The 144,179-nt window shown below is 39.2% G+C and overlaps 1 protein-coding gene across 1 annotated transcript; it reads right to left on the reverse strand.

The window, feature by feature from the left end:
• Positions 1–23,795: 23,795 nt before the first annotated feature.
• On the reverse strand, positions 23,796–93,149 carry JMY (junction mediating and regulatory protein, p53 cofactor; the record flags this gene model as incomplete). Its single annotated transcript, XM_079703110.1, has 10 exons — positions 23,796–24,100; positions 25,152–25,743; positions 26,929–27,024; positions 37,421–37,507; positions 40,032–40,219; positions 40,705–40,870; positions 43,458–43,627; positions 47,902–48,052; positions 58,580–58,753; positions 92,109–93,149. 10 exons carry the CDS (start codon positions 93,147–93,149, stop codon positions 23,796–23,798), a joined length of 2,970 nt encoding a protein of 989 aa, XP_079559236.1.
• Positions 93,150–144,179: the final 51,030 nt, after the last annotated feature.

Raw genomic sequence — 144,179 nt, forward strand, 5'->3', positions numbered from 1 at the left:
AAGAAAAGAGCTCTCACAAATTATTTTCAGAGATTAAGACTAAAAAAATTTGTTCTTTTGACCTGTGCTTCTTATTTCTAGGCAATGACAACTACACATCCATTATTCCCTTATCACCCTGGCTGCTAGGAAGCTCAAGACCAGATTTTGGGCTTAATTGCTGTAGGGTTCCTCAGATAGGTGTTCTTAGAATTCTAGGGTTTTTTCTTCCTTTTGGCCCTTATTTATTTGTTCCTGTTCCTGTTTTTTTGATCAGTAGTTTGGTTTTGTTATACTGGCCTGATGGTACTCATATATATATATATATATATTGGGGGGGTGCTGCATTGGGTCTTCATTGCTGCACAGGCTTTTCTCTAGCTGTGGCGAACAGGGGCTACTCTTCATTGTGGTGCGCAGCCTTCTCATTGCGGTGGCTTCTCTTGTTGCAGAGCATGGGCTCTAGGCTTGTGGGCTTCAGTAGTTGCAGGGCATGGGCTCAGTAGTTGTGGCTCATGAGCTCTAGAGCGCAGGCTCAGTAGTTGTGGTGCACAGGGTTAGTTGCTCCACAGCATGTGGGGTCTTCCCGGACCAGGGGTGGAACCTGTGTCCCCTGAATTGGCAGGCTGATTCTTAACCACTGCACCACCAGGGAAGTCCCGGTACTTATATTTTTATAGTAAGCTACTTCAAATCTTTTTTTTTTTTGAGTTTGGCAAGAATTAGAATAGCTACAAAAAAATAAAGGATATGTCATCATAATTTTGCAGGTTTTTTTTAACCTGTGCGTCTAAGGCTAACCATTGGTCTATGTTAGTAACTGTCTTCATTTATTAGTTGCAAAGTTCCTTCTGTTGAATAATTCAGCGAATCTTTTTTTTCTCTGTAGTCAACCCATATATTAGCAATAGCAAAACTTAAACATGTGATTGCTTGATGTTATAGAGCATTTAAGAAAACAAGGTAACCCCAGTGAAGTGATAAAATTAGCTTTCCTCTTTTGTCTGTTAGCTCTGCTTATCTGTCATGGCACGTTGGTTAGAATAGTGGCCAGTAATCTTATGTCATTGATATAAATTTTTTTTCTCCATATCTCATGTCAGAGCTGATAACAAGCTTCTTGTTCTGACTGTTGAACTATCATGAGGAAAAACTCAACAAAAATAAATAATAACATATGTACTGTGCTAGGTTCATAACTGTGGGCATGCTTTCATTTGTCACATCTTTTGGACTATCACATCTTTTTTAGGTGTCAGGATCTACTTTTACCATCACCAGTGAGGAAGATACAAGGCTTTCCTCCAAGGTGAAGACTGAATGATTGAAAGAGACTTTGTCAAGGCAAAAATTTTCCCCAAGAGTCCTGCCAAAGATTGGCCCCTGGGGAGGGTGCAACCTCCTTCAGAGAGTGAAGAACACACCATGTAATTCTCCTTTTCCTCCACTGGCTACTAAGTTAACCTTTAAGCCACATATGCCAGGTTAGAACGCAGTCACCAATCACCATTGCTTTAATTCTCCCAACTTAGATGGTGCTTAGCCACCTGAACTGAAAGTTGGATGAAACTCTCCTTTGAATAAGGCTCATCACAGGACTTGATGTAGCCTGCTTCCTCAGCCAATGCCTGCTAAATACCAAGCTTGGACCCCAACAAAGAGAAAAACAGGTCCAAACTCTCCTTTTGGCTAATGATTTGATTGTCAAACCAAGATGTCTCAAACCTATAATTCTAGTTTTAATTGACTGCATTCTGTTTGAAATAGCAATAGCTTCAGGGGAGGAGAGTAAGAACTTTTATTAACCACAGAGTGTGTATTGGGCCCTGGACATGTCAGGTCATTTGGTCCTTAAAACAGCCCTGGGAAGGACAGTAGTGGCTCTGCTTCACAGAGTAGCACCCAGGGACCCCAGGAAACCAGTGGTCACCCAACACCATATAACTAGCAAAGAGTGGAATCTAATTTGAACTCAGATGGGCTTAACTCCTTTTTTTCTCTAAGACACATGTTTTTCTTTGCCAACCTCAACCATGAGAGAAAAAGAGGCAGAAAGATCATCTAAAAAATGGAGTGACTGCTCACTTAAGAGGCTGTAACAAGATTGGAGCTTGGTGGCTATTGCTAGAGTCTCCAGGGCAGCGTCCTTAGGAAGATTCCTAAATTGCTGACCGTGACTCATTCAGTCCTTTCTGTTGCCTGATTTTATCATCTGATCCCAAGACTGTGCTGTAACTTTGGGGTGAAAAAACAAAGCTAAGAATCCATACAGTATTCTCAACTCCCACCTAATGCCTTGATTCCTGAGATGCCTACTTTATACGTAATGGGGGAAATGCATAAAAGAAAGTTACATGCAGTGACTGAACAACACTCCAAATACAGCTTCCCACTTGTGCCAGGATAGACTAATTCATATGGACTTAGAGGAGCCTCAGGGACAGGTTTTTGGAAAATCAGCCCTTGGGGTGCTGGAAGCTTAGTACTCTTACTACAGAGCACCGCTGTTCCTGTCTCCTCGTCCCCCTGGAAAGAGTCCCGGGGTTGCTGGAGTCGGGGTCAAATGAGGGGTCAGTAGTAACAAAGGTGATGACACCCCCTCATTCCTCCACCTAAAGAACCTTCTTAGCCTTTCCCCAGACATGTTCTCTAGTAAAGAACTCCTTCCACTTCAGCCTTGCTGGGATCCACAGATTTCAAAATGAAGATTTTGGTTCTGCCTTGTCTAAACACTGAGACAGTTTTTGTTGCAGACTGGGAGCTGGCAGCAGCTCTTCAGAGCCAGGATATGTAGAATTCCTTAAAAACATGCAGCATGGAGCAGCATGAAAACCTGAGAAATACTTTTGAGAATCAACTTAATCTTCCAGCTCTGAAACCAACTACGTGATGATGGGGGCTTTTGTTTTCTTTGCAGAGCCTAGGCTCCCTTTGAAAAAACTGACAAATTTGTAAATGTGGTAAAGATAACACTTTTCAATAAGCTGTTATTTCTCCCTCTTTATTATTTGGGTCAAAGAATTTTTTGAATTTCATTCCAATTCTTTTCACTTTGTGTATCAAGAAAAACAGTCATAGCAAGAAAGACTTGACCAATATATTCTTTTCATATCACAAGTTCTCTTCTCAAAGTTTTTTTTTCTGGGGGGAATGAAAGTAATTTTATTTGTTGTTGGGTTATGGTCAAGTACTTGCAAATGACATGTTTTTTTCCATGAAATAGGCACTTTCTGATCTACCTGATTACGATACTTAAAATGTTATGCATCCAGTGGCGTCCCATCTAAAATGATTTGTTGTTACTGCTAAAGATGATTTTACAAATATCCTTCCAAGTGACAACAGAAAGCAGACATGAACTGATTTTTTAAATTAGAATTTTGTTCGCCTTATGTTTTGGATTAAGAAAGAGATGTGGTCAGTTAATGGTTTTATTCCATTTTTATTGCAAACAAGAATGAAAAAGAGAAAAGAATATTTCCACACTGGATTCCCCTTGAATGAATTCAAGCAAAGTTCATTACTAGTGGTTTTGCATCTGGCAAAGGTGTAAAACTGTGCCCATAGAGGTGTTGATTTGCTCCAATTCAGCAGGGCCCAGCCCTTTGGTGGGCAGTGCTGGCCTGGGAGAAGTGGCCTTCTCTGCACATCTGTTAAGTCCCAGGGGCTTCTAGGGTTTGGTCAGAAGCTCATGCTAAAAACGATCTTTTTCCCCACCAGATTCTAGGTAGAAAAGGTATGTCATCCATTCATCTGTTGATGGACACTTAGGTTGCTTCCATGTCCTGGCTATTGTAAATAGAGCTGCAATGAACATTTTGGTACATGACTCTTTTTTGAATTATGGTTTTCTCAGGGTATATGCCCAGTAGTGGGATTGCTGGGTCGTATGGTAGTTCTATTTTTAGTTTTTTAAGGAGCCTTGGGAATAAAGATACAGACCTACTAGAGAATGGACTTGAGGATATAGGGAGGGGGAAGGGTAAGCTGGGACAAAGTGAGAGAGTGGCATGGACATATATACACTACCAAACGTAAAACAGATAGCTAGTGGGAAGCAGCCACATAGCACAGGGAGATCAGCTCGGTGCTTTGTGATCACCTAGAGGGGTGGGATAGGGAGGGTGGGAGGATGACGCAAGAGGGAAGAGATATGAGAACATATGTATATGTATAACTGATTCACTTTGTTATACCGCAGAAACTAACACACTATTTTAAAGCAATTATATTCGAATAAAGATGTTAAGCACTTCTTCCTGACATTTCCTTCCATGAACAATTGCACACAATTCCACACACTTGTGTTTGCCATTCAGTGTTCTTCACACACGTGGGACCTGCAACTCTGCTTTTGACAGGCTCCTCATCTCCCCAGGCCCCCGTTTCCTCCTCTGCAAATGAGGGAAATGGCCTATAACTCCTTCCAACCTCTTCCATCTCTAGAATATTCAATACATTAAGAGGACAGGGTTAAGAATCATTGCTTTGAAAGAAACTCTTAAGATTTCTATCATCTGAGGGCAAAGGTGAGCCTGCAAGTCATTTATTGTCTCAAAAAATTAAGACCTTTCTTTAAACATAGACCTACCCTATGATCCAGCCATTCTACTCCTAGCTACTTACTCAAGAGAAATAAAAACATGTCTGCACAAAGACTTGTACAGGAAGCTTTATTCCCCAAAACCACAAACTGGAAACAACCCAAATGCCCATTAATAGATGAAAGAATAAACAAAATGTTGTACATCCATACAATGGATTACTGTTGAGCAATAAAAAGGAAAAAAATGATATATGCAATAACATAAATGAATCCCATTATGCTGAATGAAGGAAGCCAGACACAAGACTACATACTGTATATTCTGGTTATGTAAAACTCTGGAGAATGCAAACTAATTTGTTACAGTTACACAAGGCAGGTCAGTGCTTGCTTGTGGACTGCAAAAGGGCACAAGGGATCTTTTTGTGGAGGGAAATGTTCTGTATTTTTATTGTGACGGTAGTTTCACAGGTGGATGCAACTGTCAAAGCTCATCAAAATGTGTACTTTAAATGAATACAACTTATGTAAATTGTTTCTCAAAGTTATCAGGGAAAATTTTTTTTTAAGCTCTTGACTGTTCAATCTGAGACATCAAGAAAATACATAATAGGCAGCGGATAAAGTTTTGAGGGGCCATGATATCAAAAAAGGATTGATAAACCCAAAATATTCTTAAACATTCTGGAAAGCCCTTTAGTTTCTGGGCAGCATGTATGAATTTGTAGGAAAATAATTTATCTTCTGATTTCAGGTAAAGCCCAGAACAAAGAACTGCCTTGGGAGCTAAGCAAGGTATGTTGCTCCACAAACAAAGGCAAGTACATGGTGGTGGGCAGCTTCCTGTCTTTGCAGCAAGTCAGGCTCCTTCATACCGATTTCTTCCTTCACTCTGCCGGAGGTGGTATTTACGGGCCTACTCAGGGGTGGATTCCATTCTACTTTATGAATGTCTATTCAGAAAAACTAGAAAGCTGTCGGGCATATTCTTCCTTTATAGGCCACATGGGGCGACCGATTTTAGTTGGCACCACTTGTAGAATCACAGGATGTGAGATTTGGAAGGAACCTCAGAGATTCTCCTGCCCAACTTCCCAAAGGAGGAAGCTGAGGCCCAGAGAGGGTAAGTGACTGGCCTAAGAACACAAAGCACAAGCAGGACTAAAAATCACTGCTCTCCGGGAGTCTCTCCACTTTAATACACTGGCTCATCACTTACTGAAAAAGTACAACTCTAGCCAGATCCTAAATCCAAGCTTAATTAGCCTGCTGCACCTTTATTTTTTTTTAATTTTTAAAATTTTTTTATTTTTTTAATGAAAGCTGTAAAATGGTTGGATTCTAGCTGAGAGAAAAGCAGCAAATTCCCAGTTCTGGCCTACTGTGAGGAAATATAAGGATCAAACCTCAGCACGGGAATGAATGTGAGGCATTTATGATTCTTGTAGAACTTGGCAGCAATTACAAAAGCCTGTTCCATGGTGGAAATGACCATGTTAAATTTCCATTCTTATTTGCATTTGCAAAAATAGAATAAAATTATTTCTTGGGTAGAAGCATTCTCTGTGACTGGGAAGTGTTCTTGTTCGTTGCTGCTCCTTTTACTCTTCATATATTTCCCCTTGATGGCTGTTGAAATAGCAGATATTTCATACAGAGAGAACATTCATCACAGCAGATTCTTGATTGAAGTTGAGTCGGATTCTGCCGTGAAGCAGCCACTGCCAGGGAGTAAATTAGTCCTCTCTGGAAGTTCCACCACCACCCAGTCTAATATGGCTTTAATTTCCAAACTACAGTTTGGCAGGGCCAGGTCTCAGCACTGTCCCCAACCTCCTCCTCTTGCATCTGACCCCTCGGCGCCTGGGTTTCATGGGGCCGAGACATCCCCTCGGGGGTCGTGATGTTGCTTCCCAGTGGTATCTGGATGGCACCTGCCAGCTGGTGCTGGTGCAGGGCAGACAAAGATGATAGCTGTGTAATTTAGCAGTGGCCTTGGCCCTTTGGTTGGCCGGTGTGCTGGTAACATGTTTTGCTCTTCCCGCAGACTCCCCAGAAGGTCTGTTGTGGAGTTTGGTAGAATGACTGGGACAGTAACTTCTGGAAGAAGACTTCGGATTGTTGGAATCACCCCAAGCTTAGGAAGCAACATCGGCGGCCCCTGCTTCTGTGAGGGGGCTCCTGGATCACCAAGTGACGGCACGTCCTGGAGGTGTCGGCAGTGCTGGGGCCCACCCTTCCCCATGGTGGTGTTTTCTGGGTCACTCTGTCTTGTGCTGAGGGCCATGCTGTGCCGTGGCTGCGGGACACACCTTTCGTGTGTGGGCACCTTGGATGGGCGGGTCTAACCCTGTACCCAGTGCATCCCTCCACTGAGCATCGTGAGGGACGGACTCCCTCACATTGCCGACACCTGTGCATCCACAAGGGCATTTGTCAGCGCTGAATTCCCTGTTGAGCAAGTGGATAATAAAGGTACTGACCTTAATGGTCTAATCAAACCAGTGTAGTAGTGACACAAGAAATCATTGAAAAACTGTGGGCAAAGAGCTGAAACTTTCTCTAGAAAGTTCATTAATGACCAGAATAGATTATGTAATCTACATACAATCATGGAGAATTGAGATGGGTACTTGAAAAAAAAACACCAACAAAAAAAACCATATTCTTCCCACCTCCTCTAATCCTTTGAATTTAAATCATTCCCATCATTGAGGTCAAAGGTGTTTGGGCCACCTGAAGTACAGAATTAGTTTTCTTCTCCATTTTCTTTTGATTTATTAATTATAAATGTAGTCTTTTGTTTACCTAAGAGACAGGAATACAATTGCTATTTCAAGTCATTTTTACTTTCTATTTACTTTTTTTTTATCAGCACACAAGCATGTTCTAGTGTCTCTTACCTTTAAAAAAATAATCTGCCCTTAATCCTTAGAGCTATCAGTTGATTTCTCCCCTCTTCACTGAAAAACTTCTGAAAGAATTGTGGGCTCATGAATTATCTCCATTTCTTATCTTTCCATTTGTTCTTCAGACTTCTCCACTCTGGCTTCTGCCCACACTGCTCTGCCAAAAGTGCTCTCTCCAAGGTAACCAGTATCCTCTATGTTGTCCATTCCGGGGAGCATTTCTGAGTCCGAATCTTCCTGGAATGCACCTTGGAGGACCATCTGAGAATCCTTCTACTGCACATGGAAGAAAAACCAACTCACATTGTGGCAAACAAAGCAGTAAGTTTATAGTATGGTTTCTTTAATAATTTTCTCCCCTCTACTTCTCCCTTCTTTCTGGCATTAATCAGATATTATATTAGTTGAATTGATCCTCTATCTTTTCTATCTCCTTAGCTGTTTATTCAGCTCTAAGAGTTCCTTGCCTATTTTTTAACCTTGTATTGCATGTGTAATGTCAGCTGTCAGAGTTTTTCTCAGTGTCATCCCTTGTTCTCAGATGATTCCTTTTTATTGCAACACATTCTTGTTTCATGGATGTAGTATTTTGCCTTACTTTTCTGGCAAAATTCATTTTAATTTTTCCTACTACTTCCTGAATTGTCTGTTTTCTGAGTTACCTTGTTTGTTTTGGTCTCTGTCTATTGTGTGGGGACTTTCCGAAAATGTCTGTGACTCAAAGCAGTCTGTTCATATTCTACAGGGAGACCCTGGGAGCTCTAGGGGACCAAGAGGGTGGAGCTGGTGGACTGGTGGCTTTGGGGGTAGGTTGATTGGGTGGGAGGCCAGCTTTGTCATTTGGTAAATCTCTCCTCACACCCAAATATTACCATGTGCTGGTCTTTTGTCTGGGGTGATTTAGTTTCTCCGGAAAGGGATCTTCCAGACTCCTCGGGGCGAGTGGGGGCGGGTACAGATGCCTGGCTGAGAGCCATGTCAGAACCAGGCAGGAGGAGGCCAGGGGCCTTGTGATTCTGAAGGTAGATTGTAACTCGATCCTACAGTGTTCAGCATTACCTCTGCCCTCCTCTTGGACTGCTATTTGAGTCTAGATCTTCTCTGGCTCACTTTTTCCAGGGAATGAACTTCTAGACTTTTGCTGTGGGAAAGGAGGGTCTGGAAGGTGGGGGGAGGGAAGGTCTCTTGCTCCTGTTTGAGACTCCCACCACTCTCCCTCTTTTCACCTGATACCTCCTCCCCACCTTTCACAGAACACAGTGCCCCCCAGCGGCACCAGACCCCTCAGGACTCGGCTGGCTCCTCAAGTGTCTCACTGCACGCTCTCAGGTCAGCTCCCTCCACTTGCTTAAGCCGTTTACCTCCCATACATCTTTCAAAGGCTGCACATTTTTTGTCCAGAATTTTCTCCTCTTTTGTTCTTTATTCCTTTACTGTCATGTTAGGGCTTTAGGAGGGAGTATCAATTAAGGCATATTTCAAGCCACCATATTTAACTGGAAGAATGTTGGCATTCTTTATAACTTCGGATTATATTTTGATTCTTTAGGTCTGCCTTTCCACAGAAAGTCAGAGAATAGAAATTCTGACCTTTTCAGCTACAGCCAGTTCTTTCTACAAAGAGTAAACATGAAGGTAAGGATTTTTGTTGCTAATTTAAAATGTTGCCTGTTACGTAATATTCATTTTGTGTCATGTAAGTGAAATTATGTTCTACTGAAGAAGGAAATGTATATGGTTATTGCTGCTTTTTCAAATTATCCAGGAGCATCTATTCTACTCTCAGATGTCCTTGCTTCTAAGTTACTCAAAACTTTGTAGTTCTTTGTGAAGGATTTTTGTATCAGATCTTCCGAGTAATAATAGCTAACATTCATATATGTGCCAGGCACCCTTCTGTGCACTCATTTAACCCATACAACCACCATATGAAGTTGATACCATTATTTGTCTCTCTCTTTGGAACACAAAACTGAAGCACAGAGAGTAATATGTCCAAATTCACATGGCTAGTGTCTCAAGAGTCCTTGCTCTTCACCACTATGCCATGCTCTGTTGCAAAATCTTTTTCTTCTATCTGATGAAATTTCTAAAGATTTTCCCACCTACTTCCCCAGAGGAAACTTACAATATGAAAACACCTAGAGATAGAGTTTGAAACACACACACATGCACACACACACAGAGCCAATTAAAAGAAGCTGTGTAGACCGGAAGTCTGAGATGAGTTGGTTTTTCCGTTGGAGCACTAAATTTGTCTCTGATTTACTGTCAACTAATTTTAAAAAGTGAAATGTTAGATTATATGGTTCTCATTGTTTTGTAGAGCAAACATGCACATTATTTTGCAGAGAAAAAAGGTTTTGGCAACTGAATTCTAGAAGCAATTTCTACAATGCTAATAAAAGAACTCTAGCGTTTTTAAAAAGCTTTTTATTGGAAATGTAATACATAGTCAGAAAAATACAAAAACATAAACACACAGCTTACTGAATTATTATAAAGCGAATCCCCGTCTCACCACTACCCTGGTCAGGAAAGAAAAGCTTAGCCCCACAGAAGCCCTCTGTATGCTCCTTTCTGGTCATGAAGCTGCTCTCCCCAAACGTACCATTATCATGACTTTCGTGCCAATCATCTTTTTTTTTTCTTTCTTTTAGTTTTACCACCTAAATAATATCCTAAATACTATAGTTTAGTTTTGCATATTTTTTAAAAACTTTGACTGGAATCATGTATTAGATATTTTTGCTTTTTGCTCGACTTTATGTCAGTGAAATTCATCCAAATTATTTTGTGTAGCTGTATTCATTTTTATTCTATAGTACTCCATTGTCTGACTATACCACATTTTAGGGATATACCACAATTGTCCATTCATCGGCTGATGGACCCTTGGGTTGTTTGGTTGTTGGCCATTAGGAAGAATGCTGCTATAAGCATTCTTGCATATGTCTTCTGATTCAAGAATACACACATTTCAACTGGGTCACTGGGTGACTATATTTTATGTCTCTTCCCATCATGTTCCATCTATACATGTCTATATCCAAATTTCCCCACTTCATAAACATACCAGTCATAGTGGAATACGGCCCACCCTAATGACCTTATTTTAACTTGATTACCTCTGTAAAGACCCTGTCTCCCAAAAAGGACACATACTGAGGGTCAGGACTTCAACATATGAATTTTGAGGGACACAACGAAGTTGGTCATACTAAAACAAGGAACAATTCTAGAAAGAGGACAGTTTGTGCATAGGCCCTAAGGTAAGAGAGAGATGATACACAATGCTAGAGCTCAGTAAGCCATGACGCTGATAGGAAGGGCCAAATCACATTCAGCCTTATAGTCCGTAGGAAGGAGATTTGGGATTTTATTCTAAGTGCGATGGAAAGTAACCAGAGGATCTTATGCAGTGGAGATACATGATCTCACCACTTTTGAGTAGAGGATTAGTTGTCAGGAGACAAGAGTGGCAGTGAAAGATCAGTCAGGAGGCTACTGCAGTACCCTCCTTGAGAGATGAGTGTGGTCTGGACCAGTGTAGGGGTTAGGGACAGAAAAGGCAGTGGATGTATGCCAGATGTAAAATGGAGTTAGGGTTGATAGGACTCGTTGGATATGGAGGATGAGGGTGAGAAGGGCAGCAAGGATAACTTCCAGGTTCTGAATTCCAGAACTGGATTAATTAAAAAAAAAAAGAAGAAGAAGAATAAATAAAGAAAGAAAAGATAAAACTGAGAAGGATTGGGTCCAGGTTTTAATAGAGTAGGAGTCAAGGGAACCATTTTGGACATGTTACACTTGAAATTGCATGAAGTATCCAAATGAAGAGATCACGGGGCAGTTGAATACATACAGATCCAGTGTTCTGAGAAGAGGTATAGGCCAGATAAAATTGGGAATCATTATGACACAAATGTCATTTAGAACCATGGGGAAAGGTGAGACTAAGATGATTGAGAAAAGGGTTATGAAGAAAGTCTAGAAATATTGCTTACATATAGTGCAGTGAAAGAATTGCTGGAGTTGGGGAGATAATATTCTATGTGTTACCTTCTGATGATTCACCTTAATGCAATACCAAGGCTTAGATAACGTTAGAGAAACTCATAACTGAAATGTAAAAACCTTTCAGCAAGTTCTGGGTCACAGTGAATTTATTGTTGCATCTTCTGATGGTTGTTGGAAGAGTTAACCTTCTGTTTCAAAAACTTCGCCCTGACCCACACACTTGCCAGGGTAGGCCATCCTATTTCTGACAAGAGGTGGGTCACAAAGTGGCCTGTAGGTAAGACGAGGAATTTTTAAATTGAGATTTGAGCCACTGGAACACTTGAACTTTAACTTAAAGATTCCAGAGGTTTGGGTCTTTAAGCATGAAAAAGATCATTTTGGCCTAAAACATTTATGGGATGTTTTTGCCAACTGGACTACTTCCACCATAGACCCATAGTGTGGCTTTTGCATAATGTAATTTTGAATAAGATTATATTGCAAAATGCCCATGTTGGCTACTTTCCCCCATCTCACTCCTCTCCCAAGTCAATAATGTGAATTTACTGTTCTAGCTTAAATAGATATTTACACACTGTAGAATACCTGCAAAATAAAATAATTCAGAGTAGTGCTTTTTTTTTTTTTTGCGGTACGCGGGCCTCTCACTGTTGTGGCCTCTCCCGTTGCGGAGCACAGGCTCTGGACGTGCAGGCTCAGCGGCCATGGCTCACGGGCCCAGCCGCTCCGCGGCATGTGGGATCTTCCCGGACCGGGGCATGAACCCGTGTCCCCTGCATCGGCAGGTGGACTCTCAACCACTGCGCCACCAGGGAAGCCCGAGTAGTGCTTCTTATTCTAAATCTTTCATTAAGTAGTTTTAGGAATAACTGTGATTGATTCCTGCTAGATTTCATTTTCTTTCCATTGGAAAATGGTTACAAAGGTTTCTTTGAAGTTTGCCAATCTACCATCTTCAATTACACAAAACATCTGTTGGTGGAGGAAGTTCAATGCCCTTGAGGATGAGTAACTTTTTAATTGTTCTTGGTGGTAAACTATTCTGACAGAAATTGGCCAGTGGCTTTAGTTGCTTAAGGCTTTTCCTCAAAAACCATTATCATCATACTCATAGACTTGCTATAACTTGATAAAAGGACTTTTAAATATTATTTCAATATAAAAGGCTTCCAGATAACCACAGAGATAGACTAAGACATTTATTCAGGGTTGAAACAATTCAAACTGGCTGCAGTCACCGGGAATTTTCTAGCTCTAGAAGCACACGAATACAGGTAAGTTGCTGAGGCCAAGAGAACACCCCAGCATCTGCAACTCTGAGACATCACTGGAAGTGAGACAAATAATGGTCTAGGAGTTTTTATGTGGGGATATGTATGTCCCCATGACTCTCCTTGCAGGAACTATGCTCTGGGGAACAAAGTTCCTAAATCCACAGAGCATAATAGCACTACGTTACACCTAAAGCACTTCAAAGGAATCTGCTATATAACTCATTCATGTCTTAAAATAAGTTGCCTCTGAAGAGATTTGAACTTAATAGCATCTTTTGGACTGACTTTATTTGAATATTATTGAAGTCACATCTTGATGTCTTTGAAACTTTTTCTTCTTCTTGACGATGTTTCGTGATCGAGCGTTTCTCTAGCACATCTCGACACAGGAGACTCGGGCCTAGTTTTAGCCTAGAACGAGGTGCTCTTCTCCAGACCATCTGAAGTGGACGCTGAGCGCCACGTGCATCTTACAGCGTTAGGGTTAAGAGGAAGTGGAAGACAAGGTGGGAGATAACTGGGCGGGGCAGTGTTTAAAGCAAAGCCTGCCAAGCCAGTAGTTGTCACCCCAGACACGTTTAATACCTAACCCTCTTCTTGTGCCTCGTATGAATTGTGAAGATTAAATCAGATTCTATGACTCTTCATGTCTTGTTTTCCTTTCAATGTTCTGATTAAGAATGTTGACACACAAGGAAGGCCAGACACCTACTGCCTTTGTGCTTTCCCAGTGAACGTACTTGATGGAATTTAGATGATGATAAGAACAGCATTTTAGAAACATGTGCAGGTGCATGAGCTGAGCATGAAAATGTAGATACTAGAGGTAGACTTAGGAGACCAAAGTTGGCCCACAGAAAGCCTTGTGGCATTGGTGCACGATTTCCTTAACCAGCATGGAGCCAGGAAGCCCAGGACTCTACAGCAAGGCCTGCCCATTGGAATTGGTGACAGGGAAGAAAGATGCTTAATGGCCTGAGTATATGAAGTCCTCCACAGCAACAGGAACAGCAGGTGGAAGAGGCAGGAATGAGGGAAAGCAGGAAGTGACTGACATTAGAGGATGGGCCCGCTTGAACTCTGCAGAATTAATGGGTCAGCAGTCTGTTAGAGGTTAAGGTGACAAATAGTTGAGTTCAGAGAATGACGAGAGCACAAAACTGGTGAGCTCTTGTGAACAAGCAAGATTATTAGTAGAGAGATCTGGAGAAAATGTTAGCAGTGAGGAAGAACTAAGTTTCTGGTGAGCAACAAAGTTGTGGGTCGCTGTGGGAAAGGTATCCACTTGGCACTGGGACAGAGCGCTTGGGAAATGTGCTTAAACTTCTGTAACTGTCAGAATGCGATGGTATGTTGGTGGGTTTGCACCAAAGAATTTTAAACCTCTTCCACACAGTTTCCTGTAGCAAAGAAATGAAGTTTCAACCAGTTTACAGAACTCAGCAAGGTCAGGATGAACGACGGAATCACAAAGGACTAAGGAATTCCACAGGGCCTAGATTTCCAGGAGAGGTTTTCGCCTGTCTTGGTAAGTCACCCAGGAAGCCCATTCCAAACCAGCCACAGCATGATTTTCACAAGGGTGGACTAGGATGTACTGTGTTGAGAGTTGAAATTAATGTATTAACTAACTCATTTTGAGGCAGAAGGTGATTCTATCAGTTTGGCTAAAGCACTTCTATTAAGTCCATTCTCTAAACTCTCACAGAAAAACTATCTAGTAATCAAAGCCCTCTGTTTAGTTTCAGATATATTTATGGAGGGAATACATGGAAGTAAGGCCCTTCCTTGGGAGAAATGTCTCCCTTAATCTCCCCCAATTTAGATGATCACAAATTGACTGCTAAAATGAAAGGCATTTAAGGACCTTCCAACGTTGGAGGTCAACATTTCTAAACCATATTTTGTTACAAACAGTGGTCAGGAAGAGGCACAAGTACAGGGGTGGAGAGTCTGAATCCTGTTCATCATGTTGTAACAAATGCACAACTTGCTATGCTCCTTCTTATTAGAAATGAAGTGACATTATACACCACCATTGCTATTTTAAACAAACAAAATGAGCTTAACTCAATAAATATCTTTTATTAAAGAAAAAAAGGAATATTGTTAAGCACCAAAACTGTATGTTGTTATATTGCATGTACAAGAAGAGAAAGGTGATTGCAATACTTAGTGTACAAGTACTTTGAAGTCGTGGGTGTAAAAAACATGAAATACAAAGCGATACAATAATTACAATGCAGAAAGTTGCACTAAAGAGCAAAAGGCAACAGTCAAAACCATTATTGGAGATTTCATAGTATTGCTCTAAATGCTTGCTTAGTTTTTTTTCTTTGTACTTTTAATACTTTAGAATGTTAACTGAGCATATTTAAGTATTGTAAAATTTGCAGGAGCTGTCACTTACATTTTGCACACTGTCCATTTAGTGTAACGGTGTTAAAGCCATCCTGAAAAGCCAAGCACAGTGTGCTAGTGTTTTGCTTAATATTGCACAAAGCTAGTAAGTGGTGAATTGGTTTGCCATTAAAATTTTCATTTAACCAGAAAGGCTAAAAGAACATATCAGTTTCATTCGCCCTAATGGGCTTTTATTCATGCAAAAGGATCTGTAGCCTTCGATTTTTCATAAATTATACATTATGGTTTCATACTTTGCAAGACATATAGTACAAGAAATTCAATGGAACAGTGGGGATTCTGTCCAAGTCAAAGAAGTCAAAAGTCACTTGCATGGGTTGTATTGTCTACCCTTCTTTGGTCACAAATGAAGGGAAAACGTCATCTTGTGATTATGAAGAATTCTTAAAACCAATATAATTAGTACTGGGAAAAGCTGGAATAACCTGTTGCACTCTTTGATAGTTAACCATAGAACATGCAAATTAAAAAAAAAATTCCCTTGTTAAAATTGAACTCTTTAACCAACACCCACACCTTTAGTATACATCTCAAATCACTTACCACAGACTTTCCTTAACTCACCAGTTGGAGCCTCTCTTAGTCATACCTGACCAAAAAACCCAAAACTTTCTCTTAACCCTCAAAACAAATGACTGCTTTGAGATTCAGTATAAGATAACATTGATAAAATATTTAATATATCAGCCTCAGAAGTATTTTCTGTACATGCACCTTACAGTGGCATAATAAATGTGTTTGGAGAAGGGGAGAGACATATGAATTTGGATTTCCATCAATTAAGTCCCTCAAATATCAAGCTGTACATTTACTGTGGGTAAAACAGAAAATTTTAGAATGAACATATCTTTGAAATAATTCAATGGGAAAACATTTATAACAGACAGACACACACACACACACACGGAATCCAGACTCCCTCTTGCCTTTAAAAATCCTTTACATAGATGATAGTTTAGGCAGCAATATAAACTCATTTTGTAGGAAAAACTTTTAAATTAGACTATATTTATAGGATAAAAAATACCATTGCTTCATTTTACAAAGCAATTAAGCAGAGACTTTAATGTGCTTTAAATAAAGAGCACTTTGCAGCAAAGTTCAGAAATAACTACTGAATTGTTCAGTAGCACTAAATGAACGCAACATGCTCCAATAGTAAGGTGCTTCTACTTTCTTACCTCTCTTCCATCTAAAAATCAATCTTGTGGTCAATCCTCTAAGCATAGTTGTTCTTCTATGCTAAGCAATAAATGGGAAATAAAATCTATTTAAAATGCACATTTTATATTATTTAAATTCAGTGCAAGAATTAGGTAAAACTTGTTCAGGTTTCTGCTTTCACTATCAAATGGATGCATGTTAACAATGCATCTGCCACAGTTTTTAAATGTTTTACAGCTGTTCAAAAAGATTTTTTACAAATAACCTGGTATAAGTATATGAAATTTCAACTCCCTGATAAGGCCTTTAGGGACCCATTAGCACTTTACAGGGTGGTATCTGATGTTAAGTACATAATAATTAAATTATAAAGGTTAAAAAAACAAGCTTGTATTTAGTGAAAGAAAAGCTTTCCTTATGCACACACGCAATGAACGCAATTTAAAAATGGAGTCTTAGGGAATGTATAAATTTAAACTGTATTAATTGTATACTGGTCCCATTCCAAACAGAGAGGGTACTGCCCGTTGATTTTTGTCCCACTGATACCAGAGTTTTAATTCTTAGTGTCTGCTATGGCCAAAGTATGCTTTACAATCTAACACATCACATTTTATGACATAGAGACCTCATGCCACATGTTAACAAATATTGCTACATAGTTCAGCTTTGTAGAAACAAGGCTCCCCCCAACCCCATTATATAGAGTAGAAAATTTTCTGTGGGTTTGCATAATGAGAAAAGCCCCCATATTCTCACTGTGGAAATACTACACCTGATCAACTGTTACAGCTGTGCATTTTACAGAAATGTTTCAGTTCCACAATGAAGAACTAAAGAATGATTGTTTTTATACTGCTCACAAACTCAATAAGCCTATAAAATATACATGAAGTGAGCAATTCTCATCTTTTAAAATTCCTCTTTAGCCAGGTATTTCTTCCTCATACTGCTACCCTACAGTACCACCAGGATTTTAAATCATTAGGAATACCTTTTCTATACAGGCCACATTGATTATATATACATAATTTTAGTTGTATTAGTAGAAGAAATATTCAAAATTGACATTCAAGTGAGCAGTAACATTAACCACCAAACATCCAAGTCATCATCTACTTGTTTCCCTATTTTAAGTATACTGCAGTTGAGACTAGATTGGTAAATTAACTGCTAAATTGATTCAGCATAAGCAAGCAGCTGTTTGTAGATTCTTGATACAGAAATGATACATTAACAGAAATATAACTGTCAAGTATTTTAAACCATATAAGTAGTACAGGCAAATTTGGAACTGGAAACATGATCATATGTAAGTACCATCATAACAATATATACAAATTTTATACTAAGGACAAAGATGCTCATTTTATTAGGGGCAAGGATAAGAAGGAAACCATGCTTATATAATTTTTGTTGGGCTCTGAAACTGCTTTTTAATTAACATGTGGATTCAACTGGACACATGGACTGTAGTTATCTGAAATTCTAATATTTGTGAGAACTCCAAAAGTTGATGACCTATAGTAACATGTAATTTTGTGGAAGGAGGAACCTGAATCCAGAGGAAGGGAAGTGGATGTGTTGGAGAGAAAGTTGCTACCAGAGAATGAGCATAGGGGTTGCTAATGAGGCTCTACAAGTGTGAGGACAACCATCAAGGAGTGCTATGGTGGGGTATGCTTCTAGCTGTGGATGCACTCCTGAAGGACTCACGCAGATCTGAACACCCTGCATTCTTTGCTAGAGACTTATTACAACATGGCTCAGGAAAACAGATTATAGAACCCTTTTAAAAGTGAGCATTGTCTCTTAATGGAATCCCAGCTATAACACTAAGTGGGTAGCAATTTCCTCTAGACATATTAAGGTTCCAGTGCTTCTGCTGTCAATAATGACATTAAGATCCTCCTGTATTTTTCTAAATAAATGAAACAAAACTGTTATGAACAAGCATCCAAAGGCATAAAATCGATACATGATTTAAGATTTGCAAATTTGCTTTAAAATTTTTTTTCAAATATATCAATCAAATCAATCATTCTTTAGGTTAAAAGGCATGTTTCAATGCGTTGCTGAAGGTGTGTTACAAAAATCTACAACCCATCCCCACTGTAATCAGGGGATTGAGATTAACTTTATATTAGATCTGTATTTCTAATATTCTCAGACAAGGTGTAAGAATGATGCTAGAATAGATCCAATATATTGTGAAAATGCTCATATTCTCATCAATAAACATAGTCAATATTTAAGCAGATTTTGTTTTATAAAACCTGTTGCCAGAAAATTTTCTCCATAATTATTTTAAAGGAAATAACATTTTCAAGTAACAAAGGTGTGAGCATTTTTTTCCTTCAGGATCACTAATTCAGATACATTTGAGGGCTTTTACTTCAGGACTGCTTTCTGGGTCTAGGCCAGAGAATTGCCTCATAAGAAATAAAGTTCATTTTGGTATGTCAGCCATTCATATAATGGCCAAGACCTGTCTTGCACAGAATTACACTCTACAGAGTACTGTAAACTGGGTCCAACGTATCTACCTTCATTCAAGCCCACAACAGGCTTGCTGAGAATTCGTATCGGCTCCATGCATTCTTCAGGACTCCATTACAGCAAAATCAGCACCTAGAGCTACATACATATGTTTAAGAATTTAGTGACGATAACAAAGGCTCTCTCCCAAAATTCAACTCCAAGCATGTGAAGATAGTGAAATGCCAGCCAAAGAGGCTTTTCTGCCTGTCTACTTTCTGTACATTTGTAGAGCACGTTTTTTTTTTCCATTGTGGAGCATAAAAATAAAAACAAATGGTGCATGTTAAAAAAGACTTAAGATCTGCATCCCTACTATTGAATCCTGATTTTTGATTCTCAATAGGAAAGTCATGTTGAGTTATAGTAATCAAGCAATAGTTCAAACAAAAAGACTAAAAATAATTTGAAATATCAAATTACAAAGTATTGCTTCTCATAAACAATGCTGCACATAAAATTCAAACTATTGTAAGTTCACAGTTATGAAGGGCTATTTAAAAGCATGGAAATTTTTACTCTGAAACCTTACAAATTGTAAGTGTGTGGGCTTCTAAAAACAGGCCATGTTAAATGCCTCACGTTGTGGTAAACACATTTATAGGTGTATCTCCATGGTTATGTATCTTTTCAGATATTGTGGAACATCTTTATGAAAATTCCTTTGGAGAGGAGTAATGTGGGAATTATCAGTGCATTTCCATCTGATTTCTTCCAATTCCTGCCCTATAGCTATCATGATTAACTTCTTTTTCAGAATGTCACACTATTTAAGCTGATATGGAAGAAGCTCTGTATTTGGGGCAGATGACTATTCAGTGCACTGAACGATGGATTTCAAAGCAATCTCAACGCAGCTCACAGTAGATCTGTCAACCCAGTGTTCTTCCAACTCATAGCGACTCCTAGCTTTACTGGCCACTACAAGGATGTAAATGGGTAGACAGGTGGGGAAGGTGCTTAAAACACAGGAATCTTCACAAGGCCTTTTCTCCGTTGCAGTCAGGAACATTGCACATCTAAAACTCATGTTAACCACCATCTGTTGGAATGACTGGAAAAGTGATAACTTGCCAGTTGTGCTTCCTTTTTCACACCACTGAGCCAATATACTTTGGATCTAATGGAATCCAATTGTGGAACCACATGTTTACAATTTTGTAAGAGCCGATGTTCAACTGTAGGTATTTTTTTCGTTCTGTTGAGTCACCTGTTTACAAACAAAGTAATACTGTATGTTAAAAAGGACAGCCTATTAAAGACAGTATGTATATATATTCCCTCACACCCTTCACAAAATCCAGTATGAACACTGATGGTTTTTTCTTTCAAATGACCTTTTTATATAGATGATGTATAAAAAACATCTTACAAAAGGATATGTTTGTGTATTCTTAAAAAAAAAGTAAAACAAAATTTGAACATGGATTTTGATCACTGTTAAAAGGTCATATGTCAAGATGACTATAGTTAACACTGCTGTGTGATATACAGGAAAGTAGCTAAGAGAGTAAATCCTAAAGAGTTCTCATCACAGGAGAATATTTTTTCTTTTCTCTTCTTTTTCTTTCTTTTCTTTAAGATGGATGTTTGCTGAACCTACTGTGGTAATCATTTTCACAATATATATAAATCAAACCATCATGCTGTACACTTTAAACTTATACAGTGATATAACGCCAATTATTCTCAATAAAGCTGGGAAAAAGAGTTTTTTAAAAAGGTTGTATGTTAGATTCACTTTCACTTTTCTTCCTTTTTACTCTTAACATTTTATGTCAAAACTATACACTAAAAAGATAAATACAATCTAAAATCTTTGCCTCAAAAACTGTCAGTATAATAAGAACTATCAAATGGCAAGTTTAAAATACACCAGAGAGAGTTGTCATTATAATCGAGATTTAGAGGACAGAGCTAGTACTGTCTTTAAATGGATGACTTTACCAGGACTTTGTAAAATTCAAAATAGTTGTGTTTGAGATCCATGCACTGACCCACAGCACAGGAGAAACATATATATGGCCTACTTGTCAGATAAAAGCTGACATGTGGCTTTTGAGCACTTGAAATATGTCTAGCGTGACTGAGAAAGTGATTTGAATTTGACTTAAATTAAAATCTAAAACTCTGTAAAAAAATACTTTTCCATTAAGCACAACTTGGTTGTTTTGGTATGACTATTCAATTTAACCAATGAATACTTGGCATCCAAATTGAGATGGGGCTACTAGTAAGTATAAAATACTCACTGGATTTTGAAGACTCAGTACCCAAAAAAAAAAAAAAAAAGTAAACTACATTGTGGAATTTGATATTAACAAGATGGTCTTTTGGATATATCATTTAGTAAAATATTACTAGAATCAATTTCACCCAATCACTTTTAACTTTTTTAATGTGGCTCACATTATATTTCTATTGGACACCATCATTATAGTTACTCATGAGTTTAAGAAGGACCCCACAGGAAACAAGTTAGAAATAATAAAAAGTCTATACAATTATATATTCCCTTATGTTTAGAAATCCCCTTCAAAGACACTATTACCTATGGCTAGGTCTGAGATGAGTTTTTAGAGGAGGACGAGGCTGAACATGTCCAGGACCTTCAGTTTTTATTTCATGAAGTTTTAAGAAATTAGTTCTTCAAAAATAAGTATGTAATTACATTAATTATTTTGAATCTATAAGAAAGAAACCAATTAATAGGAAATACAAATTACAGCCTTTATAGTCATCTGTAGAAAAGTGTCTAAAAGTTCAGAGCCTTTAAAAATGACTTCCTAGGGACTTCCCTGGTGGTTCAGTGGATAAGACTCCACGCTTCCAGTGCAGGGGGCCCGGGCTCAACCCCTGGTCAGGGAACTAGAGCCTGCATGCCACAACTAAGACCCAGCACAGCCAAATAAATAAATAAATAAATAAAATATTTAAAAAAAAAAAAAAGACTCCCTAAGACCACACACAGGCAGTGATATATAGCTCTTCATCAATGGCTGCTCAACTGGTGAGGATCACAACTAGTCTGTGGTTTGCTTCTGGTGTAGGATACATTTAGTCTTTAGTGACTTTGCCACTACCCCAGTTCATGCATTTTCTGGCAGTATTTCATTGTTCCTCTCAACATTATACTACATACACCAGCCATGGACAATCAGCCAAAAAAAGGGAAGGTTTTAGGCGATTTTCAGAGTGGTATTCATTATGGATATATTCTTAACACCTGACATAAGGTTAAATTAGCAGCCAAAAGCTATAAGTAACATCCCAGGTACTTGAATATACAGAATGCATGCTTATGTGAAGGTCCAGCACTGGGATTACCTAATCAATGCCAACATGGTAGCTTCTGGCATAGGTTTAGGGGTTTACTGAGAAGCTACATGCTGAAGGGAACAAGGCAAGAGGTAGCAAGCTCTGTGAAGTGGGACACAATCTACAGTCATCCAGTGTGGGAAAGATTCCCAGTCAGGCACACCTGAGTCTCTAGACACATTCACACACTTGAGTGGACACATTTACATTCCTCTACAAAGCATGGTGTACATATGTACACGCACAAATAGTTTGAAATTATTTGGGGATCCAAAAACAATAAGTGACCGATAATTAAGGCCTCTACAACTAACAGGAAAAAAGGGTGCCAGCAGTCCCAAGACCCATGGCCATGGCAGACAGTGTTACTATCAAATGTTGGTTAGAGCATATTAAAGTTAACACCCAACCACTTATCAAGATTTTTCATGCTTTTTGTTAAGCTACAGTGCAGATGCTGGTGGGGAGGGGTGGAGTCGGGGAGTGTGGAATCGGCACATTTTCCTGATGGACCCATGCCCAAAAGGGTAAAAACTGCTTTTAGTAATATTTTGATATATCCAAAATAGTATCTTCCAACATTTAATCAATATTTTAAAAACTAATGACACAGTTTCTGGGTTTTGTTTTATCTTTTTGTAATACGTCTTTAAAATCCAGATGTATGCCTACATATATATCAGTTCTACTCTTTCAGAATCTTTGGGAGTGAAGGCCATGAATATGCATTTTTAATAAGCTCCCCCTGGTAGTTCTTAAGATCAGGCACAGTGATTCTTCCTTTACCTACTCCCACCTACTTCCCCCTTTTGTAAAGCCTATAGAAACATATTCCATCAAGAGAGCATAATGATTTATAGAATATATTTGCATACTTTATATTTTTCACAAATAATATTTCAGTTATGGTCATCAGCAATTTGATATACTATTTGATTTATAGCATGGGTTATCTTTACCAATTCTATGTATTTAGCATAATTTGTGTCACATAACTATATAAATTAGCTTATTAAAGTATAGTGGGGGACAACTCTGTATTACCTTGGGAGAATGCCAAAGGTGTACCAATTCCCACAGGGTACTCAATAAGATATGCATATTATGTCAGCTGCCATTTTATCTAGACAATGCGGTAATTACAGTAAGCCCTAAATGATAAACTTTAAAGGCTTAGAAAGCTAAATAATCCGACAATGCAATGACTTTTCTAGATTCCCTTGTGGGCAGCTAACAAAACATCAAAATTCAATATGCATAACATTTTGCAACTGAAATACCTAAGTCAGAAAAAGCCTTTTCTGTTTTTCTAAAGCTAGAATAAGACTGTCACTTTACTAGAATAAGATATCCTTTTTACTTGGGATATAGCTTGTACTGAAGAAATTTTTAATGAGCAGGATATAAAAAAACACAGCATTTACAAAAGAACATCTCTGTACTTTTTTTCTTATGTTTCCAGAAACTACAGAAGTAAAACCTGAAGTTATGATCCAGGCTATAACTGAGCTGTATAATAAATAATGAACCTCAGATTCAATGAAATATAACAGACCTCATCATCCAATACAAAAGCTGTATTACTGAACACTACTGAAGAAAAGTAAGACCATTTACTTGTTAGTTTTCCCAGTCTGTGCAAGGCAAAGCCTCCTCTTCATCCTCTGACTCAGGGGATGCTTCTTTGATTCTTCTGAGAGCTTCATGGATGCTCCGTGTTAGAGGGTCCGTGTCGGGCAGAAGTGTGAAGGATTCTCTCAAGACTTCCTTCTGTACCTTCTTCAATTTTACCCCCTTCCTTATTTGTGCCAAGATATTATTATCATCTTCATCAGGAAAAGGAGGCAGAGTTCGCTGTTCAACCTTTCTCAGATGAAAACTACCACGCTTCAAGGAAGCTAGCACCTCATCCATGGGTGAGCTCACTTTAGAAAATGAAAGAGAACAATTATGATTGCACTTAGAGTCAGGAAGTGTATAACCTCCAGACTTTAGGACTGTGACAGCCCAGGATGCTAAAAACACATCTGCAGAAGGGACCATGAAGCATGGACACAACATTGCCAGAACACAGGGGATACTAATTATGCTTGTTTAAAAAAAGAAAAATCCCAAGACCCAAATTCCATGTCAGGCATTACTGGTATTCCTATCATTTCCCATGTGAGAGAAGCGAGCAGCCTGGGGGCTGGGGGGTGATCTTTAGTATTATTACGGGTGAGACTCCTAAAGAGTTTCCATAATGCAAAAGTCCAATCTAAATTTGGACAGTGACTGGACTGCACATTTAATTTTAAAAAATTAAATTCTGGTTCATTATGGTGACACTGTGTGTGTGTGTTTTTTTTTTTTAATAACTGCTTTACAAATGAAATTCTACTTGGGCTATGGTAAGAAATATTTTACAGGATGGTCTCTCAGATTAAAATGTAATACACAAATAAAATGTTCTCTCCGTGAATGCTAAAGCTCCTAAGGGCCAAAATTATTTGCTGTTTCAAAAACATCTTTATTAAGGCATATCTGACATGCAATAAATTATACATATTACTCCCTATTCTTCTTTGCTTCTTTATAAAAGATATGCCAGGGTCCTCAATAAATATGTAGCCAAATGTTACATGGTTTTGCCAATGTTCTCCTGACCAGATAGCTTCCCTTTGTATTTCTGAGATTTAAAATCATATTGTAACACAAAAGGAGCCACATAATACATGTTACCAAACAGATCAAGTCAAAAGATATAATTTAAAAAGCATCCCTAAGAGCTCAAGCAGGTCCATATTTGTGTCTGTACACATTTGCAAACATGGGTTGGTAAGAATTCTGCCATGCTGAGACCCTGAAAACCTGTTTGCTATCAAATAATGTCCAAAAATAAAATGTTTAAAGCTTTGTAACGTCCTAGGAAATAAACAGTCCTTTAACTACATGCCTCAGTCAACAGATGAACTCAAAAATCTTTTTTTAACTCACCTCTCTTCCTCTGCAAACCTTCAGCAGTCTTTTTGAGCTTCTTCCTGGCACTGACGAGCTGGCTGCTGTCGAAGAGGTGTGCTGAGGGGGCACTAGCTGACTCTGGGATCCTCTTCTCGTTCCCCTCCACTCTAGGCAGACCTTCCTCCAGTGTCTCTGGGGCGCCGTCCTTACCGACAGGCAGAGGCGGTGGCGGTGGGGGAGGAGGAGGTGGCGGGGGAGGTGCCGGAGGAAGAGGTGGGGGGAGTGGATCTGCTGTGGCAGAACCTGGTTTAGGGTCAGTCTTATTCAGAAGTGGAGCAGATGCGGCGGGAGGCAGTTCAGAGGTAACACCACCGGGAGGTAACGAAGTAGCTTCAAGTTGTGCTGATGAATTGTCTTCAAGCTGTGTGAGGCTTTGGGCTTCTGTTGTCTGTGATGACCCGAGCTTGCCCCTTCCTTCCTCCACTCCCTCACTTTTCTCTTCTACCTGTAGCACTCCTGGCAGAGGGTCGCACTGGTCTTCACAGGACACGGGACTGGCTGCACTTCTTCTTCTTGCGTGAGCCAGTCGCAATCTGGTTGACTTAAGTATGACTTGGCCTGGGTATCTCTAAGAAATCAGAAGTTATTATAACTGGTTACATTACAATTTATGAACAAATGGCTGTTTATTTTCTCCCTCCAATGCAAGATTTTATTTTAGAGCTTTTGTGATTTTTCAGGGAAAATATACTGAAAACCAAAATACCAAAATGTAATACCTTACAAATAATTATCACCAAATTCTTTATTATTTGCTTATCATCAAATCCTTCTCCCCTCTTATCCACTTAAGAGGTCAACCGTTCAGAATTACCACATGATTAAAGAAAGATCCTTAGTGAATAAAAGTACTAATTTAAATGGAAAAATAGTAGCAGTGTAAAATACAAAACAAATGATGTCAAACATATATATGCTATTGGTATGCAGAAAGCTAAAAAACTATTAGATTCTTACATGTATTTTCAAACGCTTACAGATAAAAAATTAAAACATTAATGTTCTTCAAAGGGTAACATGGCATTTTTTTAAAGCTCTGAAAACAAAATATGCATTTTATGATAGAATAGAAGGAGAATTAATAAAATTTTTTGGAGTACTGATACACAGAACTCTCATTCTTTTACTATGGTAAAACCTAGCATTAATGCATTTGGCAGACAACATTTTCTTAACACAAAGCTTATCCATGTGTTAAGGACCCCATTCCCACCCACCCCCACTCTTTCACCTGATCAAAAGCTCCCTTCACCTATAAGGAGACCCTTCAGAATAAAGAGTAGAAGTAAGGCTCTTGAGTGCTGCTAAGAAGCAGAACTACCTAGTTTAAGCACATTCCAAGGAAATGCTTAGCTGCTGTGATATCAGTGTCCAGAGTCATGGATAAGCCTGGCAAGAGAACTGCTGAAGCATTTCTCACGTATGTTGATCCACCCTCTAATTCTGCCATTGGTCAGATTATTACCACAGGGTTGATGTACACAGAATTAATAACAAGTTGATGCTTAAAATGGATAGTCAGTTGTGAACTAACTTTATTAAATTCAAGAGGAATCCAGGCTTCCCAGAGGCCCTGACCATTCCTCTTTTATCACTGAAGTGGTAAGCCAAGGACTGCCATAACTAAAATTGTTTTCTAGATAATAGAGGGAAAATCAAGTTTTTCTCATAAAAGAAATCTTACAATAGGAGTATATATGTAGCTCTGTTTAAAAAGTAATGAAAAATAATAAACTGACCATACTTTTACTACCTGTTTAAAGGTTCGAAGTCTATCCAGTGTTCTTTGTCTTTCTTGGCTAACCCAGGCACTTTTTCTTTCTTCTTCATCATGTAATTTTTCTCTTTTCTGGTACAAAAAAAAAAAAAAGTAATTCCATTACGATGTGTCCCATTATATTTTATCATTAATAGAAAAAAAGAGAGTTCTCCCAATATGTAAGCTAGATTACTCCAAAGAACGATGTATTAAACAATGTTTTGTGGCATGAAACACTATCAGTTTTAATTGAAATTATACTGTTGTTTCACTTTCTGCATGACCTACCAATTAAAAGATGTTTACTCTGTAAAGTAAATATTTTCTCTGAACTGAAAAATGTTTCATCTTTGGGGTTCTGGCTTGAACAATTTAATTATGCAATACTTGTAACTGCTATATTCTGCTAACTCAAATAGTTGACCTTAAAAACAAAAAACAACCACTTGGTTGGTAATTTAGATATTATATATGGGTTAAGCCTGATGTTCTGCAGATAATGTCTACTATTACTGAACCTGTTCCTCTTGCCACAAATCTAAGTGTGTGTTTTAATACCTCATTCAATTTTTTTCCTTCCCATTCCCCAATCCCAAACCTCTTTGATTTTTTATTCCCAAACTGGATTAACAGTATCACCACCCACCCAATGTTGGCCAAGTTAAACACGAATTGCTCTTTCTAAAGGAAAGAAAGTGGAATTCTTGGCAGGAGGATAAAGAGTGGGAGTAGTGCTTTTGACAACCTCACTACTGAGGGTCACGTGACAGACAGGTGGTTACCAATTAGGGAATGCATTGAAGAGTGCCACAATGGCCAACCACGTCCCCAGAGAGATGTAACTATCACATACAATGCAGATTGGTTCCACTTTCTATCTCTTGGTGAGGTGGGTTGAATCCTTTGTATATAAATCAGCCCATGGAACTCATGGTCAGGGTGCAGGGGGGTGCCAAGGGTAAGTAAAGATTAACATTCTTCCATCTCTTCTTATGGCAGGTCAAGAAGACCTTTTCCCTTTAGAGAGCTCTCACTTAGGGAGTCTTAAGAGAATCACAAAGGCCATTTATTAGTAGATAAAAAGTCACGTATCTCTCAGTAACAGTCCCAGATTGCTATATATAATCCTAAAGGTTTCCAGATGGGAAATTAAAGAAGATATGACCTGAGCTCTTCATTAAAAGAAATAAAGGTCCCATGTAGATTCTGTCCTTTATAGAGGAAAGCCCAGAATGGCTCAAGGACACAGTGAGGCAAGAACTTATCCCAACTCCTCACCCCTACTGCATACTCAGTTCCATTCACGTAGCTGAGCCAACAAAAGGAAGGAACTGAAAAACTCTCATATTTACATCTGGTAACCACCTGGAATTGGGAGTGAGCTTGTACTTTATCACACCGGGATACATGCCAAGGGATACTCAGGGACAAAGGGTCTTCTAAGGCCTATCAAGTAGCACTGGCTCAGAGATGAAGAGATTTTTCTATACCTTTCTATACATTATCTAATGAATATAGTGCTTAGTACTTGAGGAAGAAATTAGCTGTCTAAGAGATATTCAGCATTTTCAAACTGCGAATCTGCATTTCTAAACATAATATACAAATAGCTGAATGTGAAGTTCAGAAATAAAACTGATCAATCATTTTGCTGGTCTGTCAGCTGGTATAACCAGAGTCAGACCATACTATTATCTAAATGGAAAGAGAAAGTTTCAGACATGTTCAGGCATGAACTGATGGGTTTGTATGGACTTTTCATAGAGCACAGTATTGTATTTAAGAGCCTAGTGAGTAACAGGCCTGTGAATATCACCTCTCCCCCTCTGGCTAGCTAGGGGAAAGTTATTTAATGAAGATAATTTACCCTTCTGTGCCGGCCAGTGCGGGGGGTGGGGGAGAGGTGGAGGGTGGGTAGGGAATACTTACTAGATGGTGCTAGATGGTGACACAAGGGGCTTTGAGTTTCTGCTAACATTGTTTAACAAGCTGGTGCTAGCTGTATGCATATGTTCATCTAGTGAAAATTAAAACTTATGAGCTGTACACTTGTGTGTGTGATAAAGGTGGTTTAAAACCAGATTTGATCTAAGCCAACTTTCATTTTCCTCTAGCTTTGCATGTTAAGAAAAATTGATGATTAATGGATTCATTCTCCTACAGTGAGATATTCCACCCAAAGTCGGTAGTAGGCAAAATTATAAGGCAGATGACATTCATCTTTGAGATTCCCCCAAATATCAATTTCCTCTTTTTACTCATCTTTGCCACATAAAACTCTTTGAGAAAGGATTTGATACTCATTCATTCTAAAAGGCTAATTCGTTCCTCCATCCATAAAAATATTGGCATTTTATCAGAATCCAAACCTTCATGCAATAAGGAACGCATTCTAAGTGTTGGAGTTTAATCACAAGCTGACAGAGCAGGTGCAGATGATGAGAGTAGGAGGCATTCTTATTCATCGAACTCTTAAGCTGGCCCACAGTCTGACTTTCCTTACAAAGCAGTTCCTGGCCCATGAAAACAGTACTGAACAATAAAAATACAATAAATTTGCTGTTGATTTAAGATGAATCTTACAGTTTACGGGTAGTTTGGCTACTCTTGTGTGTTTAAATTCAAGACTTTTAGCTAATATGTGCCGAAATGAGCTTGAAGGATAACATCAAAACCCCTATAGCAGCTAACATCATTCTTTTTTTTTTTTTTTTTTTTTGCGGTACGCAGGCCTCTCACTGTTGTGGCCTCTCCCGTTGCAGAGCACAGGCTCTGGACGCGCAGGCTCAGCAGCCATGGCTCACGGGCCCAGCTGCTCCACGGCATATGGGATCCTCCCGGACCGGGGCACAAACCCGTATCCCCTGCATCGGCAGGTGGACTCTCAACCACTGCGCCACCAGGGAGGCCCTAACATCATTCTTAATCACAACAAATTAGAAGCTTTCTTAAGACCAAGAAAAGACAAAGAAGTCTCCTCCCACCACTCTTTTTCAACACCCTACTGAAAATCCTAGCTAACACAATAAGAAGAGCAAATAAAAGGTATACAGACTGCTACAAAAGAACTAAACTGCCTTTATTTGCATAAGACCTGACTGTCTATGTAGAAAATCTCAAAGAACCACCAAAAAAGCTAGTACAACTAATACACAATTATAACAAGGTTGCAAGGTACAGGGTTGACATATAAAAGCCAACTGCTTTCTAATGTAACAGCAATGAAACACTGGAATTATGAACTTTTTATATTACCCCTACAAAACTATTTACATTACCACACCCCAAAAAGAAGACAGATAAATTTAGGTATAAGTCTAATAAAATGTGAACAAGATCAATGAGGCAAGCTGTAACTCTTAGAAAAGAAATCAAAGAAAAACTAAATAAAGAGATATTCCTTGTTCGTGTATAGGAAGACTCAATACTATTAACATATCAATTATTGAGAGGGCAGACAGCAGAAGCAAGAAGAACTATAATCCTGCAGCCTGTGGAACGAAAACCACACGCACAGAAGATACACAAAATGAAAAGGCAGAGGGCTATGTACCACATGAAGGAACAAGAAAACCCCGGAAAATCAACTAAATGAAGTGGAGATAGGCAACCTCCCAGAAAAAGAATTCAGAATAATGATAGTGAAGATGATCCAGGACCTCGGAAAAAGAATGGAGGCAAAGATCGAGAAGATGCCACAAATGTTTAACGAAGACCTAGAAGAATTAAAGAACAAACAGAGAATAAAAAAACTGAAATGAAAAATACACTAGAAGGAATCAATAGCAGAGTAACTGAGGGAGAACGGATAAGTGACCTGGGAGACAGAATGGTGGAATTCACTGCTGAGGAACAGAATAAAGAAAAAAGAATGAAAAGAAATGAAGACAGCTTAACAGACCTCTGGGACAACATTTAAATGCACCAACATTCTCATTATAGGGGTCCCAGAAGGAGGAGAGAGAGAGAAAGAACCCGAGAAAATATCTGGAGAGATCATAGTCGAAAACTTCCCTAACATGGGAAAGGAAACAGCCACCCAAGTCCAGGAAGCACAGAGAGTCCAATACAGGATAAACCCAAGGAGAAACATGCCAAGACACACAGTAATCAAACTGACAAAAATTAAAGACAAAGAAAAATTATTAGAAGAAACAAGGGGAAAACAACAAATAACATACAAGGGAATCCCATAAGCTTAACAGCTGATTTCTCAGAACTCTACAGGCCAGAGGGAGTGGCATGATATATTTAAAGTGATGAAAGGGAAGAACCTACAACCAAGATTACTCTACCCAGAAAAGATCTCATTCAGATTTGATGGAGAAATCAAAAGCTTTATAGACAAGCAAAAGCTAAGAGAATCTAGCACCACCAAACCAGCTCTACAAAAAATGCTAAAGGAACTTCTCTAAGTGGAAAACACAAGAAAAGGACCTATAAAATGAACCCAAAACAATTAAGAAAATGGTAATATGAACATACGTATCGATAATTACCTTAAATGTGAATGGATTAAATGCTCCAACCAAAAGACATAGGCTGGCTGAATGGATACAAAGACAAGACCCATATATATGCTGTCCACAAGAGACCCATTTCAGACCTAGGGACACATACAGACTGAAAGTGAGGGGATGGAAAAAGATATTCCATGCAAATGGAAATTAAAAGAAAGCTGGAGCAGCAATACTCATATCAGAAAAAATAGACTTTAAAATAAAGACTATTACAAGAGACAAGGAAGGACACTACATAATGATCAAGGGATCAATCCAAGAAGAAGATATAACAATTATAAATATATATGCACCCAACATAGGAACACCTCAATACATAAGGAAAATGCTAACAGCTATAAAAGAGGAAATCAGCAGTAACACAATAATAGTGGGGGACTTTAACACCTCACTTACACCAATGGACAGATCATCCAGACAGAAACTTAATAAGGAAACACAAGCTTTAAATGACACAATAGACCAGATAGATTTAATTGATATTTATAGTACATTCCATCTGATAACAGATTACACTTTCTTCTCAAGTGTACACAGAACACTCTCCAGGACAGATCACATCTTGGGTCACAAATGAAGCCTCAGTAAATTTAAGAAAATTGAAATCATATCAAGCATCGTTTCCGACCACAATGCAATGAGATTAGAAATAAATTACAGGGAAAAAACCGTAAAAAATACAAACACATGGAGGCTAAACAATACGTTACTAAATAACCAAGAGATCACTGAAGAAATCAAACAGGAAATCAAAAAATACCTAGGGACAAATGACAATGAAAACACAATGATCCAAAACCTATGGGATGCAGCAAAAGCAGTTCTAAGAGGAAAGTTTATAGCAATACAATCCTACCTTAAGAAACAAGAAAAATCTCAAACAATCTAACCTTACACCTAAAGGAACTAGAGAAAGAAGAACAAGCAAACCCAAAGTTAGTAAAAGGAAAGAAATCATAAAGATCAGAGCAGAAATAAATGAAATAGAAACACAGAAAACAATAGCAAAGATCAATAAAACTACAAGCTGGTTCTTTGAGAAGATAAATAAAATTGATAAGCCTTTAGCCAGACTCATCAAGAAAAAGAGAGGACTCAAATCAATAAAATTAGAAATGAAAAGGAGAAGTTACGACAGACACCACAGAAATACAAAGCATCCTCAGAGACTACTACAAGCAACTCTATGCCAACAAAATGGACAACCGGGAAGAAATGGACAAATTCTTAGAAAGGTATAACCTTCCAAGACTGAACAAGGAAGAAATAGAAAATATGAACAGACCAATCAAAACCAATGAAATTGAAACTGTGATTTTAAATCTTCCAAAAAACAAAAGTCCAGGACCAGATGGCTTCACAGGTGAATTCTATCAAATATTTAGAGAAGAGCTAACACCCATCCTTCTCAAACTCTTCCAAAAAATTGCAGAGGAAGGAATACTCCCAAACTCATTTTACAAGGCCACCATCACCCTAATACCAAAACCAGACAAAGATACTACAAAAAAAGAAAATTACAGACCAATATCACTGATGAATATAGATACAAAAGTGCTCTCAACAAAATACTAGCAAACAGAATCCAACAACAAATTAAAAGGATCATACACCATGATCAAGTGGGATTTATCCCTGGGATGCAAGGATTCTCCAATATATACAAGTCAATCAATGTGATACACCATATTAATAAACGGAAGAATAAAAAGCATATGATCATCTCAACAGACGCAGAAAAAGCTTTTGACAAAACTCAACACCCTTTTATGATAAAAACTCTCCAAAAAGTGGGCATAGAGGGAACCTACCTCAACATAATAAAGGCCATATATGACAAACCCACAGCAAACATCATTCTCAATGGTGAAAAACAAAGCATTTCCTCCAAGATCAGCAATGAGACAAGGATGTCCACTCTCACCACTATTATTCAACATAGTTTTGGAAGTCCTAGCCACGGCAATCAGAGAAGAAAAAGAAATAAAAGGAATACAAATTGGAAAAGAAGAAGTAAAACTGTCACTGTTTGCAGATGACATGATAGTATACATAGAGAATCCTAAAGATGCCACCAGAAGACTACTAGAGCTAATCAATGAATTTGGTATAAATTCGCAGGATACAAAATTAATGCACAGAAATCTCTTGCATTTCTATATGCTAACAAAAAAAGATCAGAAAGAGAAATTAAGGAAACAATCCCATTCACCACTGCAACAAAAAGAATAAAATACCTAGGAATAAACCAACCTAAGAAGGTAAAAGACCTGTACTCAGGAAACTATAAGACACTAATGAAAGAAATCAAAGATGACACAAACAGATGGAGAGACATATCATGTTCGTGGATTGGAAGAATCAATATTGTGAAAATGACTATACTACCCAAAGCGATCTACAGATTCAGTGCAATCCCTATCAAATTACCAATGGCACTTTTTACAGAAATAGGACAAAAAAATCTTAAAATCTATGGAGACACAAAAGACCCCGATAGCCAAAGCAATCTTGAGGGGAGAAAATGGAGCTAGAGAAATCAGACTCCCTGACTTCAGACTATACTACAAAGCTACAGTAATCAAGACAATATGGTACTGGCACAAAAACAGATATATAGATCAATGGAACAGGACAGAAAGCCCAACAATAAACCCATGCACCTATGGTCAACTAATCTATGACAAAGGAGGCAAGGATATACAATGGAGAAAAGACAGCCTCTTCAATAAGTGGTGCTGGGAAAACTGGACAGCTACATGTAAAAGAATGAAATTAGAACACTCTCTGACAACATACACAAAAATAAACTCAAAATGGATTAAAGACCTAAATGTAAGGCCAGACACCCTCAAACTCTTAGAGGAAAACATAGGCAGAACACTCTATGACATCAATCACAGCAAGATCCTTTTTGACCCACCTCCTAGAGAAATGGAAATAAAAACAAAAATAAACAAATGGGACCTAATGAAACTTCAAAGCTTTTGCATAGCAAAGGAAACCATAAACAAGACCAAAAGACAACCCTCAGAATGGGAGAAAATATTTGCAAATGAAGCAAACTGACAAAGGATTAATCTCCAAAATTTACAAGCAGCTCATGCAGCTCAATATTAAAAAAACGAAAAACCCAATCCAAACATGCGCAGAAGACCTAAATAGACATTTCTCCAAAGAAGATATACAGATTGTCAACAGACACATGAAAGAATGCTCAACATCGCTAATCATTAGAGAAATGCAAATCAAAACTACAATGAGATATCATCTCACACCAGTCAGAATGGCCATCATCAAAAAATCTACAAACAATAAATGCTGGAGAGGGTGTGCAGAAAAGGGAACCCTCTTGCACTGTTGCTGGGAATGTAAATTGATACAGCCACTATGGAGAACAGTATGGATATTCCTTAAAAAACTAAAAACAGAACTACCATACGACCCAGCAATCCCACTACTGGGCATATACCCTGAGAAAACCATAATTCAAAGAGTCATGTACCAAAATGTTCATTGCAGCTCTATTTACAACAGCCAGGACATGGAAGCAACCTAAGTGTCCATCGACAGATGAATGGATAAAGAAGATGTGGCACATATCTACAATGCAATATTACTCAGCCATAAAAAGGAACAAAACTGAGTTATTTGTAGTGAGGTGGATGGACCTAGAGACTGTCATACAGAGTGAAGTAAGTCAGAAAGAGAAAAACAAATACTGTATGCTAACACATATATATGGAATCTAAAAAAAAAAAAAAAAAAAAAGGTCATGAAGAACCTAGGGGCAAGATGGGAATAAAGATGCAGATCTGCTAGAGAATGGAGTTGAGGATATGGTGAGGGGGAAGGGTAAGCTGGGACAAAGTGAGAGAGCGGCATGGACATATATACACTACCAAACGTAAAACAGATAGCTAGTGGGAAGCAGCTGCATAGCACAGGGAGATCAGGTAGGTGGTTTGTGACCACCTAGAGGGGTGGGATAGGGAGGGTGGGAGGGAGGGAGACGCAAGAGGGAAGAGATATGGGAACATATGTATATGTATAACTGATTCACTTTGTTATAAAGCAGAAACTAACACACCATTGTAAAGCAATTATACTCCAATAAAGATGTTAAAAAAAAAAAAGTTGTGGTACATATATACAAGGGACTATTACTCAGCCATAAAAAGGAACAAAATTGGGTCATATGTAGAGATATGGATGTACCTAGAGACTGTCATACAGAGTGCGGTAAGTCAGAAAGAGAAAAACAAATATCGTATATTAACACATGTATGCGGAATCTAGAAAAATGGTACAGATGAACCAGTTTGCAAGGCAAAAATAGAGACACAGGTGTAGAGAACAAACGTATGGACACCAAGGGGGGAAAGCGGCACAGGGGGGGATGAATTGGGAGATTGGGATTGACATATATACACGAATATGTATAAAATAGATGACTTATAAGAACCTGCTGTATAAAAAAATAATAATAATAATATTAAAACAAACAAAAAATACACTCTGCTCTTCGAGATAATGTCAAAGAATGAAAAGGCAAGCCACAGATTAGGAGCAAGTATTTGCAACAGACATATCTGAAAGGGGCTATTATCCACAGTAAGAAAACAAATAATCTAATTAAAAATGAAAAAAATATCTAACACTTACTAAGAAGAGGTACAGATGGTAGATAAGCCTTGTGAGAACATGCCCAACATCCTACACCATTAGGGAACTGCAAACTAAAACAACTGTGAGGTACCACTACACACTTATTAGAATGGCTATATTCCAAAACACTTACAACATTAAATGGAGGATGTGGAGCAAAAGGAACTCTAAATTCATTGCTAGTGAGAATGTAAAATGGTACAGCCACTTTGGAAGACAGTTTGGCAGTTTCCTACAAGGTAAGCATACTCTTCCCATAAGATCCAGCAATCATGCTCTTTGCTATTTACCCAAAAGAGCTGAAAACTTAATGTGCACACAAAAACCTTCCCACATTATCAGCTTTATTCTTAAGTGTCAAAACTTGGAAGCAAGATGTCTTCACCAGGTGAATGGACAAACTGTGGTATATCCAGACAAAGGAATATTGTTCAGTGCTAAGAAATAATCTACCATGCCATGCAAATACAAAGAGGAACCTTAAGTGCAAATTACAAGTTACATAAGCCAGTATGAAATAGCTACATATATGGTTCCAATTAAACGTTAGGGGGAAAGGCAAAACAAAAGATCAGTGGTTGCCATGAGTTTGTGGAGAAAGGGGTATGAAAAGGTGGAGAACAGGGAATCTTTAGGGCAGTGAAAATATTCTGTATGATACTATAATGGTGAATTCATGTCATTATATATTTGGCAAAACCAATAGAATGTACAGAACTAAGGATGAACTGTGGACTTTGGGTGGTAATGATGTGCCAATGTTGGTTCAGACTGTAACAAATATACCACTCTTGTGTGGTACTGCACTGGTAGAGGCAGCTGTGCTATAAGGAAGTATATACACAATTGGGCCTCTGAACCTGTGGGTTCCACATCCTTGGATTCAAACAACCTCGGATTGAAAATGCTCAGGGGGCAAAAAAACCACAGAAGGTTCCAAAAAGCAAAACTCGAAGAATTTGCCTACTGGCAACTACTTACATAGCATTTACATTATATAAGGTATTATATGTAATCTAGAGATGAAGAATATAGGAGGACGTGCACAAGTTACATGCAAGTACTATGCTGTTTTATATAAGGGACTGGAGCATCCACAGATTTTGGTAGGGAGGTTGGGGGAGTTGGAAGGGCAGGTGTCCTGGAACCAATTTCCCCATGGACACTGAGGAATGGCTGTACAGTGACTTAATGCTAACATCTAGCTATAACATTTTCTTATTCTCTACAGATTTTATTCACTTTGAGATACATAAAATTCAAAGTTTTATTCTAAGTCTTCCAGAGTGCAAACTTACTAGTTGTACTGTGTGGTGGGTTCTATATTCATCTTCACTCCGAAGGCGCTGTTGGAATTTTTCGTTGTGTTTTGCAATACAAATTTCCTATAAATACATGAAATATGTTTTAATATAAGTGAAACTTGAAAGACTCAAAATCTAATTCAATTTGATAAATTAAATTTTAATCTTAACATATACCTACACAGCAAAATATCAAGTAACCCACCTCTGGTTTCTCACCCAGAATATCAAAGCAGCATAAGCCAAATAATTAGGATCTTAAAAGACTTTTATTAAACTACTTAACATCTGTAGAATTCCTGATTTCTCCCTTTTTTTGGAAGGGAAGGAATGGGGCATGGTGGAGTGGAAGGGGGGTGTACCTAGATAATCTCAAAAGTCTCTTTCAAATCTGAAGACTGTGGCCAGAAGATTCTAAGTATTATTGTACTCTTTAAACTAGTCTGAGCAAAAAAGGACACATAACTCTTGACTTAAACTCTGTTTCTTAAGTGCTTTCTGATGAATTAAAGAACATGATTTTGCCCGGATTGGTTTAAACAATATCATGAAATCTGAATCTTCTGATCATAGACTTCAGAGCTAAAAAGAGACCTTAAAGACTAGAAAGTACAATAATAGTATGCTACAGATTTACATGAAAATAATATTAAGAGATATGTGCTCTTTACACATACCCTATCATCTGGCAACTTCCTAGTGGCACCATGCTAAGTCTTCATTTTCTCTGGGTCCTTCTGGAGAAGTCCTCCAGATAAACATTAATTTCTAACACACTCAAAGCTATACCGAAAGATTACTCTTATAACCTCATTAAGTCATACATGAATAACCTTTCAGGCCAGGAAGCTGTATTTTATTTTATTTATTTATTTATTTATTTATTTATTTGCGGTACGCGGGCCTCTCACTGTTGTGGCCTCTCCCATTGCGGAGCACAGGCTCAGCAGCCATGGCTCACGGGCCCAGCCGCTCTGCTGCATGTGGGATCTTCCCGGGGCCGGGGCACGAACCCGTGTCCTCTGCATCGGCAGGTGGACTCTCAACCACTGCGCCGCCAGGGAAGCCCAGGAAGCTGTATTTTAAAGCAGCTCTTTTATCTCCTTCCTATCTTTACCCACACTGCTTTGACTCTACTGCCTAACAAGTATTGATCACAGATTGAACCTGTCTAAGGCAGTCTCCAAGGGGGAAAAGTGGCATGATATAGTGACATAATGGCTCAGGCTTCCAAGTCACATAGACCTAAGATAGTATCCTACTTTGACCTATACTAGCTGCTTTTCCTTAGGTAATTTATTTAACAACTGGAAGCCTTAGTTCCCTTGGTTATAAAATGAGGATACAAGTCTACAATTCCTTATCAAGAACAGAACTCAGATGTGTTTCAAAATTAATTTTTTTTTAATTTTAGAAAGGCGATATGTTGCATATACCATCTATTGCCCAGTAACTCCAGCAGGATCTTGACACAACACCTCATAATGAGTATTACTGATGTTTTTGCAGTGAAACAGATGAACAGTCAAAGTAAGTTCGACAAAGAAATGTTCAGGTCTGGGTTTGCCACCAAATCAAGTATCAGAATGCTTTTTGGCTACTGGGAGAATAAAAGAAGATAACATACATAAAGAACAATGTTATTTCTAGTATTCTTGAGAAGTTTAATCACAAAGCATATACCTCAAGTCCTCATGGCACAGCCAGAGACCGTCTTTGTTCTTTCAAGAGGAGAAGCAGGGCATGATTTACTTATAGCCAGAGAACTACCCCTGGGTATGAAATTCTATTGTGGGTGCCAGATTAACCGCGGAGCCTGTGACCCTGGGGATGCTGACATGCAGACCACAAGGAAGGTAGGGTGCTGTTACAAAGAGAGTCATTCTGATCTTTGGTAAAGTATGATTGATCTTTCTTCTCAGAACAGTGTTTCTTAGTTCCTCTCTTTCCAGCCTTCTTTTGTCATTCCTCCTTCCCCCTGCCATTCTGTCACCTAAGCCGTTGGATTTGGGGGTCTGGGGGCAGGGAAAGGGGAGGACAGGGGGTAAGACCATTCAGAGACCCTTGGCTGTGTGCTGTAATAGGTCACAGCAGATCAGAGGCTGTGGTGTAAATGGGCAGAATCTACAGGGCTGAGTTTCCCTACCTCAGATTTAGTTTAATATAAGAATGAAGAGTGAAAAATATAGATTAAATTGGTATACACTTTTACATATAACTTAACAATTTCCTTGAAGACTGAGGTAAGAACAAGTCAACTTAATTGTAGAGCATCCCTGGCCTCCTTAAAATAAAAAGGAGCTGGGAATTGCATTACATGGAATCCTGTAGTCATGATCAGAGTCACCTTTGGGTGGCTGAGGCAAACAGCATATCACCACTGGCTGTTCTAATGTGTTTAAGAGGGTAATGCTCAGACAACCATATAATGTCAATATAATGGCCCAAGTATTGAGAAGATATAACTCTTACTCAGTTTTAAAAGGTATGTGTATTAGTGACAAATTGGGTTAGAATTATTGGATATGGGTCAAAGATTAAGTAATGGAATAAAAGCAAGATGTAAAATTAAGGTTATACTCAATAAATATGTAACCTATTATACCTTTTTATTTCTGAGGTATGCTTTCTTGGCTGAAACCCGTCCACGTCTTGCCTCCAGCTGGCGTGCTTTCTGCTGAAGTTTCTGTAGCTCTTCTCTCTGTAAATGCACAGACACTGCCATCTCTTCCTTCTCCAGCATGGCCTCCATGCTTTCGTAAGTGTCATAGTATACCACCTCATCTCTCTTTTCTGTTACAAAACAGCAACAAGGGGTAGTGGTTAAGAGCATGGGCTATGGAGCCAGACAGAACAGGGCTCTGATCCACCCACTGATTCTATAACCTCAGGCAAAGCCATTACCCCTTTGTAAAATAGTGATTAGGAAATATAGCTCTTAGGGGGAATGTGTGTGCCAGTGTCTGGCACATAGTTAAGCGCTCAATGTAAAATGCCAAGAACCTTGTCTCCCAAATAAAAAATTTGAGAATACAGATTCTGGCTGAAGCAACAAAGCAAGTTACTTACAAAATAAGTAGGAAGGAATAACATAGTTGCACTGCTACATCTACTAAATCACTTGTTTGACTTTACATTAAGTTTTCTTAGCCTCAACAGAAGAAATAAAACTGGTGTCTACGTACATTTTCCCTATATATGCAAACAAATACATGGGGAAATTCCATCATTCATTCAAATGTATTTTTGTGGACTTATGTACTAGACACACATCATACCCGATATAAGTCTTTTGATGCTTTCCAGTTGTGCTGTCAACAGTAACTCTTCACACTTTAAGATTTCAAACTGCACTTCATACAACTGAAGTTGCAGATCATAATAATCAGCTTCTAATTGATCCAACTGAGCGATGGCTTCTGTACCGCCCTGCAAACTCTGCATCTGCATTGAAAACAAAAATAAGAACATACCTAGTTTGAGAGAACAAGAAATTAAGCTATGATTAGAAATGAATACTAACTAATCAGACAGGATAAACCCATGAAGCAACTGAACACCAGCAGACAGCGTGGGATCAGAGGCTCGTGTACAGATAATTTAAGAACCTACTAAAATTTGTGTATAAAGCTGTGTGTACATGTATATTTTTCTCTGAGTACAGTGTTCCTAGCTTTCAAATTCATAAAGGGACAAGAGTCTGTGACTTAAAAGAGGTGAGAATGACGATAATCAAGACTCAGTTAAAAAGGAGTAGTACTTACTCCTAAGTGTGGTTAAAAAATTTTTAAGTCAAATGGAGTTTTGCTTGCCTGGGTGATATTTAATGTTTCAGCGTTACTTTAGAAATTGTTTAGTGTTTAGCATTATACCATGGCAAATACCACTATCACATCAGGAAGACGTTTTTGTTTTTAAAATAACCTAAGGAGATGTGACATATCAACATCTTTTTTAAAGAACACAAGTCTCCCCATAATTTAAACCACAGAGTAGTACTATAAGGCAAGGGATTTGTTTGGGATGGGCTTAATAAATCACATTTGGTCTGTTTCTCATGAGTCATGTGGTCATGTTAAATTAATGCTAATAAAACTAGTGCAGTCATCACCACAGATATATATAAAAAGCACAATGCATATATTGTATCACTCAACAGGCATAAACCTGGCAAGAATGACTAACTGACAGCTTTACCAAATCCTTTGAAGAATTCAAACACAATCGAGAACATTCAAAAACAGACTATTAAGGTACTATTAAGGATAACCCCAGGGAAAATGACCCCACAGATAAACATGCCAGACTCCCTGGCCCATTTCAGCCTCACCCTTCCTCTACCATAGGAGACCAATTCCAGTAAGAAATGTTCTTGCAATAGCACATAGTTATAAATCTTACCTCAGCAGCTCTTAGGTACCCTATGTTGTCATTACAATTCATCCTGGTTAGAATAAAGCTAGTCAATCTGATGAAGACAGTGGCACTCTATTTCAGTCAATAAAGTGCTAGCATTTCAAGTTTTAAAGTTCAAGACCTTAAGAAAATTCCAGATACCTAGTAACATAAAGGAGAAAGCTAACTAGAAAAGAAGATTAGAGTGGAAATGCTTCAGGTGAAGGAGAGATGGAGCTGAAATCTGTGAAGAGATTCTGAATAGTCTGGAAAAGTTCAGAACAAGTTCTAATTTTTCCTTTAACAATAGTAGCAAATCAGAAAATGTAAGGGAAAAATAAATCCATTAACAGATCTAAATCCATAATTTAAATTCCATTAACAAAAAGATCTTTCTAGATCATACCCTTAAAATATCATAGATTACCTCATACACTATTTTTTAAACAAGAGTTAGACATGCATATGCACATTCATAGAATATATTTTACATAAAGCTGTATTAATAAAAGCAGTGATGACATTTTGTTCTTCTCTAGAGAATATACAACTTTCACAAATACATACTCAATGTATTTAGAAGCCAATGTGGTCAAGCCACAGAATGGGAGCAAATATTTGCAAATCATATATTTGATAAGACTTGTATCTGGAATACGTAAAGAACTCTTTCAATTCAGTGATTTAAAAAACCCAATTTTAGGGAGCTTCCTGGCAGTCCAGTGGATCCCGCAAGCCTAGCAGCACAGCTCCCCCACACACACAAAAAATTTTTAATGGGCAAATGACCTGAATAGACACTTCTCCAAAGAAGATATATAAGTGGCCAATAAGCACATGGAAAGATACTGGACATAAATGCCATCAGAGAAAGGCAAATCAAAGCCACGAGATACCACTTCACACCCACCAGGATGGCTATAATAAAAAAGACAGTGTTTAGTGATAACGTAAAGAAAGATGTGGAGAAATTCTATCCTTTGTACACTACTGGTGGGAATGTAAATGGTACAGCTGCTTCGGAAAACAGTCTGACAGTTCCTCAATAGGTTAAATAGCATTTCACGCCAAGATAAATGAAAACCTTGCACATGGATGTTCATGGCAGCTTTATTCGTAAAGCTCCAAAAGTAGAAAGAACCCAAAAGTTCATCAACTGATGAATGCACAAAATGTGGTGTATTATTTGGCCAAAAAAAGTAAATTAAGTAATGATGCATGCTACAATATGGATGCACCTTGAAAACATTACACTACGTGGGGGAAAAAAGCATTAAAAAAAATCACATCTTTTATGATTCCATTTATATGAAATGTCCAGAATAGCAAATCTATAGAGACAGAAAATAGTTGCCTAGGTGTGGGGAGGACCGAAGGGGAGATAGGAAATGAGTGCTCCTTTTTCTTTTAACAGTTGCTGCCTACAGTCATGCTGGCATGCTGTGAAAATGCCATAACTCTAACTCTTCTATCAGAGGCCCCATTGTGAAAGTTATCATCATCTCATGGAGGTAGTGCAAAATTAACAACTGCCTGTAGAGTCAGAAAAATTTAAGTCTTATACCAAAAAAAAAGTCAAATAGCACATCTTACTTAAAAAATTTTTTAAATATATTTTTCTCATGGCTTTTGTTACCTCTTCTTTTAGTGCATGTTTCCTCTGTTCCAAACAGATCTCTTTAGCTCTCATCATCTGCAGAGTCTCCTTAGAAACTGCATACTGGAGTTTTTCCATACGTTCAGCGGCTGCTGCCCATGATGCTTTACCAAATTTCTTCTGATCTGCTCGCATTCGATCATACACAGCTATTGATAATTTTTAAAAAGACATTGAGACATTAAGACATGAAACAACTTGATACTAAAGAATTGAAAGTCTTAGATTCCACTGATCACACACTCAAAGATAAACACACAAATTCTACCCTCATGATAAACTACCTATAACAGCTCTAAAATATAATTCAACAGTATCTTAGATTCTCTCTAATGTCTCCAATAAGAATTTTAAATAATCATTCTCAGAAATGACTTTCTGAATATGAAACTGAGTTTTCAGGTTAATTTTTAAACTTACTTAAAAAAATACTCCTTTCACATTGTCCAGTGTTATTAAATTTCTAAGTTTCTATAAAACTTTATTCTGTGATGGTTTATACTTTTTCCTAGGTATGTTAGTTGAAATCAGAACCATAACTATTAAAGGGTATTTAAAAATTATTTAAATTCATGTACTTTTGAGTTCTCCAAACGTATTTTAACGATATGACGTAGGATGAAATAAATCCTAGACATTAGCATGGAGCTGATTCTGCTAAGGTTAGTGCTGGAGCAGAATCAGTTAGTGCTGGGCTTAACTAACTAAGCCCCAAAGAAGACACCCAACTTCTCCTTGCCACCACACAAAAAAAGGAAGAACTTTTTAGTTTGCCACAATAGAGGCCTCATTCAAGAAACATTTCTTGACAATCAAACACCTAGTATCTTCCAGTTAAAGGAGTTTATCACTGATAATAGCATGGTGCTGGCTCATCTTGGGTCCTTATACAAATGAACCCAACCATCCTTATGACCCTTATGCCTAATAGGTCAGACATGCTTTAACTACCATAAAAGAGTCAGGCAATCTGATTATGCAGTACCTAATGTAGTCTTTAGATCAGTGTACATTCTCTAGTAGTTTCTTTAATACATTCAGAGGTGAGTGATTAATACTTTTGTAATGCTACTATATCATAACCCTCTTTGCAAGAAGTATCTCAGTAACATTTGCCTCAATTTTAATTTTTTTACAATAATATGAGTACATACTTGAAAATTAAAACTGTACAGAGAGGCTGATAATGGAAAAGAGCAGTTTCTCATGCTCAGCTCTCCCCCCACCCTTAGTCCCAATGCCTAAATGCAACCAACTTGGAACCTGCTCCTAGGTAGTTACCTCCATTCAAGAACGTTACCATTTCTTGATTTAGTCTTAAAAATCTGTTGAGTTCTTATGACAAATGAGCAATCTACTTACTCAGAATCTCCTCTCAATATAGTTCTTTTGGTTTCTCTGGTTTTTCTTTGGCCTTTAAATGCTAACGTATTTGAATATTGATCTGATCCTTTATTTTAGGGTTTCTAACAAATAATAACTACTTCTGTTGCTTACATATCAAATGAGTCTGCCATTTTAAATCTCTATCTTTTAAAAATGTATGATAATATTTATGCAACCATAAGATCAATACAGTAGTGCACTGTAGGGGAAAAAATAACAGCAGGGGGTTTGGAGTTAGACAGCTTGGAGTTAAATTCCCACTTCTACCCATCAACATGTAACTTTCAGAAGAAATTTAACTGTTCTTGGGCTAAATTCCCTTGAATGATAAACATAAAGAAATACAGTACCTCCTCGGAAGACTTGTGGAAATTAAATGAGAGAATAATAGATATTTAAATGTTTCTCTCACTTCACATGGCAATGTTCATCAAATACATGGTCTGTTTTGTTTCTTCTCTCCCTCATGCACATGCGACCACAATCACTCATATTTATACAATGTTGTGTTAATTTCAAAGTGCTTTTTCCAAGTGTTCTATTTATCTGCCCAGCAATCCTATTAGAATAGGCATGGTATGCATTATCAACACCTTCAACATAGATATGTGAAACTTGGTGACTTAAGACCAAGGTTACACACCTATAAAAGGAGAATTATATTAGTACCCAAGTTGCTTAAATACCTAGTCTGCTGCTTCTATCATTTTTACCTGAACTTGTAATCACAGCATATAGTCAAACATTCTGCATAATCAAAAACAGTCTGGAGGGGCTTCCCTGGTGGCGCAGTGGTTGAGAGTCCGCCTGCCGATGCAGGGGACATGGGTTCGTGCCCCGGTCCGGAAAGACCCCACATGACACGGAGCGGCTGGGCCCATGAGCCATGGCCATTGAGCCTGCGCGTCCGGAGCCTGTGCTCCGCAACGGGAGAGGCCACAACAGTGAGAGGCCCACATACCGCAAAAAAAAAAAAAAAAAAAGTCTGGAGCCTTATCTCTTGCTTCCCACTTAAGGACTGTGTCTGTGGAACAGTTCCCTGTCCTAATTCAGTCTCAGGTTGTTACCTACCACAAGAGCTAGTCAATACTTTGTCTTCCAACATCTTTAGATAGAATGTATTCTTCTGCCTAATTGCTGCTCACTTCACCTGGAGTTATTTTCCAACAGCTCAGGAATATGAAGATAATGTAGAAAATTATGAATACAGAATGCTCGGAATACCCCTAGAACAATACTGGAACATCTCTAGAACAGATTCTTGAGCTTCCCTGGTGGCGCAGTGGTTGAGAGTCCGCCTGCCGATGCAGGGGACACAGGTTCGTGCCCCAGTCCGGGAATATCCCACGTGCTGCAGAGCGGCTGGGCCCGTGAGCCATGGCCGCTGAGCCTGCGCGTCCGGAGCCTGTGCTCCGCAACGGGAGAGGCCACAACAGTGAGAGGCCCGCGTACCGCAAACGAAACAAAACAAAACCAAAAAAAAACCAGATTTTTCTCTCCTTCTGCTGGCAAGAATAAAGATTCTTGCTAAGATGACTGATAACATTAACAGGATAACAACCATGTAATAACACCCTATGGTGATCATTATATGTAAAAAGCTCTGAAGGTAACAGTCCTGGTGTTTACAAGGAATTATGTTAAATTTGTTTAAAAAACTTTAATGTTCTAACATACATATACCTGTCAGAAAAGGGCCCATTTAAGATGTTTTTAAAAGCTAAGCAGTAAAATTGGGCTACACCTGGCTTTGCATAAGTAAGGAAATAAAGGCCTATTTTACTCCTCTTCTAATATATAGAGAATACAAGGAGATGTTATCTAGATCAATAGGGGGAAAACAGCCCAATAGAAAAATAGGCACAAGACAGTAACTGGGACAAAAGGAAGGATATGCAAATACCAATTATTACATGAAAACAAGAAAGATGAACACTCAGTAATAACCAAAGAAATGCAAATTTTAAAAACATGGTACTACTTTTCATCTATTAAACTGTTTTTTTTTAATGACAATGCCAAATTATGGTGAGGAATCAAGGAAAGTATTCTCATTCAGCACAATTGCTTCAAGTGAAACTTTTAAGGAAACATGGATTTGCTGAAAGAATAACCTGAATAACTACTTTAATGCCAGGTATACAAATAGAGAGATTATTAAAATAATGAATAATTTAAACTGCTTCTCAGGGAGTGGTGGAACGATTTCTGTGGCCTCCTATGGAAGGGAGTTGGAAGGAACGGACCTTGCCAGACAGACCTTGCCAGATGTATGTCTTCATTTGGCTTGATTTGTATCCTTTATAAATTGTAATGGTAAGTATGTGTTTTCCTGAGTTCTGCGAGTCACTGTAGTGACTAAATTTGTAGTGACAAATTTAGGAACCCCAAATTTGTAGCCAGTTGGTAAGACGTACAGATGGCCTAAGGACACCCCAAATTTGCAAGTAGTGTCTGAAGGGCAGGGAGTCTTGCTGGTGACTGGGCCTTTAAGCTATGACGTCTGTAACTGTGAACGATTATTGACAGAATTGAATTATGCTATACTAATACCCATCACTTTTAATTTTTTAAAAGGTGGGCTATATGTAAACACATATGCCTAGAAAAGACTGAAAGGATATACCTTAAAGGATATACCTTAACTTGTTAATAGTGGTCTTCTTCTTTTTTTTTTTTTTTTTTTTTTGCGGTACGCAGGCCTCTCACCACTGTGGCCTCTCCCGTTGCGGAGCACAGGCTCTGGATGCGCAGGCTCAGCAGCCATGGCTCACGGGCCCAGCCGCTCCGCAGCATGTGGGATCCTCCCGGACCGGAGCACGAACCCGTGTTCCCTGCATCAGCAGGCGGACTCTCAACCACTGCGCCACCAGGGAAGCCCAATAGTGGTCTTCTTTAACTGCTAGGATTATGAGTGGTCTTTAATTCTTTTCTATATAACTATTTCGAACATAAAATACTTAAACCACTCATTTTTGAAAATACCTCCATCCATTTTGAAAATACCTAACAAAAATAATTCTACTGGGAAACTCACCTTTTTGAGCTTTAGCTGTTATTTCAAAATATTTGACAGTAAGATCTTGAATGGACAGCACAGCCATATGAGCTTTCCGCTGCCAATCAGCATCTTCTTTTTGTAGACTTTCAATTCTTCGGGGACCCAGGTAATCATTCTCTATAGAAATCTGTAGAGAGAAAAAAGAAAAATGGAAAAGATCATTTCTTTCTCTATTTTAACATTTACTGAACGTTTATATATCAGGCATTGTGCTTGGTACTAAAAGAAAGAATACTTGTTTTTCCCTGCTCTGCAGTAGAAGCTATCAATTTACAAAACAATAAAATTAACAATAATGTTAAAGACAGCTGATGCAGAAATTGTTCCCCCTTCCTCCTCTATCTTCTTCATCCTTCCCTCTTCTATATATAAATAAAGGACATTTAACAAAATGTTTAAGACTGATTATTTTCAAGTGCTGGGATGAGAAATTTATTTCCTCCTTTACGATAATTATATTTTCAGGTTAAGAATTATTTGTGCCAATAAAATGCTTATTTAATCATTGGCGTAAATAAAATAAGATTGACAATATATAAAAATCAGCCTATCTGCCTACTGAAGGACTCTGGATATAAGTAACAGAAAAACTGGCTATGTATTATTTATAAGAGTCACAACTAAAACAAAAGGACAAAGGAAAGTTGAAAATCAAATGATGGACAGAGGTATGCCAAGTGAATGTCACAGAAGTAACAATATCAATATTAAAGTATAGAAAAGTGCTAAACCAGTATGTTAATACGGAAGAAAGGTACAGTCCAGGAAGAACAGCAATAGACCCTCTGTACTGCTTTACCACATACTGAGAAAGAGACTTAAAACTTAAACAATAACACCATATTAGGATGATGGGGAAAAAATATTATAGAGAAAAATGTTAACCCACCCCTGGAACACTTAAAAAAAATTGATCAAGTTATCATACACCACTAAAAAATTATAATGAATTTCAAAAGTAGAAATAATGCAGGTCATAGTCTCTAAACAGTACAATAAATAGAAATCACAGGAACAGTCTAAAACAGTTGATTTAGTCTTGAAGCAACAATATACTGCTCCTTAAGCAAATGAAGTCTTCCAGAAAGAGGGAAAAACATATGAGCACTCACTGTAGTGCTCAGCACACACAGAACAATTAATTAGCAATGTTAAGGGGACAGTGGCAAGGTAGAGGAAGAGGTCAAGAATGATCCTAGGGTTACTGGGAAAAAATATGTACATGGAATTGCCAAGGATTTCATTTTGCATACTAATTTTAACTTTGCAAGTCATGTCCAGAGATATAAGCTTGGGTACCCTTGACACACTAGAAGACATTTAAAGCAACGAGAGTGAGTGAGTTCATGTAAGGAATTGTAATAATATAAGTAGCAAGATTCAATGGAGGAGAAATCAAACACTATCAAACACTGCTTAGGGGTCAAGTAGATACACAACCAGTACCCATGGACCTAACAGCATGAACTTGGCAACAACAGCTCTGGAGTACAGGCAAATTCCTTTTGCCTATTAATTCCCACCATATCTTCAGACCTCAGTTCAATTACTGGTTCATGGATGTCGTCCCTGACTCACCATTATAGGCAGTATAAGCTCTTCAATCTAAAAAATAGCCTTCAATCTTAAGTCTTATCACAATCATACTTTATATTATTTTATATCACCTGCTTTCTGCTCTGAATGTTCCATGAGGGCAGAGAATGCACAAGTGGTTTTTATCTCTGCTTGCTTGCTTTTCACTAGCACACTGCCGGGCATGAATTAGGTAATCTACAATATTTCCTGAATGAGTGAATAAAAATTCACTTCCATACATGTTTTTAATGAGGAGAGAAATGTAGACACATGTATAATACTCTTTTGAGAAATTTGTGTGAGTGAATAGAGGGGAAAAGGGTGGAGAAGAGGATAAGGCTTAAGGGTAGGCACTCTTGCTTTATTTTAATGGGAGATCACAGAGCAGGTTGAGAGGGAGAACCTATGTCTTCCCCTGTGAAGAAAGAACCCAGTTATGAAAAGAATCTGAAAAAGAATTATGTATATGTATAACTGAATCACTTTGTTGTACACATGAAAGTAACAGAACATTGTAAATCAACTATACTCCAAAATAATATAAAAATTAAAAAAAGAAAGAATCCAGTTAAAAATAAATTGGTAGAGAAGACGGGAGAAGACACAAGATAGCTCTTTTTAGATGGTAGGGTGACAAACCATTTATCGTAGGAAGACTCATTAAGCAAATATTAAAAACAATACTAACCAGGGTTAGTGAAGTCACGGTGAAACAGGCACACATAATATACTGCTGGTGGAACTATAAATTGATTAAAACCTTTTCTGGAAAGTATTTTATGATACCATAATCTTTGAACACATTTAGCTGTTTAGATCAGGACAAACTTTATTGAGGCCCATAAATTGCAGAGGGCTTTGAAGGAGGGGTAGGATTTTGAGTTACATGGGGAGCATATGGGAAAAGAGAACCACCCAAAAGGGATGCTGTAGGTAAGAATTAACCTGTACAAAAGCCTTGAGGCAAGTAAGTTCAATGCATGGTAAAGGACAGAGAGCAGTCCAGCCTAGCTGGAGTTTAGGTAAAACAGATGAAGGTAGTGGGAGATAACGCTAGAGAAGTAGGTTAGATCACTATGAAGAGGCTGAGGAGTTTGTACTGCATATGACAGGCAACTGGAAACCACTGAGGGATTCTCAGCAATAGTTAAGTGGCGTATTTAGACTTCAGTTTACATTTAAGGTTTTAGAAAACTTGTTTTCTGTAATAAAACCATCAAGGTTTTGTGCTTTCATTTGTTGTGATTACCTTTGATTTTTAAAACAAGTTAAAAAGCAAAAGATTAGTGTTCACAAGTATGAAAAAGAAATTTAATAACTTGATATTATGATAAATTTAATAAATTGTAGCAAAAATTTAAATTCTTACTCGGCACGTTATGATGGAAGTCCTTTTCAATGACACGATTAAACTTCATATGTTTATTACACCTAAGACCATAAGCTAGGTTAGCTAAGTTTTTTCCCTGACTTTGAAAGTTAAAATGTATTTAGATTCTATCAACTCCCAAGTTCAACCTTCTGCCTTGTGATGCTAGGGTTCAGGCTCTGAAAACCACATTTAGCCTTTGCCAACAGAAAGGGTTGGAGATTTCAGAGTTGAAGGAAAGAGAAGATTTGTTTCTTCCTATCTGTATCATTTGACTTTCCTGTTTGCTGTTCCTGTGATCATCAGCCCAGACTCGCTTCTTCATCCCAGCATCTGCAGTACCTTCTTGAAGGAGTTAACAGAATCGAGTTTGCAGTTTTTTAACCTTCGCAGAACTGACCTCATTTGTGTGTCCAAGACAAACCAGCACCTGTCCACCAATGCCCTATCCCCAGAGATCTGGTTCTCTCCATTGAGATCAGACACACCAGCACTAGAAGAGCAATGTCTTCTTTCTCAGAGGTCAGCTCCACAGGACCTATCCTTTAATAATTACCACCTCTTCCCTTTGTAACCCCCGATCCTAGGAGTGGTGGCTGCTTTTGCAATTAACTCTGATATCTTAAGAGTTGCCTTCTTATCTACCTTGTTAACAACTTTATACCTGGTTCTTAAAATTCCCTCTGTTGAAATAACTGATTTGATCTTCTGGTCAGACCAACAGACACAACTGTGGAATAGAAATGTAATAACCAGAACAGGCAGTGCTCAAAATTCAAAAATCTTAACTCAGATCATGAAGATAGAAACCCTTTTCACTTGCATAGTTAAACACTGTACAGAAATGAGAAACCTTGCATTATGGATTTTTGAAGAGAAAAAATAATATAAAAAATCTGGTGGTAATTATTTGGCGATAACTTGTTCTTTGTTGTTAGATTATTTTTACCTTAATTGTACATGTATATTCAAATATACAGAAAACAAACATGCTATGCTTTTTAAATGCTGGTTTTTTAACTGACTTCTGAAACTCAGTAGCTAATGCTGTAGCCAACTGTTTAAAAACATGATTACAGTTTACTGTACCTAAGACATTAAGCTAGGATACTGAGTTCTCTTCCTAACTTGGCAAATTTGAAGATGTACAGCATTGGTCAGCTGGATCATGTGCTAATAACAATGACACCTCTGTTTTCAATTTTAGGGCTAGAAAGAAAACAGTGTCTGTTTTTAAGATGGAAAAAAATGTGTTAGTTTAAGTAGCTAGGATAGTGAGACTAGTTTATAAACACAAATTTCTTGCCAAGGAATTACTTATTATAAAGTACATCACTAGCTTGGATACTGGGTTTTATATGAGAAGCTGTGGTGTTACTTCTGTCTATTGCTGAGATTGTAAGTTAAAAAAAAATTCCAATTCTTAGGTAAAACAAATGCCAAGATAAACTTGTGAATATACTGATGTAGTAGAGACCTTAATGTGAATTTTCCAGGCCCAGGAGTCATCTGAAGGTGACTCTTGATTAAGAGAATGACGTGATTAGATTTGGCATCATCTATTACATGCATTTTTACATTCAAAGCAAATATTAAGTGTACTATTCCCAGGAAAGAGTGTGAAATGAGACATTTTTTGAAGGTAAGAGACATCTAAAGACAAGGAAACCAAAGGAAAAAATAGTTCAGGTAAGAGATAAGTACCTTAATGTATAGTGGTAGCACTATATATTTCATAGTGTACGTGGTAGAGTATATAGTGGTCCAATGGTGTAAAAATTGCACCCTGCACAAAACCAGGGGGTTTGCCAAGCCATGCATACTGCTGCATATGTCCATTTGTCTGCTGGAATAAGGGTGGAGGTGGGTGACTTTTTCTATTTCACACAAAGACACCTATAGATTTGCCTGGTCCTGGGGAAGGGTGGAGGAAGAAGAGCACATTCAAGTTTCAACTAGAAGACAGCTGAATTGCAAAATGACATGACTGGCTACAAAGGGGAGGGAAAAGCTGAGGGTGTCTTCTAGTTTCTAGCTTATGTACTTTCAGCAAATCATTAGAAATAAGTTGGACAATGTGTCTGAAGTGCTTATAGTTAATCCAGGAAGATTATCAGTAGGTCAACTCGCTAACCCTGACTCATTAAGACACTGGGCCTAAAAATCTAGAGGATCATCTAGTTTATTTATTTTTATTTATTTATTTAAGCTTTTTTTTTTTTTTTTTGATCATGCCATGCAGCTTGCAGGATCTTAGTTCCCCAACTAGGGATTGAACCTGGGCCCCGGCAGTGAAGTCCTAACCACTGGACCACCAGGGAATTTCCCAAGGATCACATAGTTTAAATCTCATTTTATGGATGAAAAAACTGGGGCCCAGAGAGAATGTAACTGAATTTAGTGTGCTCCATCCCTTAGCTGTTTCAAATTTTATTAGACACGTGGTTCTCAAACTTCGTATCAGAATTACCAGGAAGACTTGTTAAAACAAAGATTGCTGAGCTTCTCCCTAGAGTTTCAGCAAAGGAGATCTGAGGTGAGGCCTAAGGATCTGTATTTCTAACAAGGCTCTAGGTGACACTGAATTTCCTCATCTGGGGGTCACATTTTAAGAACCAGCGTATTAGAGTCTGGGAGCTTCCGAAAGGGGTGTGTATTTTATTTTATTATTTTATGTTATTTTATTTTATTTTTTTTATTTTTGCAGTATGCGGGCCTCTCACTGTTGTGGCCTCTCCCGCTGCGGAGCACAGGCTCCGGACACGCAGGCTCAGCGGCCATGGCTCACGGGCCCAGCCACTCCGCGGCATGTGGGATCTTCCCAGACCGGGGCACGAACCCGTGTCCCCTGCATCGGCAGGCGGACTCTCAACCACTGCGCCACCAGGGAAGCCCAGGGGTGTGTATTTTAAAGAGGCTAAAGAATAAAGGTCAAATTCCCCAGGATGAGATAACATTCTAGCCCCTGACCATCATTCCTCTCCTACAAATCCTTAGACTGAGGCATATCAAACAATTCACACCCTATGGTATAACTAAAAGAGCAGGCTTTGCAGTCAAACATGTATTTCAGTCCCAGCCATGCCACTTATTGGCCTCCACTCATGGTGCTGGGTTGGTGATTCAGTAATGTTTGAGTAACTTATTGTGACTAAAAGCCCTAGTATTATGCCTGCTCACTATACCATTCCTGTTTTTATATATCTATCTGGAATATTCTCAATTCCAATCTCCAATACAGACATACGTACTCACTTCCTACTGAATTCTTATTCTTCAGTGGTGAAGCTTGATCATCCCCCTTTTTCCATATATCTTCAGGCAATGGTGATCACCTCATTTTGCGTCTCTACATAAACTTGTACATACTGCTCATTTTTCTTTTAAAAAATCATCTGAGTTATAATTTACATACAACAAAATGTACCTGTTTTAAGTGTAAATTTTGACAAATATATATACCTGTGATAACAGGCACCATAATCAAGATTTAAAGCACATCAATCTCCCCAAAGGATTCTGTTACATCTGCTTCCTCTCAGTGGATCTCCCCGGCCCCACCCCAGGCAACAGCTGTTTAGGACAATCTTCTAGAATTCCATGTAAATGGAGGCACAGTTTGTCTGGCATCTTTTGCTCAGCACAATATTTTATAAGCTATTTAATCAGGATTTAATTTACATACACTGTGTTCAAGTAAATCCATCTAAAGTGTTCAATTTGATGAGTTTTGATTGCTGTATACACCCAAGAAACAACCATTACAATCATGATACAAAACATTTCCGTCACCTCCAAAATATTCTCGTACTACTTTGCCATCCATACCTTCTCGCACTGCTTTGCCATCCATACCTTCACACATATACAGGAGGGTATATACATACCCTCCTGTATATGGCTTCAACTTAGCATGACTTTGACATGTGTCTGTCAATGGTTAATTCCTTTGCTTTGCTGAATATTATTCTACTATGTGGAAATATCACATTTTGTTTATCCATTCACCTGTCGATGGTTATTTGGGTTGTCCCAGTTTGGGGCTACCAGGAATACAGTTGACACGAACACTGGTATGTAAGTCTTTTTTGTGAACAGATGTTTTCGTTTCTCTTGTATAAGTAACTAAGAGACAAACAGCTGAGTTGTAAGGTATTGTACAGTTGACCCTTGAACAACATGGATTTGAACTGCATGAGTCCACTTACATGCAGATTTTTTTCCCCATAAATATTACAGTGCTACAAGATCTGCTGTTGGTTGAATCCACGGATGGGGAACCACGATCTGGAAAGCCACTTTGAGACTTAAGCATCTGAAAATTTTGGTATCATTGGCGGGTCCTGGAACCACACCCAAGGGTTGTTCAAAGATCAACCATATATGTTTAACTTTTGAAGAAAGTGCCGAACTGTTTTCCAAAGTGGTTGTACCACTTTACAGTTCTGTTAGCAATGCATGAAAAGTCCAGTTACTCTACACCCTCACTAGCCCTTGAGAGGGCCAGAATTTTTTCATTATACTCACTTCAATGGGTGTGTAACAGTATCTCACTGTGGTACCAATTTGGATCTCCTAGATGAGTATGTTGAGCATCTTCACATGTGATTATTAGCCATTTCTTTGTGTCTTTTAAAATATTTAGCTCATACTGAAAATTTTGGGGTTTTGTCTTACTGAGTTGTACAGTTCCTTTTTCAGATGTATTACAAGTTATTTTCTCTCAGTGTGTGGCCTCCTCATTTTCTTAATCTTTAAAATAGCAAAAGTATTTAATTTTAATTTTAGTGAAGTCCAATTTTATCTTTTTTTTTTTTTAGCTGAAGTTTTCTGCATCCTATCTAAAAAACCTTTGCCTTTCCTTCTGAAAGACTGTAAAAACTTCCTAGTTTTGTTATAAACGTTTTATACTATGAGCTTTATGTTTGGGTCTAAGATGTATTTCAAATTAATTTTTGTGTATGGTATAAGATAAGGAAGGCTGGACTTCATTATTTCTATACGGGTATCCACTTCTAGCACCATTTGTTGATAAGACTATTCTTTCCCCCCACTGAATTGCCTTGTCACCTTTGTAGAAAACTAACTGACTATATAACCACAGGTTTATTTCTGGATTCTGTTTAGTTCCATTCATTTACATGTCTATCCTATACTATCACCACAATGTCTGGATTTCTCTAGCTATTTTATAATTGGCTGGTTAGTATTAAAAAAAAAAACCACCCTACTGGAATATTAATTTGAATCTATAGATCAGTTGAGAACTGACATCTAAACATTATTGATTATTGTTAATAGATTATCTTCCAATCTATTAACATGGTCTATCTCCCATTTATTTAGGTATGCTTTAATTTTTCTCAGCAAAGTCTTATAATTTTTCAGTATATAGTCTTTTCATATATTTTATAAAATTTATCCCTAAACATTTCATGTTCAGAGATACTAATATAAAAGGCATTTAAAAATTTTTGATTTTAACTTCATTTCTGGAAGATAGAAAATGCAATTGAATCTTTAATACTGACCTTGTAACTAAACTTACAGATTATTTCCAGTAGCTTTTTTAGATTCTTAATTTTTTTTTACATGTGTGATCACATGATCTACAAATAAAGAAAGCTTTACTTTTTTTCTAATTTATATACGCCTTTTATTTTTTTTTGCTTCATTGAACTGGCGACAAACTCCAGAGAAATACTGAATAAAAGTTGGGGGAGCAGACAATCTTACCTAGTTACCAATCTTAGTGGGGGAAGAATTCAGTCATTCACCATCATGTATGATATTAGATAGGCTTTCCATACATACCCTTTATCAGCTCAAAGAAGTTCCCTTCTCTTCCTAGGTTGCTGAGATTTTACCATGGATGGACAATGAACTTTTTATCAAGTGCATTTCTGCACCCAGACATGTTGGTTTTTTTTCCTTTATCAATAATATGGTGAGTTACATTGATTAGTTTTTGTAATGTTAAACCAATCTTGCCTTTCTAAGATAAACCCTAATCACAGTACATTATTGAATCCTAGTTTTCAATATTATGTTAAGGATTATTGCATCTACATTCATGAGGGATGTTTATCTGTAGTTTTCTTTTTTTCTATAATGTCGTTTGATTTGGATAATGCTGGCCTCAAAAATGAGTTGGGAAGTGTTCCCTCTTTTAAATCCTCCAATGATCCTTTACCTGGCCCTGGAGTTTTCTTTGTGAGAAGGTTTTAAATTATGAATTCAACTTTGTTAATATAGAGCTACCAAATGTTTTCTATTTTTTCTTGACTCTATTTTGACAATTTGTATTTCTCTAAGAAGTGTATCCATTTCATCTAAGTTGTAGAATTTTTTGGCACAAATTTGTTCACATTCTCTTACTAGCTCATCATCATAGTTGATGGGGCATTTGAGGGGCAATGCAGTAAAATACGATTATTACCTTTGAAAATGTTAACAGTTTAAGAAATATGTTGTCTGTTCCTCCTCACCTATACTCTGCTTCCCAGGGGAAAAAAATGGAGTAATAAGTGACGCTAGTGGGCAATACAGCCTGACAAGAAGGTTCAATCCATTTGCTAATGTTAATACTCAATACAAACCATGATATAATACAAAAGCAAAAATTCACATAGATTCTGATAATCAGCGTTAAGCTGTATATAGATTATCTCAGCTAAACACTGCAGCTTAGTTTAGAAGTAGATGGGGCCTCCATGTATATCATCCAGTTCATCCCTAGCCTTCCAATCAAGTTTTCAATCCAATCAAGTTTTCAATGGACAAATATCTATAGTTCATTTTTTAAAATTGGAGGAAACTGTAGTGTCTAAAAATTATTAGTTACTAGTTACCATTTTACCCAAAATGCCAAGTTTATGATAAAACTGACTTAACAACCCAGTATTTTTCAGAAGTATTAATAAAGGAGAGTGTGTCAATTATGTGACAGTCTGTGTTGCTCCATATCTTGACTCATTAGTAAAGGGAAAAAGACAGACATGCTTTACCTTGTAATAATTTTTCAAATATTATACTACTCATTCTTGCCCCCAAGCACAAAGTTTTCAGAATAAGTGGCAATTTCCCAGATATAAATTTCATAAATAATGTTCGAAATTCACGCATTAATGCACAAAAAGTTTAATATCCTAGTTCAGCAATATTTCCATGTGAATTAAACACAGCAACACTGATTTGAGGTCAGCTATAAAACCAAACCCTTAACACTTGCCTCAAAAAAAGTAATATATATTTTACACACAAAAGTCAAATGTCATGAATTTTAAAGCTGTATCATTAATGCCTTGTAACTTTCAAAACAAGGTCTTCCCAAAACAAATGTTCTCAAAACTCCTATTAAAGAAGTCTAAGACTAGATAATACCCAAAACATTAAAAGGGAGACAGGAGTAGATGGAGAGGGGGAAAAAAGCACAGGAAAGGGGGAAAGATGGAAATCTCAATGTATTTACAAATTTTCTAGGCTTTTCTCAGCCCTGGCTACTCAGCAAAGTCACCTTTTCAGATGCTTTTAAAATGAGGTGTTCAGGCTCTATGTATCACAAAACTACCAAACTAGACTCTCTGGGGACAATGGATCAGATATCTACATTTATAAAAACTCCTCTAATAATTAAAATGTATAGCCAGCCACGCTGAGAACTATGAAACAGGCAGGTTACTATTTAGATTAAAAAAAAAAAAATACCTTGATCTGCTGTCTTCGTAGCATGGCAAGTTCTCGCATGTCTCGGAATGGCTGTAGTAAATACTGATAGAGTTCAGTTGTGGCTTCTGCAAGGCTGCTGTAGGCTTCATCCTCCATCTGATACAAGTCCAGAAGCTCTACCATGCTCTCTGTATTCTTGTGCTTATCCAAGAGCTGTGGAACAAGAAAATTTCACTACAAAGAAATCCAACTGTAATAGCCTATAAAACTTGCAAACTCCCTATCATCTCAGGACCTTGGAACTCTGAAATGCAGAATTAAAGAGAATGAGGAGCACTAATTGCTTTCATCACTTATCTCTATGCCTTAGGTGTCTTACTACAAGACCATATCCTAAAACAACCTTTTCTAACTACTGTCACCATATTATTCCTGTTCTCTGCATTTTCTGGAATTCCATACTACCTGCCTACCCTTAACTCTTAAAATTTTCCTATAAACCTGAAAGTGATAAAACAGTCTACTAACTTTTAAATGATAGCAAACCTATTTAAAGACAGTTTTACATTTCACTGTATGCATGCTTTTTATTTTTTTAATAAAACCAAGAATCATTAAAAATAAATCCGTAATATCCAATTAACACTGATTTTCCTCCCTGTTAAGCCCTACTGTTTTAAGGTGATCAGACCAATCAAACAATATCTTTCTGCTTTGTTAACAAGTAGTTTTCGGTAGGTTGGTTTTGCTTGTTGTTTGTTTGTTTTACAACTTTATTGGAGTATAATTGCTTCACAATGGTGCGTTAGTTTCTGCTTTATAACAAAGTGAATCAGTTATACATATACATATGTTCCCATATCCCTTCCCTCTTGCGTCTCCCTCCCTCCCACCCACCCCTCCAGGCGGTCACAAAGCAACCATCTGATCTCCCTGTGCTATGCGGCTGCTTCCCACTAGCTATCTACCTTACGTTTGGTAGTGTATATATGTCCATGCCTCTCTCTCGCTTTGTCACAGCTTACCCTTCCCCCTCCCCATATCCTCAAGTCCATTCGCAAGTAGGTCTGTGTCTTTATTCCTGTTTTACCCCTAGGTTCTTCATGACATTTTTTTTTCTTAAATTCCATATACATGTGTTAGCATATGGTATTTGTCTTTCTCTTTCTGACTTACTTCACTCTGTATGACAGACTCTAGGTCTATCCACATCACTACAAATAGCTCAATTTCGTTTCTTTTTATGGGTGAGTAATATTCCATTGTATATACGTGCCACATCTTCTTTATCCATTCATCCGATGATGGACACCTAGGCTGTTTCCATCTCCGGGCTATTGTAAATAGAGCTGCAATGAACATTTTGGTACATGACTCTTTTTGAATTATGTTGTTTGTAATAGAGGTCCACTAGAAGACAGAGAATCAATTCAAACATCAGAGATTTTTTTTTTTTTTTTTTTTTTTTTGCAGTACGCGGGCCTCTCACTGTTGTGGCCTCTCCCGTTGTGGAGCACAGGCTCCGGACGTGCAGGCTCAGCGGCCATGGCTCACGGGCCCAGCCGCTCTGCGGCATGTGGGATCTTCCCAGACCGGGGCACGAACCTGTGTCCCCTGCATTGGCAGGCGGACTCTCAACCACTGCGCCACCAGGGAAGCCCAAACATCAGGGATTTTAACAACAGATAACACATAAATAATTTACAGATGCAGACAGAAGGCCAGACCAAGTGGGATCTTGCTTTATGCCGAAAGTAAAGAGATGCCATAAAAGGACTGTTGTTTTGTTTTTCCTTCAAAAACCTCTCTGGTTCCAGGGAAGCATTAGGGAATAAATACTTTCCTAAGTAAGGGAATCTTGACTTTTATTCTGAAGGATAAAAAGGGGTAAACTAGGCAAAGTGTAAAGGGAAGACTGGGTCAGAAAGACAGAAGGGCATATCCCTGGATACCATAAAAAATAAGGTTTACAAACTGGAGTAAACAGAGAAAGGGAACATAATGAAAGACAATTCTGGAGACACTAACATACATGATAAACCTGAGTTATACTACATTGGTGAGAAGGGGCACCAGAGTGGATGCAGATAGATCAGTTCATAATCTCCTGTGTCAGTCCATGTAAGCCTAGATGGGAGGAAGAGAAAAGCAAAGATTTAAGAAATGCTTTGGAGATAAAATTAACAGGACTTGATGAAAGACTGGATTTTCTCTTTACCCTAAGGTCTTTGTTATTCATTGATACAAAGAACACAGGAATAGAAACAGGTTTTTAGAGGCAAAAATTACGGATTCAGAGACACTGTCCAAAGTGTTTTTTAGATATCCATGAGGAGAGGTCATGAAGGGAATGCAAAATGTCCAAGATAAACCTTGTCTTTAAGAAGTCTACAGTCTAACTAGGGAAACGAACAAACAGACATGTAAGTAAAATACTGATTGTAGAAGACAATCACGGTTCATAGTGGGCTAAAGCAGCTGAAAAAGATGTTCTAAAGCTAGGATTTGAACTGGGTCTCGAAGGATGGGAAGTGCTAGACAGGTGAAGAAGAGCAACCCAGTCTGGAGAAATCACATGAATAAAAAGTGTCACACATTTGAATCCGGGATGGGAGAACGGGGGTGGCAGACTGCCGTGCTCCCTGGGGTAGAGGGTACACATTAGTGAGCAGGACATCACATTAAGACTGTAAATGCAGCACATTCTAATAAGCAGTGAAACCAATGATGAAGTAGAAAAAAAGAATGATGCATTTGATCAATGGGACCTGTCTGATTTTTAGTTTACAAAGTTAAACTTAACTAAATAACCATATTAAAGTCATGGTCATTTAGTACCTGGTTACTTGAAGTATGGTCTGGGATCAGCATCATCTGATTACTTGTTAGAAATATAGAACCTCAGAGCCCACTCCAGACCCCCAGAATCAGAATGAGTGATGAGTATGCACAGCAAAGTTTCAGAAGCATTGCTTCAGTAAACGCCATATATGGCCACATTAACTACAACATGAGGCAAAAGTCTCTGTAAATTTACAAATTATGTAGTCCATTTTCAAACTGAATTTTCAAACTGAAAACTGTAGAATTACGGTATGTAACATTTTTTTCCTGGATCTAAAATCATTTTCCCCCTCTCACTCTTCCTCTTACTATTTAAGTATTATTTTATTTTAGCTCAATTACCACTATTCAGACTAAAATTAAGCCAAAACTCCCATTTCTCATAGTTCAGTTCCCTATTAAAGCATTTTTAGCTAATCTAAAAAACAAAGTTACTACTGAAGCCAACCTCAGAACGAAAAAAAGTTACTACTGAAGCCAACCCCAGAACGATCTTCATCTTTAGAAGACAGGTACAGGGACTTTCCCTGGTGGTGCAGTGGTTAAGATTCCGCCTGCCAATGCAGGGGACACGGGTTCAATCCCCGGTCCAGGAAGATCCCACATGCCGCGGAGCAACTAAGCCCGTATGCTACAACTACTGAGCCTACGCTCTAGAGCCCGTGAGCCACAACTACTGAAGCCCATGTGCTGCAACTACTGAAGCCCGCATGCTGCAACTACTGAAGCCCCAGCACCTAGAGCCCATGCTCCGCAACAAGCCACCGCAATGAGAAGCCCGTGCACTGCAACCAAGAGTAGCCTCTGCTCACCGCAACTAGAGAGAAAGCCCACATGCAGCAACAAAGACCCAAAGTGGCCAAAAAAAACAAAAAAACAAAAAGAAAAAGAAAATCCTGTTAAAAAAAAAAAAAAAAAAAGAAGACGTACAAAGAGACAAAGTCAGCCTGGCCTTACCTCCAGGCATGGCCAGGATCTCACCTCTAATACATGGGCCATTCAATGAAACTGGATGTTTAAAAGCAATAACCCACCCCCCACCCCTGGCAAATACATTAAATAAATAAATAAATGAGAATAAACAAAAAATTAAAAAACAAACAAAAAATAAAAGCGATGGCCATTAAAATCATCAAATTAACTCCCTTCATTCTGATGTGTTTACTTTTTTTAAAATTATAATTTAGCCTTTTACTACTACAAAGAAACAGTGAAATGATCATGAAGATATTCCAGTTCTTTTGACAGAATTCTATCTACTAATTTAAAAACTAGCAATTGAGAATCCCAATTTAGAATAAACTGAAAAATCACAAGAGAAATAGAATTCAGCAAGATGTTATAATTTACACACAGAAACCAACAGCCCCTTTCATATTAAATACAAAACAACCAGCCAGGATTCCATCTGCAACAAAACAGAAAAATACCTAGGAATAAACTTAAACCTTTTAAGAGCCATGTAAATAAAATGTTAAGGTACAAAAAAAGTAAGTAAATAAATGGAAGAGTAAAAATAAAAATATCAATTCTCACTAATCTATAAATTTCACATGGTAATAAAACAACTTCTTCACACTTTCATGGCATAAGAAAAGGCCAATTTTAAAGTTCACATGGAGGGGGTGCCTTCAAGATGGCGGAGTGTAAGACGTGGAGATCACCTTCCTCCCCACGAACACATCAAAACTACATCTACATGTGGAACAACTCCTACAGAACACCAACTGAATGCTGCCAGAAGACCTGACTTCCCAAAAGATACCCTCAGGTGACCTACCCACAGAGGCGGGACCAAATCCAAAGCTAAACCGCAGGAGCTAAGTGAACAAAGAAGAGAAAGGGAAATTTCTCCAAGCAGCCTCAGGAGCAGCGAATTAAATCTCCACAATCAACCTGATGTACCCTGCATCTGTGGAATACCTGAACAGACAAATCATCCCAAAATTTAGGCAGTGGACTTTGGGAGCAACTGTAGACTTGGGGTTTGCTTTCTGCATCTAATTTGTTTCTGGTTATATGTTTATCTTAGTTTAGTATTTACAGCTTATTATCATTGGTAGATTTGTTTACTGATTTGGTTGCTCTCTTCCTTTTTTAATTTTTTTATATATATATATAAAATTTTCTTTTTTCTCTTTTTGTGAGTGTGTATGTGTATGCTTCTTTGTGTGATTTTCTCTGTATAGCTTTGCTTTTGCCATTTGTCCTAGGGTTATGACCGTCCATTGTTTCTATTTAGTATAGTTTTTAGCGCTTGTTATCATCGGTGGATTTGTTTTTTGGTTTAGTTGCTCTCTTCCGTTCTTTTCTTTTTTCTATTACTTTTTTTTAAAATAATTTTTTCTGTTTTAATGACTTTATTTTATTTAATTAATTAATGAAATTTCTTTCTTTTTTTGTCTCCCTTTTCTTCTGAGCCGTGTGGCTGACAGGGTCTTGGTGCTCTGGCCAGGAGGCAGGCCTGAGCCTCTGAGGTGGGAGAGCCAAGTTCAGGATTATGGTCCACCAGAGACCTCCCGGCCGCACATAATATCAAACAGTGAAAGCTCTCCCAGAGATCTCCATCTCAACGCTAAGACCCAGCTCCACTCAACAACCAGCAAGCTACAGTGCTGGACAACCTATGCCAAACAACTAGCAAGACAGGAACACAACCCCATCCATTAGCATAGAGGCTGCCTAAAATCATAACAAGTTCACAGACACCCCAAGACACACCACCGGATGTGGTCTTGCCCACCAGAAAGACAACATCCAGCCTCATCCACCAGAACACAGGTACCAGTCCCCTACACCAGGAAGACTATACAACCCACTGAACCAACCTTACCCTCTGGGAGCAGACACCAAAATCAATGGGAACTACAAACCTGCAGCCTGGGAAACAGAGACCCCAACACAGTAAGTTAAGCAAAATGAGAAAACAGAGAAATACACAGATGAAGGAGCAAGGTAAAAACCCACCAGAACAAACAAATGAAGAGGAAATAGGCAGTCTACCTGAAAAACAACTCAGAGTAATGACAGTAATGACCCAAAATCTTGGAAATAGAATGGAGAAAACATAAGAAATGTTTAACAAGGGCCTAGAAGAACTAAAGAGCAAACAATGATGAACAACACAATAAATGAAATTAAAAATTTTCTCTAAAAGGAATCAACAGCAGAATAACTGAGGCAGGAGAACGGATAAGTGACCTGGAAGATAAAATAGTAAAATAACTACCGCAGAACAACATAAAGAGAAAAGAATGAAAAGAATTGAGGCCAATCTCAGAGACCTGTGGGAAAACATTAAACGCACCAACATTCGAGTTACTGGGGTCCCAAAAAGAAGAAGAGAAAAAGAAAGGGACTGAAAAAATATTTGAAGAGGTTTTAGTTAAAAACTTCCCTAATATGGGTAAGGAAATAATCAAGTCCAAGAAGCGCAGAGTCCCATACAGGATAAACCCAAGGAGAAACATGCCAAGACACATATTAATCAAACTATCAAAAATTAAATACAAAGAAAAATATTAAAAGCAGCAAGGGAAAAGCAATAATTAACACACAAGGGAATCCCCAAAAGGTTAACAGCTGATCTTTCAGCAGAAACTCTGCAAGCCAGAAGGCAGTGGCAGGACATGTTTAAAGTGATGAAAGGGAAAAACCTACCGCCAAGAATACTCTACCCAGCAAGGATCTCATTCAGATTCGATGGACAAATTAAAACCTTTACAGATAAACAAAAGCTAAGAGAATTCAGCACCACCAACCCAGCTCCACAACAAATGCTAAAGGAACTTCTCTAGGCAGGAAACACAACAGAAGGGAAAGACTTACAATAACAAACCCAAAACAATTAAGAAAACGGTAATAGAAACATACATATCTATAATTACCTTAAATGTAAATGGCTTAAATGCTCCAACCAAAAGACACAGACTGGCTGACTGGAAACAAAAACAAGACCCAAACATATGCTGTCTACAAGAGACCCACTTCAGACCTAAGGACCCATACAGATTGAAAGTGAGGGGATGGAAAAAGATATTCCATGCAAATGAAAATCAAAAGAAAGCTGGAGTAGCAATTCTCTTATCAGACAAAATAGACTTTAAAGACTATTACAAGAGACAAAGGAGGACACTACATAATGATCAAGGGATCAATCCAAGAAATACAAGAATTGTAAATATTTATGCAGCCAACATAGGAGCACCTCGATATATAAGACAAATGCTAACAGCCAAAAAAGGAGAAATGGACAGTAACACAATAGTAGGGGACTTTAACACACCACTTTCACCAATGGACAGATCATCCAAAATGAAAATAAATAAGGAAACACAAGCTTTAAATGATACATGAAACAAGATGGACTTAACTGATATTTATAGGACATTCTGTCCAAAAACAGCATATCACACTTTCCTCTCAAGTGCTCATGGAACATTCTCGAGGATAGATCATATCTTGGATCACAAATCAAGCCTTGGTAAATTTAAGAAAATTGAAATCGTGTCAAGTATTTTTTCCGACCAAAACGCTATGAGACTAGTTATCAATTACAGGAAAAAATCTGTAAAAAATACAAACACATGGAGGCTAAACAATACACTACTTAATAACCAAGAGATGACTGAGGAAATCAAAAAATTCCTAGAAAGAACTGACAATGAAAACAAGACAACCCAAAACCTATGGGATGCAGCAAAAGCAGTTCTAAGAGGGAAGTTTATAGCAATACAATCCTACCTCAACAAACAAGAAACATCTCAAATAAACAACCTAACCTTACACCTAAAGCAAGTAGAGGAAAGAAGAACCAAAAAGAACCCCCAAAATTAGCAGAAGAAAAGAAATCATAAAGATGAGATCAGAAATAAATGAAAAAGAAACGAAGGAAACGATAGCAAAGATCAATAAAAGTAAAAGCTGGTTCTTTGAGAAGATAAACAAAATTGATAAAACATTAGCCAGACTGATCAAGAAAAAAAGGGAGAAGACTCAAATCAATAGAATTAAAAAAGGAGAAATAACAACTGACACTTCAGAAATACAAAGGATCATGAGAGATTACTACAAGTAACTCTATGCCAATAAAATGGACAACCTGGAAGAAATGGACAGATTCTTAGAAATGCACCTTCTGAGACTGAACCAGGAAGAAATAGAAAATATAAACAGACCAATCACAAGCACTGAAATTGAAACTGTCATTAAAAATCTTCCAACAAACATAAGCCCAGGACCAGATGGCTTCACAGGCAAATTCTAGCATTTAGAGAAGAGCTAATGGCTATCCTTCTCAAAACTCTTCCAAAGTAAAGCAGAGGGAAGAACACTCCCAAACTCATTCTACAAGGCCACCATCCCCTGATACCAAAACCAGACAAAGATGTCACAAAGAAAGAAAACTACAGGCCAATATCATTGATGAACATAGATGCAAAAATGCTCAACAAAACAGTAGCAAACAGAATCCAACATCACATTAAAAGGATCATACACCATGATCAAGTGGGGTTTATTCCAGGAATGCAAGGATTCTTCAATATATGCAAATCAATCAATGTGATACACCATATTAACAAATTGAAGGAGAAAAACCATATGATCATCTCAATAGATGCAGAAAAAGCTTTCGACAAAATTCAACACCCATTTATGATAAAAACCCTCCGGAAAGGAGACATAGAGGGAACTTACCGCAACATAAAAAAGGCCATATATGACAAACCCAGAGCCAACACCATTCTCAGTGGTGAAAAACTGAAACCATCAGGAACAAGAGAAGGTTGCCCATTCTCACCACCCTTATTCAACATAGTTCTGGAAGTTTTAGCCACAGCAATCAGAGAAGAAAAAGAAATAAAAGGAATCCAAATCAGAAAAGAAGAAGTAAAACTGTCACTGTTTGCAGATGACATGATACCAAACGTAGAGAATCCTAAAGATGCTACCAGAAAACTACTAGAGCTAATCAATGCATTTGGTAAAATAGCAGGATACAAAATTAATACACAGAAATCTCTTGCATTCTTATACATTAATGATGAAAAATCTGAAAGAGAAATTAAGGAAACACTCCCATTTACCACTGCAACAAAAGAATTTAAAAATCTAGGAATTAACCTACCTAAGGAGACAAAAGACCTGTATGCAGAAAACTATAAGACACTGATGAAAGAAATTAAAGATGATACCAACAGATGGAGAGATATACTGTGTTCTTGGGTTGGAAAATCACTTCGGTTGTGAAAATGACTATACTACCCAAAGCAATCTACAGATTCAATGCAATCCCTATCAAACGACCAATGGCATTTTTCACAGAACTAGAACAAAAAAATTCACAATTTGTATGGAAACACAAAAGACCCCGAATAGCCAAAGCAATCTTGAGAAAGAATAATGGAGCTGCAGCAATCAGGCTCCCTGACTTCAGACTATACTACAAAGCGACAGTAATCAAGACAGCATGGTACTGGAACAAACCAGAAATATAGACCTGTGGAACAGGATAGAAAGCCCAGAGATAAACCCACACACATATGGTCACCTTATCTTTGATAAAGGAGGCAAGAATATACAATGGAGAAAAGACAGCCTCTTCCAATAGGTGGTGCTGGGAAAACTGGACAGCTACATGTAAAAGAATGAAATTAGAACACTTCCTAACACCATACACAAAAATAAACTCAAAATGGATTAAAGACCTAAATGTAAGGCCAGAAACTATAAAACTCTTAGAGGAAAATATAAGCAGAACACTCTATGACATAAATCACAGCAAGGCCCTTTTTGACCCACCTCCTAGAGAAACGGAAATAAAAACAAAAATGAACAAATGGGACCTAAAGAAACTTAAAAGCTTTTGCACAGTTAACCATAAACAAGACAAAAAGACAACCCTCAGAATGGGAGAAAGTATGTGCAAATGAAGCAACTGACAAAGGATTAATCTCCAAAATATACAAGCAGCTCATGCAGCTCAATATCAAAAAAACAAACAACCCAATCCAAATGGGCAGAAGACCTAAATAGACATTTCTCCAAAGAAGTTATACAGATTGCTAACAAACACATGAAAGGATGCTCAACATCACTAATCATTAGAGAAATGCAAATCAAAACTACAATGAAGTATCACCTCACACCAGTCAGAATGGTCATCATCAAAAAATCTACAAATAATAAATGCTGGAGAGGTTGTGGAGAAAAGGGAACCCTCTTGCACTGTTGCTGGGAATGTAAATTGATACAGCCACTATGGAGAACAGTATGGAGTTTCCTCAAAAAACTATAAATACAACTACCATACAACCTAGCAATCCCACTACTGGGCATATACCCTGAGAAAACCGTAATTCAAAAAGAGTCATGTACCACAATGTTCATTGCAGTTCTATTTACAATAGCCAGGACATGGAAGCAACCTAAGTGTCCATCATCAGATGAATGGATAAAGAAGATGTGGCACATATATACAATGGAATGTTACTCAGCCATAAAAAGAAACGAAATTGGGTCATCTGTAGCAAGGTGGATGGACCTAGAGACTGTCATACAGAGTGAAGTAAGGCAGAAAGAGAAGAACAAATACCGTATACTAACACATATATGTATTCTAAAATAAAAAGTTCTGAAGAACCTAGGGGCAGACAGGAATAAAGACGCAGACATAGAGAATGGACATGAGGACACGGGGAGGGGGAAGGGTAAGCTGGGACAAAGTGAGAGAGTGGCATGGACATATATACACTACCAAACGTAAGGTAGATAGCTAGTGGGAAGCAGCCGCATAGTACAGGGTGATCAGCTCGGTGCTTTGTGTCCACCTGGAGGTGTGGGATAGGGAGGGTGGGAGCGAAATGTAAGAGGGAGGGGATATGGGGATGTATGTATATGTATAGCTGATTCACTTTGTTATAGCAGTGAATAGCAGAAACTAATACACCATTGTAAAGCAATTATTCTCCAATAAAAATGTTAAAAAATAAATAAATAAAGTTTACATGGAAAAATAAGAGAATAAAATAGCAAAAAATATAATTTTTTTTTTTTTGGCTGTGCTGTTAGGCACGTGGGATCTCAGTTCTCCAACCAGGGATCGAACCCGTGCCCCCTGCATTGGAAGCATGGAGTCTTAACCACTGAACCATCAGGGAACCCCCCCCCAATTTTTTTATAAAGAGTAATTGTGGAGAAAGGCAATGGCCTACCAGGTAGTATAAATATCTGATATAAGCACCAAGTACAATGAAGTAGTAAAGAGTTCAGATATATGAAAGTTTACTGCACAATAAGCATGAATCATTCAAGAAATGTTTGCGATAATTGTCATTTAGTCAGGAATAAAAAAAAGTTGGATTCCCACCTTATTCCTTACACCAAAATAAACTACATCAGTGTCAACAATTTAAATGCAAAGAACAAAATCATCTGGCTACAGACAAAAAAACTAAATCAAGAAACAAATAACAATGGGAAAAATATTTGCAATATAGACAATTTCCAAGATCAAAACAAACCAAACGAGGCGGAAGAGGAAGATGGCGGAAGAGTAAGACGCGGAGATCACCTTCCTCCCCACAGATACATCAGAAATTCATCTACACGTGGAACAACTCCAACAGAACACCTACTGAACGCTGACAGAAGACCTCAGACCCCCCAAAAGGCAAGAAACTCCCCACATACCTGGCCGGGTGGATGAAAGGCTCGTGGTGCTGCAGCCAGGAGTCAGTGCTGTGCCTCTGAAGTGGGAGAGCCAACCTCAGGACACGGGTCCACAAGAGACCTCCCAGCTCCACATAATATCAAGCAGCGAAAATCTCCCAGGGATCTCCATCTCAACACCAGCACCCAGCTTCAGTCAACGACCAGCAAACTACAGTGCTGGTCACCCTATGCCAAGCAACTAGCAAGGCAGGAACACAACCCCACCCATTAGCAGAGAGGCTACCTAAAAACATAATAAGGCCACAGGCACCCCAAAACACACCACCAGACGTGGACCTGTCCACCAGAAAGACAAGATCGAGCCTCAACCACCAGAACACAGGCATTAGTCCCCCCCACCAGGAAGCCTACACAACCTACTGAAACAACCTTAGCCACGGGGGACAGATACCAAAAACAACGGGAACTACGAATCTGCAGCCTGCAAAAAGGAGACCCCAAACACAGTAACATAAGCAAAATGAGAAAGCAGAAAAACACACAGCAGGTGAAGGAGCAAGATAAAAACCTACCAGACCTAACAAATGAAGAGGTAATAGGCAGTCTACCTGAAAAAGAATTCAGAATAATGATAGTAAAGATGATCCAAAATCTTGGAAATAGGATAGACAAAATGCAAGAAACAGTTAACAAGGACCTAGAAGAACTAAAGATGAATCAAGCATCGATTAAAAACACAATAAATGAAATGAAAAATACTCTAGATGGGATCAATAGCAGAATAACTGAGGCAGAAGAACGGATAAGTGAGGTGGAAGATAAAATAGTGGAAATAACTGATGCAGAGCAAAATAAAGAAAAAAGAATGAAAAGAATAGAGGACAGTCTCAGAGACCTCTGGGACAACATTAAACGCACCAACATTCGAATTATAGGGGTTCCAGGAGAAAAAGAAAGGGACTGAGAAAATATTTGAAGAGATTATAGTTGAAAACTTCCCTAATATGGGAAAGGAAATAGTTAATCAAGTCCAGGAGGCACAGAGAGTCCCATACAGAATAAATCCAAGGAGAAATACGCCAAGACACATATTAATCAAACTGTCAAAAATTAAACACAAAGAAATCATATTAAAAGCAGCAAGGGAAAAACAACAAATAACACACAAGGGAATCCCCATCAGGTTAACAGCTGATCTCTCAGCAGAAACTCTACAAGCCAGAAGGGAGTGGCAGGACATAATTAAAGTGATGAAGGAGAGAAACCTGCAACCAAGATTACTCTACCCAGCAAGGATCTCATTCAGATTTGATGGAGAAATTAAAACGTTTACAGACAAGCAAAAGCTGAGAGAGTTCAGCACCACCAAACCAGCTTTACAACAAATGCTAAAGGAACTTCTCTAGGCAAGAAACACAACAGAAGGAATATACCTACAATAACGAACCCAAAGCAATTAAGGAAATGGGAATAGAAACATACATATCAATAATTACCTTAAATGTAAATGGACTAAATGCTCCCACCAAAAGACACAGAGTGGCTGAATGGATACAAAAACAAGACCCATATATATGCTGTCTACAAGAGACCCACTTCAGACCTAGAGACACATACAGATTGAAAGTAAGGGGATGCCAGTGTTCATTGCAACACTATAGCAAGGTCATGGAAGCAACCTAAATGCCCATCGACAGACAAATGGATAAAGAAGTTGTGGTACATATATACAATGGAATATTACTCAGCCATAAAAAGGAATGAAATTGGGTCATTTGTTGAGACGTGGATGGATCTAGAGACTGTCATATAGAGTGAAGTAAGTCAGAAAGAGAAAAACAAATATTGTATATTAATGCATATATGTGGGACCTAGAAAAATGGTACAGATGAACCGGTTTGCAGGGCAGAAATTGAGACACAGACGTAGAGAACAAACATATGGACACCAAGGGGGGGAAAGTGGCGGGGGGTTGGGGGTGGGATGAATTGGGAGATTAGGATTCACATGTATACATTGATGTGTATAAAATGCATAACTAATAAGAACTTGTTGTATAAAAAAATAAATAAAATTAAATTTAAAAATTAAAAAAAAAAAAAAAAAAAAGAAAGTAAGGGGATGGAAAAAGATATTCCATGCAAATGGAAATCAAAAGAAAGCTGGAGTAGCAATTCTTATATCAGACAAAATAGACTTTAAAATAAAGACTATTAGAAGAGACAAAGAAGGACACTACATAACGATAAAGGGATCGATCCAAGAAGAAGATATAACAATTGTAAATATTTATGCACCCAACATAGGAGCACCTCAATACATAAGGCAAATACTAACAGCCATAAAAGGGGAAATCGACAGTAACACAATCATAGTAGGGGACTTTAACACCCCACTTTCACCAATGGACAGATCATCCAAAATGAAAATAAATAAGGAAACACAAGCTTTAAATGATACATTAAACAAGATGGACTTAGTTGATATTTATAGGACATTCCATCCAAAAACAACCGAATACACATTTTTCTCAAGTGCTCATGGAACATTCTCCAGGACAGATCATATCTTGGGTCACAAATCAAGCCTTGGTAAATTTAAGAAAATTGAAATTGTATCAAGTATCTTTTCCGACCACAATGCTATGAGACTAGACATCAATTACAGGAAAAGATCTGTAAAAAATACAAACACATGGAGGCTAAACAATACACTACTCAATAATGAAGTGATCACTGAAGAAATCAAAGAGGAAATTAAAAAATACCTAGAAACAAATGACAATGGAGACACGACGACCCAAAACCTATGGGACGCAGCAAAAGCAGTTCTAAGGGGGAAGTTTATAGCAATACAATCCCACCTTAAGAAACAGGAAACATTTCGAGTAAACAACCTGACCCTGCACCTAAAGCAATTAGAGAAAGAAGAACAAAAAACCCCCAAAGTTAGCAGAAGGAAAGAAATCATAAAGATCAGATCAGAAATAAATGAAAAAGAAATGAAGGAAACGATAGCAAAGATCAACCAAACTAAAAGCTGGTTCTTTGAGAAGATAAACAAAATTGACAAACCATTAGCCAGACTCATCAAGAAAAGAAGGGAGAAGACTCAAATCAATAGAATTAGAAATGAAAAAGGAGAAGTAACAACTGACACTGCAGAAATACAAAAGACCATGAGAGATTACTATAAGCAACTCTATGCCAATAAAATGGACAACCTGGAAGAAATGGACAAATTCTTAGAAATGCACAACCTACCAAGACTGACTCAGGAAGAAATAGAAAATATGAATAGACCAATCACAAGCACTGAAATTGAAACTGAGATTAAAAATCTTCCATCAAACAACAGCCCAGGACCAGATGGCTTCACAGGCGAATTCTATCAAACATTTAGAGAAGAGCTAATGCCCATCCTTCTCAAACTCTTCCAAACAATATCAGAGGAAGGAACACTCCCAAACTCATTCTACGAGGCCACCATCACCTTGATACCAAAACCAGGCAAGGATGTCACAAAGAAAGAAAACTACAGGCCAATATCACTGATGAACATAGATGCAAAAATCCTCAACAAAATACTAGCAAACAGAATCCAACAGCACATTAAAAGGATCATACACCATGATCAAGTGGGGTTTATTCCAGGAATGCAAGGATTCTTCAATATACGCAAATCAATCAATGTGATACACCATATTAACAAGTTGAAGGAGAAAAACCATATGATCATCTCAATAGATGCAGAGAAAGCTTTCGACAAAATTCAACACCCATTTATGATAAAAACCCTGCAGAAAGTAGGCATAGAGGGAACTTTCCTCAACATAATAAAGGCCATATATGACAAACCCACAGCCAACATTGTTCTCAATGGTGAAAAACTGAAACCATTTCCACTAAGATCAGGAACAAGACAAGGCTGCCCACTCTCACCACTCTTATTCAACATAGTTTTGGAAGTTTTAGCCACAGCAATCAGAGAAGAAAAGGAAATAAAAGGAATCCAAATTGGAAAAGAAGAAGTAAAGCTGTCACTGTTTGCAGATGACATGATACTATACATAGAGAATCCTAAAGATGCTACCGAAAAACTACTAGAGCTAATCAATGAATTTGGTAAAGTAGCAGGATACAAAATTAATGCACAGAAATCTCTGGCATTCCTGTACACTAATGATGAAAAATCTGAAAATGAAATCAAGAAAACACTCCCATTTACCATTGCAACAAAAAGAATAAAATATCTAGGAATAAGCCTACCTAAGGAGACAAAAGACCTGTATGCAGAAAATTATAAGACACTGATGAAAGAAATTAAAGATGATACAAATAGATGGAGAGATATACCATGCTCCTGGATTGGAAGAATCAATATTGTGAAAATGACTCTACTACCCAAAGCAATCTACAGATTCAATGCAATCCCTATCAAACTACCACTGGCATTTTTCACAGAACTAGAACAAAAAATTTCAAAATTTGTTTGGAAAAACAAAAGACCCCGAATAGCCAAAGCAATCTTGAGAACGAAAAACGGAGCTGGAGGAATCAGGCTCCCTGACTTCAGACTATACTACAAAGCTACAGTAATTAAGACAGTGTGGTACTGGCATAAAAACAGAAAGATAGATCAGTGGATCAGGATAGAAAGCCCAGAGATAAACCCACGCACATATGGCCAACTTATCTTTGATAAAGGAGGCAGGAATGTACAGTGGAGAAAGGACAGCCTCTTCAATAAGTGGTGCTGGGAAAACTGGACAGGGACATGTAAAAGTATGAGATTAGATCATTCCCTAACACCATACACAAAAATAAGCTCAAAATGGATTAAAGACCTAAATGTAAGGCCAGAAACTATCAAACTCTTAGAGGAAAACATAGGTAGAACACTCTATGACATAAATCACAGCAAGATCCTTTTGGACCCACCTCCTAGAGAAATGGAATTAAAAACAAAGATAAACAAATGGGACCTAATGAAACTTCAAAGCTTTTGCACAGCAAAGGAAACCATAAACAAGACCAAAAGACAACCCTCAGAATGGGAGAAAATATTTGCAAATGAAGCAACTGACAAAGGATTAATCTCCAAAATTTATAAACAGCTCATGCAGCTCAATAGCAAAAAAACAAACAACCCAATCCAAAAATGGGCAGAAGACTTAAATAGGCATTTCTCCAAAGAAGATATACAGACTGCCAACAAACACATGAAAGAATGCTCAACATCATTAATCATTAGAGAAATGCAAATCAAAACTACAATGAGATATCATCTCACACCAGTCAGAATGGCCATCATCAAGAAATCTAGAAACAATAAATGCTGGAGAGGGTGTGGAGAAAAGGGAACACTCTTGTACTGCTGGTGGGAATGTGAATTGGTACAGCCACTATGGAGAACAGTATGGAGGTTCCTTAAAAAACTAAAAAATAGAACTACCATATGACCCAGCAATCCCACTACTAGGCATATACCCTGAGAAAACCATAATTCAAAAAGAGACATGTACCAAAATGTTCATTGCAGCTCTATTCACAATAGCCCGGAGCTGGAAACAACCTAAGTGTCCATCATCGGATGAATGGATAAAGAAGATGTGGCACATATATACAATGGAATATTACTCAGCCATAAAAAGGAACGAAACTGAGCTATTTGTAATGAGGTGGATAGACCTAGAGTCTGTCATACAGAGTGAAGTAAGTCAGAAAGAGAAAGACAAATACCGTATGCTAACACATATATATGGAATTAAAAAAAAAAAAATGTCATGAAGAACCTAGGGGTAAAACGGGAATAAAGACACAGACCTACTTGAGAATGGACTTGAGGATATGGGGAGGGTGAAGGGTAAGCTGTGACAAAGCGAAAGAGAGGCATGGACATATATACACTACCAAACGTAAGGTAGATAGATAGTGGGAAGCAGCCACAGAGCACAGGGAGATCAGCTCGGTGCTTTGTGACCGCCTGGAGGGGTGGGATGGGGAGGGTGGGAGGGAGGGAGACGCAATAGGGAAGGGATGTGGGAACAGATGTGTATGTATGACTGATTCACTTTGTTATAAAGCAGAAACTAATAAAAAAAAAAAAAAAGAAAGAAAATAAAGGCATAAATTAAAAAAAAAAACAAAAAAAAAACCAAACAACAAATAGGTAAAAAATGGAATGAATGAGTTCACAGAAATTACTCCTGAACAAATGAAGACTCATTCATACCTCAAAATAAATCACAAACTGAAACTTTTCATGGATAAGAAAAGGTTTTGAAAATACAGTCTTGTGTTTAAAAGGATAGAGAAAAAAATAGCAACCTCCTCCTTCTGTTTGCAAAAGTGTAAATTGATACATCCTCTACAGAAAGCAATTTCAACAAAATGCATATTTCTCTTTGATCCAACAATTCCTCTTACAGAATTTTATCCTGTAGATATACATGCACATGTGGGAAAAGATATGCTATTTCAACAGCCAAAGATCAGGAAAAACCTATATATCAAACCAAATCGATTCAATGGAGCATTAGCTAGCAACTGGAAGAAATACTGTTTATTAAGAGAAAAAAAAAACCAAGATATATATAACATGCTACCATCTGAGTTGTTTAAAGGCGGAAAATAGGACATATATATACTCTATGTCTTTGTACCTGTAACTGAACCTGCAAGACACACAAGAAACTTAAGGGTGACTGCCTCTGAGGTGCCTCTGAAGAGATGAGGAGATGGGGGAAGGAGTTGGGTTTACATTCCACTTTTCAATCGTGATCTATCAAGTAAATACACTCTTTTTTTAAAAGGAAAGTCTTATACTCTATTTCTTCTTCACCTTCCCACCCCAAAAGTATCCTGGCTTACACATCAAAAAAGGAAAATTAAATTATCCTCTTTGCCACAATATCCAAAACTACACATATAACTTTTACTAAAGTATGAGAAATATGAAAATGATACACGCTTCTCTTCCTTTGCTCACCTACTTATTATTCATAAGTACTAAGTCAAGTGTTCAGTCATCTATTTTAAGCTACAATTGAAAAGGAGGATTATGAAAGTAATAGCAGCTGTGTGAATAATCAATTTCTAATCATGACACTCTTCTCAAGTCCCAGAAATCAGTTCTAACTCGTGGCAAAGGTGCTCACCTCCACCATGGCTTAACACCAAGGCTGCAGCACATCAGAAATAAAATAACCAGATTAAGGAAGAACAGGACAAGAAAATGGGGGGTGGGGGTGAGGTGACTGTATAATAGCAGCAAAACAATGGTAATCTTGTTTTTTTGTTTTTTGGGGGGGTTTTTTGCGGTACGCGGGCCTCTCACTGCTGTGGCCTCTCCTGTTGCAGAGCACAGGCTCCGGATGTGCAGGCTCAGCGGCCATGGCTCACGGGCCCAGCCGCTCCGTGGCATGTGGGATCTTCCCGGACCGGGGCACAAACCCGTGTCCCCTGCATCGGCAGGCGGACTCTCAACCACTGCGCCACCAGGGAGGCCCCCAAAACAATGGTAATCTTTACAATGAATTATAAACTTTTTTTTTTTGGCCACGCCTTGCAGCTTGTGGGATCTTAGTCCCCCAGAGATCGAACCCGAACCCTCAGCAGTGAAAGCACAGAGTCCTAGCCACTGGACCTCCAGGGAATTCCCTAAACTATCTTTTTATAGTTTTAAGAAAGGCAATAATTCTCTCCTTGCAAGAAAATGTTTTCACAGAAGCCCTTTATTTTTTATTCCACTTGAAAATGGAACATTTACGTTGATTTTCTACCGAGTCCTAGGAATAGCAAAACTGTTAAAAGAATGAGAAAAAACCCAACATGGTAGCAACGTCTCTCAATAATAAATTTCCCCGAGCCATTTACAAGCACTCAAATGACAGGATTCATCAGTAAGACAATCCTTAAATACTAAGCTTCTTTGAGCTCTCCTTACAGAGACACTAAAGTAAATAAAACGCACCAAACAGTTTAGATACTATTTTGTACCAACACAAAAACATCAAGTCACTATATGCTTGTTAATTAAATCATAATAGGACTCTACACAGACATGCAACCACAAGAAAGAAAATCAGTTATTCTATTCAAATATTAACATTTATTTATTTCCCAAATGCCTTTGATCAACAGAGCAGTACTTCTGCAAAGCTATTATGAACCAACTAAACTTAATACTCCTGCAGAGAAGCTCAAGGCATCTCACCTAACACTGCTAATTTATTAATTTGTCTTCTTTGCTATAAAGTTTCATGTTTTTCTAACATTCGATTACCTAAAAACCAATTATAGCTTCAATTGGCAATCTATTTTAATCTAAGGATCTGAAAATAATCTTAAAGGAAATGTATTTTAAAATGTCAAAAGATGCAATTTACTAAGCATTAGACTGTTTAGTCTAAACCATTTCCTATCATCTCTGATAAAAGAATTCAACTGTAAAATATAATCACAACCTGTTATAGTAACGTATTTAATTTTCTATTTTGCTAACCAAAGCTGACTAAATCCAGGGACTAAATAAACTGAACTGTGGCTATTTGCAGGTTATGAACTGTGAAATATAAAAGGTGCTATTAATACACACAAAAAAAGAGTACAAAGAAATTGGAAAGCGAGTCAGCTTGCTTAGGATTAAGGATGTTTGGGATGTACAGGGAAGGCCTGAATTTAAAATGGAGAAAATGCTGTTTGCTAATTTGAGAAGATTCACTGATGGACACAAACGGAGTCAGAATGCAGATGGATCTGAGAATACAACATGCCTGCAAAGGATGATTTCAGAAGGGCTCAACTGCACCCGATACAATATAGAGATGCTCACTACAGGATGCAGAGGAAAGGAGGACAGGCGGGAACAGGGGCTGAAAGTAAAGAGCTGATTTGTTTCCAAATCTGACACATCTCTAACGCAATTTTAGAAAGTTATTTTGCTCTACTGATTCATTTAAAAGAAATGAAGCAGAATTATATAAAGCATTAATTAAATATATTAGCCTAATAAGTAGAACACTTCTCCCTTATCCTTCTTTCCAGCTTTCCTAATGGACACCTTTTTTGCCTCCCCTGATCTAACCTGATAAAAACTAAGCTTTTAACCTACACTGATTTTTGAAACAAAGCTCTGCTTATTGCAAAATTTCTCTAGGGCAAGGACCCACAACTTTCATCAGGTTGTTAAAGGAGATAGTGACAATAGCTTTTAAATAATTTCTTTCAAGACTCCCCATAACCACTGCAACGGAGAAAGAACAAAACTACCTTGTGCCATTTACTCCCTTCCCTAGTCCTATTCAACCTGGCTTCTAACCCAGTGAAAAGTTACAAATACAGGAGAGAAAAAGAATGCACCTCCTGTGCTTAACTGTGGAGTCCCCATCCTGTACTGTGCCAATCAGAGTTAGTTCTAGAGTCCTCTTTCTGACTTCAGGATTATAGGACTGCCACTATCCTTGAAGATCCTAGAATAATTTCCGAAGTCCTAGGTATAAAATTTAGAAGCTAAACTCTCTCCTAAGCAGAGTTTCATAACTTTCTTCCTACTTTAATCTGTCACACCCCATAGAGTGCCTCATTTTTTTCCCTTAAGTAAGATGTTTAGGGACTTCCCCGGTGGTCCAGTAATTAAAGACTCTGTGCTTCCACTGCACAGGGTGTGGGTTCGATCCCTAGTCTGGGAACTAAGATCCCACATGCCTCGCAGTACAGCCAGGAAAAAAAAAAAAAAGATGTTTAGGACTTCCCTGGTGGTGCAGTGGTTAAGAATCTGCCTGCCAATGCAGGGGACATGGGTTCGATCCCTGGTCCAGGAAGATCCCACATGCCACGGAGCAACTAAGCCCACGAGCCACAACTACTGAAGCCCTCACACCTAGAACCCGTGCTCCACAGCAAGAGAAGCCAACGCAATGAGAAGCCCGCGCACCACAACGAAGAGTAGCCCCCGCTCGCAGTAACTAGAGAAAGCCCGCACCCAGCAACAAAGACCCAACACAGCCAAAAAAAAACAAACAAAAAAGATGTTTAAGAAGCAACATAAAAATCTGCAAATAATATCATCATTAATTATTAAGACATGCAAACAATCATCTGTTTCTGGAAAAGGGTGACTCAAGACTAGCAATGAGGTGCTCAGATGGGAGAGGCCTATACCAGCAATGAAATTGGATCTGTGGCCCTAGGAACTGCCCTTAGGTCTAGGTGACTTGTTTCCCCAACTGTCAAGTAAGGACCAATGCCACACACATTTTCCACATTCACAAAGCACTGCTCAACTCTGTTCTTGTTTGAATCATTTTTGTTATTTCTATGTTAATCACTGATTGTCAACAACTATTAATGCTGAAATCCAATTTTACAAAGTGTAAGGGCTACTGACAGTAATGACCCATTCTGATATTTTAAAAATTGGTTTTCAGATTCTTCACTTCATAGGTGAGTGGCAAATTTGATTTCATTTTACTCCTGGGGAGGAGACACCTTTAATTAAAATGTTAGGTACATGTATACATGTCATACACAGAAACCAGCTTTATAACATATCAAAAAACATCTACCGAGCACCTGCTGTGTACAGAAACACGGGGGAATTCAGGCATTAGAAAAAAGTAACAACAAAACCCATCTCTGTCTCCTGGTTAAATGCATTTTAAAGGGTAGAAGGGGTCCATAAGGAGAAAAACCAGGGCAGCAGTTATGGATGATATGAACCGTATGTAACACAAGGCCTCTCTGATCTCTGAATTTCTGACAGCAAGTCCTCTGGTTTCTGATAGTGGTCAGAAATGACTTTCTTCAGGAAGGGCACCTGACCTGGCCCTGGAAAGAAGGGTGGAACTTAGACAAAAGAATGACAACATGGGTGGGGTGGGTGTCCTATACAATGGAGCATGGTGTACAAGTGAGTTCAGTGAATAACGGGTAAAAGAGCTTGACTAGAATAATGAAAGGTTCATGTAGAGCAGAGAAAGAGATAAGAGACTGGCAAGCTAACCAAAATATGCATGACTCTGAAATGTCAGGAATTTGGAATCTGTTCACAGGACAATGGTAAGCAATGGAAGAGTTTGGTTTGGTGTGTGTATGTTACAGCTAAAGAGTTGGGTATGAAGATGTGCAAAGTAACGCTTTAAAATAGTTTCGGGGACTTCCCTGGTGGTCCAGTGGTTAAAACTTTGCCTTCCAATGCAGGGGGTGCAGGTTCAATCCCTGGTCTGGGAGCTAGGATCCCACATGCCGCGGGGCCAAAAAACCAAAACGTAAAACAGAAGCAACATTGTAACAAATTCAATAAAGACTTTAAAAATGGTCCACACCATAAAATAGTTTGGGAGCAAGGTATACAAAGGCTACAATGCAAGGAAAACACTGAAGGAGAGCTAAGGATGAAATAGTGAGATGAAATAGTCCATCCATCCAAACTATTCAAAATATTGAATAGTTTCAATATTTTCATCCTTGAAATAGTCCAAGGATGAAATAGTGAGATTAAACTAAAGTGGGTGTAGGAGCAACATGAGAAAGCAGTAACCAATGCATGAATGACTCCATAGCTCTTCAGTTCTAAAATTCATATTTAACATTTCTGAATCAGTATGCATTTACAAATCAGTATGTACATATAACACAGTGATGTAGGTATAACTATTATGCCATTTTACAAAGAACCAGAGGCAAAGAAACAGAACTTGCCTAAAGTTAGGTAGCTGGTGAAAGACAGAAGTGAATCCTCCACAGCTTAACTCAAGCTCTTAACCACTACCTTATTTGTCCCTACTCATAACCAGTCTATCACCTTTCCCTTACGTGAATGATACCAATCTTCTGGGTCTAAGAAGACTGAAAATATGATGAAATATGTATACAATGGAATAATACTCAGCCATTTAAAAAAATGAAATTTTGCCATTTGCAACGACATGGATGGACCTGGAGGGTATTATGCTTAGTAAAACAACTCAGAAAAGACAAATACAAGTATGATAGCACATATATATGGAGTCTAAAAAATAAAACAAAGGAATGAACATAAAAAAAAAAGAAACAGACTCAGAGATATAGAGAACAAACTAGTGGTTACCAGTGGGGAGAGGGAAGGGGGTTGGGAAATAGAGGTAAGGGGATTAAAAGGGACAAAGTATTATGTATAAAGTAAATAAGCTACAAGGATATACTGTACAGCAAAGGGAACATAGCTAATATTTGACAGTAAATTTTTGTTTTATATATAAATTTATTTATTTATTTTTGGCTGCATTGGGTCTTCGTTGCTGTGCGTGGGCTTTCTCTAGTTGTAGTGAGCGGGGGCTTCTGTTGTTGCGGAGCACAGGTTCTAGGTGCGTGGGCTTCAATAGTTGTGGCACACAGGCTCAGTAGCTGTGGCTTGCAGGCTCTAGAGCACAGGCTCAGTAGTTGTGGCACAGGGGCTTAGCTGCTCCATGGCCTGTGGGATCTTCTCGGACCAGGGATCGAACCTATGTCCCCTGCACTGGCAGGCAGATTCTTAACCACTGTGCCACCAGGGAAGTCCTACAGTAACTTTAGATGGAGTATAATCTACAAAAATTTTGAATCACTATGTTGTACACCTGAAACTAATATAATGTTGAAAATCAATTATACCTCAATAAAAACAAATAAATAAGTTTTTTTTCTTTCAAGTTTTAGGTCACATAAGACTCAACATATAGAGTAAAACCTGCTCAAGAGCCAACTCCAAGACCCTCCAGGGAGCCAGAGACCTTTTAACACACTACAAAAATCAAGCACCTCAAAAGGCTTCACTGTGAGCTGGCACATAATTTCCTTTTACCAAAATAATGCATGTTCAGCTATTGCTGAAGTTAATTCTTATCCCTTTCTCTCTTAATCCTCCATTTCTTTTTTTTTATTTTTATTTTATATTGGAGTATGGTTGATTAACAATGTTGTGTTAGTTTTGGGTGTACAGCAAAGTGATCCAGTTATACATATAATACATGTATCTATTCTTTAAATTCTTTTTCCATTTAGGTTATTGCAGAGTATTGAGCAGAGTTCCCTGTGCTATACAGTAGATCTTTGTTGGTTATCTATGTTAAATATAGCAGTGTGTACATGTCAATCCCAAACTCCCTTTCTCTAACCCTACTTGTCATAACCTTTCATTTTCATTTGGCAACCCCAATACCCAAGTTCACATCACCTAATATAAAAGGGAAAAAAAAGGAGGCAGGATTTCCAACTGAAAATAAATCAAGAGAGTTAACATCCTAACTGCCTTCCTCCTCTGCCTAGCCAGAAAAATAAGATAATTATTTAGTATAGTTATGAGGGGAAGGGGAGTACAATATTAACTATTCAAAGTTATGTACCAATTGTTTGAAATGGGAATAAATAGCATGAGAAACGAGGTAGATTTCAGGTCTTACCTTAAAATACACCAAATTCCCTATTTCTACTGTGGGGGGAAAAAGTATCAGGAAATGTTTAGAGGAGAAAATAAATTTTCTTGAAAGTCAGCTATTATCACACCATCTAAACCAACTCACCCTTAGCTAGCTTAATATTGAACAGAACTTACAACAGATATTTAAACATCAGTGTAACATTTATTCTTCCTGTGGTTACAGGAAAATTATTTTTATGAGTCTGTATAAGAAAGACATATGCATTCTGTCTCACATTAGCGTTTTATGTATCATACATGCACAAATTTAAATTCACCTCCTCTGGGATTACAATGTTCTCCAATGACAGACAACATTGTTGATTACAGTATATGTACATAACCAAGGTTTTCCAAAAACAGTCATCAGCCAAACACTGTTAATGTTTCTGTCCAATGATGAGACATTAACCATGTATTTCAATTTGACAAAGGCCCAAAAAAAGTCATCAGCCAGACACTGTTAATGTTTCTGTCCAGTGATGAGACATTAACCATGTATTTCAATTTGACAAAGGCTAAGTTTATCAGTTAGCCTTATTCCCTTTCTACGGGGGGAAGATAGTCTATTGGTTAAGAAAACCAGCTGGAATCAGGCATGGATTTGAATCTGGTTCTCTTACACAGATATGTTATCTTAAGCAAGTTTATCTAATCTCTTTGAACCTGTTTCCTCTATTGTAAAATCCCTACCTGTTAGGTTGATATGAAGATTAATATTAATAAGAGTTAACATTTATCAAGTGTTTATTGAGTAAATGGCACTGTTCTAAGTACCTTACATAAAAGCTACTTTTAAATCACTCTATGAGGCAGCAGTATTATTCTCCTCACTTTACAAATGAGGAAGCTAATGCACTGAGAGAATTAGGTGGGCCCAAATACATAAAGCTATTAAGTGGAGGAGCCAGGACTCAAACTCACTTGAACCCAAACTCTTAACTCCTATCAACATGCTAACTTAATGTATCAATATTCAAATACCTCTGTACAGTGCTTGACCCACAGGTAGCATTCAATAAAAATTAGTTATTGTGATCATTAAAAACTAAAGCCTCAGGACTCTCCTGGTCGCACTGTGGTTGAGAATCTGCCTGCCAACGCAGGGGACATGGGTTCGAGCCCTGGTCCGGGAAGATCCCACATACCGCGGAGCAACCAAGACCGTGTGCCACAATTACTGACCCTGCGTGCTCAACTACTGAGCACATGTGCTGCAACTACTGAAGCCCACCCACCTAGAGCCCGTGCTCCACAACGAGAAGCCACCAGAATGAGAAGCCCATAGAGCGCAACGAAGAGTAGCCCCTGCTCGCCGCAACTAGAGAAAGTCCGTGCACAGCAACGAAAACCCAATGCAGCCAAACAAATAAATTAACTAATGAATCAATTAAAAAAAAAACAAAACTAGAGCCTCACATACGTCTCTACATATTGGTTGCCCCAGTTATTACCCTGTTAAGAGTCAGTAAAGACGGGACAGACTCAGATAGCAAGGTGAAGAGGAAGAATGGCTTTCAGAAATAATTTTAGTAATTAAACGTTGGTTTTGTAAGTGTAACTTTAGCAAGTTATCAAAAAAGTGATGGGAAAGCAGTTTTAACAATAAAGTCCATAGGGAAAAGCACACACACACAAAAACCCCTCAAGTAATGGTAATGAACAAAGTGAGGACCAGAAAATGAATACAAAAAACAGGCAGAAACATCACTCCTGCCTGCTTCAGTGCCCTCGTGTACTCAAAAATGAATCAGAGCTTTTTCAAAGCCTGAAGAAACTCTAGCAACATTAGAAGTGCTATGTCTTAGACAGTCACCTTACTGCAGAGGGACCCAAATCTGGATACAAGCACATAAAACAAGTGGCTCAGGTCCCAACAGTTGCCACACTGTGCTTGTAAACTGCCCTGTATCCTTATGGAAAAGAAGACTGTAATTTCATTCTGCAAACATGAAATTAACGCCCACAGAGGGTAAGTGACAGCATAAGGTCAAGCAACTAGTATCACAATTAGGACAAAAACACAGATTTTCCTGAGCCATGTTCAATAAATTTTCTTTCCACTAAGCACTAATTAAGATAGTGTAGTGAGACATTTCTTAAAAAGTACCCTACCTCAGCTAAATGTTAGCAGCAGGATGACTTGGTAACCAATTTTAATTAAAATTTTTTTCCTGAAGAAAATGACCATTCTTGTTTATCACTGTATTCTCCCTGTACCTATATTACTTCATTGCACTAATAATATTTGTTGAATAAACTAAGCCCCAAGCCATCACCCTCACTGTAACCTTACAAGTTACAATAAAGCCCCAAATCATTAAATGAACTTCATTTATCCTTAAGACCACTCTCTATAAAATATCTAGCTCACAAGGCCTATTTTTATTTCATAGCCTATTATACAAAATCTTCACTATAATCTGAAAAGTCTATTATATGCAATTATAACTATATAAAATTTAAAATTCAAGGACAAGCATAAGGGCAATTCCCCACACTTAAGAAAACAACTCAAAAATTTCTAGTTTTTTGCTGAATGAATCCTTCTCTGCTCCTATGCAGTTTTAGTAACTTAGATACTCTGTGTTAAGGCTACTTGGTATTAACAGTCCCCTACAAGAAGCTTGAAAAGCCAAATGAACTTCACCACCTCTATCAAAAAACAAACAGCACCAAGAACTATTGTTCAGTCTTCACTGCCTATGTCTCTTACCCATACAACCAACTTAATTTTTCTCCTATGACAACTAAGGAAACTGGGTAGATTCAGAGGGAGCAGACCCTGGCCTATTAATAAGTAGTAAAAAGAGCCACAGGGAAATTTCCCATTACAAAAATATAAGCACACATACATCTAACCACCCATGGAAAGCCACCCTGTGCTTTCAAGTACCACTTCCAACAATATTCTACAATCAATAAGAGGCCAAATAAAGCAATAATGGAGAACAGTGAGACTAAAGTTACATGTTAAGATTTTGGGAATGAAGATTGCTAATTCAACCACCACAACTGTTATGTCTGACAAACCAAACCTCCCACTCACCTTCTCCCTTCAACACATACATACACACACACACACACACACACACACACACACGATAGTACTCACATTACGAAACTATCTGTCCAAGTTGGTCTTGTTTTAGCAAGGAGGAAACATGTCTGTGAAATATCTGGTGGGCCAGGAATCATGTGAGGTTAAATGGTAAGCAGAGAAACCACCACATAAATTATTTATCAGGAAAGCTGCCATCCTGCCACCAGCCTCCATGTTTCTGTTTTACAGAAACACTAACTGAGAAACATATTCAACTTTTATTCTACACCTACCTTTTTTTTTTCAGTAATATGACAAATGGCCGAAAGTTTATTGGGACATAGGATTGAAAAAAGAAATAAATATCTAAGTCATTATTTTAACAGTTTCCAGCTGTTAAAATAACGTTGTTGTCTTTCATCACAACTGTTGTCTTTCATCACAACTTTCAAGAATCCCACAAAATTCATTTAGCTTCATTATTTCTTAACTGTTTTACAGTAAAAGAGCAGTTTGCACCATGTTTATGGAAATATCCAGGCAGAACAGCTCTCTCCTCTGCAGCTAAGTACATTATGTCCTTCCCGAGACTGCTTCTACTATTTATACCTAATCATAGGTTGTGGCTCACTGGCCCAAAGACCAGCATCCTAGGACTCCTAAACGACTGTCATTTCCCTAATGTATACACAGATCTTCCTTGACTTACACTGGGCTTACTGCCCGATAAACCCATCGTAAGTTGAAAGTATTGTAAGTCAGAACTGCATTTAATACACCTAACCCACTGAACATTATAGCTTAGGCTAGCCTACCTTAAATATGCTCAGAACACTCACATTAGCCTACACTTGGGTAAAAATCATCTAACAAAAGCTTATTTTATAATAAAGTGTTAAATATCTCATGTAATTGATTGAATACTGTACTGAAAGTGAAAACAGAAAGGTTGTATGGGCACAGAACGGTTCTTTACCTTAGTGATCCTGTGGCTGACTGGGAGCTGCAGCGTGCTGCCCAGTATTACAAGAGTAAGGTACCCAGGAAAAGATCAAAATTTGAAATACGGTTCCTACTGAATGCGTATCACTTTCACATCATCTTAAAGCTGAACCACCTTAAGTCGGGGACTGTCTGTAGTTGGGGCTTCAGTAGTGCTCTGGAGTTTTATAGCTAATCTTAATTTTCCAGGAAATTAGTAAAGTCATAATTGGGAAGAGGGGTGATAAGTAAACAATCTTCATAGAGCTCCTTGCTCCTTCTCTTAACTCAAGTCAGGAGTTGTTTATAGTCATTTTAAAATACAAAGGAAAACAGTGATTGGGCACTCTTGTCTAACATAAACCCATCCTTGCACCCTAGGCAACCTACTTCTAAAACACAACGGGTAGACTATGCCCTACACTATGCCTATCATGATTAATTTGAAGTAAAACAAACAAGTTACCTTAATTTATAAGTTCATTATTGACCTGACTAGATTTTAAATTACTGATGCCACCCTCCCATTCTCAGGAGCGGAGACTGACATCCTTTCTAATGTCATCAGGGAAACAAGGCATGTGTAGAAAAGGCCTATGTCTGGATTAGGACAAATCAAGTTTGAATCTCTGAGTTTAGTCACTTCTCAGCAGTTTAAAATTGGCCAAATCTCAACTTCTGCTTCAGTAAAATATGTATAAAACGCCACTTGTCTCAAAAGACAGAGTGGAGGATGAAAGGGGATAGGTAATGTGAAGCGCCCCAATACCTAAGTAGTGCCAATATTTACACTGCCTTGAAGCAACACTTTCTGGAAGCCTCCTTTATAAGTGCCAAATACATTGTTAGGTACTTTTTCATGTCTTAAGTCTTCGGAAATCCTTTAAGCATTTTCCCCATTTCTCTGTTTTAAAGAGGTTAAATAACTAAACAGGTCACAGAAGTGATGAGTACTAATTCAAGCCCAGGTTTTTCTGACTGCAAACAGAGTATGATCTGTCTACTGTGTACCTTACATGGCTACTTTTGAAAACACATGCTTCTCTCAGTGGTTTCAACTGGAAAAGTTAGAATTGAGCAGTTTTATAAACATCATAAATTCCAAAGTGAACAATGATTTTTAGATTTTAATCAAGCCTACCATCATAGTTAAGGTTTACTATCTAAAGGACCACAATCATTTCAATAGTTGTCCTTATACTGAAACCATTATTTACAAAATCCACGTCATCAAAGGTAAACCACGGTATGGCTTGTAATATGATACTTAGCTTTAACCAGCAACCAAGGCTACTGTTGAAACCATTCCAAGAGGTCTTGGTGGCACTTGATTCATTCAGGGATTTAGTGCTTGCTATATAAATAGCACTACTTACAGTAAATCCTTGTAAAAGTCCAAGACAAGGCTACCATGCAATAAATTTCACATTTCATTTGTACTCAAGATTAAAGCCCTAAGTAGTATACAATCTACAATTCTTATGTCATATAAAAATAATTTCATTAATATTGTATAAATTGTACCACCTCACAAACTAGTCAATTGACCAAATTTGTAAACCATTAACAAAAACTTCTGGCAGAAAACTTACGGTTTAATTCTTCAATACTCCACAAGACAGATAGATATAGGACTACTTCTTATAACCCCATATTAATTCATAAATATATTCCAAAAATTAAATTCCAATAGAGGTTATGTCCTAAGCTTACAAAGCAGATAATTTATAATTGTGGTTTTAAGGCTCTTTTTGAAGAACACCTTTAAGCCTTTCCCTCCAAAACTGTGACTATGCCTATGCATATACAGGTGCCCATGCATTCTACTTAAGGTACTCCATTAAAGTCCATCTATAGCTCCCCTCAATTTATAGGAAAGTCACCAACCCCAGATAACAACTCCTTATTTAGGAAGTTATGTACAGTATTTACAGTTTTAAGAGATTTTTCTCCTAGTTTTTAAACAGTATGGTCCCTTGAAGAATTTACATTTAACAGCTCAAAATTTTTATTTACTCACAACTTTACATTAAAATGACACTTCTAAATTTTTAAAATTCCTGCAACACTAAAAAACAACAACAACAAAAAACTGGTGTCCTTTGTCCACTATTATTAAGAGTGCTCACAAGATGTGTGGCCCTGAACTAGGGGTGGCAAAGAAGAGAATTCCATGATACTGTCAAGGCTGGTGACCTTGAGAGGTTTACAGTCTCGTTGTACAGTCTATTAAAAAAAAAACCCTCCTTCCACAATTTACTGACCATTTTGCACAAATAGGTGTGGTCTCTAAACTGAAACCTTTAAATGGATAGGAAAAGGAAGACTGTAGAAAAAAGAACCGGAAAACAGATTCAGAGAAATTAAAGGAAAAACATGACCAAAGGATCAAATTTTCCAGCAACACATACCTAAGAATATGTTTAATTTACCACATATACCTAGTTTTTAAAAACCTAAAACCAATTCCACAAGAATTGTGGAACTAGGAATTTTAAAAAAAAAGATTTAGACCTAATTACTAACTCAATAGAATTGATAAAACAAAAATGACACAACTTATACAACGATTTTACCGAAAAAAATGGTACTGCAAACTATTCAGACAGCAAAAAATTTAAGCAGATGGGGAAGAAAAAAATATATGGCAGTTATGCTATACACTCCCACTGTCACGCCCATGGCAGACATCACTAATTAATCATGCAATCCTTTCCCCCTACTGAGCTTAATTTCTTCCAAAAAAACCTTCCAGTAGAAATCAGGGTGGGCATTATAACTGAACCTATTTGTTGTCCTTGATAGCTATTTTTCAAATACTGTTCAACTAAGCGAAGAACCAAAAATTTATGTATTTAAAGTTCAATGAATTTATAATAGACTTCATTTAGAGTTTTTCCCAAAACAAAATACTCTTTAAAAGTTTAAATTTTCTCTGTTGAAGAGAATAAAACATTATGGTCAACATAACCTTAATCAGGAAAAATACTCTTTTTCAAAAAAAGTACATGAGTTCTAGAAAACTGTAATAAACTATATTTTTCAGCAGCCTTCGTTTTTGACCCAGTTTGAATGAAATAACCAGAAAGCATTATTTTTTCTGAGTATCAGTAAAGTTAAAAGCAGACATACCTACATCATTCAGGGATTAAAAAATAGAAAGGTTTTAAAAAAAGGTAATATATACCTGTAAAATGAATAAGCAAAAGAAGCACTAACTTTGTTCTTGCAGTTTAAAAGAAATACCGGTCACTATTAAAACTCTAAAGAGAATGTGACCATTTTAAGTTTTGTCACTTCCTTCCAAAAAGGATTTAAGGTAGAACACAGACTCCAGAAGTGAGACGATAAAAAGGGAGATAAAAATAGATTCCTGGAACTACAGGATCATACTATGATGGGTGATGTTTAGCATAAAGTAAACTAACAGAAGTCAAAACCTGGATTCACTCTAAGTTTTAAGAGAGCACTGTGGGATAAGTGATAAAGTATTATTTCCTAAATCCTTAAGTCTAGCAAAGACTTCATAATATTCTATGAAGAAACCAGAAGGCTCCAGCTTCCTAGCACTAATAGGATTCAAGTAGTACATAAACATAGGCAAGGCTGACAGATGACAACACAATGTCAGCAATATAAACACGATAAAAGGGGGCATTTCCCCACCGCAACTCCAACCTCAATTGATACTAATACTAAAAATAATAAATTGCTTTGAGAACGAGAGTACTTCTTTAGTTTTTTCAGCAGAAGCTGATAAGTACACATGACCTCAAATTATACGTATCTTTTCCACATTATAGAGCTCCCTGTGTATAACCAGACCTTTTCCCATTGTTTCCTGTTATTTTAAAGATTCGTTTGAAAAAGTGTTTGCACTACTTTTACTTCTCAAGTCCAAAAGCAAAATGAACATTCCTGCCCAAGGCCTTTTTTCTCCCTAAAACAAGAGTGAAACATGAGCTCTCTTTAAAGACTTGCTATATTCCTAGAGTGTGTATAAAACCTTTCAAAGTCCATTTGCATCCAGCTGTCAGTTGGGGCTTTTTCATTTGGACAGGCCACTCACCTGGAGGAAAATGATTTTTAAATTTGCCTAAGTTGCCAAATCACATATGGAGACAAAAAACTGACTGTTTTTGCTCCATAAGACAAACCATTTTGAATAAATGAACATGACGCCAGGAAAGTAAGGTTAATAATCTGGGTAATTATTGCTGGAAACAACTTCAGGGACAAAGAGAAACGCTCATTTAGCTTATACTTATGGGATAGCTTTCTGCTAAATGGCTTTAATCTTATTACCAGTACTTAGTAGCAAAAAGAGGACTTTATAGAACCTATGTGATAAGTGGGAGGCGGAAATCTAAAGACTTATCAAAGTTCCTTCAGAGAGCAAATTAAGGAAAGCCACGGTTTTCCCCACTACCGAAAGGAATAAAGGGGGAGATAGGTCAGGAACCATTCCTTTTCCCTTGTCTAGCTAGAAACACAAGCGCCCCAGAAGCGCACAGCCTAGACCGAGGCTCCAGCCTCCGGCAGTGAGGAGGAACCAACAGCGATGAGTGGAGCCCAGACTACGTTCTTACCTCCTGGATGCGCTTCCTGGCCCGCTGAAGCACTTCTTCGTAGCCCTTCTGCCGCAGCTCGCTAAGGCTTTCGTAATACTCCTCCGGGTCATCGGTCTCGGTGAAGAGTACCTGGGACAGGATCTTCCAGCCACAGGTGTCCAGGCCGTGACCCAGGTAAACCTGCAGCTGGTAACACAACGTGTCGATCTCCTGCTCGGTCATCTCCGGGGCGCCCCCGAACAGCACCGTCCACATGCCCGAGGGCTCCTCGGGGAACACAGGCAGGCACGGCTCCAGCTGCGAGTTCACGGAGCACAGCTGCTGGTGCACCGCGCGCAGATCCTGAAAGGAGAAGAGCCCGGCCCAGCTGCACTCCTCGGCCGGGGACTCCAGCTCGGCGGCGGGCTGCGGCTGCTCAGCGTCCGAGAGCGCCAGCGCCGCCGGGTCCGCCTCGTCCTCCCTCACCATTTCCAGCACCTCGATCTCCTCGGTGACCGTCCCGCAGGCGCTCACTACACGCACCGACGACACCGGCGCCTCCTTGGGCGCCGGCTGGGCTGCCGCAGCGGCGGCCCCCCCCACATCCCTGCCTCCAGATGTCCTCCGGACCGGGCTGGAGTTGGCCCGCACTAGGCTCCGGAGAGGGCTCTCCGCCCCTTTGCCGGCCGAACTCCGCAGCAGTGAGTCCCCCCGAACGCTGCACGCGCTCCGCGGAGAGCCTCCCTCCGCCCAGGTCGGGCGCCTCCGGGACCCGGGGCTCCTGCCCAGAGTCGCGTTGGCAGTGGTCTCGGGGCGACCCTTGCCCGCCGGGCTGCCCGGCCCTCGGGTCCCGTCGGACGCGGGTGCGCCAGGCTCAGCGCCCCCTCGCGCCCCCGCCTGCTCCCGGGTGCCGCTCCTCTGCCTCTGGGCCGTCCGGTTGTGGCAGGTTATGGCAAACTTGCCCTCAATCTCGTTCCAGGCTACGATGAAGACGAACTTGTGCTTCTCGCGCTCGTCGAACACATGGGGCCGCACAGCCACCCAGTCCGACTCGAGCGTCTCCTCGAGCGCGAACGACATGGTGGCTCCGGCGCCAGGCCGCGGGGAAGGCGCCGCCGGCCCTGCCCGCCCGAGGACTCACCGGCTGACTGCACCGCGCCCCCAGCTCACCCTCGCCGGGAGCCTTCAGCCATCTTAGCGCGCCGGCCGGCTCTCCCCGCTCGCTCGCCCGTCTCTTCGCACTCGCACCCGCCGCGCTCCTTTGTGGTGCGGCTCGCGGGAAAGACAATACGCGTCGCAAGAGCAGGTAGTTCACATGGTCACGTGCGGCCGGATCTGTTTACAAGCCCTGCGCTGCGGCAGCGCCTCGCGCCCGCCCGGGCCCCAGAGCGAGGCCGCGGTGCTGCGTCTGCGGCGCTCCGGAGGTGAGGCGCGGGTTGCCTGGCGCCGGGCAGGCGGGTAGGTGGTCGGGACCGGGGGCTTGTGAGCCTCCGCCGCTCGCCTGGGCCGATCTCCCCGCCCCTCCTCCTTTTCTTCCCGACCCACTAGAGCCGGCGTGACGGAGGGACGCGTCTCCTAAACTCTGCGCCTCAGTATCGCCACAATGTTGCCATTCGGCTGCTGACGTCGCGGCTCCACGAGGGACGTAAACACGGGCACGTGCCGCACGCTGGTGACGCGGCGGCGGAGGCGCGCACACCCTGCTCGCGCGCGTCGGCCCCGCCCCTCTGCGTCTCCCGCCCCCGCCCGCTCGCGGCCGCGCGCCTGAGTCTTCTCTTCCTCCGACTCAGCCTCCTTCTCCGGCGGTCTGGAGCCGGTGACCCGCATGCAGAGAGAGAGGCAGGTGTACCCTGCGGGACAGGTGGCCTCCGAACCCAGGAAAAGAGGAACGAAGGTGGAGGAGCTGAGAATTTTTGAACTCCAGTCATTCAAAGGGACCCTCAGGTGTAAATTTTCCTCCATTCGCCCGGAGGGGTAACTCCTATATTGAGAAAGAAGTAGTCCGTAACGTTATGTGAACTATGTGCTAAACTTCATTGGGATCCCCTAGACTATTGGGTTCTCTCCTAGCACCCTTGCGATACAATTTAAGAGATGAAAGGAAGGTGTCTGAAGACAACCCAGTAGAACTCCAAAACAAAATAAAATTAAATGAAAATTCAGTCATGTCCCAATAGTGTGAATGTTTACATCTCAGTTCATCACTGTTTTATTGCTTCAGGATTCATCATTGTGTGCTGTTCTGTGAACCTCGTTGTGAGATCACTGACTTGAGCCTTTTGAAATAGTATTCAATTATGAGTTACCAGAATGCACATACCAAAAAAAAAATCATGTAAATCTGAAGAATTCTGTTCGTACTGAACTATGATGAAACACATTCTTAAAATTGCCTAGTGGATCTTATAATCTAGTTTATATTATTGGCATTTTTTTTCCTGATAGTATCCAATTCATATTGCGGGTATTCTGCATTCACAGTAAAGTACAATGGGAATTGTTCCTTTTATCCATATTTCTAAAATATATGCAAGACCGTTTGGATTAACCTGGCATTGTTAGCCATACTTACTTCAGTATTGTCCTGACATCTGAATAAACAGCCAAAAGCTTTAGTCCTGTCATTCAGCTGGACATTTTAGACCTGTAGATCTGCTCTGACCAAAAAAAAATAATAATAAAAAAAAATAAAATGGCACTTTGGGCGGGGCAGGATGAGCAAAAGGGAAAAGGACTGGTTTTTAAACCTTTTTACAGTTCTTTATGTGAACTATAAATTTTCAAAGCTTGTAACTGAACTTGTGGCAACTCTCAAATGCAAATCAGAAATAACACCTTTTGAAAGGCAGGAAGATAGAAAAGCCATTGCAAATCTTTATCACCAGCTAAGCAAACAATAGCACATTATAGAAAATTTTCCTTTTTTCTGTGGAAAAGTTACTACTAACAGTTTTTCTGTTAAAAAGTGATGAGATAATTATAGCTCTCTTCTTATAATACATTATAGATAAGTATAAATACTAAGAATGAATGCCAAAAAAATATGTTTATGGGAAGTATTTTTATTTACATGTATATTAAAATTGCAATATTTATCCACAACATTATGTCTTATCACAATAGTGCTAGAGAAAAATTGTTTGTGGTCACACAGGTGTTAAGTATTTTCCCCCAATACTCTGGCAACTGTGTTTTGTAAAAAAAGTTGTTTCAATGTTTCTGGTCTCCTCTATTCTCCTCTATCTTAGTAACTGTTATCCTAGAAAAAAAAAAACGAAACTGAAATTCCCATGGCAGGTGACTGTAGTACTTTACAATTCTTTATGTAAGGCTATATCTGATTGTCAAGCAAGATCTCTGAGTGTATAAATACTCCCTGGGAATAAGTAAAGCTACAGAAATCTACATTTTGACCTTGTTCCATAACCCCAGGAGGCTGGGTTGTGATTCTCCCACTGGGACTTGCTGAAAACTTCATACCATATCTTTTACTACTACTGCCATCTCGAATACCATAGGGTGTGCTGGGATTTTTGTTCTAAGTGGCAGAGTTGCTTGTTCTGCAGTGAGGACCTGCTGCAGAGCCATTCTCTACTTTGAGCCCTACTCAAAGCTGGCACCTTCCACATTGCCTGATCTATGAGCTTGAGCAATTTTCCTAGGTGTGGAATGTGTTGCATCCAAAGCCCAAGGAGGCTTAACAGTCATTGTGCTTCCTTCATTGTGGTAGTGGCTGCATCATGCACCAATCCGTCCCTTACTTTGAAGGGAATGTCCTGACATACACCTGACCATAGGATGTGCAGAAACTTTACAGAGTTGGCAAGTGCCTGAATTTTTATAGAGTTTGTCTCCCTCCCTCTGGAGTGCATATGTCTCCAGCATGCCAGCACCCTCTTACTCATCCTGCCAGATCACCATGATGTCATCAGTGTAATGTATCAATATGATATTCTGTGATATGTCCAGGTGGTCCAGATGTCTTCAGGCTAAATTATGGCAGATGGTGGGAGAGTTAACATGGCCCTGGAGCAAAGTGTTTCTGATCTTCTTTCCTGACTGGGATAGAAAAGTACACATTCGCCAAATCAATGGCTGCATATTGAGTACCAGAGACCATATTATCTGCTGTAGCAAAGAAACTACATCTGGCTGGGCAGCTGTGATCAGGACTATTTCTTGGTTGAGCTAGTCTTTAGAATCCATCTAGATTCTGCAAGGACCAGACCAGCATATTGGACAGAGCTATTCTAGGGTCAACCATGCCTACATCTTTAAGAGTGGCATTAATCTCTGCTATCCCTCTCCAGGGTTATAGTGCTTTTGATTCACTCTCTTGGCAGGAGGTAGGCAGTTTCAGATGCTTCCACTTGAACTTCCCTGCTATGATAGCTCTCATCAACAGACTCAATGTATGGGTTACTCCAACTGCCACATATGTCAATCCCAATTTATATTTGGGGACCAGGGAAATGAGTACCAGGTGACTTCACAGACCTGGTGGACCCAGACTTTGGTCAAGACGCCATTTATTACCTGGTCCACAGAGCCCACGATGAAGTCTCTGGTTGTCAACTTAGACCCTGTCCTCAGTAGTCCTTGAAATGTCTGAGAATTTCCCTTTCCCCAGTGAACAGTCACTCAGGTACACAGCCTAGATCCCTTTGGGGAAGCACTGGGGAAATCATTATGTATTGCAGAGTTCTTTGCACTAGGACTCAGTCATCTCTTCAGTCAATGGTACCAGGTCCGAAAACTGAAAACTGGGCAAAAGACTACTTTGAGTACTTCCCTCAACCTCCTGCTCATACATTATGGCTCTATTTTGACTATGTACATTAAGCAGGGTCTATTGGCTGCTCGGCTATTTTGCCCCTTGGGATGCTGTGGTTTATTAACCATCCCACATCCCAACTGTGGACATTGTGACCCTCTGACTTCGGATGGTGAAAGCTATCAATGGCCTCTATTGCTCCAGGGCCTTCTCATCCCCATTGCTATCAATGAGCCAAATTCTGTGACCACTTCTCCTGCCTTTTACCCTGGCCTACAAAGGAGAGCCACAGTGAACTTCATGGGGGTGCTGGGGCCCCTCTCACCAACACATTTCTATCAAACACCCTTGGTGAATGGCATATTCTTGGGACCTTCCTGGAAAACATATTTGTTCTGGCCTCACGTAACATACCCATTCCAGCATTCCCACTTCCCTGAGTCTTTTATTCTCTTCCTCTTTAGTATATCATGGCAATTCAAGCATTTCAGTTCAGGCTCTGGGAGGCTCATTGCTTTTTCCAGGTTTCTAGGAGTCACCCTCATGGCAAGTTTTCAACATCCACTAGGGTCTTAGCTTGGATGTTAAATTCTCTTGTCCTGAGAGAGTGACCTTCAGGTCTATAAACAATGTTAGTTACCCACAGATTTTGCATTATCAGTCTTAGGATGACAGCCCAATCTCATAACAACCCTCCACTTCCATTATCCTTGTATATTATCATTACCCTTACATTTCAAACGCCTAAATCTTCACACCAGCCACTGGTACGTGTCCACTGGTACGTTGTCCCAACTCACCCCCAGTGAAAATTTTAGAAAGAGGACTCTCCCCTTTTGCCAGGGCCTCTCAGTGGCAAAAAGAAAGAAAAGCAACTGAGGGGAGCTGAGAAGGTGAACAAAATTTACATCTGATACAAATCTGCTTTCAATGAGAGTACCTAAGAGTAGCATGCTTCATTAAGGACTTCAATATTTCTTTCAAGCTTAAAAAAACTTCCTTAGGTATTATTACAAAAAGCAACGCATGTTCATTGTAGACAAGTTTAAAACTGCAGATAAACCAAAACAAGAAACTTCAAATACTACCTAGAGATACGACTTTTAAAACCCTGGTATGGATATTTTTATACTTTTTTTCTATACTTATTTACAAAAGCGAGATCCCACTATAAATACTACTTTGTAAACTATCTTTTTCACGTAATAATGTCTCCTGAAAATTTAAGTAAGTATACATCTTTGCTACTGTTTTTGAAAGAATTCCATTGTGCAAGAATCTCCTCACTCAGTCCTGAACAGATTTTTCCTCCAATTGCAGCCTGAAGTCTCATATTTCTCTTCCTGCCCCTATGGAGTTGCACCACCAAATGTGTCAAAGTATAGAGACACCCTTATTCTGCAATTGTTTTATATACTCTACAATGTCTAATATCCTTTAAGACATCCATCCATTTATCTGTAATTTCAAAAATCTGGACATAAGATGAGCATATACTTATGCTTAGTATTTAATGGTAATTTAAATGTAAGTACAATAAAAAGTGAAAACCAGAAAAAAAAAGAATTCCACTGTGTATATTTACATAATAATGTATGTTATCAATCCCTTCAGAACCAGATTTAAGTTGTCATCACTCACATCCTTGAGCTAAATCCTAATCCTATATCTTTATATCCTAAATCTTTGAGCACTTACTGAATTGTTTCTCTTTTGTTCTCAATGTCCCATCTAGGGAATCCTTTGAAATCCACACCCTTAACCACAGTATTAAGATCCTCCAATAAGCAGATAGAATGATGGGATTAGATGTGTAAGAGAATTTGTAGGGAAACACCTCTAAGGGAAAAATGGGGAGGGAGCCAGAGCAAAGGGGAGAACTGGTGGTGGTGAAGGAATGAGGAAGAAAGGAAGTTTCAATAGAAAGCATCTTGGAGTGCAGTGCAGTTTAGAGTGTTTTCTGTAGGTCAATGGGGAATCCTCAAGCCAAAGTTACCTGTCAGAGGAGTTTCGTGTCTCACAGCAACAGTCCTGCCATATGCCCCATCTCCTCAGTCAGTGGCTGGGAGCAGCCTGGAGGAAATGTGGTGGATTCATAATGCAGCAACCCGGGCTGTCAGGATTATGCTTGGAGATCTGAGAGGAACGTTCTCATGGCTGCCACAAACACCATCTGTGCTTTACAAAAACTTGGTACTATTCATTCATTGATTCATGACACATCGAGTGCACAAATAGAGTACAATGTGGTGCTCACATTCTAGTAATTGGCTTCAGTTTGAGTGGATCATCACAAATAATTTTTTAGAAATTAGAAACAGAAATAGATTTCCAGACTCTCTTGAGGAAGATCTTCAAGGTATGGCTTCATTATCTTGTTTGAAATGATTTTTGAGGATCTAAGGTAAATTCAAAGCTAAATACTAAATGGGGTTTGAGTTCTCCCTCATTGCGTAGACCCAGTCCTGTATTCATATCACTTGATGCAGATAACCTGGGTGAGTTTTACGTAATAAAGTCTAGAACCTGAAACAATAACTGCCATTTCCAAAAAGTGTTTGAGAGAGAGAACATACCTCTCCCAAATACATACTTACTTTCCTATCCTTATATCCTTTCTTTTATATATATATGGTTTGTATTAGTTTTCTATGGCTGCTTCAACAAATTACCACCAACTTAATGACTTAAAACAACTCAAATTTATTATCTTAAGATTCTAGAGGTCAGAGGTCTGAAATGAGTCTCACTGGACTAAAGTCAAGTTGTCTGTGGGGCTGCGTTTCTTCTAGAGGCTGCAGGGCAGAATCCATTTCCTAACCCTTTCCAGCTTCTAGGGCTGCCCTCATTCACAGGTGTCTAGCCTCTCCCTCCATCTTGTAAGCCAGCAATAGTGGGCCAAATTCTTCCCACAGCACATGACATTTCTTCTCAGAGACAGATCCTGCTTCTCTTGTCACATCTCCTTTGACTCTTGACTTCTATCTACCTCCCTCTTCCATTTTTAAGGACCTTTGTGATTATATCAGACCACAAGGATAATCCAGGATAATTTTTATGTCTGCTTATTAGCAACCTTAATTCCATCTGCAACCTTAATTCCCCTTGGCCAGGTAAACTCACATAGTCACAGTTTTGAAGATTATCATGTGGATATCTTTGAGGGGTGGGGCATTATTCTACCCACCATATGTCTTATAGCTAAGGCCTCTGAAACAATATCTATTGGAAACAGTTCTGGTGTTTATTAATCTTTTGGATGTTCATGGGAATGAAACTAAAGATTTATCATTCTTAGGATATTTTTTCTAGCTTTCAGTAGCTATACATTATCATATTAAGGAAGTTGTCTTCTATTGCTATGATCTCCTTATGTATTACTCTGTAATAAACCACCCCCAAACTTAACGATTTAAAACAATTGATTATTATCGCTCATGTTACTGCAGGTTGATTGGTCTTAACTGGATGGTTCTCTCTTGAGGCTTGAGCAGGCTGGTGTCCAATATGGCTGCTTCCCTCACATGTCTGGGCTTCTGTGCTCCTCCATGGGGACTCTCTCCCACAGAGTAGCTTGTGGCGTGCATTGAGATAATCATATTTTTCTTCTTTAATCTGTTAACATTGGCAGTGTTTAACATGCAGGTTGTTTACTAGGACATGCCCTTGGGATCAAGGCCTGCGGAAAGAAAGAGGAGGGAGCAGGAGTAAGGAGAAGGAGGTCTCAAGCTGTGGTGGGGGCCTGATGCCCCTGAGTCCATGGAGATCATTGTAGCTGAGGTGCTCCTGCAGTGGGCCAGATGTTTATGCATTCACCCAGTTGTTGGATGTGGGTTGTCCCTGGAAGGGTATATAACCCTGGATGAAGCTGAAGTGATTCCCTAAAGGCGAAGACTGAATGAAGACTGTACACTGGCAACTCTCTCAGCAGGTGAGGCAATGAGCCATTCCTTGGAACAGGATCTGGGCTGTGCCTCTCCATGTCTCTTCCACAAGGTTCCTAGTAGTAGTATTTATGAGAGTAAAAAAACAGAAAAACAAAAAAACAGAAAACAAAACAAAAAAAACCCTGGAAACAACCCAAATCTTCATCATACAATAATCAATAAAGATATGTGGAATAGCTACATGATGAAAAAACATACGGCAATGACAATGAATAACTAACACCACATCTGTCAAGAGCTAGAGTCTCCGTCTGTCAGCATGGTTAAAGCTCAGAAACATGTTACATGAAAAAAGCATGTGCAGAAAAAAGCATGCCTGTCCTTTCTATAAAATTTAAAAACATTCAAAACCCAACTATATTTTATTTATGGATCATGAATATATAGGAAAAGTAATAAAATATTCATCAGGATCATAACCGCTAAATTCATCATAGTGTCTGGGAACTAGGATCAGGGAAAGGGGCTCAGAGGCTACAACTGTATCTGGAAGTTTGGTTTCTTTAAAAAAGATCTGAACTAACATGGCATTATAGCACAATGCTATTATATGATGAAATGTCTTAAGTACATGAAAGTTTATTATATTTATTTTTTCTGTGTTAAAACAACTTCATTATAAAATTAATAATTTTAAAAACTACCATGCAGTCATTAAAGCAAAATTAATTACCCTTACACACATTAACATATTGCAAAAGCAATGCTAAATGAAGAAAAGAATTTGCAGCTGGGCATATACATGATGATGCCATTTCAATTTTTTTTATTTTTTAATTTTTTTTTGCTTTTGTTTTTCTCTTTTTTTAGTTGTTTTTTTTTTCTTTTTTATATATTTTTGCCATTTCAATTTATTTTTTATTTCTTTAAATATTTTTTTTGATGTGCTGGACAGGTACATGTAAAAGTATGAGATTAGATCACTCCCTAACACCATACACAAAAATAAGCTCAAAATGGATGTGTACCATTTTTAAAGTCTTTATTGAATTTGTTACAATATTGCTTCTGTTTTATGTTTTGGTTTTTTGGCCATGAGGCATGTGGGATCTCACCTCCCCGACCAGGGATGGAACCTGTACCCCCTGCATTGGAAGGCAAAGTTTTAACCACTGGACCACCAGGGAAGTCCCCCATTTCAATTTTTAAATAAGCAAAATGACATTCTATATTATTTATAGATCTATACTCATGTGGTAAAAGTATTTTTAAATGCAAGGGCAGGGCACACACCAATAATATCCAAATAGTTTTACCTTTGAGAAGACAAGGAGATGAATAGTACTGGGGAAGGATACAAAGAAGATTTCCAGATATTCACACTGGCTCAATCTCAGTGTTGACTACATGGCTATTTATTGTATGACTCTCTGTGCTTCTTGGTATGCTTGAGATAGTTCATATTTTTTAAAAACTTAAACATTCCATTTTGATTGGTCTTTCCCTCTGGTTATAATGAAAATAACCACATCAGTATATGCCATCACTTGGTTGGCATTGAAAAGGAAAGGAAAAGAGTGTCTTCTATAAATCTCCAATTGCCATTTTTTTCTGGTATATCCTTTGCTGCACCCATTTTTTCAAAACACTGACTTAAGTGTCCCTGATTAACAACAAGTGCCCCAGTACTTTTGTGTCCAGTTATTTTTGTGGGTGTTAAAACTCCATTGCTGCAGTGGGACAAAATCACTGGTGTACTCAGGCACTGGAAGTTAAGAGAAGAAGCAAGGTAGGCAAGTCTTAGGTTATGCCTCTCTCTCATTAAAAAAATCCAGATTTTAAACAATTTTATGGAGAAAGTATATTAAGTTATAACTCTTTGCACCCTCCATATTATTTTCTGATCCCTACAAAGGGATTTTGGTGTTGTCTTTTTATTTAACATCAGTTAACATTTCTGTGTATCCACTTGGCCCACACACTAGTCAGTGTTCCATAGTTTCCATCTTGATAATGCACTGCGGTTTACTTAGCCTTACCACTATTGTTGAAGTTTTGAGATTTTTCCAACTTTCCAGTATTATAAATAGCATTTCTATGACCATCTTTGTGCAAGCTACTTCTTTTCTTTCTGGTCATTTCCTTGAGGTATAATCCTAAAGTGGAATTAGGCCAAAAGGTACGAATAGTTTTGTGATTCTAAGTTCATATTCTAGTATTATATCAATTTATCTTACATCTAAAAATGTTGGATTTACACATTTGAACATACTTTAAAAAATTTAATAGGTACAGAATGATTGTTAAAAGGTGCTTAATGAAAAGTTCTCTCAGCTGCTTTTTTAATCTTTTTTTTTTTGTGCGTGTGTGTGTCTAATTATTAAAAGTAATACTCTCACTGTGGAAAAATAAAATCAAGTAAGTGAAAGTACCCTCTAAACCCGCTCTCTTAAAAGATTCCATGTTCCGATTTGACTTAACACTCTTTCACATGATTCTATATGCATGCAATGTTTCATTTTTGAGACTTCAGGCAACATTTGGAAGTTCTTTAGAAACCCATCCAATCAAGACATCCTGTGTGCTTGAGCCTTTTCTCTCTTTGCAATTCCTCTAATTATTCCCTTTCTCTTCAAATCTACAGCTCTACTCTCTTCACCAGCTATTTTTCCTGAAGCTTCCAACATAATCCAATCTCCCAAAAATCTTTATTTGCCATGTTGGATCTTTCAACTACAAGTTTATTTTTATTCTTCACAATCTGTTCCAAACCTCAGCACCATCTCAGAACAATATCCTTGACCCCACCCCGAATTATTGAAATCAGGATCTTAGAGCATGGGACCCAGGAATCTTCACTTTCAAAAGTTCCCCAGGTGGGGCTTCCCTGGTGCCGCAGTGGTTAAGAATCTGCCTGCTAATGCAGGGGATACGAGCTCGAGCCCTAGTCTGGAAAGATCCCACGGAGATGCCACAGAGCAACTAAGCCTGTGCGCCACAGCTACTGAGCCTGCGCTCTAGAGCCCGCGAGCCACAACTACTGAAGCCTGCATGCCTAGAGCCCGTGCTCTGCAACAAAAGAAGCCACCACAATGAGAAGCCCGCGCACTGCAACGAAGGCCCAATGCAGCCAAAGGAAAAAAAAAAAAGTTCCCCAGGTGATTTTAAAATACAGGCAGGGTGAAAACCACTGTGTTGCTCTAATTTCTGGAATGATTTCTCCATACCTGCATGTTTTTACTTTTTCACTAATTGTTTTCTCCTTAATTCCCTATAAACTGGACTCTGAGTCTTCTGCTTTACTGAAACCATGAACTTAAAAAAAAAAAAAAATCAAATGCAATACCATTCAGTCCTGAGAGTAGGTGATAAGTCCAGAAGTTGCCTTTTCTGCCCCTGGTATACTTTTCGTGTTAGTTTACTTTTCGTATTTGTTTATTTCGAAGTTTCATGTTTGTTAATGTATGTTATCTACTGCTGCATTGCAAACTACCCCAAAACCTAGTGGCTTAAAACAATAAAACCATTCCTTTGCTCCGATTCTGCAGTGTGGGCAGGCCTGGGTGGAGACTGCTGATATCTGCTGCAAGTGGTGTTGGCTGGGAAGGTGTAACTGGGGCTTGAGGATCTATGATGCTTGACTCACATGTCTGGTGCCTTGGCTGCCTCATTCTTTCTCCAATGGGGAGGTTGAAATTTTTTACATAGTGGCTTGGGGCCCTCAAGAGAGCAAAAGCTGAGGTTGTCAGATTTCTTAAGGCCCAGGCCTTTGGCCAGCAGGGTGCACTTTTGCCACATTCTATTCGTGAGAGCAAGTGACAGGCCAGCCAGATTCAAGGAGAGAGGAAATAGTAGACTCCACTCTGGATGGCGAGGAATGGCATGTGTGAACAGGGATGGGAGGTTTCAAGCAGGGGAAAATGTGCATGTGGTAGACAAAGAATATCAGTTGGAATCACTGAGTGATTGAATGAAAGAACAAACGAACAAGTGAATGAATAGAGTAATAAAAAAACATACAGCAGGACTTCCCTGGTGGCGCAGTGGTTGAGAGTCCGCCTGCTCATGCAGGGGACACGGGTTCATGCCCCGGTCCGGGAGGATCCCACATGCTGCGGAGCGGCTGGGCCCGTGAGCCATGGCTGCTGTGCTTGCACGTCCGGAGCCTGTGCTCCGCAACGGGAGGGGCCACAGCAGTGAGAGGCCCGCGTACCGCAAAAAAAAAAAAAAAAAAAGTAGGACAGAAAATATTTTAAAATATACAGACAGTACATAGACAACAAAATACCCTTTTATATAAATGGAATGTATTTAATGGTAGAGACTGACTGCATTCAATTTTGCACCAAAAGGGAAGCTGAGGGAAGCAGTAGATATATTCTACATCAAGACAGATTGTGTCAGGCCAGGCCAGATGGTGTGAGGTGAAAGATGCTTCAGCTAGACCAGGAGGAAGTCTCCATGCAGGTGCCTAAGGGAGGCAGGACAGAGGTCAGATCCAGAGAGATCAGTGCTGGGTGCAGAGTGAGAGCAGGAGTGAGAAGTAAGAGAGGTTCTGCAGGTCAAGGCAGCAAGTCCAGATCAGCAATGTCAGACTCCATGACCAGAAACTCAGGACAGGAAAATGGGAGACAAAAAAGGGACCAGGCCAACAGGAGACAAGATACCAGGCATTAGCATCAAGTGTGACTGTTGACACTGGGCATACTGCTCAGCTGCCTGATCGGTGTGTCCTGGAGTCTAGGTTCACAGGGGCTGACCCAGCACTGGGTTGGTCAGCATCTGTTTTTTATTTTCTTACTGGATCATCTGTTCTATCTAAATCTGCAGAAAGAAGCAGCTTGTAGATGATATTAGTCACTTTTGCCAGAATTACCCAAAATGTAGTATGGTAGCCAGCCTCCAAGACAGCTCGCATCGATCCTCACTTCCTGGTGTTCACACCCTAGCCTAGTCCCCTCTGACATTCTCTGTGGACTGGTCTGTGGGGCCCATAGAATATGGCAAAAGTAATGATATGTCTCTTCCAAAATTAAGTTATTAAAGACTGAGGGTTCCATCCTGGGCTGTCTCCATCTCTGGTCACCCACTGTGAGGGAAGTATGTGGTCAGCTTGTGAGCAGCCCTATGGAGAGGCCCACATGGCAGGGAAATGAAGGCTCTGGCCAACAACCATGTAAGTGAACTTGAAAGTCAGATTCTCCAATCTCGTTGAGCCTTGAGATGACTGTAGCCTCTGCTAACGGTTTAACTACACCCTCATGAGAGACCCCTAGGCAATGACATGCAGCTAGGTCCCTCCAGAATTTCTGGCCCTCAGAAACCGTGTGAGATAATAAACGTGTGTAGTTTCAAGTTGCTAAATTTGGGTAATCTCTTATACAGCAATAGATACCTAATACATGTGGTCTGTATCAGAATTTTCTGGAGAGCTTATTGAACATGCAACTCTCAGGTCACATCTGAATGAAGAAAAACTATCTTTGATAGGGGCCAGCCATCTATATTTTTAACAATCTTCTGAGGTAATTCTATGTACTCTTAAACTTGAGAAACATTACCTTATGCATTTAATCCCTTAGTGTTACTTCTTCCAAATGAATTTACATTTTAATCCTAATTTCTAAGAAGACCTTATGCAATAAGTATTACCCAAGGCTTAAACACTAAACCCAGAGATTCTTGATATTTTTGAGTTCAAGACACTATTTCAAATATTACACGTTTTCGTGATATGTTTGAAACAATTAAAAGACTAAATGAATGCTAAGCAAGCCAGCGATGATTACAATCAATTACTGCTACAGCATAGCCTTGTCCATAAAAGTGTCCGTACTAAATATGCTTTCCCCTGGTTACCCTTCAGCCTTGAGGATGAATTTATTGCTCTGTATGTGCTCACTCATAAACTCAAGAGGCCAAGTTTTTCCACATTCCAGCAGGAGTATGTCAAGCTTTGTGCTAAATATGTATTAGGCCTCACCCTTATTTTTGCACTCTCTTCTATGCCTTATCATATATCCAACTGAGCACAATGTCTCACTGGTAAAAGGTTCAAACTGTGTGAGTACCATATTGATGATACTCAGCAATAGAGATGGTTGTTATATTAGTTAGGGTTCTGATATGAAGAAGATTGCATATTCAAATTGGGGTCATTCAAGAAGAGTTTAAGGAAGGGAGGATGAACAAAGGGGTAAGACAGGTGTAGGGAAACACAAGACGTAGACACTAGTAGCAGAGCCATCCCTAATGGCAAGAGGTGGGATTGGTTCCTAGAACTGGAGATGGAGAGAGGGCTGTGTGGAGAGGACCACTTGACAGGAGTTGAGATCTTTGGTGGAAGGAGGCACCCAGCCTCTAGTGACCCCCACATGGGGGGAGCAGGAGATTAATACCCAGGCCATGCTTTCTCCCCTTCCTTTATCTCTTGCCAGTGCTCTGCATTGGTCAAACCCAACAGGAAGCCAGAGGGTAGGAGAGTTCATGGTGGCAGTTCATAGAGGCCAGCCTCCTAGAGAAGGGGGGCCAGTGGTCTGGGGTTACAAGAAGGGGAGAGATAGAGAAGATGTCTACATCACAGTCATCCATCCGTCTTTGCATAAAGCCATCCTGAGAAGTTTTTAGACCTAAAATGAACTACTTCAGGCTCAATGAGACATAACGTATTTCATAATGTGAAATTTGATGAATACTTGTTTGTTTCCAAAACTTCATGACCACAAACATGGCAGTCATGTCCTCTTTAAGTCTTCATATTTCTCAACTGATTCTTAACATTTTTATTCTATCTTAATATGTGAAACTACCTTCTTGGTGATTTTAACCAGAAGTTGTAGAGGAAAATGGGCTGTCAGAAGTCGTATCTGTGATCAGGTGGCAAAGTTAGGGGAAGATGAACGTGTCCTGACATACAGTAGAATGTTGGAGAAGGTTCAGAGGTAGAAGGGGACACCTGGCCTGCGGTGAGCGGAAGGAAAGAATGGACCAGGAGGAGAGAGAAAGTTAAATACAATAGTTCGAGGCACGCTTCTGAATGTTTTTGAGCATAAGAAATAAATGGTTAGATTAACTCCACCAACTCTTCCTAGTTGATAGGCATGGTCTGTAAATGGTCCTCTTCTCCCCAGTTTGGGAGGTAAGCAGGGGCTTTATGGGTAAAAGTTCAGTACCCAGTAATTCTTCACTTTTATGGGCTTTGAACCTCTGAAATGTGGTATAGGTGGAGAGGAGGTACCTCTGTGATACCAGATCACAAAACCCAGGATTTGGAAGGGATCTTCTACCACTATGAATCTAATTTACAACATCCTTACTAGGTGAGTTCTCAGTCATCAAAGGTGGCCAGCAACAAGGAGCTCAATATTTTATCAAGCAACTTTTCCACTCTTTGCCTACTCAATCACAAAACAAACACTTTCTCCTAAGGGCGGAGATATGCTTTCTTACAACTTCTGCCCGCCATCTAGACAGGCTTAGAATAGTCTATTTCCTCTGCTATATGAAAAACTCTCCAAACACTATCCTTCCTCTTTTTTCCAGCCTTCTTTTATCCTGCTGAAATAATTAAAAATAAACAGATATACATAATTTTTTTTTTTTGCCACACCATGCAGCTTGCAGGATCTTAGTTCCCCAACCAGGGATCGAACCTGGGGTCCCGGCAGTGAGAGCACTGAGTCCTAACCACCGGCTGTCAGGGAATTCCCAGGTAAGCATAATATTTTATTGCCCACTATGAACCAGACACTGGCCTAGAGGTTTTTGTTTGTTTTGGCCACACCACAGATCATGTGGGATCTTAGTTCCCTGACCAGGGATCGAACCCATGCCCCTGTTGTGGAAGTTCAGAGTCTTAACCACTGGACTACCAGGGAATTCCCTGGCCTAGAGGTTTTGTGCACTGTATTGCTAATCTTTATAAAAACATGAGGTCAGTATTTTCATGCTCATTTTACAGGTGAGAAAGCCATACAAATTCTATGTGGCTGAGTTGGGAGTAGAAAGCAAGATGTGTGAGTCCTGCACTTCCCTGGTGGCACAGTGGTTAAGAATTCCCCTGCCAATGCAGGGGACACGGGTTCGAGACCTGGTCCAGGAAGATACCACGTGCCGCGGAGCAACTAAGCTCGTGTGCCACAACTACTGAGCCCACATGCCACAGCTACTGAAGCCCGTGCACCTAGAGCCCACGATCCGCAACAAGAGAAGCCATTGTAATGAGAAGCCTGCGCACCGCAGGGAAGAGTAGCCCCCACTCGCCACAGCTAGAGAAAGCCCACGCGCAGCAATGAAGACCCAATGCGGCCAAAAATAAATAAATAAAAAAAATTTTTTTTTAAATGTTGAATCAAGTTTTTGTGGCATGATGCCAGGAAATTCTCTCTTCCTTTGTTTTAACTCTGAAAAAAGTTGCAAAATTTTATCACTCAGCTTTCCACTGATTTAAACTCAATTTGTTGAGGTTTCATATAGCCCTGTCTTTGTGGTTAGATTTAACATAAACACAGAACCAAGACTCCCTAATAATAGACTACAGCTCTCAACCTCCTGAAAACTATGCTCCTTTATTTATATGTTATTTTTTTTTCTTACTCATTCCTTGCCTTGTATTTAAATCCTAAAATGTTGGTCAAAAACCCCATTTCGAGACATTTTAAAAATTAATAGCACAGGGCTTCCCTGGTGATGCAGTGGTTGAGAATCTCCCTGCCAATGCAGGGGACACAGGTTCAAGCCCTGGTCTGGGAAGATCCCACATGCCGTGGAGCAACTAAGCCTGTGCGCCACAACTACTCAGCCTGCGTGCCACAACTACTGAAGCCTGCGCGCCTAGAGCCTGTGCTCTGCAACAAAAGAAGCCACCACAATGAGAAGCCCATGCACCGCAACAAAGAGAAGCCCCCACTCGCCACAACTAGAGAAAGCCCACATGCAGCAAAGAAGACCCAACGGAGCCAAAAATAAAATAAATTAATTAAAAACAAAACAAAACAAAAAACCGAGCATGCACTGGCAATTCTAAACAATGTCAGTGATAAAATACTTCTCCCTAAAATAATTTTTTTGTTTAGTTGTAAAAACTTGCTTTATAGTGTTGAATAATACATATAAACTTCAAATTAGCACATTTTATTGCTTATATTTAAATAAACATTGTATTCTAATGGCAGTTAGAGAATTGTTAGTTACACAGTTGGCCCTGAACTACAAGCATTCATTTTGTAAATTCCTAAAGGTTTTGAATTATTGAGCTACATCGGGTGGGTTGTGGATGAGGGAGACACAGCTCGTGTCTGAGATCCCAGTGGTACTAATATTTCTGCATCTAGACAGTAGATGAACAGTGATGGCCTAATGACTGTGAAGATAAAGAGAACCTGAATTACTAGAATTCCGTCATTCTATGTGACTGCTTGGAGTTGCTATTAGGGTTTAAAACTTAAAACAGTGAAACAGTTTGAACTGGGAGGTGAAATTTTTTTGTCCGGTAATTTTACATTTTCTAATACCTAAACAACTTTTAGTTTTGTGGACAGAATTCAGATATGGATTAGGCCTAATTTCATAAAGACCTGATCTCATAAAGGGTTTGGGACAGACACTAAAACTCGTGACTTGGAGCAGGTTGGAACTCCTGAGCAGAAAGCTAACAAGTTTTAGTTCATACATGAAACTATTTTATTTTAGTTGGAATTCTTCTTATTTAATTGCAGTTAATCTCGAATTGTAAGTAGATAAAGTAGGGGGTTCCTGGAGAAAGAAAACCAGGCACAGCTTTCTTGACATAAGAGAAACCTTTTTAGCCTAAGTCATTGTGTTATCTAAGCCTGGTCACAATGCATGCCCCTGAACAGGTCTCAGTAATTAATGATCTTAAGGGGATAAAAGAATGCAGAAACAAACTACTGTTATTAGGCAAGAGAAGTAACAACAGCAAAGACAATATTATTAATTGTAAAGACTCCTAGTTCTGTTTCAAAGGTAAAGATTAGCTTGAAGCGCTCAATCACCAGGTCAGCTGGAACCTAAGGGATGATGATGTTTGACCTTTTCTCTGACCCTGGGAACTTCAATCCACTAAAGCTTGGACTCTATAGACCGCCCAAGGCCCTTCATGAATATGTGTATAACCTTAGCTTAAAATTTACCCAGTTTTGCTATTCTGGGAGACACTGCTTTGGGAAAGATCCCCAGTGTTCTCCTTACCTGCTATGTCCTTCCTTCCTTCTCTCAATCTTTGGCTTGGTTGAGTCTTTTGGCTCCACACCCACCAAAAGGCTAATCCAGTTTTTGGGTAATGTAATGTTATCATTCATTACTGTGAAAGACCAATATGTTGGTATAATTTTTTCCCTTAAAATTAATGTAATTAGGGGCTTCCCTGGTGGCGCAGTGGTTGAGAGTCCGCCTGCCGATGCAGGGGACACGGGTTCGTGCCCCAGTCCAGGAAGATCCCACATGCTGCAGAGCGGATGGGCCGGTGAGCCATGGCCGCTGAGCCTGCGCGTCCGGAGCCTGTGCTCCGCAACGGGAGAGGCCACAACAGTGAGAGGCCTGCGTACGGAAAAAAAAAAAAATTAATGTAATTAAATAGGATTAATTTGTTACATTTTTGGGTATATAATCTTTGTTTTGTTATTTCTTTATTTTACTGACATGTTTTGTACATACGAAGTTCAATAAATTAAAAATACACTGTTGCTTTTTCTGGCCATTATGATCAATTTGATTTCATGATGATTACTGAAAATTTTTTGTTGTATAGAGAGTTAGGAGTTTTAAAATGATCAGCTCCAGATATCAAGTAAAATAGGTATGCCAGTGATCATGCCTAAGAAGTTAGCAATAATCCCCTATCCTTATCAAAATCCAACCAACATTTTAGGCTCTAGATTTTCCAGAACTTGGTCAGATCCAGGAGGAAGGAGAAGGATAATTGATATTCCTACTTATTCCCCCTAGAAAATAAGGTAGAGCAAGAGAGAAGAAACAAAATTATTAAAGGTTACTGATATTATAACAACAGAACAACCACCAAAATGATAAAGTATGTAGAGAGCTTTTGCTAATTGGTCAAGCAGAAAATAAATCACAACAGTTTTGCAGAATTTTACAGCCTTCTTGCATCTAGAAATAAAGGACAGCCCCAGTTAGAATGGGGATACTCTGGAGGGCTTGATAACTTGGGAGGGAGGGAGGGGCTCTTGGCTGCAACCTCAGTACCAGCCTGGGGTGATCACAGACTCTGCTAGCAGCATGATTACAATTCTAAGAGGTAAGAGTGTTTTCTTTCTGCTACTGCCTCAAAATCCCTCAGGTTAGAGAAAAGTAAAAAAAGTGCTTCTGTTCCTTCTTCTCGAATTGTAGGCAGTAACTGGAAAATCTATGCCAACTTTGTCTAACATTTCTCCCACCTTATCTTTTTCTTTTCCCCACATGGGGAGTGAAGTAGAGAGGATAAAAGTGTGTAATTTGTGGGGGGCAGCGGTTAATCTCTACTTAGTTGGATAAATTACCTATCCTTTCTTCATTTGAAAAATGGGGATAATTATAGTAATAACAGTTAATGTGGTATAGTGAACACTCACTCTGCCCCAGAAGCATCTATGTGTGTATTACTTTATTTAACCCTCACAACAACCCTATGAGGTCAGAACTGTTATTAACCCCCTTTGACAAAGATAAAGCTGAAGCAACTTGTCTAAGTTTGTGTTATTGGCACCCTCTTAGCCGTACTACTATACTTAACAAGTAGAGATGTGGAGAGCATTAAATGAGAGAATGCATGTAAAACTCTTAGATTAGTGCTGACAGTGTTGAATTTTACCTTGAGCCCTGTGATCCTGGAAAATAGCTATGGTTAAAGAAACCCCCACCCTTTGTGTTCTGGAAAATGGTTTACTGCAAAGAGCCATCCTTCCCCATATGACTTACATAAGACTCATGGGTGCTCCCTTGTTTACCCCTGATAAAGGCCAGACAGGGACCCTCCAAACTCCTATTCTTTGCCTCATAAATGATGAGCTGAACTGTTTTGTCCCCACTGATGAATCGGAACAAAATATTTGTTAAACAAACTTTGGTTAGGGTTCTCTCCTTCCCTCAAGCCCCTGTACTTTGACTCGTCCTCAGCTTAAGGTGGCATGCAGCCCCTCCTTAACAGCTTCTCCTGAAAGTAGGTTGACCTCGGGGTAAAACATTCTCTGAACTACTATCAGATCAGCCACCCCAACACTTTCTTCCCACTATCCCGCTTTACATTCTTTCTAGCCTTGTGTAGTCCTCCCTATAAAAGAATAACCCATTTTACCTAACATCTGAGGCCCTTGCAGGTCTCATTATCAGAGTATTCTCCCCATTACATGAGACACCTATCCTTTCAATGAAGTCTCTCCTTAACTGAATCTGGATTTGTTTTTTGACAGTGCCTGGCACATAGTAAGCACTCAGTAAATATTAGCTAGTCTTATTATTATTATTTCATTGCATCCTCTTCCTCTGTCCTGTGCTAAAACTTTAGTATAGGCAGGAAGCAACGGGAATCCAGCTTTCTCCTTACACCTGATGGGTCTGTATTAATCTTAGTCCCCAAAGGAAATTGATTAATCAAACCTGGATAATTTGAGGAGCATTTATTTATAAGGAAGGCTACTTAAACACGTGTGGTTGGGGAGGAGAACCACACGTGATAGTAGCAATAGCTTTTACCTTCCCTGAGTCTGAGAGAACAAAAGAGGCAGATGCTGCCAGAACATGGAAGGACAGAGTCATGTAGACCAAGCCAATTGGAGAGCAGCATTGACTTTCAATCAATCAAATAACCCAGCCAACCTCTATCAGGGAATAAATATCCCACCTTACTGTCCTCTCTCCCTTGGATCTTCTGCGGTGGCACTCCGCTGATTAAATCCAACAGGAAGACAGGGGCACAGGAGTCTTGCTAATGTAATTCACACAAGTGAGCTGCAAGGGGCAGAAAGCCAGGTGGAAGAGAGCGGAGATCTGTAGGGACACATGGAAAATGTCTATAACAAAAGGGTTCACAGGTTTCTGTGTATCTTCGACTGGGTCCCTGGAAACAGATTCTGAGACAAAGAGTCACATGCAGAACGTTTATTAAGGATTTCACTCAGGAAATACAGCTTTAAGGAAGCGAGGGAGGCAGGACTCCGACAGAGGGAGAAGCTGACTCACGATGCAGGTGCAACCCAAGGCATCAGACTATTCTATCAAGAGTTCTGGACCTGGGATGGTTTTTCAGAGTCACCCCCAAACTGAGGCCAAGGGGTAGCCCTTTGCACCCATGTATCAGCCAGATAGATTACAACCTTTGTCCAAGGTGGAGCCGTGCCTGTTACCTAGGGAAATTCCCAGGGAGGGATGCAGGTGTGAGCCTTTAGCACCTGCAGGGATGGTGAAGGGATCTGGGTGGAAGACCACAGTATCCGCTACAGTGTGTATGAGGGTGAGGCAATTGCTAATTGGATGGCCAAGGACAAGTAAAGTACTGAATAATGGAATGATAGAATACACTGCTGAGTTGGTGAGAAGGATTGAAAAAGTGAAATTAGATGTTGAAAGGCATTTGAAAAACTTCAAGCTTCATCCTTGGTAAAATACATAAATAAAAATAAACCTCTTAATAACGTAGAAATAAATGGATAACTCCTTAACATGGCAAAGTACCTATATCTCAACCCAAGAGCTAGAATCACGCTTAATGGGAAACATCAACCTCCTTCCCATGAAAGTTAAGGACAAGTCAAGGACATCCATACTCACCATGATTATTTAATGTTGTTCTGGAATTAGTAACCAATGAGAAAAAAGAAAAGATATAAGAGGTATAAAAGTGGGAAAGGAGGAGTAAATTTTTCATTAGAATTATAAAGATAAAATATTTGTCACCTATCAAATTAGAAAAGATAAAGAAGTTTGATAATATAGTTGGTTAGTCCCTAACTACAGTCCTCTCTGGACCTTGAGATGAAATGCTACATCACTGTTAAAATGAATGAAGCAGATTTGTTTGTATTAATATAAAGTGATTGTCAAGATATACTGTTGAGCAAAAAGAATCAGGATGCAGAAAAATGTGCTATTAATTAGTATGCTGTTTTTGTTGTTTTTAAAAAACAACGTATATTCATAGAAAAATCTTTAAGACAGATACATAAGAAAACTGATAACAACAGCTATTACTGGAGATCAAAACTAGATATTTGGGAGAGCTGAATAAGAAGAAAACATTTTTATTACATTGTTTTGTACCTTTGACTTTTGTGCCTATTCAAAAATTAATGTAAATTAATCAATGGACAAAAGAGATGGACCCAAATTAGGCAAGTATTTAAAATAACACAACTAACAACAAATTTTTATACATAGCAACTATAGGAACAACAAAACAATTAACTTCCTTTCCCCAAAAGGAGCTGGGGAGAAATATGGAAAACTGGATTAAAATTAATAATAATGAGTCAGAGGTGGATTACAGAGATTTATCCCCCTCCACCCTGTAGCTCTGGGGAAGAGCAGGGGACTCTTTTTGTGTTTTGGCTAAGAAAATGACTGTTACAACATTCTCTGAAATCTATTCAATTTTTGATTTTATGGACAAAATTCAGATAGGAGCCAGGCTTGTAAAGCCTTGTCTCACAATAGGCTTGGGGTAAACACCAGGGGGCACCTTTCTTTTTTTTTTTTTTTTTTTAGCTAATTGGGCCTCTCACTGTTGTGGCCTCTCCCGTTGCGGAGCACAGGCTCCGGACGCGCAGGCTCAGCGGCCATGGCTCACGGGCCCAGCCGCTCCGCGGCATGTGGGATCCTCCCGCATCGGGGCACGAACCCGCGTCCCCTGCATCGGCAGGCGGACTCTCAACCACTGCGCCACCAGGGAAGCCCGGGGCACCTTTCTTGAGCATGTTTATCAGGTGTAAGTGTCTCCCAGTCTCTCAGCATTTGCGGTGAGGCACGCTTGGACTGGGATGTGGCTGAGCCCACCAGGGGACTGTACACCAGCTGAAGGACAATGACCTCTGTTACCCTCCTGTCTTATGCAGCAAGCATGAGAGTTTCTCTTATGGCTCAAGAAGGCACCTTGAGACAAAGTGGTTGAACACAGGTGATAGCTGCCCAGAACCTGGAGATCTTGTGAATTACCACTGAAAAAAGGGGAAATCTCATTGCCCTGCAAGCCAGTTTGAACCTGTTCACTCACTGGACAATCCTTACTGTTGGCCTTCACAGGGCTTAACATGGATCCCAAGACTTTAAATAACCTTCTTTTGATGGCCTTTCAAAATGTAAGGGACCCAAGAAAAGATGATGAGAGCAAACAGCACTCTCAAGGAAGCCACTTTTTCTTACTGGAATGCAAGCCCTTTTGCCATAGCAAATCATATAGATTAAGCCTCTGTATACTTATGATATAATTTTTTAAATTGAAGTATAGTTGATTTACAATGTTGTGTTAATTTCTGCTGTACAGCAAAGTGATTCAGTTTTATATATATACACATTCTTTTTTTTAAATATTCTTTTCCATTATGGCTTATCACAGGATATTGAATATAGTTCTCTATGCTATACCTTGTTGTTTATCCATTCTATATATAATAGTTTACATCTGCTAATCCCAACCTCCCACTCCATCCCTCCCCCAAACCCCTCCCCCTTGGCAACCACAAGTCTGTTCTCTATTTTTTTTTCCCCTGGCCATGCTGCGCGGCTTGCAGGATCTTAGTTCACCAACTAGGGATCGAACCCAGGCCCACATTAGTGAAAGCTTGGAGTCCTAACCACTGGACTGTCAGGGAATTCCCCACAGGTCTGTTCTCTATGTCCGTGAGTCTGTTTCTGTTTCTTAGGTAGGTTCATTTGTGTCATATTTTAGATTCTACATGTAACTGGTATATGATATAGTTTTAATAGCATGTTATTATGGGAGGAGTCTTTATAAGCAGTCATTTCTATTATCCAACTTCTATCAGAAAGAATGGCTCAAGTTCCAGTTGCTGCCTTCCATGGCCATCACCAGAATTCAAACAGGTCCGTGCAGAGGGTCAAGTTATGCAGGTGCCTGGCTGTACATTTTGTAGCTAATTCATTCTGGCAGGCATGTCAGGAAATTACGCTGTTCAGAATCAAATGTTCCACAGGAACATTACTGGACTTTTTCTATGGCTGAGTGGCAAAACTGATGATACCTACTCTGAAAATTTTCCAGGTCAAGCTTATGTGTACCAGTCTGTGCCCAAGAATGCTTGCTAGGAAGATGAGTCCCATGCAATTCTGCAGATTTGTATGTTTCTCCAAGGACCTCACCCAGGTGCTAGAATAGAGGCAAAGTTTTCGTCAGGGAAAATTTGGGCTTTGGCTCAGGTTTTCTACAGTCCATCTTCCCTCAGAACAGAGAGTTTGGGGCAGGATTTTCTTTTTTTTTTTTGGCCGTGTGCATTACGGGATCTTGGTTCCCTAACCAGGTATTGAACCTGGGCCATGGCCGTGAAAGCCCAGAATCCTAACCTCTAGGCCCCCAGGGGACTACCTAAGGCAGCATTTTCAACTTGCTTAATAGAATGTCAGCCTTGCTACCTGCTTCCTTGATGTACAAGATTTATGTATCTTATATCAGTCAACAACATAAAATCCTAACACTACATTCTGGTTGGAGAATGACCTTGAACTGTCAATTACTTTCCTTTTTTCAAAAGCTAAGCAGAGAAAAGTGACATTTAGTAAAGATTAAGGGACATGTTATCCATCTATTTTTTGGTGACTTTTAAGATCTGTCCTGGTATCACATTAGATCGTGGTAGAGCTGTATATTTATGTGACATTAACTTAGTCTTCCCCAGAATCACCATTACTGTTTATCTTTTAGAGAGTGCAAAGACCAGATTTGCTATAAAGCTTTTGAAGTTGTTGACTAAAATATCTAGCAGTGTCTCTGACATAAGACATTGCATGATGGGTTTATTTTATTTTAGAGTTTAGTACTAGGGGAAAAATCCCTTCTAAAAAAACTGCCTTCCAAATTTGCCTTTCTAAGAGCAATACATTGCATAGCTCTTCTTTCTCTGGTTGGCAAAAATAGAATTAATAATCATGCACAGTTAACATGTTAGCCTTTGGGGCTAGAGTATATGCTTCCTCCTCCTTTTTATGACTTTGGTATTATATATCCATCCCAATAAATGTGTTCTATATGCATCTCTTACTGGAAGTTACTGTAAGGCCTAAATTTATTTTTAGAAAAAGTAGGGCTATGAATTTATATTACCATGAAATACTTCCATAAAAGCAACACTATGTTCATTTGAAAAAATAAAGTAACAGCAAAACCCCAACAAGAGCAAGAGACTATACCCAGGCAAGGAACAAGATTTTAAAAATATAAAATCTGAGAAAGAAAGAGTAGAAGGATTCATTTATTTTTTCATTTACTCATTCTTAAATTCATTCCTAGGAGTTGAAGTTTTGATAAATTCATTGATTCTCTAAACGCAGTAGTAAACATTAGGTATGCCAAACTCCGTGTTGGAGGCTGCCACTTATACCCTCTTGGGAGATCCCAGGAAAGGATCAGAGTGAGGAAAAGAATGATAGTGGGGAGAGCGGCAGGTGTCCTAGATCCACTCAAAATGTGTGCCCACCAATTTAAGCTGCCTTGGTTGGTCAGTCCTGACTCTTCCTGGCACAGTTCAGAAATGTCATAAACTCTGTGAGGGCAAGGATTTTTACCAGGCCCAATGAGCTCAGGTTTTCTATTAAATATTTAGGGAATGAATGAGTAAATGAAAAAGTGAGTCAGTGTTATAGGTCACTATGATGATGGCAATCCAAGTCTCCCACGGCCTGAGCTCCTGCCTTCACGCTCAAGTTTCTTTTGTTGCCAGGAGATGGTAGCCCTATCTCGGGGGACTCTGGGAAGCAGTTTCCTTGACAGACTTCGCCTCAGTGGGTTGTAGGTGTTGGAAAGGGGATTCACGCCCTTTCTCCACCCAAACTCCACCCCTATAAAGTTGGTTGTGTTTTAAAATATTGTGTTCTTTAGACTACCTGTAAATCTCCAATTTTCATTTCTCCTAATTTTTCATAGCTGGATACAAGACAATGTAATGTGAACAATATCTTGGGCCTTCTGAAGCTTTGTGATAAAATCATATACATTTAAAAAAAATCATGACATTGGGGAATCACTCTAATCCAATGGTTCTCAAACTTTTTTTTGTCCACTCGGCTTGTGAGATCTTAGTTCCCCGACCAGGGATCAAACCCGTGCCCCCTGCAGTGGAAGTGCGGAGTCTTAACCACTGGACTGCCAGGGAATTCCCCAATGGTTCAAAAACTTTAGTGTGTATCAAAATCACCTAGAGGGATTGTTACAATTCACGTTGCTGGGTCCCACTTTCAGAATTTCTGATTCACTAGACCTGGGGTGGGGCTCAAGAATTTGCATTTCTAACAAAGTAATGTTGAAACTGCTAGTCCAGGGATCACGCTTTGAGAAACGCAGCTCTAAACCAACTTTCTTCACCCAGCCATCTGCCTGTTGTGACCTTGTTGTGGCTTCTGCTCTGAATGCGGTTGGCAAATGTGCACAATGGCTTCAGGAGTGTGAGACTGACTAATCTGGTGGCTGTGAACTGCGTTATCTACAGCTGGTGGCTGGTTGCAAAATGGAGCAATTAAGGATTAAAACATAAATCACAGGAAATTAATATGAAGCACCACTGAGAATAAAACCCATAAAATTCCTGGCATTCCTCTGTTTTGGTCATACACACGTGCATCCTGCTTTGTGTTGCTATTCTACCCAACATGGATGAGACTACACCCAGAACAAACAAAGGACTGTCTCTGCCATCAGAGAATGATAAGGTCACAGGCAGGCAAGAGGATGAAAGTAAATTCGATGAAATAAGATTCTGGTCCTGATCATAAAGAAAAAGGCCATTATATTATTTTAATTTAATAAATATCCATTTTCAGTCTGTAGCTTGTGACACAGTGGAAATCTGAATTTCTGTTGCCTCCAAAGAATTATTTCTTTATGCCAAAATAATTCCTCTCTGAATATTTTCTACGAGTCAGAACTTCATATGACTATTTCATAAGAACTCATTATTGATTTTGATGATGTGGCATCTTAGAATAAAAACCTGAAGCGTACTGTAAGATAAACATGAACTTGAAATATAGGTTGACGAAGTGGAAACAAGCTGAAATTTTATAATGCTGATTAATAATTCATTTGACATCCTAGAAATTTATATTTGGATTTCCTCTTATATACCCTCATTTTAAAAAGTTTAAGTTGATTAGCACCAAGTAAAATGAATCGATATAAAGTCTGGAAAATCTGGTTGCATTGATTGGACAAAAATTAGTTTGCAAAACCTTCTTTTTATTATGTCCCTTCCATGAGGTCACAAAGTCACTTTTCATATCACAGACATCCCCAAATGATTACTTATTCCTTAATGTTTTCTTTGACTAATCGGAGCAAGATGACAGTTTCTTTTTTATTCATCCTACTAATCTCTGAGTGTTATTTATCTAAATCTGCTCCATCTACTATTCATAATGATTGCATCGATGCACGTAAGTTAAGGTGGAATTGATTTAAATAAAATGCATTTAAATTTAAATTACTACCCAAGAAGATGGAATGTAATAACTTCGACTGCAGCTTCCTATCTCTTATTTAATTTAACCATAATATGGTTCTCAACTGGTAAATAGATAGTTTCATTTTTAGAAGACCTATGCTATACATTTCAAGTGTTGACTGAGTTTGATAATTTCTCAAATTATTTTTACTGTCTAATCAGGAAAATGAAGCATTTGAAACAAATAGATGTAAATTCATTGAGAGGGTTAAACACCTCTGAGTCAATGGGTTTAATCATGATTTTGCTTGACATATTTTACATGTCAGTATATCAAACAATACACAAAACAATGTACATGTCCATAAATGTTTTATTTGATTAAAACAAAACATGCTGAAAAACTTCTAAAGACACACAAAAATGTTCAAATTCCCAAAACTTGAAGAAAAAAATCTTTCACCCCAGCTCCCTGTCTCCTTGGGGCCAGGGTACAGCACAGGAAATAATGCAGACTCATGTTTGCAATCATTCCTTTGAAGGAATTAACACAGGGCATGAGGGATATCTTGCTGCAGAATCTAATCTTGCTTGAAGAAAAAAAAAGGCTACAATTTTAGAGTCTTGGCCTGGCTTGTGTACAGGGTAATGAGCTAGGTGAGTTTAGAAGCTTAAAACAAGCACAAAGAGCATGTTAACATGGCTAAGCAGTAATGTGGTGTGCCATATCCACTGTGGATTTGAGTCTCTGAGCTGATCACTTTATGTAGAAAAGGCTATTTAGTTCTCTTAATGTACTTTAAGTATACTACTTTTGAAAATTATTATTTTTTCCTTAGAAGGTATCGTGTGTGTGTGTGTATGTGTGTGTGTGTGTGTGTGTGTGTGTGTGTGATTTAATACTCACCTCCAGGATGCTCTAGAATAATGAAGGATATATCTTCAGGTTACATTGGGAGTCCAGATCTTGGAATACTGAAGCTCACACCAGGCTGTCCTGGACTAACTCAAACATATAACTGCCACACATTGATTGGACTTAAGAGATTTTTAAAGTTTCCTTATACATTTATAAATAATCTTTCAGGGTGGGTTAATTGTGCAGAACTAATGTTACCTAAACAGCTAACAAATGCTTAAGTAGTACCTCACAACAGGTCCTCACAATGATGCTGTGAGGCTTATTAGCTTCATTTTTCAGAAGTAGAAGCTGAGGCACAGAAAGACTAAGTAACTTTGCTTAGTTCCTCCAATGGTAAGTAAGTGATAGAGCTGGGATTAGGCCCTTGTCATTCTGGGTCAGGGGTCATGAGCCTTTACTCTGTGTGTGTGTGTGCGCGTGTGTGTGTGCGCGCGCGCACGTGTGCGTGTGTGTGTGATACTTTGAAAAAAGAAAACCTCATCAAAGTTGGGGCACGTTCTGCTCATGGTAGCAGTTGTTGTCCTTGAGGGTGAATGTTCTTTTGGTTCTTTTTTAAAAAAAGTGTGTAAACTTGAAACTGAGGGCAGTCATTAGTTAGATCCTTTAAACCATAACTTGCTGAATAAATAATCCTGTAACTTGCCTTCACTGATCAAACTCGCCTGAAGCGTTCTTGCAGGTTGCATACTCTCCAAGCTTCACGTAGCTTAGACAATGTACCACAAATCTCCTTTAACTGCCCTCTATAGATAATGCCTCTAGAGTGTGGGTTGCTATAGTAATAGTTACTTAAGTTGTTTTTCAGGAACATGGAGCTACTCTTGCCCAGATCAAACAGCTTAAGACTGCCAACCATTCATCTGGGTCTGCCCAAGTGTCCAATGGATGATCTTTTGATGTCAGAGATCCAAAAACCCCACCCTCAGATCATGCTAACGCTGCCATTTTCTGAACAGGCATCCCATGACGAAGCATGTAACTCAGATAGGCCTGCACAGCACACCAATCACTTCACCTTTTCTTGACTCCAGTCATCTTTCCCCACACCTCAGATCATGCCGCTTCCTTATCCTGTAAATATCCTGAGCCCCTCGCCTTCAGGAAGGCAGATTTGAGACTTGCTCTCCCGTCTCCTTGCTTGGTTACCTTGTGAATAAACCTTTTCTCTGCTGCAAACCTCAGCATCTCAGCATTTGGCTTGCTGTGCTTTGGGCAAACCTGGTTCGGTAATAAACTGTCTTCTGAAGGACAGTGGGCCTTTGTTAATGGAGATTTTCAGCCAGAGTATGTTTTTGGGTACTGCATCTCAGAAAAGGCAGAACCTCTCGGAAAAGAGCAACAGAACTAGCAAGGGCATGGAACAGCTTCTATATGAAGCAAGAATAAGACACTCAAGACACTTCCTTCTGATATCCCCAACTCCCAGCCCCGTCAGAGTCAGCAATAGATGGGAGAAGAGTTACTGTTCTAGAAGCTGGGAGTTTTAGGATTTTCTTGGCTATTCCTTTAACTAGGTGTGTGGATGTGAGTAAGCCTCATAACATCGCTGATCTTGGTTTCCTTATCTGTAAGATGGATTCTGGATTTCCAGGGAAAATTTTCTACACCAAGGCAGCATAGGGTGTCAGTTAGCAGTATTTTTTCTGGAACCAGATCACCTGAGTTTGTAACACAGTTCTCATCTAACTTCTCAGTGCCTATATTCATCATCTATAAAACAGCGATATTAATTTCTTTTTCACAGCTTTGGGGTTATGATGGGTTGATACATATAAGCCCTTTAAAATGGTACTTGGGGGACTTCCCTGGCGGTCCAGCGGTTAAGACTGCATTTTCACTGCAGGGGGTTTGGGTTTGATCTCTGGTCAGGGAACTAAGATTCTTCGTGCCACATGGCCTAAAATAAAATAAAATAGTGCTTGGCACTTAGTAAGTTCTCAGTAAATATTAGCTCTTACTGCTATGGGTTTCTAGTACAGTTTCAGGGTCCAACTTTTTGGGGTTTTTTAAATTTAATTTTATTTATTTCTTTATACAGCAGGTTCTTATTATTTATGTATTTTATGCATATTAGTGTAGTCCAACTTTATACAACTGAGATTATTTAGACAAGTCATCATCTTGGATCCTTTTTCTTGGTCTTTCCTAGCTTAAGAGGCTCAAGGAATAAGAATTCTTTTTGTGATCCCATTCTGTTCTCACTCTTACCCAAGCTGCCCTCCCCGCAACTCTCAGCTGTTGTCAAGGCAGGGATTCAGGCAGGTGGAGGCAAGAGTTGGCGCAAGAAGGAAGAATGGGTTATTAAGGTGAGATGAAGGGCTGAGTGTGTTAGTACAAGTTGTGTATAACTTGGCAACCACTTATGTACTAATACATATGAAGCTTGTTTCCCTTATGCAAAGTCAACACTGAGGATGAGCTTAGACAGCTGGAGGTATCACCCTGCCAGGAGGGTCCCACCATCTCCTCTGCCACCACCTGTCTCACTCCTTGCATTCCGTTAGTCTCCTATCCCATCAACACTGGCTGTCACCACTACTGACATGTCATAATGTCAAGTGAGGTGTCCAGATGCCAGTGCAGAAATTGCCTATTTCTACTCCATCTCCAGAGAGGAGCTTCATGAGTCAAGGCACTGCCAGAGCTGGATTTATCCTGGAAAAGGGTAAGTGAAACAAAATCATTTTAAAGTTGAGATTTTATCAAAATACAATGTTATAAAGCTCTCCACAAAACAAACAAAAATCCTATGGGATTTTCCTTAAGGTATACTCAAGTTCAAACATGTCATTATAGACTGATAATTTAAATTATGAGCTACATCTTAATTTAAAATATATACTCTTAATTTTAAATATATTTTTCTTAAAACTTTGCATTTTAGGAATGAAAACGTCTTTTGAGACCATTCATTCCGTGTCAGCATTTTTTCGATGAGGGAACTGAGAGGTAGTGAGGTGAAAGATACTCGCCCTTGTTCATGGGGCTCATTAGCAGAGCTGGGGCAAGAACAGAATTCTCAGTCAAGAATATTTACTTTAAACCACAGACGACTCCTCCTCCAAATAAATTACTGTCATTACATTGCAAAGGGTTCCAGCACGGGAGGACAAGTGAAACTAGTTGCATCAACAGCTCATCCAGAATGGTGGTTAAGGGTACGGGCCCGGGGCTAGACCAGCAGGGTCGGAATACTGTCCTCCCCACTTCCTAGCAGTGTGATCATAGGCAGGTTATCCCATCTCTCCGTGAAGTCACAGCTAACCTGATTGCAGATGTTTCAGTGTGTCTGGAGAGTGTTCCTCTTTATATTAGGGGCAGAATCAGTATTGGATGCATGTAAATCAGGAGCCATTTATGTATCGGGGTGTTCAGTTCTTAATTAAATTTATTTCTGAAAGGCACACTATGAGTATCTAGTGGAGTGATAGTTTTTAGCTTTGCTAAATTAGAATATTTAGGGATGTCTACATCCTGGATCCTTTTCTAGGTCTCTCCCAGATTAAGAGCCTTGCGAAATCAGAATTCTCTAACTCCATCCTGTTCCTACCTTTGTCCAAGCAGATACTCGCCCGACTCTATAATTCTGAGGATGGAGACCTGAGCCGGCTATGATGTCAGCCGTATCTCCAGTGCCAGCCCAATGCCTGAAACAGAAATGTCTGTGAAGGTTAATACTGTGAGATCCCTAGGATTTGGATATAGAAATGGTTTGGGGTTGATCATCTAGTTGAGATTGGAGATTAGGGAGCTTGAATTGAAACTGTGTTTGCTGTATGAAATGATTAAAGGTGTGTGGTTAATGTCCCCTCACGCCAGTGCTTAAAATCAAGAATCAGGGCTTCCCTGGTGGCGCAGTGGTTGAGAGTCCGCCTGCCGATGCAAGGGACACGGGTTCGTGCCCCGGTCCAGGAAGATCCCACATGCCGCGGAGTGGCTAGGCCCGTGAGCCATGGCCACTGAGCCTGCACGTCCGGAGCCTGTGCTACGCAACGGGAGAGGCCACAACAGTGAGAGGCCCGTGTACCACAAAAAAAAAAAAAAAAAAAAAAGAATCGATGAATATGTGAATGAATGAAGGGCTGAGTGAATGAATGAAGATGGTAGAGCTACAGCTTTGTTGTAGTAGACACCACCACTGGGATACATCCTCCAAGCAATACGGGGAGGAAAGAATCTCAGAATGGGACCTGAGATGGACTAATCCAATATAAAATGGGTATTAATGTATCATCTTTACCTGTCGACATCCCTAGGCTGGAGAAGTCAGCATTATAATGATTACTCAAGAGATGCTTTCAATGTCCTTGCAGGAAGACAAACAACTTGAACCTGGTCTTTGACCAAAGACCTGTGACCCAGTTTAGAAAATAATATTCTAGTGTGTTTATACTTACTGATGAGGCTGTCATCACTTTTTCAATTTACCTCCCAGTGGTATAAGATTAATGAGCTAACCATTTTACATCCTGATGTGAAAGAAACTCATATGTATAAACTATTACTGTCATGTTTATAATCCAGAATGATTTGATGAAGTAGTACATTTAGATACCTAAATGATAATGAAGTTTTTAATTTATTTGCTTGATTTGTTGAATTTTAAATTAACTTGAGTTTTTAATTGGACTGTGGGTTTTTAATTCACAAGGGACCAAGAAGTATATGTCTCCTCTTTGTTGACAAGCCCTACCTTCTCCATGGATTCCTGGTGTCTACTTTTTTTGCATTTATTTTTATTTCTATCTGGAAACTTGTCTGACTGGTCTTTGCCACTGAAGACATGACATTGTGCGAAAGTCTTGGCATTCCTTGCTTGATAACTGCACAAATGACTAATTAAGTGCGAGCAAATTCTTCTTGGATAACTTCATCACATAGTTCCAGAGAATCACTAGTACATGATGGTCATTAAAGGTTTTTTTTTCCTTTTAAAATGACTACAATACTTTTAAAAATAGCAAATTGCTTTATTTTCTTTCCTTTCCAGAGGTTTTAATTTTTCTTATTTAGTCTTCATGGCTAGATTTTTTTTTTTTTTTTTCGCGGTACGCAGGCCCCTCACTGCTGTGGCCTCTCCCATTGCGGAGCACAGGCTCCGGACGCGCAGGCCCAGCAGCCATGGCTCACGGGCCCAGCCGCTCCACGGCATGTGGAACCCTCCCGAACCGGGGCACGAACCCGTGTCCCCTGCATCGGCAGGCAGACTCCCAACCACTGCGCCACCAGGGAAGCCCCTAGACTTCTTTTAGAAGCTTGAAAATCATTTCTCCCTTGTTATTAGGGCCTTTTTGGCAGGCACTGCTTTTTCACTGGAACTGAACTATGGCTTGATTTATTTTTATTATTTCTGTATTTGTTTCACAATGTAATTAATATTATCAAAACTGTTCTTGGAACAGAGCTTAATCCCTCCGCTTTTGTTTCTGATACTAGGATGATTAGGTCTGGAGATATAAATTTAAAAAAAATTGTATGCCAGGCATAATAGCAGTGGTAGCATTCCTTAATCTTCCTGCTTCTGCTCACGTTTGTTTACACGCACATCCATCTGTAACGTCTCAGAATTAATCACTGTTCCTCCATGCTAGAGAAAATTGAGAAGCCTCACTTCTGAGCCTTTATAAATGAACTTCTTCCTACAAACGGACCATAAGATCCACAGTCACTGACACAAATTCCCTTTTCTAAGGAAGTCACTGCTTTTAACATGCCACTCCTTAGCCTCCCTTAGCCAGAATACTTAATTGAAATATCCTCATTTTAAAATCTTGGGTTCTTTAATAAAAATAAATTTCAGCAATGCTGTTTTCATTCCTTCTGTCTCTTCTTTCTTTTTAATCCCACGCTTAACCCTTTGTGACCCAGAGGGATTTTCAGGTCCCTTAGTAAAAATATTCTTGCAGTCTGGGATGCTGGACCACAAGGACCTCAAGTGACAAATGTCCTGTTAGAATTTAGGTTCCACTGATGACAGATTGTGCAATAAATAGTTCGATAGTGAGTTACTGTTTTTATTTATTTATTTATTTAACCAAAAGAGGGTATTTCTTTTCTCTTTAAGAGCATTGACTTTTAAGTTGCTAAGGAACCACAGTTCAGTCTATAGGCGTTATTCTATGAATTTGGCTCTTACCTTAATATGCCTACATTTCATTTATTTCATTATTCTTTTCTGCCACAAAATTACTGCTGTACTCTGTCTAAGATCCTCTTCTTCACACACCCTTCTCTGGTCTCTAAAGGAAACCTGGAAAAAGATGGAGGTCCAAGCCCAGGGACTTCTGGAAAAGGACAAAGAAGATGGGGAGGCTGGGGAGTGGGTGGGGTAGAGCTGCCCTCAACACTTCAGGGCACCTTCTTCCCCAGCTAGCTAACCTGAGGCCAAAACTTGGCCTCTTCAGCTTCCTTTGGCTTCTGCGCTTGACTTGAAGACCCTCCTCCAGGCTGACTGCCTTAGAAGGCAATTGGTTATCTTCCTTCTTGGCCCACAGGGTGATTCTGCCACTGTACCCGCTGGCCTGGCCTCATGGAAATCTGACAAGCCTGCCTTGCAGAGACATAACAGATTGGCTTCTTTCTCTTCTTTCCTTTATTACAGTCAGAGAGAGGCCCAGAGGAGGAGGAGGCTGCGGGCATAGAAGTCACCCTCTACAAGGGAGCTCTTGTGAAATTCGCTCTGCAGGGAAAACAATACTGTGGGGTGTCGTATTCAGTTGTGTTGTCTGTCTCTGGCATGACAATTTGAACAGTACTGTTTCCCTGATCTGTTTGGGCTTGGTTTCCATTCTTGCATAATGCACATGCTGGGTTCTTTGTACTGTGGATAACAGAGTGCCCACAGTTACCTGGGCTGGGAGAGCTGCAGGGTTCTTTAATTTTATGAATCAAGCGGAGTCCAAGATGCATATTTTTAAAATCTCATATTTTTATTGCTAGAACAACATATCAACATTGAAGATCAGTTTTAATCATTATTAACTATTTTAGCTATACAAAAAATACATTAGTTCTCATCTCTCGTTGAGTGGGAGAGAACTGGGTGCTCATTAGAATCACCTGGGAGCTTTTCAAATTACTGAGGCCCAGGCCTTACTCTAAACCAGCTGAATGTGAATCTGTAAGGTGGTGCCCTGGCAACCCTTTTTTTTTTTTTTTAAATAAATTTATTTATTTATTCATTTTTGGCTGCGTTGGGTCTTTGTTGCTGCATGCGGGCTTTCTCTAGTTGCGGCGAGCGGGGGCTACTCTTCATTGCGGTGCATGGGCTTCTCATTGCTGTGGCTTCTCCTGTTGTGGAGCACGGGCTCTAGGCGTGTGGGCTTCAGTAGTTGTGGCACGTGGGCTCACTAGCTGTGGCTCGTGGGCTCTAGAGCGCAGGCTCAGTTGTTGTGACCACGGGCTTAATTGCTCCCTGGTATGTGGGATCTTCCCAGGCCAGGGCTTGAACCTGTGTCTCCTGCATTGGCAGGTGGATTCTTAACCACTGTGCCACCCCGGAAGTCCGGCAACTGTATTTTTAATGAACTCCTCAGGTGAGTCAAGAACCACTGGTAGAAGATAATATTGTTAAATAACCAGTTTACTCTCCAACCAGCTTAAGAAGTAATCTCTCCCTGTGAATCCCTCCCAAGGGAAGGGAAATCACATTTCCCTCCCAAGCCTCAGAGGTAATCACTAGCCTAAATGTGGTGTTTATTGTTCCCATCCAAATATTTAAACTTTTACCACATGTGTATGTATGTTTGTAAACTTAAATAATATATGGTATGGCATTTATAAGTTTTTAAAACTTTGTACAAATGGAATTATGTCATATGTATCTTTCTGAAACTTTTTTCTCAAGATTTATTCATATTGGTACATGTAGTTTAATTTTCACGACTGTATACTATTCTATTGTATAAATATTTTTAAAATTTTCTTTTTGGAGAGAGCCAGTGGTTGTACCATTTTAACAGAATTATTTTCATTTGTGGGCTATTTTCTCCCAGTTTTGTATTCAAGTGTACATATTTTAATAGTGATAATTCAATTATAACTCAATTTTGGGTTCTTCTTTTCCCATTTAATACTTTTTTCTTCCCATTTAATATTATGCCATAAACTTCTTTCCAAGCTTTAATTTGTTATAATGATTAATCAACTACATAATTTTCCTTCATGTTTATTTATCATAATTTATCTAACTATACCCCTAATGTTTACTCCTAATATCTTTTCAGGGGATGGAGCTGGTAATGCTATAAGAAAGATTCAGAAGTAAGCAGCTTACTTGTTTTGTTGAATTATTTCCCTGGAATAACTTTCCAGGAGTAGGATTATTGAATCAAATTCTTTCTGAACAATTTTTATGATTCTCAATACATTTTGTAATATTCTTTTCCAAAAGCACTTTTACCATCTCTCAGTTAACACTGGATGATTTTGTTTCATGGGAGAATATAGTATTAGAAGTGCCTCTTGGGACCTCCCTGGTGGCACAGTGGTTAAGAACCTGCCTGCCAATGCAGGGGACACGGGTTCGAGCCCTGGTCTGGGAAGATCCCACATGCCTCAGAGCAACTAAGCCCGTGCACCACAACTACTGAGCCTGTGCTCTAGAGCCTGCAAGCCACAACTACTGAGCCCACAAGCCACAATTACTGAAGCCCACGTGCCTAGAGCCCGTGCTCCACAACAAGAGAAGCCACAGCAATGAGAAGCCCGCGCACCGCAATGAAGAGTAGCCCCTGATTGCCGCAACTAGAGAAAGCCCGTGTGCAGCAACAAAGACCCAACACAGCCAAAAATAAATAAATTTTTTAAAAAATTGCCTCTTTTGGAGAAGCCGTACTATTGGTTCCAAACTCTTAGAACAGAAAAGAGTTCCCAGAATTGAATCTATTTAAAACTATGCAAAGCTAAATGGAATAACAAACACAAGCAATAGCAAAAACAGTGGATAATGAATTGATTCCAGATGTGATTTAACAATGATAATTGTTACTTAAGTTGCCTAACCTCTTTACTAAACCTGTCTGCTCATCTATAAAATGGGATTATAATAGAAATTATAATAACAATGAGTAGCACAATATTTTTATAGTCTTTATCATGTACTAGGCACTGTTCTAAACACTATGTATACTAACATTTAGTTTTCATAACAACCCTATCATGTAGGCATTATTATTATTATTATTCCTATTTTATAGTTGAGGAGCCAAAGTACAGAGAGAGGTTAAGTGACTTTTCTAATGTCATACAGCTAGTAAATGGCAGAGCCAGAATTCTAACTCAGACAGTCTGGCTCCAGAGTTTACACTCATAATCTCTAAATAAATAATTTAGTTCATATAAAATACCGGTACAATGCCTGGCACATAGTTAGTACTCAATAAATGTTTGCTTTTATTTTTATTATTATGGATTTTAAAAAGCCAACTAACTGGTATAGGGAGTGGCAGAATTGATTTAAAAGCTCTAGAAAACAGAATCAGTGAGCAGAAGTTTCAGCAAGGCAAATTCTGACTCAGTAGCAATAGTGCACTCTTGGGCTCTGGAAGTGAAAAAGGAGAGGCTGAATGGCCCGTTGTTAAGAATGTTGTAGAAGAAATCTCTGCATCAGGTGGGTGGCTGAGCTAGATGACCTCTAAGCCACTTTCCAACTATAGGATTGTACGATTCTAAGCCAGGATCTTATGTTCTTTTTCCATGCAGTAAAACTTCACTTGTTTTCTTTAATATTAGTTTCAGTTTATGAACCTTGTTGATGTTATTTTCATTGTAATTATCTGAATCATTCACCAACAAGAACGTGGCTTTGTAGTTTGGTTAAGCCTCTGGCAGTCTCTTGTGTTGTAAAGTTTGATGTGTTACAACACCTGAACATTATAATGACGGGTGCTGGGGAAACCAACATATAAACATGTAAGTCATTGTGCTGTGGTGGTCAGCCTTCTAGGTAGGCAGCTACAGGGTTGCTGTCACTTGGTTAAATATCATATGGAGTCTGTCATCTTTAACTATCAAAAGACTGTGCAGGTCCATGAGATCATCATGGCTTTAAATGTTTACATTGAAAAATTATGGGACTGTGACTGTGGATGTGAGTTGATGTCAATCTATAACAACACAGTTTGCAGGTGACTCAGGGGAGTTGCAGTGAGTTTCTTGCTGGGAAGGGGAATTACTTTCTTGATGGAAGAAATAGTTTTGCTCAAGTCGTGGGGAAGCCACACCTGACCTCATAATTTGCCTTCCCTTTGGAGTATAGCCTAGGCAATTACTTTGCCTTTACCATTACATCTTAAGCAATCCTTCAGGAGAATGTACAATTTTGTATATCAGCTTCATATAATTTCTCCAAAATTGGTGATTTAAAAAGCACAGTTAATTCCATTATAAAGATGTTGATGATGGAATCCATAGCAAACATACTAGACTGGCTTAGAGAGTCAGTACTTTGAAAACAATTTCTTCTTGGCTATATATTTTTATCTTTGGTCTAATGTTTTACATTGTGCTGAATGTGTAGTTACTATGGAGACAGATGAAAATAGCCATAGACTTTGGGGTGTCAAATTGTCAACAAATTTGCTATATAAAAATAGGATGTGGAGTCAGAAGGAAGGTGGACAAAAGCTTTCAAAACAATATTATGAGATTTAACCTGTAATGTAAGGGAGATGAGAAAGCCAGAGAGCAGACAGAACTTTAGATGTTAGATTCTCCAAAATCTTAAGATAAGCAATCTGAAATGATCATTTTTGAATCATCAGCACTGAAACACACAATGTATTTGCCTTATAAGGAAAATAATCTATTTTTATTTAGTGGGATTTGACTATTTTAACATTAGTAATAATTCTACTAAAACAGAATTTGTTACAGGTTGACTATTTATGAGGGCACCTTCAGGCAAACAGCTCATGTATTTATGTGTATGAGTATTTATACTCTGTGTTTAAGTTAGAAACGTTGTAACTCAAGTTAAATAATGAAAAAAAATGTCATTTTGTTTTGAGTAAGCCAAGGTTTGCTTTGCAATCTGACCAACTAACAAACAAGTATGAGCATACATTTGGGGCATCTTGCTTTGGGGAACTTCAAAGGGGGTGGCAAGCTGTCTGTCAGTAATTACAAGTGTCATTATCCTTGTGTTATTCATAATGAATCCAATAGGATGAGGGTGGTGTCTCCAGTCACCCAGGAACTTGAATTAGAACCCTTAAGACTTGAATGACAGCAGCGGGCAATCAGAATCACTGCTTTTTTGGAATGTAAGTAGCATTTCTAAAAGGAACATGTGTTATTTACATACATAAAGTAAATAGTGAAAGATTGGCTTAGGCTAAAAATACTCAAGGTAAGTTTTCAGGACTGGGTAGTAAAAGAATGAGCTTGTATTGTAGACTTTTCAGAACAGAAAAATTCCTTTTGTCATATCTGCTTAAGATGAAAGTCGTTTTGATTCAAATAAAACAGAAGGGAGTTGAGAAACATAATTCAAAAGAGGGTTAAAAAAAATTTAGCCAAGGGCTTCCCTGGTGGCGCAGTGGTTGAGAGTCCGCCTGCCGATGCAGGGGACACGGGTTCGTGCCCCGGTCTGGGAGGATCCCACATGCCGCGGAGCGGTTGGGCCCGTGAGCCATGGCCGTTGAGCCTGCGCGTCCGGAGCCTGTGCTCCGCAATGGGAGAGGCCACAACAGTGAGAGGCCCACGTACAGCAAAAAAAAAAAAAAAAAAAAAATTTAGCCAAGAAGTGACAAATGTATAGTACAGCTAAGAACAAATCTCAATTTATAATATTATTCTTAAGCAAATTATACTTTGACAACATCTTGCTACATTTCAGATTGTACAGTTATAAGAATGAAATTTGAAAATTATTTTGACATATACTATTTTAGGTAACATTTCGAAAAATGTATCCTAAGCAACGCAGTATATTTATCATCTATAAAACAAAGCAAAGAAATTGAACTTAGAATTTTCTTCTGGTAGGTTAGTTGAAAAAACAAAACTTTCCTATAGACCTAGAAGTTGACAGTGGTCTTCCTGCCCCTGGTAAAGCTTTGAATGGGACAAGACTCAATCTGGGGGTTGGGGGCAAGGAATGTCCCTCTTCTCTCCTCGGGACAGGAACACAAAGTGATTGAGGTAGCTTGAATTTATGCCTCCGCTTTGAAAAAGTCCTTCTTGTATAGCTATTTCTCTTTGCCTCAGATACCTTCTGTTGTGGCATAACCCTGCCAGAGGGCTACTGGAGAGAATACATTTTTTTTTTTTTTAATGCAGGGAGGGCTGCTCAATAAACATGACAATATCACAAGTCTTTTTTTTTTTTTTTTGGTTCCAATTTTTTTCCTTTTTATTGAAGTATAGTCGATCCACAATATTGTGCTAGCTCCAGGCAGCAAAGTGACTCCGATACACACACACACACACACATATATATATGCATATATACATATATATTCTTTTTTGGATAGAAATATTCCTTTAAACATTTTTTCCATTATAATTTATCACAAAATATTGAATACAGTACCCTGTGCTACACAGCAGGTCCCTGCCGGCCATCTTTTTTTTTTTTTTTGCTGCAGAAAGCTTTATTGTTTCCCTTTGGCCCAGGGCTCGGAGAGGGCTCCACGGCGGTTAACAAGCTGCCCAGTGGCTGCAGGCAGAAACCCTGACCCCAGAGGGGCTCCTCACAGGCCGCTGGGCTCCAGGGGCTCCTAGTGGTTTCCTGAGGCTGAGCCTTTGTAAGAGATACTCGCCCAGCCCAGCCTGAGGGCCGAGCAGCCTGCGGAGGTTGGTCAGGCGGTCGCCCATCTTCTTGATGAGTTTCACCTGCTCATCCCGGAAGTGGCTCCAGGAAGTCCAGAGGTGGAGTCTGCGCGGGCAGAACCCAGGGCCTGCGGACCCACAGGGCGTGGTGCAGGTTCTTCTCCGTCAGCCGGGCGGCTTCCATGGCGTCCTGGGCTTTACCCACGGCTCCTGGGACGGCTTCGGCACGTCCTGGAAGAGGGCGCGACCACAGCGCTGCTTTTGCCTTTTCCACTGAGCTCGGGCCCTCCGGCTTCTCGGTCAGTTCGCGAAAACATGTCTCACGCCCTCGCGAGCTGCTGCGTCGGGTCGAAAGAGAAGCGCGGAGACAGGTATGACAAGTCTTGATAGTCTTCGGTTGAGTCCTGTGAGGCACAGCTGCAGAAGGGGAGGGCTGTGAGGCCAGTGGCTGGCGTCTGAGATCAGAGTAGTGATTAAGGGACATCTGATCTGGCCAGTGCCATCTGGGGGCAAAACTGCCTCTTCACCATCATGGCGGCTTTGCCCTGCCTGCTCCTTTCTCCCACCTGAGCCCTTCAGTCAGCCCAACTTGGAAGGTTGCTTACGTCCCTGTGATGAAAGAACAGATTTCTCGTCTTTTCACTTTGCCCCGGTGGTATAAATTCCTCCTATGAACCAACCCTTCCAAAGAGCAGGGAGCCTCTGCAATGCTCCCGCTACTCCGAAGACCAGGTCGGTGACTTTATACGCCTATCCACTGGCAGAGATTCAGGCACAAATCAAAGAATTTAGAACTGGAAGGGACTTTAAAAACTTAAAAAATACAACCTTCTAATTTTATACGTGAAGAACTGAGACTGTGTGAGAGCCACAGAGCTAATTAATGCCAGAGAAATGGGACAAGAACCCAAGTGTCTTGCGCAGGATTCTTGTAAATGGAAGAGTGTGTCATTATCTCAGGAGATCTGTGGGTGCTGCCTCCAGGCCAGTGATCATTCCTCTGTGTAGTTACTAAGCAATGTTAGTAGGAAACATAATTTTAGATGGGGTGATTTGGGGCTTCATATTTAAAGAAATGAATTATTGTGAGTCTGTCATGTGCAAACAAGTGCCAAACAATTCTCTTCACGCTGTTTTATAAAACAATCATAAACCCCACAGCTTTTCCTTATTGGGATGTGTCCTTAACTGACCTCACAGAGGCACTTCATCTTCTGTCCCTTTGAGTGTCTCACTCACAGATCGAGGAAGCTAAACTTGAAATCTTGAATTCTCTGGCCCATATTTAGAGATGATTCTCTTTCTAGTAGATATTCTTTATCTGAGTCTTAAGACTAGGCAGCTGGGTATCCATTTAACAGGAAGACCTAAATTTCATCCCTTCCAGGCATTCTGCCCAACTTGCAAAGCAGAAATCCTTGCAACTCTTTCTTGCATTTGGCCTGATATGTCTTGTGTAGTCACAGTAAATTTACACAAAGCAGAGCGTGTTCAGGAAGCAGAAACAGACAGATAAAAACACTTCATTATTACCATCCTGGAAGCAAATTGCATTGCTTTGGTCCTGCTCGCCATAAATACATAAAGGAACAGAATGTAGGTATTGGCTCTATGAGAGTTTTAGAGTAGGTGAATTTTTACAAAATTGTGTACCTATTATGTGCCACTCATTTTTTTTTCATTTGTTCTTTCATTCAGGGAAATGCTTTATTCTACTTTTGGTTGGTATCTGTCATAAAAACATATTTTTTGGGAAGGGATTTGATGTTGGTTATTTATATTTTAGTTTACGCATTTATTTACCCAGTGAATATTCATGAGAAACTACTATGTACCTGACACTATGCTAGGTGTTTGAATATAATAGGGCGAGAAAATTAGACAAATTCATGTCTTTATGGCTTAGACTGGTGAGGGACACAGTATAGTAAGCAAGTAAATGTGAGATAACAACTTGAGGAGTGCTGTGAAGGAGATGTATAAAGCGCTAGGAGACAGGGGATTGGATTTGGTCGTAAAAGCCAAGAGAAGCTTCCATGTAAAATGATGCTTGAACAGAAATGTGAAGGAGTTGGAGTTATCAAGCAGGAAAGAGTGATTCAAGTCAAGAAAATAGTATATACAAAGGCTCTGTAATAGTGAAGGGTCAAGGGATACAGTCTATATCACATTTTTGCTTTTGTTGTAATGTGAATAAGTTTGACTGGGGTTAGAAGGGCTACAAGTAGACTAGTTAGTAGGTTATTAAAATAGACAAAGCTTGACTAAAGAAGGTGAAGAAGATATAGGGAACAGACAATTTTGACAGAATTGGGGGATGGTTTGGGCATGGAGGTGAGGCAGTGGAGGTGTCGTGGATGACTTCCGGCTTTCAGGTTGGTTCCACTGGATGACAAGTTCATTGAGGTAAGAATCAAGGAAGGAAACCAGGTTAGGAGTATTGGTGGGTATGGGGAATGGTGAGAGCATGAATTCATTAAGCTTGGGCACCTTTGAGAATCCCAAGAGGGCAAACTTGCCAGTTGTATAAGCAGGTTTGAAGCCTGAGGAGACAGAGGCTTGGGCTGGAGATATAAATTTGTGTTATTTTTGTATGGATAGTAATGAAGAAATTGAGTACAGATGAGAGCACCTGGGAAGAGAATATTTTCGAGTGGACTTAAGTAAATGCTTTGCTTTTCTCTGGGGATGTGTCTTTTAAGCCTTGTCTAAGTACAGAATAAATTACTTTGATTCCTGAGCAAAGTCTTTGTGGTTTTAGAGCAGGTGGGCAAACTTATGAATTGGGCAGAAATGTCCCTAAAATGTGCCACATAGGTGGATCCTGCTGGGTTTGTTGAAAATTTAACCAAAAAGACGTGAAAGATAGTTTAAAAATCTCTATGAAAAAAGCAACTTTTAGCTATCTTCTTGGGAGGCAGTTAGCGCATATGGAGAGAAGGACAGGTAAAATGCAGACGTCTACAGAGCAGATTAAACACTGTGTTGGCAAACAAACTGATTAAAATGATCAAAGATGTCCTTTCAATCTAAGGTAGTTTGAAGATGTTTTTTGTGTGAAGACTGAATTAATATAAAACGTCCCTACTGGCTGTTAGTGAGTTGAAAGTGTTTATTTTCATTCTATGTCTACATGTTCACATTCCTTCAAAACATAAGCTTTATTTATATGTTTATTTATTTTAATTAATTTATTTTTTTGGCGGTGCTGAGCAGCTTGTGAGTTCTTAGTTCCCCAACCAGGGATTGAACCCAGACCCCAGCAGTGAAAGCAGAGAGTCCTCACCACTGGACCACCAGGGAATTCGCAAAATGTATGCTTTGATAGCCATCATAGGTGGGAGGGCTGTGGCTCTTCCTTAGGGTTCTTGCTCTTGCCTTATCTGCCACTGAGTGGTTGAATATTCCTTCCTTGATTTGTTAATTTTGAGTTGAGAAATTATCCTTTCAGGTACAACAAACATTTTTCAGTTATCTACAATGTGGTAGGCATTGAGCTGGGTGTTTTCACTTTTATTATCTTATTTAAGAACAAACAGATATTTATTATGTCTACTACATGTCCAATCCAATACTAGGCACTGTGAAGGGTACAAATAGGTAGGATCAAGAGTCTCATCCTTGGGGCTTCCCTGGTGGCGCAATGGTTGAGAGTCCGCCTGCCGATGCAGGGGACACGGGTTCGTGCCCCGGTCTGGGAAGGTCCGACATGCCGTGCTAGGCCCGTGAGCCATGGCCGCTGAGCCTGCGCATCCGGAGCCTGTGCTCCGCAATGTGAGAGGCCTGTGTACCGCAAAAAAAAAAAAAAAAAGTTTCATCCTCGGTGTGCTTATGGTAGGTTGGAATGAAGAGAAAAGAAACCAGGAAACAGGACACACATAAGGCTAGAATAATCCCAACAGGCTGCCTGGAGGAAGTAGGAGGTGAGTTGGGCTTTGAAGGAGGGACGGGGTTTAGAGAAGCAGAATGGGGGGTGAGGAGGGGACATCCCGAGTGGAAGAACAGTCCGGAGGATGCCAGGCTTAGCAAAGCCCAGGAAAGGGATGAGTCTGCCAAGTGGAGCTGCCCCAACAGAGCACCTTACTAATGATCTTGATGCTAAAGCTGATATTTAATGCCTGCAATTTTTTTAGTCGACTAGGCAGAGAAACCTCATTAAAATTTTTCCTTATATATATTTTTGTAGAATAGCTGGGGAAATACAACTGAGTATAAGGAAAAACTTTAAGTTCTCCCTAATCCCACTATTATTGTTAACATTTTGGCATATATGCTTCTAAAAAATCTTGCATGCATACAGATGGACAGACTGACATACACAAAATCAACCAGCAGCTCCCTGAAAAGTGTTTTCTATGGTACTATTTTACTGCTACATCCATTCAATGGAATACTGTGAATAAAAAGTGATTTACGAAGCTTGAAGTACTTCCACACAATGAAATACTATGAAACTATTTTGAAACGGTGAAAGGTAGATGTAGATAATCTATATGCATGCATCCTTTCATGGAAGGAATCCCATCATATATATTATTAGATGAAAAAGGCATGTTACAAAACTTTATTGATCCACTTATTAAAACTTATGAAAGCTTTATTGCTCCACTTATTGGCATTAGTTTAACTTTTAAACAACATAGAAAAATCAGTGAGGAATTCCCATTTAGAAGTATTGGGTTGGACATTTTTCCATTATTAAATATTCTTCAAAATCACAATTTTATTGGCTGTGCAATAAAATATGATGACTCATGTCATATGAGTGTCCAGCAATTTATTTAATCATTTCTTTGTTGTCCTGATTTTTCATTATTATAAAATTACACACACATACTTTTAGATTCCTAGGGTAGAACTGTTGAGTCAAGGAAAATAAACATGCTTGAGATTCTTGCCAAATTGATTTCCAGAAAGGCTGTCATGAATTTTCATTTCTACCAACTATGTACAAAAGTACAGCTCTCATTGTACTTAAGATACTTTTGTAAAGTTAATAGGAGAAATGGTTTTTCACAGTCATTTGTATTTGCATCTTTTTTTTTGGCCATGCCACGTAGCTTGAGAGATCTCAGTTCTCCAACTAGGGTCGAACCCGGGCCTCTGCAGTGAAAGCACCGAGTCCTAACCACTAGGCCACCAGGGAGCTCTCCCGCCCCCCCTTTTTGTGTGTGTGTGTATTTGCATCATTTGTAATACTAATAGCATTCAAGATTTTTATGTTTATCAGCCACTTATATTGATACTTTTATTTGAATAATCTAATTCTTAACCTATTTTTCTAATTTTATAGGACTTTAAAAATTAATAGACAATTTTTAAGATCAGTTTTACATTTACAGAAAATTTGAGCAAAAAGTACAGAGATTTCCCATACGCCACCTCTATCTACTGTCCCCTCAGTTTCCTCTATTATTAATATCTTGCATTCCTATGGTACATTTGTTACAATTGATGAGCCAATATTGACACATTATTATTGGCTAAAGTCTATAGTGGGTTCACTCTTTGCTTTGTACACTCCATGGATTTTGACAAAGGTACTACATGTATCCACCATTACAGTATCATACAGAATAGTTTCACTGCCCTAAAAAATCCTCTGTGTACATTTATTCATCTCTCCCTCCCCCATAACCTCTGGCAACCACTCATCTTTTTATTTTCTCTGTAGTTTTGCCTTTTCCATGATGACACATAGTTGGAATCATCTAGCAGATTGTCTTTTCCGACTGGTTTCTTTGACTTAGCAATATGCATTTAAGGTTCCTCTGTCTTTTCATAGCTTGAGAGCTCATTTCTTTTTATGGTTGAACAACATTCAATCATATGGATGTGCCATGCTTTGTTTACTTATTCACCTACTGAAGAACATCTTGGCTCTTTCCAAATTTTGGCAATTATGAATAAACCTGCAAATGTTCATGTACAGGTTTTTGTGTGGACATAATTTTCAACTAATTTGGGAAATACCATGGTGCGTGACTGTTGGATCACATGGTTAAGAGTAGATTTAGTTTTTTTTCCCTTCTTTTTAAAAAAATTTTTTATTGAAATATAGTTGAGTTACAATGTTGTGTTAGTTTCAGGTGTACAGCAAAGTGATTCAGATATATATATATATATATATATATATATACACACACACACACACACACACATATATATATATTCTTTTCCAGATTTTTTTCCCTTATAGGTTATTATAAGACATTGAGTATAGTTCCCTGTGCTATATAGTAGGTCTTTGTTGGTTATCTATTTTATATATAGTAGTATGTATATTTTAATCCCAAACTCTTGTTTATCCCTCCCCACCTCAAGAGCAGGCTTAGTTTTGTAAGAAACTGTTAAACTGTCCTCCAAAGTGGCTGTGCCATTTTGCAATCCCATCAGCAATAAATGAGAATTATTACTTATAGTACTTAAAAACATCTATTAACAGCAATGACAATTTTAAAAATCTATGCATAAGCTATTTATCTATAAAGGAGAGCCATTTGTTTGTCATATATGGAGCAGAACCCCCCCCATTATTAATTGTATTTTAATACTTTTTCCTTCAGTGGATAGAGTTTCTCTTCACTGTGAAGGATCTGCCTATAGATATATTCCTCCAGAATTCTTTTTTGATGTTGGATGCTTTGAATTCTTGATTATAATGGTGATTAGGAATTATTTTCTAAGTTTTAATAAATTCATATGCTGCCCTCAACAATACCACATAGAACACAAGGCCACATTTTCCTATATATGTTACACAACAGTAAAATCTTTCACCAGTCAATTTTGCATGTAGGCATAATTAATTTCAGTGTGCAAAACAACCACAAAGACTTTGAGTGTGCTCAGTTGAGTTATTTTTAAGTTCATGCAAAACATTTTGTTAATGTAATTTCGGATTACTTATTTAAACATTCAAAAGAAAGACAATGAGACCTTTAGTACTGTCAGTGAAGGGCTTACCCGTCTCCTCCTTGCACCTGTACCGGGGAACTCCCAGGATTGTACCATAGAAATGCATTCCTTTAATCATAGACTCATGAGCTAGAGGTTCTCTCAAAGACATAAGCCTAACGCAGTTTAGGTCAGATCCAACATAGGATGCTTGCCCTAATTTTCCAATATTCTGGATATTCTATTCTACTGAAGCACAAAGTTTCACAAGTTTTTCCTTTTTCAATACGTTCTTTCTTAGGCCAAACCAAACTTCTTTACCCACAGCTAGAAAATCACTCCCTTGTGTTCTTTTGTTTCAAAATTATCCAGAAGCGTTTCTCTTGAAAGTTCTAAAACAGTAGATTTTAAATGTTCTCACCATAACAACAACAAAATTGTAGTTATGTAAGATGAAAGGTGTGTTAACTAACCCTATTGTGGTAAACATTTTGCAATATATACATGTATCAAATTATCACATGGTACACCTTAAACTGACACAATCTTATACGTCAATAACATCTCAATAAAGCTGGGAAAAATGTAAGTCCTTTATGTACATGAAGATAGGTTCCCTTTTCCCCTTGGCTTTTGTGTCATTATTCTTAAATAAGGTTTTCTTTTTGTTTCTGGCTTTTTCTCTTATTCTTTTTTAAAAATTATTTTCCATTATGTCATATTACAGGACACTGAATATAGTTCCCTGTGATATATATTAGGACCTTGTTGTTTATCCATTCTCTATATAATAGTTTGCAACTGCTAATCCCAAACTCCCAGTCCATCCCTCCACCACCTTCCTCCCCCTTGGCAACCACAAGCCTGCTCTCTATGTCTGTGAGTCTGTTTCTGTTTCATAGATAGGTTCATTTGTGTCGTATTTTAGATTCCACATATAAGTGATATATGGTGTTTGTCTTTCTCTTTCTGACTTACTTCACTTAGTATGGTCATCTCTAGGTCCATCCATGTTGCTGCACATGTCATTATTTCATTCTTTTTTATGGCTCAGTAGTATTCTCTTATCCTTGAGCTTACGTATTTGTTATCTTTCTAGACAATTCGATTAACACTTACAGAGCACCTACTATGTGCCAAGTATTGGGTTAAGGTCTAGGAATCCCTTTAAGGAAACATCAAGGACAGGAGTTGGCAAACTTTTTCTGTAAAGGATCAGACAGTAAGTATCTTAGGTTTGGGGCCTATCCAGTCTCTGTCACACTACTCAACTCCAGTGATGTAGTGCCAAGGCAGCCACAGACAATAAGTCAAAGTATGCCAAGTACAATAGAAACATGGCTGTGTGCCAATACAACTTTTTTACAAAAAGAGGGGGTGGATCCCTGATCAAGGAGATCACTGATACTGCTAAAATAAATTAGAATGCAATGTGAAGCGTTTTCTTCATCAGCAGTATAAACATGATAAGTGAACTCTATAAGCAGTACGAACAACTTGCTATTGAAATACAACACAGGGAACTGACTCATTTTATCTGGTATTGCTGAACAAGTTTTCATTTAGGAGGTGACTTTTAGGATTTAAAGGATTCCAGGAGGAAGAAAGGATTTCAAAAAGAGAATTCGAACTAGTGTAAGCAAGGAATATGAGCATGAAAGAACATGTCATGTTTGGGAAGTCTCAAGTTCTCCTTTTGTAGCTAAAACACAGTGTGTTTGTAGGAAGACGTGGGGGGAAGGTATGCTGGACTCAGACTGTCAAAGGCTCTGAGGCTGCCCTCTGGGAACTGGATTTCAGCTGTGGGTGAAGACTGGGACAACATCAGCTCTGTTTACAAATGAGATCTGTAGATCTATACCACATGGAGGGCATTTTGGAGTGGGAGAGAGTGGACCCAGGGAAACACGTTATAAAGCCATTTCTGTCGTCCAAGTGAGAGGCGGTAAGGCCTTGAACTGGGTCAGTGGCTTTGGGATACAGAAGAGAGGCTTTGGGAGATGAATTGACAGGTCATAATGACTGACTGTTTCCAGAATTCCGGGACTATCAGCTCCTTGGCTGTGGGCCGGCCTGTAGTGCTCAGACTTGCTCCTAGACCACTTCCCTGCCTTTCCTTGCTTGGCATCCCAGGGAGCTGACCCCCATCAAACTACAATTCCTGGCTCCCTTGCCTCCTGGCTTCTGGTTGGACACAGTCAAATGCGAGGTGGGAGAAGGAGAGAAGCCAAGCTATTTCTCCCCTCTCTCCCTGTCCCCATGGCATCGGCAACAGTGGCTGAGTCTCCTCTGTAGATTTAGCTCCTGCCACGGTCCAAGGTTCCAACTCCCATTTGGAGGCCTTGGTTGGCTCTTGGGCTCCCTAATATCTCCTCTTCTGTATTGTTTGAGCCCTAGGGATGATGGAGGTTTCCCGCAGCTCTAATCTCTCTCAAGTTTGCCTCACTTTCCTCCGTTTTCTCTTTCAGCTTTTTTGACCTCTTTGTAACCAGTTCCCCTCGGTTGAACTACCTAGTATATAAGTTCTATTTTTCTGGCCAGATCCTGACTGATAGAGATGTAATGATTAAACTAGTTGGGCAGTGCAGGAAATTAAGGTAGGAAAGGAAGACAATTCAGTTTTCAATCTGCTTCATGATTTCATAGAAGGTCCCTACTGTACCTATAATGGCCCTCACTGCTGCTCCCTCTAGAGCATTCATTGCAAAGCTAGTCAGAATAATTTTTTTAAAACCTGGCTTCCCTGGTGGCACAGTGGTTGAGAATCCGCCTGCCGATGCAGGGGACACGGGTTCATGCCCTGGTCCGGGAAGATCCCACATGCTGCGGAGCGGCTGGGCCCGTGAGCCATGGCCACTGAGCCTGCGTGTCCGAAGCCTGTGCTCCTCAACGGGAGAGGCCACAACAGTGAGAGGCCCGCGTACCGCAAAAAAACAAAAACAAAAACAGAAAAACACCTAAGTGTGTCATATCCTTCCCTGCTTAAAACCTTCCAGTGACTTTTCGTTGTACCTAGAATAAAAGCTAAGCTCCTTATAGCTGATTCACTTTGTTATAAAGCAGAAACTAACAGACCATTTGTAAAGCAATTACACTCCAATAAAGATATTCAAAAAAAAAACAAAACTAAACTAAGCTCCTTATATAAGCTTCTACCTACACCTACTTATCTTTCCCTCCTCATTTACCCTGTCCAGCCACACTGGCCCCCTTGCTGGTCCTCAAACTCACCAAGTT

Source organism: Hyperoodon ampullatus (genome assembly GCF_949752795.1).
Source record: "Hyperoodon ampullatus genome assembly, chromosome: 4".
In the NCBI taxonomy this organism is placed as follows: Eukaryota; Metazoa; Chordata; class Mammalia; order Artiodactyla; family Ziphiidae; genus Hyperoodon; species Hyperoodon ampullatus.